Raw genomic sequence first — 142,649 nt, forward strand, 5'->3', positions numbered from 1 at the left:
AATGACAGGGATATCCTAAGGGGTGGATGCACATTTTGGTAGCCCGGGGAGGAGCACTTCTCTCAGGCTGGGGGTGTCTAGGAGAGCTTCCCAGGAGAGCAAGCTAAACTGAAACTTCAAGGAGGCCGCAGTGAAGGGCGATGAGAGTGGTGCACTAGGGGCGTGGGGGGTGTGTGTGCAACCAGAACATATGCAAATTACCAGAGGTCTGAGAGTGCAGGGCACACAGACTTACCGTTTCTTGATTACGTGGTGTGTATGAGAGCAGAATTGCAAGAAATACCACTGGATATACGAGAAGTTCTCAGATAACGAAGCATCTTTATACCTTGTCAAGACGTTTGTGCTTCAGGGGTTGTATGTGGAGGAGTGACGTGATCGGATTTTCACTTTAGTAAGGTGTTTGCAGGCCCTGTGGAGATGGCAGGAGCCAGGCCAGGGACAGAGATTGTTGTAAGAGTCCAGGTGAGAGGTGAGGTTGGTGTGAACTTGAGTAGTCAACAAACATGAAGTTAAGTGAGCAGATCCAAGTTATATTTAGGAAGAAGAATCGGTAGGCTAATTGGATGAGAGGCAGGAGTCCAGGGTGATGCCCATCACTGACGCGGGTAACAGTGGCTGTCACACTAAGAGAAGCAAAGTGGATCTGGGTAGGGAAGGGTAATGAAAAGTTCGGTGGAGTTTGAAGTTCAAGGGCAGTATTCAAATGGAGGTGGCCAGTGGGGTACAGAGGCTTTGAGCTCAAAAGAGAGAACTGAGCCAGCTTTAGGGGTTGGGGAGTCACCAGACTAGAGGTGCGAAGTGAGGCTGTGGGAACAAGAGGGTCCCCCAGGAGGGCAGGAGCCCTAAGGGAGAGAAAAGGCAGAGGACAGAACCTGAGAAACCTTGACATTTACAGGTCAAGGGCTGAATGCCAGGGAAGGAGAAGGAAAGGCAACCCATTTAATCCTCGTAATACCATGTACTGCGCACAGGTGAGGAACCTGCAGGCTTGTAGGTAGTTTTATTAGGGCACAAGTACAAGAGACTCAGAGCTAAATGTTTGGCTCCATCATGTAACTATCTTTCACCTGGGATTTCCTACCCCCTTGTTTAATGCCTCTGTTTCCTCGGTGTCTGTAATTTTAGTCAGGCCTTTTGAAAGGAGAGTGTAAATGAAAAGGCTGGCTGGATTCAAGAGGTGCTGTATTTGTGCACAGTGAGTTTCGATTGTCCTTTTCTGATAGGGTGTCCCGGAGAGGATAGCGATGCCCCGAACTCTGGTCATCGTCCAGGCAACCTAGCCCTGGGGTGATGGCGTGAGGACGACACGATGAAGAAAGCTCAGCTAACTCTGAGAGCTTGTATCCCGTCCTCCATCTCGCACAAGGGTGGTGTCGCTGACTGACTCTCACCTGCCCTCCTCCTTCACGCAGCCTTGACGGGGCTCGGGCCCCTTCTCTAGGCGCCACCACACTGAATCAGAGCTGGCCGGCTTTCTGGGATGTCGTGGTCACCCCCAGAGCGAGCCACCACCCCACAAACCACCAGAAGGTCTCCTGTCTTTATGACGATGAACCTTTTATTATAGAGACAGACTGAACTCTTCTGCATAAAGAATCTCTGGGCTGGGTCAGGGAAATCCACCTGCTAAAGGTTGGCCCCAGCTCTCCCTGCCTCAGCCTCAGCTAAGCCCACTCGCTATGTACATCTCAGGGTGACTGGGAAACGGCAGAGGCTGCCATCCCCAGGGCCAGGCTGGTGGGGTTGGGCCACACTGGCCGGAGGGTCAGGGCTCCCGGCTGTCCACCAGGTCAGTGTCGCTCCGTCTCCCGCCCAAGGCGGTTGTCCAGAACTTGGAGCTGCCGGAGGAAGCCCGAGTTGGGGCAGATGTCGCGGTGGGCCTGCACCGTCTGGATGGCCTCCACCAGCGTCATGTTCTCGTAGATCATGAGGAAGGCCAGGACGACCGTGGCCGAGCGGCTCACCCCCATGGCACAGTGTACCAGCACGCGGCCTGCAGAGAGACCCGGCCCAGCGTCAACTAGCTGCCCTCGTGCCGCCCACCCGTTTGGGAAGCAGAGACACTGTGGATTTCCTTCAGCCCCCCTATCACAGTCTGGGAACACGGGTGTGGTGTTCACTGTCAGCTGGGGCAAAGGAGGTCCAGAGAGGACCTGGTTCAAGGTCACACAGCAAGTGAGCAGCAGAGCTAAGGTGAGTGGCTGGGATTCCCTTCTCCTGGTTCAAGGTGCTTCCTCCGGCATCCTCTGCAACTCTGGTGAGTCGGTGGGAGTGAGGGGAGGACAGGACTCCTGGAATCCCCTGGTCTGTGGAGGTTACAGGGGCTGTCTGCCTGTCACTCTCCCCCAAGTTCTACCTGCACTCCCCCCGTCCCTGCAGGCCTATGCCAAAGCTCCGTTTTAGAGGAGCCAGCTCAGGAGCCCTTCCCAGGTCCTGTACCTTCTGCCCGACCCCTGGTCTCTTACTGAGGGATATGGTTACACCGATGACCACACTGGACCTCACTTATGTCTGTGATTGTGGTTTCCACAGTGTCTCTGAAGGGGATTCTCACTGAATGGCAGTAGCTGTTTGCCCCACGGGGCGGGGGGGTTGTTGGAGAGGTTTGTGGCTCAAGGACACTCCACCTCTCAGTGCTACCGGAAAGATGGAGAGTCCCAGACCCCACCCCACCACCCGCACCTCCACCCCAGTCCCTTCCCCAGCAGCTCACCACGGGGAGCACTGAGGGCAGTCCGGATGTATCGAGCGACAGGCAGAAAGTAGACACTGAGGTCAAAGAAGGGGTTGTCTTCTGCCTCGATGCCGTAGTACTCCAGGGGCATCCCGTGGTAGAACTTGGCACCCGTGTCCACCTGAAACTTGCCCGCAGCAACATTCACAACATGGGTGATGCCCAGCTGGGTCAGCTTGCTCCTGTCCCGGGCTACGTACCTGGAGGGCAGGCATGGAGGCGGTGGCAATTGGGAGGTGGGGATAGAGCTCCCTGGCTCGTTCTGGCGGGGCCAGAACTTGTCCCCTTCCCTCCTCTGCCACCTCTCCCAAGGGTAGAGACTGGAACCAGTGAACTGGCCTGGGATGAAGGGACTCCTCTAGTCAGAGTTCAAGAGACCCTTCCACTCAGGCTGACTTTTCTGGAGAGCAATTTGGCCACAGGCATCAAAAGCCTTAAAAATGTACATAGACTTTGTCCAGCAAATCTTCTAGCCACTTAAAGAAAGAATCCAAACTGTGCCCACAGATATCTGTAAATTGGATCTAATGATATTGAAGATGGTGAAAACCTGGGGGAAAATTACTAAATATCCTCTAATAGAAGATTATGTACAGTAAATGAAATACTATGCAAGCACTAAAGTGTGGTATGAGATAGAGGTAAACAAGGAAAGGCCTCCGTGCTGTGTTAAGAACCTGTGAAAAGTGCAGAATGCAAAACACAACGGTGTTTAAGAAGGTTTTAAAAACATGCAGTTTGATTCCACTTAAAAAGCTTTTTATATAAAGCAGATTACAAAATGGGATTATAAAGTGATAGCGTTTCTGTAAAAAAAATGTGAAAAGCACTTAGGTATGTATGTGTGTGTGCATTTTTAAAAAGTCAACAAGGATTTCATCACTGGTTATCTTAGGGGGGGACAGCATGTCTGCCATACTGTTATCAAGATACTTATCCCTATTCTCTCAATATTAAGGAAAATTTCTAAAATCCACATATATTGGTCCATATGTTCTAAATTTTAAGAAAAAATTTTAGAAAAAATGACTCCATTTCATCGTCTGTATACACCCTAGAGAAACTCGTATGTGTTACCAGGACACATGTACTAGAATGTTTCTGGAATCACTGTTTGTAATAGCCCAAAAGTGGAAACATCTCGTGTGTTTGTATGTGATAAAATGGACAGATTGTGGGGTACCTGTGCAATGAAACAATGAATGAACTTTTGCTACATATAATAACATGGGTGAGTCTTATAATTCTGAGCAGGTTATGCCAGGCACAAAGCACACACGATACGGTTCCATCACCTGACTTTAAAAGACAGACAGACAGACGAACGACACTGTTAGGTGCATGAAAGAGGTCAGAAGGGGCGTTGGAGGCACAAGCAATGTCCTGTGTCTTGACCTGGGTGGTGAAACTGTTCATATAAGCTCTGTACACTTTTCTCACAAGGGTTCTACTTCCACAGTTAAAAGAATGATTTCTATGAAAGGGAAGAAACATGTGGAAAGAGATCACGGGAGGCAAAGAGGGTGTCACCTGTGCCCACAGAGGGCTCTGGGAGAGGCTGCCCCCCACTCCCCCCACTCTCCTGCGAGGGTCGTACTTACGCATCTCCCAGAAAGAGGTTGGGCCAGACCTCATTGATGTGGCTCAGCGTGGCGGCCCGATGGACCCACAGCAAGCGCTGCAGCGAGGACAGCGTCGGCGGCTGGTAGGGGGACACTGGGCCTGTCCTGTGGATCTTGGGCCTCCGGAGGTCCTGCTTTTGCAGGGAGTCCATCCTAGAACAGGTTGGACACCGCGGTGGCTGGGGGCATGCTCCCAGAAGGTGGGTGCACCTGACCCAGAGGCCCAGGAGTGGTGCAGAGCCCAGGTGGCAGTGGGATGAGGCCGGAAGGGCCTCAGCTAGTTCCTGTGAGGTTATTAACCAGCTCAGCTGGGGCTGAGGCCACAACCCTTTCCCAAGGAACAATCAACCCCTTGTTACTCCTGCTTTCTCCACAGGCCCCTGAGGTCAGAAACTTTGGCCAAGGGGTCCTTGGAGTTCCTTGTCTGTGGCAATGAGTCAGTGCAGACCCAACCCCTTAAGTTGCCGCTCACTTAAGATTTTGTAGGATGGAGACCTCAGATGGCCGTGGCTCCTCACAACGGGGGCAACTCATCTCAAGCCCCCTCCTCTGCTCCTTCCCGGGCTGGCCCTCAGGCCCCCACACCCTCTCATTTTCAGGTGCCTGGAGAGCAGAGCCCATCTCTGGAGTGAGGGGCCTGGGCTATGAACGACATTTGTTAGCATTTCCATCCTGGGTGAGCTAATGCCTTTTAGGGGCCTAGTGCCTCACCTGTGGCACTAGGAGGAGCTGAAGCTCAGAGAGAAATTTTTTTTAAGTGATACCCAAAACTACATGGCTGATACGTAGCAAACCTGTGGTTTCAATCCAGTTTTGTGGTCCTTGCAGTTCAATCCCCAAGCCTTCCAGTTACCATCCTTGGGGACTCCAGAGAGCGGTCATTAACTCACCCAGCTCTTCAGGGGTGCCTGGTGTTCTGTTACACGTGTGCCTACAAGTCCTGGGACTTCCCTCCTTACCCCCACGACTCAGGCCAGCGCTGCAGGTCAGGTCTCACTGAGGTGGGGTGGGCGGTCTCAGGAGTCTGCTGGGTGAGGGAGTCGGCGACCCTGCTGAGCTGGGATGTCAGTGGCACCAGAACTTGGGTCTGGTGCTGTGCTGGGAAGGAGTGCCTATCTTGGCTAACAGTCCTTGGCCCCCTCAACCAGTATCGAGGGAGGGTACAAACTGGAAAAAACATCTTTTCTCTTTGGTAGGCGGTGCCAGGACCGGAAAGAGAAACAGGCACCCAGGAGGCCACTGGCTTGGCCAAGCTCACACAGCGGGCAGCCATTGGGCAGGGCGGAAGTGAAGACCCAGCGTTCCCCCTCATCCCCCAATGCGATCTCTCAGGGCAGGCTGAGTGGCCTGCCGCCTTCCTAGGGCATGGTCTAGGGCCAGGAGTGGGGGAGTGGGGACAGGGGCAGGACTAAGCACTGGAGCGGAATGGGGCTGGAGTGGTTCCGCCCAGAACACAAATGCTATGAAGCGGCTAGAATTCCAGGTCCTCCTCTTGGATCCCATGGGGGTGGGGCCTGAGAGCAGACCTAGGCCTCTAAGGAGGGAAGCACAGCCCTGCCAAACCACAGGTTTTCTCTCTGTGGGACAGCTCTTTGGGGTTAAAGGCTCTTGGGCTAGAACTCCCCATGGAGATGGGAGGCTGCCACCTGAAGTGGTGGGAAGAGAACTTTGGAGAGAGGGAGGAGAGTCTGGCCATCATCTATTCTGTGGCCTTGAGCAAGGCTTTGCTCCTGTCTTGGCCACATTTCTCTTCTCGTGTTAAAATACCCTGGTCTTGTTTGACTTGAGGAGTCTCTGGCTGTCTGACCTGAGAATAAGAGAGGAGTGGCTGGGCATGCAGCAACTACAGGGTAGAGAGCACTGTAGTGTGTTAGGGTGGGGTAAGCCTCCAGGCCCCAGGGTCATCCAAAAGCCACACTGGTCTGGAGCCGCCAGCTGGTGCTTAAGCCTCAAGCAGAGCAGATGGGGCTTTGGGAAGCCTGGCAAGCGTGGGCTCAGTCTTTTGAGCTTGGTATGGGGTAAGGCTGCCCTCCAGTGGCCAATACGTGCCTTGCATCCCAGCTGTGCCTGGGAGTAAGCAGCCAGGATTCATTTGAGAGAGCTGGACCCAGCTCCTCCCCCAGGGAGGCTCCTGGGCAGAAGAGGAGATAGCAGAGGGATCAAAGATTGGGGGCTCCTAAGCCACAGCCCTCTGCTCAGCCTCCTAGAGGACCTATGCCCAGGTCTGGAGGATGGCGCTTTTCCATGCACTCCTTGTCAGGTCCCATCTGAGTCTCCTTCCTGATGCTCATGCATGCATCCCCCACCTGCTGCTCCATCCCACTTTTGCCAGCTGAGTCAGGCCCAGACCCTTGCCCTCTGACTCATCCTTCAATCTCCATGCACACCCAAGGAAGGGGAGTTGGTGGCTGCTGCAGCTCCCCTGGTTTCAGCCACCCCATACGCCTGGACAGCCAGGGACCCTGCCCAACACTTCCTCCTACACCTCCTCAGCCACCTGAGGGTGAAGCAGGGCCCAACCTTTAGACCGGACAGAGCTGGTTTGGCTTTTCTCCCCATTCACTCTGGCCCTCATTCGGTCTCCTTCCTGTATCTCCCCTCTAAGCTGAACAGCTGCCTCTGTAGGCAGCAGCTTGCTTGCTCTTGTGTTGCTGCTGTGGACAAATTCAGACTTGTTTTCTGTCTTTGTATCTCTCCTCCTCGCTGCATCACTCTTCCAGTTGCCTCTGCCTCCAACCCTCTCACAGGAGCTCCTGCTGCTCCAAGCCTCCCAGCACATCCTGCATGCCAGTGGCCTCAGGCCTAGGCCAAGGCACAGGCCTTCTCGGCACAGGGGGCAGCTGTTTGCCACCCACCCTCTCGGCTCCAGAAGATACCCCCCCTGGTCTTCCCTACTGCCACTCCCTCTGCCTCCTCCTCCCCAGCCAGATCAGATGGGACTGTGAGCACAGGACAGAGATCTCTGAAGAGTCTGGTGAAGGAAGCCTTGGAGAGGGAGGCAGGTGGGCCCACTGCCCATGGTGATCAGTGGGTTTGTGCATTCGGCTTGCAGACCTTGGAGGAGGACAGACCTGGGCGGAGTTCTTAGGTCTGGTGTTTGTAGCTTGTACCTGTGCACTTCTCTGAGCTAGTGTCCTCAGTGTGGCTGCGGTGAGAATCCCATGAGGTCATAAATGTAAGGCACTTCCCACAAGGTCTGCCTCAAGGTTGATGTCCAATAAACGGCGCATCTTGCAATACTATTGTCACTACTATTATTACCATTACCTATTCAAGCCTCAGCCATATTCTGGGTAGAGGGTAACTTTCCCAAGGGACAGTGAAATTTGGTCTTTATGTCTGTGTTTCCTGACGTTCTCTGTCTGCTGATGATGATGATTATATTCACCACTCACTAAGGATGTACTATGTACAAGACAGAGCTAAGTGCTTACATTTTCTCATTGAATCCTTACAGTACCCTTACGAGGCGGGTGATATTATTATCCTCACTTTACAGATAAAGAAACCAACACTCAGAGAGGTATATTAAGCAATATACCCAAGGTCACACAGCCAATAAGTGTGGCAGCCAAGATTCAAGCTCAGATCTTTCTGACTCTACTATGCTTTGACTGTGCCTCTGTCTCCAATCCAGCCCATCCCCCAATCCAAGCCAATGCCCTCCCTGTCCCCAACACAATACACACAGGCACAGGTGCCCTGGCCCTCACTGCCCAGCAAGCTCTGTGTCCCCCTGAAATAGGGGCACTCACCCACCTGTGGGGGTATCTGGCCCAGGCTGCAGTCTTCTCTAACAGGCACTTTGTGCTGCCGACTTCCAGACGCTTGTCTCTGCACACTTGATGCTGTTTCTATTTTTTGATTTGAGTTTAATTATAAAGCATGATGTGCTGCTCCCCTCTCCTGGCCTCCACCTGCCATTCCCCACTCACCCACTGGTCCCATGGCATGGTCAGTGCCACACCCAGCCAGGCACCTGGCCCTGCTCCAGGAGAGGCAGCCTGGCAGGGGGAGGCCTGCGGTATGCGTGTATGTGTATGTTGATTGCAGGGCCATCTTAAAAGCTCCCTTGGCCCTTGGTGGTGAGGAGCAAGGGCAGAAAGTTAAAGCTGGAAGGATCTTCTATGAAGGAGGACAAGGAGGAGACCGGCCGAAATCACACACAAACTGGCGGCATTGCCGACATAGGAAGCCAGGTCCAGGGGCTTTAGTTGGGGGCTAAGGATTACAGGACTGGCCGAGGATTAAGACCTAGAAGACCCAGGCTGAGGGAAGAGTGGGAAGACAGACAAAGGGGTAAGCGGGGTTCAGAGCAGGTCTTTAGGCCAGCCCTGGCCTGCGTCAGGAGCTGTGTGTCCAGAAGCCACTCTGCCCTCTGTCGGGGTCCTCCTTCCCCCAGGAGGCTTTCCTGGCCCAGGTCCCACTCTCCCTTGAGGCCAGTGAGATGGTTTTTAAGGTTAACTGTTATCAATCTGAGGCCTTGGATTTGGGCCTATTAAGAACCCTCCCTACTCTCCAGAGCCCCTCCTCATGTATCCAAACTTCAGTGCTCGTTCCCACTCCCACTCCCAGACGGCACTCGCACAGAGACATGCACACCCGCAGCCGTCCCTACATGGGTCTCGGAAGTCTGAGCTCCAGGGAGTGAGGCTCAGCACCTGCTGGGCCACAGCTGCCTCTACCCCCTCTCCCCGAGTCCCTGGAGAGCGGGTGGAGGCAGCTGTGGCCGAGGGCTAACGTGTGCAATCACAATCCCCTCCAGTTCTCCTCCCTGCTCGCCCCACCCCCTCCAAGGGACCTTGGGGTCCCTGGCCAAGAAGCCTCAGGGCTTGGCTGAGAGGGCAGCCCATTCTCACCTGTGGGGCCTGAAGACAGTGACTGAGAGAAAGTGCAGGCAGCTTGAGGAAGCGGATGGAGTAGCAGGCCGTAGGGCGGACCCCACACTGGGCTCTTACCATCTTCTGGGTGTCCACCTGGGCTAGAGCCTCCAGCAGTACCAGCAGGGCCAGCGCCAGGGTGGCAAATCGGCAGACCCCCGTGGCAGGAAGTGAGGACCAGGTCTGGGGGAGAGATGAGCTCCATGTCACAGGCAGGTAAACCAAGGCCCAGACTGGCTGGGACCACATCACTGTGTCAGGGCAGGAGCTGCTGCCTAAACCTGCTTCTGCTTTGAGCCCTCTGGGTAAGGCCAAGAGGTGCTGGGAGAGATGAGGAGGCAGGTTGGGGGCCCAGGGCTCATGGAGAGAGATGACCTCCCCCCATAGCCCCTCACCATTCTGAGGGCTAGCCCTGGGGCTGCTGTGTATGGCTGCACGGGCTGTGCACTGCACACTCCTGGGGAGCCCAGTCACACAGACTGTTTGGTGGATGGCACCCCCAGGAATGTGCAATGCTGTAGCCCAAATGACTCCTTCCAGGCCAGCTGCCTGATGGGAAAGAAGCTGAGGTTCGAGGTCAGGATTTTTAGAGCCTCAGGCCAAGGAAGTGGAGTGACTGGGCATGATCAAGATCGGCTGCTCTGCCAGGTTCCTGAAACCTGTTTAGAGGAAAGAGAGCAGGGCAGGAACACGCCTTCCTGCCCTCCTCTTGGCTCCCCAAACGAGCAGAGCTCCTTACAAGTTTCCCAACAGCTTAGCCCCAAACCTAGTCCCAACTCGAGCCATAACCCTAATTTTCTTCCATTGCACTCACCCCCAAATTCTAAACCTAGCCCTTCATCCTGCCCCAATCTCCTAAGTAGTGGGGATGGAATTGCTAACATGCTCCCCCTTGGTTGGGCTGGCTAGGCATTCAGAGACCAAAACAGCTCTTTAGGGGTGGGGCGGGGGGTCAAGGAGGGATTCAGGCCATGCCCTGGGAAGCTCTTGGCAGGAGGAGAAATCTGTCGCTCTTCCAGCTACCAGGAGAGCCTTGGCCAGTCACCCATCCGCTACTGACAGACGCTTGGAGCCAGTGGGTGGTATGTGGTGCAGCAAAGTCGAGGGAGGGAGCAGTTTGGGTAGCAGGAGTAGGGAAGTAGACAGCAGCTCCGGAGGCCTAACCCTCCAACTGATGGCCCTTGTGGGGGTGGATGTGAATGTGAAGAAGGTGGGCTGTTGGGGCCAGCCAGGGACAGACCCCACCAGGGTGTGGTGGGAGAAGGGCAGGAGGTACTCTGCACCTCCCTCACAATCCTGGTGCCATTCCAGGAAGAGACACACTTGCCTCCTCCCGCCTGAGCTGGAGGAAAACACAGGGCTGCTGCCAGCGAAGTTAACGCAGCACCTCAGCGACCACTGGTGGGCCTGAGCAGCATTGCTGTTGCTGGGGTAGCCCGACACTGGGCAGCTGGGGACCCGGAGGCCTCTGACAGAAGGGAATCGGCTTGGGAGAGGAAGTGTTAGGGATCTGTTCCCCTTGTGCCATTGCCCCTTGGGACACAGAACAAGAAGGCGGGGGTAAATGGGAACAGGAAGGAGCCTGGATAGACTTCAGTAAGACTTTAGGCACTAAAGGGGTCCCCAGAACCGGAGAGCCAGGCAGGTTATGGAGGGTCCTTCTGATGATCTGAGATCAGATTGGGTGGGGGCAGGTAGGGAGCGGGGCGCTGCGTCTAAGGCAGAGAATGGATTGGCGTGACGACAGGAGACCTTCACATCAGCAGGGCTGTGTGCGGAGGTCACGGATGGTGGCAGGGACACCTGTTCTTCCCCAGGAGGGAATGGCGTGGCCAGGCTGACAGGAGAATTGACTAAACTCAGAGCTGCACCGCGTTTTCCCCTCAGGGCTGAAGGAAGTTACACAGAGGCACAGAGGTGTGGGACGATTCAACAGCCACAGCCACAGGACTGCCTGGGCTGCCGCCTCGGTGGGGTTCAGGTGAGCTGCCCCAGAGGCTTTCTGCCAAGGAGGCAGGGCAGGGCAGCCTCAGGGCCAGGTAGGAAGGTTTCACCTCTTCCATTTTGTGCTTTCCACCCCTCTTTCCTAGTCTTTCCATCCTCTCTGGGGTCTGAAGAATCTGGGCAGGCTGGGAGAGAGAGAGGGATCCAGAGAGATCTTGGCTGGGCCCTGATAAGACCCTGGGGTGGTGAAGGGAGCCCAGCAGTTGGGAGAGTGGGCCACATCCAGCCAGGCACAGCCCTGACAACTGACCTCCGAGCCGGTCCCATTCCATGTTCCCTACCAACCGTCATCTGATCTTTTACTTCCAACTCTCCTTGGCCCCCCTCCATGTTCCCTGCCCAGCTCTCACCTGACCTCTCACTTGTCACTGCACCCAGCCTTGCCCCCTTGTCCCCTCATACCTGGCCCAATCCTCACCTGGCCCCTCAGCTCCGGCCTGCACCCCGCAGCTTCTGGTCCAGCTGGCAGAGCTGGTGAAGGAAGCCTCGGTTGGGGAAGACCCATCGGTGCTGCCTCACGGTGACCACCGCCTGGCGCAGGGACATCTGCTGGTGCAGCATGAGGTAGGCCAGGACCAGTGTGGCAGAGCGGCTCACACCTACCACACAGTGCACCAGCACCTTGGCTGAAGAAGACATCCTGGTGAAAGACCCTTTCCCACCAGCGGGCCCACCCAGGCGCTGGGGTGGGACCCAAGTCCCTTTCCCTGCTCTGCCTTAGGTGTACTTGGTGACAAATACTGGGTGTACTCCGTGACAAACCCTGGGCAAATCATTCAAGCTTTATGGGTCTCAGTTTCTTGACCTGTCAAATGGGTAAACCAACACCTATTTTGCCTGCCCTTGGGATGGGGTCTAAACTCCTTAGCATAGCTCATAAGACCCTCCATGAACTGACCCCTGCTGATCCTGCTGCTTCATCTCAGGCTGTCCTACCTCAACCTTCAGCTCTGGGAACACAGGATAGCTTTCAGTTTCTTGAAGCTGTCGTGGTCTCTGACCTCCAGCCTTAGCACATGCCATTCCAACTCCTTGGTAACGTTTTTCCCTGCTCTTGGTCTGACTAACATCAACTTCTCATTTGTCAGGTTTCAACTGAGAGGTGGCTTCCTCACACAGGCTTTCCTGACCACTCATGGTATCACCTGAATAACAGAGCAGCTCATCCTTTTTGCCTGTGGCCCAGGGAATACTGCTGTAGAGGGAAGTCGCCCCACCTCCCTGATCCTCTGAATGGAGCACCCCTGCCCTGTGCTCCCATAGCTCTTCACATTTGCCCATTTGTATGAGTAGCACTCATACTTTACATTTTGACTGTCTTTCCCCCAAACATACAGTAAGTTCCGTGAGGGCAGGCACCCTGCCTTGTCTAAGTATAAATTCCCAGCATCTAGCTCAGCGCCTGACAGAGAAGATACGAAATAGCTGGTGAGTGAAGAACAAATGAATGTCAAAGTGCTTTGGATATTAAGAAGTGCTACGAGCCATACATAGTCTTGTCTCTCCCATTGCACCGATGAGAAACTGAAGTCCAGAGAGGGAGGCGAGCTAGCCCCGGTCCAAGTAGCAAGGGACACAGCTCTCACCCAGGACAAACACATAATAGGGGCTCAGCTTTCCCCAGGTCTCTTGTTGTCTCCTGAGTATTAGTTTTGTTTTGTTTTGTTTTTTTCCACTTAAAAGTACTTTGGGGCAGAAACCAGACATCTAGCTACCAAATGGCCGTTTCCCAAGGCTGAGTCATACAGAGAAAAAACTGTTTTGCTGTTTGGGAGGCCTGGCTTTCAGCCTCAGGGCTGCTCCTAACTTGTGGCCTGGCCTTGTATTCTGAGCCTCAGTTTCCCCATATGTGAAGCACTGTAGTTGGATAAATGAGTGAAGCACTGAGCAAAGGATTTTTAAAAACCCGATGGCTTTTTAAAAACTAGGGATGTTTGGGGTCCTCCCCTGAGACCTTCGGGGGAGGCCCTCCAGACGGAGGACCCGGTGGGCTCTCTCTAGGAGTGCACTGCGCCCTTCCCGGCCCGCTTCCCCAGGCTGTTTGCCCTGCCTCTCTCTCCCCTGGGCTCCAAGGGTCCTTCTTTTGCCTCAGTAGCTTGTTTCCTGAGCCCATTTCTTCTACTGCTCACTTCTTCTACCTCTGTGACTTTCTGGATGAACTTTCTCTTATAGTTTGGGGAAACAAACAAACAAACTAGGGATGGGAGGGCACTGGTGTTTGCAGGGAAACTGGACATCCCCCCCCCAGGGTGGAATGTAAGATCAGATCCCAAGTCCTACCCCCGGGTGTGTTGAGCGCACGGTGAATGAAGTCAGCTGCAGAAGAGAAGTAGGCACTGATGTCGAATTCAGGGAGGTCGTGGGCTGGCACTCCCAGATAGCTCACACTGCTGCCATAAAAGTCAGGGCCGCCCTGACAGTAGAGGCCCCCATGGGCGGCGTTCAGCACGTGGGTGATGCCCATCTTCCATAGCTCAAAGCGGTTATTTGCTGTGGCCCTGGGGAGGGGAGTGGAGGGGCTGGATGCTGGCTGAGCCATGGGGTCCAGGAAGGGGGTTTTCCCAGGCTCCCTGGCTCCCTACTTCAGAGGGATGGAGCCATTAGGGTCCAAAGGGAGTCAGAAGGAACCCAGCAAGTTTGAGCTGGGATCCACAGCTCACAGCGCCACCCTCAGAGCTTTCTGGTGGGAGAGTTGGTATTATGGGAAGTATCTTGATTCCCTCTTTGCTTCTTGAGGTCATTGCCCCTGCCTTGGCTAGAACAGGAAGGAGAGGATTGCCTCACCCCTGGGGCCTAGATGACCCTCCTTTCCTTCCTGCCCCATGCCTTCCCACACACTTCCCATCTTCCCACACACTTCCCGCCTCTCCTGGCCACTACCTCATAACTACTTATACTCTGAAACTGTTTAGAGGTGACAGCTTTCCTGATTCACCTTTAGTCAGGCACCCTCACCCATTCTGTGTCCAGAGGATAGAGGCTGGGGCTAGGAAGGGAAGTTCTCTGTCCAATACATTGCATACCCTTAATCACCATTCCCCAGGCGCCCGCCCACCAAACTCCTTAGTTGTGCTGGATTTGCCAGCAGACTTCAGGGAGCTCCTCTCTTTCAGGCTGGCAAAGTCTCTGCTCTCCCTGGTGGCCCCATATGGTCACTACACTGTCCCTGACTACACAGGGGTCCTGGAGAAAGTCCCTGGCCTAGTATGCTCATTGCGTAACTACTTCTCTGTGTTCCCTTCCCACCTCTATCTCTGGTAAAGAGCCCAAGGACTGTTTCTTGTTCTTCCCACCTCCACACCCTCTAGGCCAGCTACCACTCACGCATCTCCTATGTAAAGGTTGGGCCAAACTTCATCCACTCGGCTGCAAGAAGAGATTTTCCCTGCCCTCAGGAGCGCCTCCAGTTCCAGGACACTGGGACAAGGAGTGGCTTCGGTATGTCCCCTCAGATCTGGGAGCGAGGCCTCAGCCATGGGCCAGCCCACCCACTCCTCTGTCTCTGCAGTCACTTGTCTCTGCCTCTCCAGTGTCATTTCTCCTTCCCAGAGATTGGCAGAGACAGGTGGAACAGAAGGAAGTGACTCAGCAAGTCACAGGGGCCTCCAGAGAGAACAGGACATTTTCCTCCCTCCAGGTCACCCTCCCAACCTCAAACTCTGTGACCACATGGAATCAGACATACCTCTGCAAACCACTTTACCTCTTCACCTCAGTTTCTTCAGCCACAAAGTAGGGATAATTACATCTACCTCAAAGAATTGTGAGGATTAAATGAAACAAAGGATATTCTGTCTCTAACACATACTATATGTTTAAGAAACACTTTTTTGAACAGGTTTAGAGGACTGAATAGGCTATTTGATTCTCAGGACTGAGTTAAAGTAGAGATCCAGGGTGGAGAGTAAGTAGTTGACTCCAAGGATGAATGATAGGAAAAGTTCTGCAGGTCTGGGTGGGAACCTTTGGCTGTTGGATGAGTCTCTAGATTCTAGGGCTCAGAGGAAGTTTTCTGAGTTGTAGAGTCAGAGAACTATGGAGGACCCCATCTAAAGGGTGCTCACAGGGCTAATGGGTGAAGGTTTGAACAATGATTCTGTAAAGAAGATGACTGATTTCTTGAAAGAGAAGGCTGGAATGGGCCGTGTACGTCAAAAGGGAAGAAAGGAGGTCAATGTTGCCCCAGACTTTCTGAAGAGCCTAACGGCCTGTTACCAGCAACATTTGGGGTTGGGAGGGAGATTCCTCTAATTACAAGGGCTTTTGTCTCCACAATAGAAACTGGGAAAGGACTACATCTGTCCTTCTGCCAGAGTTAGTTATTGGCAAAAGAGGTGAGATGTCTTGCCACTCTCAGATGACTTCGTGAAGGCCCTGATGGGGCTGGGAGAAGTACCAGCTGCAGTGGGAAGCCTCCCAGCTGCCCCGGGCCTTGAGTCCAGCTGGAGGGTAAAGTCCACACCAGGACATCCCATGTAAGCATGTCCACCCAGAACCTGTCCCCACCCCCATCAGAGCCACTGCAGTCTGCCTTGCACTGCTTGGGGATGCAAGGCCAAGGGAGAGGCTGGAGCCTGGGTCACAGGTGGTTTTGGATTTGGTTTATGTCAATGCTAGGCATAGGTTGGGGAGCTCCTGTAGGGTAGTATAGTGGAGTGGGAAGAGCATGGATTCTAAAGTTACATTTGTGTAGGAATACTGACTTTGGCACAAGGATTAAGTGAAACATTTATTTATATAGCATTTGGACTGAGAATAAAGGGGCAATAAATGGCAACAATGATCATTGTGAGCTGGTTCCTGGAGAGAAGCTGGCTTCCTCCAGAGGAATTAGGATAATTTCCCCTTTTCCTCACCCACCATTTACCAATCCCGCCAATCCCGCCCCACCTTCGCGAGCCTCCTTCTTCGGCCTCAACGGCTAGCTTTGGGCTTGACGCATGCGCTCTTGGGTTTTCTTAAGGTCCTCTCGCTCTCTACCCGGGGCTCGCGTTTCTTCCGGTTTTAGCACCGCCCTCCGCCCTTAGAGCTCCGCCTCCCGCCCGCGGGGCCCCGCCTCCTGAAGCAGTTCCGGTTTGAATTGAGAGCAGTTGCCTGATCTGCGGACACTTGGGCAGGAGCGATGCCTGCGCGCAGCCGTCACCGTCCGCGCTTCCACTCCAGGTCCCCTCCCCGGGCTCCGCCCCCGCCGCTCGAGGCGGTAGACTCCGGCGGGGCTCGAAGGGCCCTGGACTCCGACGGCGGCTCGGAAGCCGACCTGGAGGTGGGTCGGGGCAGTCCTACTCGGACGGCGGAGGTGAGTGGGAGCTGAGGCTGAGGAGAGGGGAATTTAGGGGGCACCTGCAGCCAGGGGTGAGTGGGGTGTCAGAGATGAAGCCTAGGGCTGCCGAGGACTGGTTCCGGAGGGGCCATGGGAGACGGTTGAGGGAGCCCGGAGAGGCAGCGCTAGAATGGAATCTGAGGGAAATGGAGGTTGTTGAGCGAGGGCCCGAGGGGGATGGCGATGGCCGGAGGCTGAGGGGTAAGTAGAGGTTCGGGGCAAGAGGGAGTGGGAGAGTGGGGGAGACAAGGACTTGGAGGTTTGTGAAAGCAGGGTAGTGAGAGGAGATTGCAGGGGTCCCGCTGGAGCGTGGAGCCGGAGGCAGAGATGCTCTGGGATTTGGCAGTGGGGGCGAAGAAGGATCGGAGGAGCGGGGCCAGGGCCGGGGTTACCGCGAGGCGGGAGAGACGGAGCCGGGTTGGGACACACGAGACAGCTGACCGAAGTGGGGTGGTGGTAATTAGAGGGACGATTTGGGTTTGGCTGGAAGAGGAAGGGGTCTCGGGTGGGAAGTAGTCTTGCCCAAAGGGCCAGAAAAAAAGAAATGGAATTAAAAAGAAAAGGAGCCCTTGGGGACCTAATTTAGGGCTTGGGTATCTTCACAGGTGTCTTTCAAATCGTAGAAGATCACTAAGGTAATATACTTGGATTATGGGGCTTTCTCGTTTGTGGGCTGTGGATCCTTTTAAAATCTAGGGTGGGAGGAGCTGTGTTTGCCGAAAAGACTAGGGAAAATGTGAAAAGGGAAGTGATGTTAGGAAAGGTGGTGAAAGGCGTGATTCTGAAAATAAAGATACCATTTGGATTTCTTTTAACAGCATGTTTCTTTTTTATTTGTATTTCTTCTTAAAATTTAAGTTTTTATTAAATACCAGAGAATTTTAGATCTTTAAAGAATGTTTAATACATTACCTTTACATTTAAAAATAAAGCTCGGGATAAAAATGTGGACACCTAGACTTTACAGATAGTCAGTATTGACCGGTTCCACTTTGACAGCTTGAGTGACACATACTTACCACAGGGTGAAAATATGGTCAGTGCAGGTGTCTGGGCACATGAAACTGTATGTGAAATCACCGCAGTCCAGGGGCCTGCCAGATCTTCCTCTTACCCATAACTCCAGGGTTGGAGTTATCGCTTGAAAACTAGAGGGGTACTCTTGACCGATTTGCAGGACCAATATTAATGCAATTTTGCAGATATTGTATGAATAATACTTTTAGCAACGTGATCTAGAAAAACAAGAATAGAGGATGCTTACAGTTGGGCGTTAATGGAACTGGGATAGATAGGTACACAGTTTTTTATAGAAGAAATAGTACCAAAGCCATAATTGTGCCAGAAAAATAATGATTGTAATCTTTCCATTTTCATTAGTATAAATAAGTTAACTTCCTTTTGTAACTATTAAATTATAACATGACTTTATGAAATCTTTGACTTTAGCCACATCTCGTGTTGTTTTACAACTTCTGTCTGATTATAAGTTTTGCAAAGCTATTGGCCATTCAAAACAAACTTTCCATCAAGTATTTCTACTCTAAATGGGTATCACCTATTTATTTTTCGTGAGATAATTTACTGATTGCAACAAGCTTTTAGTTTATACGTGTAGAGTATATATGTCATATCTTCAAATGCTCAGTGGACTAGTAATTATTTCCTTAAAGGAGAGATGAATTCTTAGCTTTGCTTTTAGCTGTCGTCAAAAGATTAACTCCCTTTTCTTTAATTGGTCTTTAATTGAAGAAGTTTACGTAGTATTTCTATTGTTTAGGTTTCAGTTTACCCTCACTGACTGAGATCCTGTAGAGGATCTACATACTTAGTTCTGAATAAATCTTGGCATGTAAAAATTATGGTACCGTCTATTGCACAGGTGGCAAACACAAGGCCCGAGGGCTGAATCTGGCCCTCCACCTTGTTTTATCTGGCCTGGCACCTTGTTTTATCTGGCCCAGCACCTTGTTTCTACCCGGCGGCAGTCCCAGGCCCTTGCCCCTAGTTACATTTATACAGTCTTAAAATTACATTCAGCCCTTTGAAGGCAACTGCGAGGCTGATGGGGCGCCCCTCCCAACCCGGTGACAATGAGTTTAACACCCCTGGTCTATTGAGTAACAACTTAATGTTAAAAAATTAAAGAAAGAACCCGTTAGATGAAGTCGTACAATTAATGTATCAGCATGCCTAGTAGTTATTTTATTTTTGTTTCCCTTTGACAGTTCTCACAATCACTTAGTGGTAAAGAAAGTCAGTTTAATGGTAGAGCACTTTCTCTAAGGCAAGAAAATCTCTTACTCCAGAAGAAGCCATCAGGACTGCAAGGGCAGAACATGCAGGCGTATTTAGATAAATCAGGTTTGATTTCAGTGGCACATACTCTGTTCTTCAAAGACTCTCATTCAGATTGAAACATTTTTATTTTGGTAATCGTTACAGCTTCAGTGCTTTTTCAAAACTTTGCCATAGTTCTGATTTAGAGACATTGTCACAGTTTTTCTGAGAATTGAAATTTGGACATTGTTTATGAGAAACTGTTGAATTCGCAGGTATTGTAATGAATATTGTTATTTTTTTTAATAAGAGTGACCATATTAACCAGCTATTCCTTCACAATTCTTATCAACAGGCCTAATATAATGTTTGGTTTTAATAGTAGGGCATACCTAGCACAGCCGTTGTTATGGATGAAAATGTTTCTGTCTTCATTTTTTTATACAGTGGCATATTGTTAGTGAAAGTTGAATTCACTTTTTAAATTAAAAGCTTCTTTAGCTTTGATTCTTTTTGTACATCAAACTGACTTATCTGAGATATGAATACAAATCTGTATTCTGCTAAATTACCAATGAAGTTCTTTTTAAAGATTGTGGCATTAGTGGAAGAATGCAGTGTGAGCTAAGTGTAATTCTTTTCTTGGATTTAGGTTACAGGGAGGGACTACACTATCATTCCCAGATTAAATGTTTTAGTTTTGCAGAAATTGGGGAATTTAGATTTGTTTTCATTTTCTCTTGAGTATTTGTATTTGCTTATAAATAAGGTGTTACCTATTTATATAATGCTGTACCTTTGTGTTTTTAAAGTTTTGCTTGCATGTGGTTTTGGGAACTTGTGGAATCTAGTTTTGTTTTCTTTTTTCTCTAAGGATATGATGTAAGACATTTAGGGATAATAGCTGGGTAAGAACAGAAAGAGCTCTTTGGCTAAGGCTAATCATGACAGTGATTCTTACTTCAGGTCTTGTGGCTCTCCTGGCTTTGAGAAGTCAAGAAGTTAACTAAAAATAGGAGAGCATGGTCAGGCACACTTGGAGAACAATTCAGTGTTTACGTGCTGCCTCTGGTTAATTTGCTTCTAAATATGTGGCTATGGATTTGTGACAGACCTGTGGTGTAAATATTCCCGCGCCACCTCCTCCCGTACACACAGCACCATCACTGGATCTTAAGCTGAGTCTGCACTTCATGCTTCCATAATGAAATGCTCTGTTAATTCACCACACATTGGGTCCTCCCAGTAATGTAATTACTTCAGTACAAAATGTAACATAATGTGAGTCTATCCTGGCTCTTGCAGAGGATGGCAAAAACTTAAGAAAACTTGGTTAGATTGATTTCATTATAAGACAGTGTTTTATGATATGTACCTCAATAGAATGTTGTGGAGTCAATGACCTGTATTTGCATTTGCCTTAAATTTTTATTGTGGGTTTTTGTAAAGCTTTCGAGTTACGGCAAAGACAAAAGAGATGGTAATATGTCTATAGACCCTTTTTCTGTTCTCTTAAAATTCTAGGTAGGAAATTCTAGGAGGAGGTGAGAACCATGCTAATTAACGGTCTTCCTTTAAATTAAACTGTATCACAGTTACTGGAAATGCCAGCAAATTGGTTTTAGCTTGGAAACTTTGAGACTAAATTAAATCAATATCATTTTCATTAACAAACTATTGGCATGAAAGTCAAAGGCTGCCAAAACCATACATTAAATTTTGGGTCCAAATCCAATATATTTTCGCAATATCGTAATGGAATTTGAAATCTTAAGCCAGTTTCTCATTTTCCAATATGTTGATTTGATTTGGAGTGTGTCATTTAAAAATAATGATTTTACCCTGACCAGTGTGGCTCAGTTGGTTGGGTGTCATCCCACAAAGCAAAAGGGCACATAACTATGTTGTGGGTTTGGTCCCCAGTTGGGGTACATATGAGAATCAACCCTGATCGATGTTGACCTCCCTCTCTTCCTCTCTCCCTTTTCCTCTCTCTAAAATAAATAAATATAATCTCTAAAATATAAAAATAATGATTTTTACCAATCAATATATCAAACTGTTAGCCTGCACCAAATATTATTTTAGTGATTAGAATAAGAATTACAATTGTATATGCTTGGCTTCTTTACCGGAGTGCTCTGGCATGCAGCCAGGTCAAGCCTTTCGTTAAGTTTACCACTAAATCTTGATTGTATAAAAACTTTTACATACCTGAGGATATAAACTGGATGGTGGTGTTTATTAGATTGTTATTCATGGAGTTGAGAGAGTTCTAGATGTGTTATAGAATTAAGTGCATTAGTTGTATATTATTTAGTTTAAGGCAAGTTGGAGCCAGAAAGGGTTTGTACTCATTAAAAAATCATATTAAAAAATAATAATACTTTGAGTGCATAGTCCTGCCAGCAAAAAAAAATCCCAGAACTTAGGTGCAGAATGATGGTATAAGTGAGGAGGCTATTTGATTTCTCCAAGTGTGCTGTCCCAAATTCTGCTCAGAAGTGGAATATAATAAAACAGTCAAAAATCACTGGTAGAGTGTCAAAAATGGAGGGTAGGAATTGGTTCAGTCTTTGAAATTATTTTGTAATTATAGCAGGTTTCACAGATGTTTTAGGAAAAAAATGGCCTGTGCTCACTAAGAAGAAATAAGTAATTTTTTATAATGATCAAGAGAAAAGAATAGTTTGTGTTTGCTCTCTGAAAATATTTTAATTTAGGATTAAAAATTAAAAATGAGATTTTAAAAGCTTGATAGTCCCAAACACTACAGACTCTAGAGTTAAATACCCAAAGTAAATCTTACCCTCCTACATTGTAGTTTCGGATTTTTGCTTTCATAAAAATTACTTGTCTGCTGTAGTTTATGGATCTACAAATTACTATACTTTGTCTATTAATTTATTTAATAAAGCATATTAAATAAGCCTTATTAGATAAACTTGAATTTTAAGCTTATTTTAGCACAAGTGCAACTGTAATGTATAATTGCCCTAAGGAGGACATATTGACACTAACTTTACATAATTTTTAAATATCCCCCCTTTTTTTTGCCTTGGGATATGGATATTATTTAGGTTTTACACATAACTTAGAGACAATAACTTAAAAGTTTTTACTGAATACCAGATTAGTAGTTACTTCCAAAAACAGCACATGTCGTTTGTATGAATCAAGTTGCATCAATTGTTCCAAATTCCTTTAGGGGCTTTGAATGTGTGGTTTTTAAAGTCAATATATATGGTTTTTAAAGAGGATAATTATTTCAGACAGCTACACTCGAGAATTTTAGAGTGTTTTGTGTAGATACACATACCATGAGGTGAAACTACAAGAAAAATCCAGCGTATTTAAGTCACTACAATCACCACCTGAACATGGACTTTGGTTCTGTAAACCTTTACATAAAATTTTCATTTTGTTGATACATCCTCTGAATTGTAGAGATTGCCTAATGATAAATTAGAAACCATTTAGTCTCTTGTGTATTTGCATAATTAAGCTCATAGAATAGTTTGTGTCTTTCCACTTATTGGTTCTTGTCACATTAGGAAATTTCCCCAATTTCTTCCAAAATTCTTAAAGTGTTTTTAGGTATCAATAATAATCAGTTACATATGACATACTTTTTAAAAATGTTGGTGAGTGCAATGCTCCTGTTGAATTTGATATTAAATGAGTCTTTATATGAGAAACTCAGGTTCATGTGTAGAATTCTGCATTAGTTAACTGGAATCACTATTGTCTTACTATTCTGTTTCTCAGTTAATGTTACTTGATTATACTATTGTTTGGCTGAAAGTTAATTCCACCCTGAGCAAAGCTGTATGAGATTTAAAAGTGGTTTTCAAATGCTTGTATTTATTTTTTATTAACCCAAAGATTTCCAGAATTAAGAGTAGGTGTAACTATTAGTTGACAGATGATACTCTTAATGATTGAATTTCAGGCCTAGGGCAACGCTAGCAGAAAGGAGTTAATATGTGATGGCAATACTAGCTTACATTTATTGAGCAGTTTCTGTTTGCCAAGGATTATTGTAAATGCATTACATGTATATTTCATGTAATCTTCACAAGCCTGTGGTATAGGACCTAGTATTCTCTTCATTGTACAGATAAAAATACTAAGGCCCAATGCGGTTAAGTAACTGCTGCAAGGTCACATAACTAAGTGATAAATCCACAGTTTGAACTTAGGCAGTTTGATTCCAGAGCCAGCATTCTTTTTTTTTTTTAATTTTTATTGTTATTCAATTACAGTTGTATGCCTTTAGAGCCAGCATTCTTAACTACTTTGCTTTTTGGATTTTATATCAGATTCTGTTGTAGAATAGCTGTCTGAAGGTTATTTAACTCTCTAGCCTCTGTAGTCTTCAGGTATAAATTGAGGAATTGTACCAGATCCTCCCATGTTGCTTACAATTCTAACATTTAAGAATTTTATTATTCTAATTTGAAAAGTATGATGTGTTCAATGTCTCTGATTAGTTTGTTTATAATCTCTTAAAGTATAAAGGTTAAGTCATTTTCCAAAGTCACACTACACTGTTTATGGCAGAGGAAAGTGGATCTATAATCACATCTATTCTTGGATTTATTGATCTTGTTAGTTGCCTCACCATTTCTTATCTTTTATTTAGTGTGTATATCCATACAGGGGTTAATAATTGAATTTAATTGATTTTCTTAATTTTCTATTCATATCTATTTTTTTAAAGTGGCATTTAAAAAAATTATGTTTTATTGATTATGCTATTACAGTTGACCCAGTTTTCCCCCTCTACCCCTATGTACCCAGCACCCCAACTCCCTCAGGCAATCCTCACACCATTGTTCATGTGTTATGTATATAATTTCTTTTGCTACTACTCCATTTCCTATGCTGTACTTTACACACCCATAGCTATTCTGTAACTACCTATTTGCACTTCTTAATCCCCTCACCTCTTCACCCATTCCCCCACATCCCCTCCCATCTGGCAACTATCAAACACTCTCCATATCCATGATTCTGTCTTGTTTTTCTTTGCTTAGTTTGTTTCTTAGATTCAATTGTTGAGAGATATGTATTTACTGCCATTTTATTGTTCATAGTTTTGATCTTTTTTTAAAAAAATATTTATTTTTAAAGAGAGGGGAAGGAAGGAGAAAGAAAGGGAGAGGAACATCAGTGTGTGGTTGCCTCTCCCGTGCCCTCTTCTGGTGACGCCCCAAGCTGGGTAATCGAGGTGTGCCCTCTATGTTCTGAGTACACCCCCCTCTTATAATTGAGCCTTGACTGCTTGTTGTTGGCACATCAGTGGGAGGGATTAACCCAGGCCAGTTGGCTGCAAGGACTGGCTGTGACCACTGACCACCAACTCTGCCCTCTGTGTAGGATCACCTGGTCAGGGGCGGGGTGGTGGTGCTCTGACATGGTCTGTAGCTGTCCACTGGGCGTGCTGGCCCTGGGGTTTCTGTGGTGGTGCAGGCCAGGATCAGCCCACACCTGTGTTCTGCCCAGAGTCACATTTTCTGAGCTATAAAGCAATCTGAGATGGCTGCTAATTGTATTGGGCTTGGAGATTCCCAGGTGAAGCCAACCTGTGAATCTAGGCTAATTGCTGCTAGTTCTGGGCCTGGGTCCACTTAGCAAGAGGTATGGGGGAGTTGAGGCCTCACTGAGGCCAGCTATTGCTTGTTTGAGAGAATTTAGGAAGTTGTGAAGCAGGAGCCAAGACCAGCTGTTCATATGGAAAAGACACTGTTAACAGCTTGGGTGGGCTGGTAAGTTGGGTGGGACTGAATTTCAGAGGATTTCCAGGGTGAGGCAAACAGTGTTAACCAGGTTGATGGAGTCTGAAATATGGTACCTGCCTGCTGGCTATGTGGTGAGAGGGTTCAGAAAAGGGACAGTGGCCTCTGCCCGCCTTTCTGTCTGGGAGAAAGCTGTCCCCTGCTCTCCTCTTCATACCAGACACTTCAGTTACTTCCTGTATGCCACTGGTGCCTTTCAAGATGCTTCCCTGGTACTAGAGCTCAGAGGGAGTGAGTCTGAGTAGGTGAGTCCATGTGTGGGTTCTTTAAGGGGAACTGCTTGGGACTGCAGAAGTTTCTTACACAGACTCAATGTCCACTGGTTTTTATAGCCAGAAGTTATGGGGACTTATCTTCCTGGCACTGGAACCCTGGGTGGGAGTTCTAGTGTTGAGCTGGGACTCCTCGCCCTGAGATAGCCCTCCCAAATTTTGTTTTTAAATGTTGAGCCTCAAAAAATTCATGGTTTATTATATTTGAAGAAATTTCATAATTAAACACAACCACACTGTACATTTTACAATCACATTCTATTAGGAAACAGTTAAAAGCCACTGACTTGTTTTGCATTGTAGGACACAAACAGAATCAAGGCAATGAAATAATGGCAAATTCAACGGTAAACTTTTTAACCTTGTTTAGTCTGTTCTTTGACTAAATAAGCATTATAATATCACTTGTGGGTGCAAAAAGGGAGGAGGTGAGAAAGAAATTGTAAAAATGGTGTAACTTGTTAGTTTGCAACAACATTTAAAATTCTCTATACAATGAATAATTCTGTAAGCCTAATACCTTGTTTATAGGATGCTTAGTTACTGGTTTCAGCTTTAAGGTACAACAGTTAAACATTAACACAGTCAAGAGAGAGCAGAAATAGAGAGCCACTTGATGGAATTACAAAAATTATTACCTATTGATCATTAACAAACCATCATCACTCACTAATAAAAAGAGAGCATCTGAAAGCAGGATGTCAAACTCCAGCTTGAAGTGTTTTTTTGTTTTTTTCTTTTTTTGGCAGAGAAAATTCTTTAACAGAACAGTGTGTAGTATCAGTGCTAAAAGTTTGGGGTTTTCCTTTTTTCCCATAAGAAACTACAAGGAATTCTTTTTAAACTGGGGAACTAACTGGTTTTTCTGAGAACCATGCTCTTTGATTTAGGACAGGAATAGAAAACAAAAGAACATGGCCAAATGCTGCTCCTTTTTCCCAGAGATAGAAAGCATCTTTTAAGTCATCCTCCATTTCTTCTGTCTTTTAATTTTTTAAAAATGATGGAAGAGTAAACATTCTTTCTCAAAAAACAAACAAAAAGACACTTTCAACCAACATGGAGGCGTAGGTAGATACACTTTGCCTCCTCGCACAACCAAAAGAAGGACAACCACAAATTTAAAAACAAAAAATAACCAGAACTGCCAGGAAATCAAACTGTATGGAAGTCCAACAACCAAGGAGTTAAAGAAGAAACGCTCATCCAGACTGGTAGGAGGGGTGGAGACAGGCAGCTGGGGTAGAGAGGACTCACAGCAAGGCAGTGGCTGGCGGACTGCGGTGGTCCCGCATTTGCGTGTGGAAAAACTAGGAGGAACACCTGGGGAGCGAGATAGATTGCGCAACCCGGGGTTCCAGTGCAGGGAACTAAAGCCTCAAAACCTCTACTGGTAAAAACCTGTGGGAGTTGTGGTGGTGAGAGAAACTCCCAGCCTCACAGGAGAATTTGTTGGAGAGACCCACAGGGTCCTAGAATGTACTCAAACCCACCCACCTGGGAATCAGCACCAGAAGGGCCCAATTTATTTCTGGGTATCGGGGGAAGTGACTGAAAGCCAGCCAAGAGCTGAGCAAATGGCATTGCTCCCTCTCAGATCCCTCCCACACTTACAGTGCCATAATGCAGCAACGTGCATTGCCCTGCCCTAGCAAATACCTAAGGCTCCACCCACTTACAACATAATAGGTGCACTGAAACAAAGAAATATGGCCCAAATGAAAGAACAGTTCAAAGCTCCAGAAAAAGAGCTAAGCAATGAAGAGGGCTACCCTATCAGATGCAGAGTTCAAAACACTGGTAATCAGGGTGCTCACAGAACTGATTGAGCCTGGTCACAAAATAAAGGAAGAAATGAAGACTACCCCAAGTGAAATAAAACAAAATATATAGGGAACCAACAATGACAGAAGGAAACTGGACTCAAATCAATGATTTGGACCAGAAGGAAGAAATAAACATTCAACCGGAACAGAATGAAGAAACAAGAATTCAAAAAAATGAAGAGAGGCTCAGGAACCTATGTGGGACAGTGTTAAGCACTACAACATCCGAATCATAGGCGTGCCAGAAGGAGAAGAACAAGAGCAAGAAATTGAAAACGTATTTGAACAAATAATGAAGGAAAACTTCCCCAATCTGGCCAAGGAAATAGACTTCCGGGACATCCAGGAAGCTCAGAGAGTCCCAAAGAATTGGACCCAAGGAAGCACACACCAAGGCACAGCATAATTCAGTTACTCAAGATTAAAGATAAAGAGAGAATATTAAAAGCATCAAGAGGAAAGGAGACAATTACCTACAAAGGAGTTCCCATGAGATTATCAGTTGATTTCTCCAAAGAAACCTTGCAGGCAAGAAGGAGCTGGAAAGTATTTGAAGTCATGAAAGGCAAGGACCTACATGCAAGATTACTCTATCCAGCGAAGCTATCATTTACAATGGAAGGGCAGATAAAGTGCCTCCCAGATAAGGTAAAGTTAAAGGAGTTCATCATTACCAAGCCCTTATATGAAATGTTAAGGGGACTTATCTAAGAAATAGAAGATTAGAGAGAACCAAGATGGCGGCGTAGGTAGACACACTGCGCCTCCTCGCACAACCAGAACTGACAGAGAATTGAACAGCAAGGGGGACCAACACCAAGGAAATAGAAAATAAACATTCATCCAGACTGGTAGGAGGGGCGGAGACAGGCACTGGGGTGGAGAGGACTCGCGTGGCTGTGGCGGGACTGAGACTGGCGGAGTGTGGGACAAATGGCGCAGGCAGTCTAAGCACTAGCAGACCCTGCGGCCCCACATTTGCACAGATAAACCGAGAGGGCCGGACTCAGAGTGGCAGAGAACGGGGCAGGCAGAGCAGCAGGTAGCACCCCGCGGCACCACATTCGCCCACAGATAAACCGGACGAAGGGCGGGAGCGAAGCAGACCGCGTAACCCAGGGCTCCAGCTCAGGGAAATAAAGCCTCAAACCTCTGATTGAAAACTCCCGTGGGGGTTGGGGCGGCAGCAGGAGAGACTCCCAGCCTCACAGGAGAGGTGGTTGGAGAGACCCACAGGGGCCTAGAGTGTGCACAGGCCCACTTACTCGGGAACCAGCACCAGAGTGGCCCAGTTTGATTGTGGGTAGCGGAGTGAAAGATTGAAAGCCGGAGGACAGTGAGGCCGGTGCCATTGCTCCCGCTCGGCCCCTCCCCCACGTACAGCGTCACAGCGCTGCGACCAGCATTACCCCGCCCTGGTGAACACCTAAGGCTCCGCCCCTTAAAGTAACAGACGCACCAAGACAAAAAAAATGGCCCAAATGACAGAACACTTCAAAGCTCCAGAAAAAATACAACTAAGCGACGAAGAGATAGCCAACCTATCGGATGCACAGTTCAAAGCACTGGTTATCAATATGCTCACAGACTTGGTTGAATCTATTCGAAAAACAGATGAAAAAATGAAGCCTATGCTAAGAGAAACAAAGGAAAATGTACAGGGAACCAATAGTAATGAGAAGGAAACTGGGACTCAAATCAATGGTGTGGACCAGAAGGAAGAAACAAACATCCAACCAGAAAAGAATGAAGAAACAAGAACTTGGAAAAATGAGGAGAGGCTTAGGAACCTCCCGGACGCCTTGAAACGTTCAAACATCCGAATTATAGGGGTGCCAGAAGGAGAAGAGGAAGAACAAAAAATTGAAAACTTATTTGAACAAATAATGGAGAACTTCCCTAATCTGGCAAAGGAAATAGACTTCCGGGAAGTCCAGGAAGCTCAGAGAGTCCCAAAGAAGCTGGACCCAAGGAGGAACACGCCAAGGCACATCATAATTATATTACCCAAGATTAAATGCAAGGACCTACATCCAAGATTACTGTATCCAGCAAAGCTATCACTTAGAATGGAAGGGAAGATAAAGTGCTTCTCAGATAAGGTCAAGTTAAAGAAGTTCATCATCACCAAGCCCTTATTATATGAAATGTTAAAGGGAGTTACCTAAGAAAAAGAAGATCAAAAATAGGAACAGTAAAAATGACAGCAAACTCACAGTTATTAACGGCCACACATAAAACAAAAACGAGAGCAAACTAGGCAAACAACTAGAACATGAGGGTTGTCATTAAGGGAGTGGGAGGGGGAGAGGGGGGGAAAGGTACAGAGAATAAGTAGCATAGATGATAGGTGGAAAATAGACAGGGGAAGGGTAAAAATAGTGTAGGAAATGTAGAAGCCAAAGAACTTATAAGTATGACCTATGGACATGAACTATAGGGGGGGAATGTGGGAGGGAGGGGGGTGGGCAGGATGGAGTGGAGTGGGGGGGGGGAAATGGGACAACTGTAATAGCATAATCAATAAATATATTAAAAAAAAAAGAAATAGAAGATTAGAAACAATGAACTGTAAAATGACAACAAACTCATAACTATCAACAACTGAAACTAAAAAAAAAAAACCAAAACCCCAAACTAAGCAAATAACTAGAACAGGAACAGAACCAGAGAAATGGAGATCCTATGGAGTGTTTTCAGGGTGGAGAGGGAGGGGAAGAATGGGGGGAAAGGTACAGCAAATAAGAAGCATAATTGGTAGGCATAAAATAGACAGGGGGAGGTTAATAGCATAGGAAACAGAGAAGCCAAAGAACTTATATGTACAACCCATGGACATGAACTAAGGGGTGGGGGGAATGCTGGAGGGTGGGGGGTGCAGGGTGGAGAGGGAGAAAGTGGAGAAAAAAACTGGGAAAACTGTAATAACATAATCAATAAAATATACTTAATAAAGGAGTATAAATAGTAGGTACAAAATAGATAGAAGGAGGTTAAGAATAGTATGGGAAATGGAGAAGCCTAAGAACTTGTATGTATGACCCATGGACATGAACTAAGGTGGGAGAATGTTGGTGGGAGGGGGGGTGCAGGGTAGAGGGGAATAAAGGGGAGAAAAAAAATGGGACAGCTATAATAGAATAATCACTAAAATATATTTAAAAAAATCTGTAAACAAGAAAGCTCAACGTGGAAGTCTTCAAAATAAAATGGAAAGTCTATTTAAAGTTAGGGCCCATCTTGGATGGGAGTTGGGCTGCATATCACAGCTGTGGCCACAGTTTTTCAAACTACAGAGCAAAATTCTTTAGTTTTATAACATGAAGAAACTGCAGTACTTTCAATTATAACCCTAAGTCAGCATCATAACATGATCTCAAACTCCATAACACCACAGTAAGATAGGAGGACATCAAGGGGTATTAGAGAGCGTATACCTTCAGAACATCTTTCTCCCAAATTTTTTTTTAAAAGATTTTTATGTATGTATTTTTAGAGAGAGGAGAAGGGAAGGAGAGAGAGAAAGATCAATGTGTGGTTGCCTCTTGCATGCCCTCTACTGGGGACCTGGCCTGCAACCCAGGAATGTGCCCTGTCTGGGAATTGAACCTGTGACCCTTTGCTTTGCATTCTGGCACTTAATCCACTGAGCCACACCAGACAGGACTTTCTCCTAAATCTTTATCCACCACACATGGATATGGGACCAGCCCATTCCACATCTCCCCCCCTTCTGTCAGCCTGGATGGTTGTGGTTTCATTTATTCTGTAGTCAGACTTGTATTCAACTAATTTTCTGATGGTTCTGTGTGATGGTGATTCTGTAGTTTAGTTGTAATTTTGATGTTGTTTTGCGAGGAGGTGATCCATGTTTATCTATGCTGCCATCTTGACCAGAAGTCCCCATATCTGTTTAAGTGTGATGTACTTCAGTGAAAAATAAAATTGTTTTCATTTTCTTAAATGGGCTTTTCCCTTCGTATTATTAAGCATTATATGCTCATTGTATAACATTTAGAAATTTCAGAAATATTTAATTTAGGGAGTGACAGTCCACTGGAGGAGTAACTGGTAATAGTTTGATTATTCTATTTATTTAAAAATATGTACATATGCTATTTTTAGGACATTTTTCTCTTTTAAAAAAAAGCAACTTTTTATTTTGAAATAATTATAGATTCACAGGAAGTTACAAAGATGGAACAGAAGGGTCTCATGTACCCTTTACCCAGTTTCCTGCAATGGTTGCATCTTACATAATTACAGTACTGTATCAAGTCCAGGAAATTGACATTTGTTTAATGTGTGTCTAGTTGTGTATCATTTTATCATTAGTCAATTTGTGTAACCATTGCCCCAATCAAGATATAGAATTATTCTACCACTATAAAGATGTTTCTTGGCCTACCCCTTTATTGTTGCCTTCCCACACCCCAACATACACTATTTCTTACCCCTGGCAACTCTTATCTGTTTGCCATCTGTACAATATTGTCATTTTGAGGGTGTTATATAAATGGAATCATACCACATATGACCTTTTGAGATTGGCTTTTTTCACTCAGCATGATGCCTTTGAGGCCCACCTAAGTTACTGTGTGTATCTATAGTTTACTCATTTTTATTGCCAAGTAGTATTCCATCCTATAAAAGCACCACAGTTTAACTCCTCACATATTATGGGACATTTTGGTCTTTTACACCTTCCAGCTATTACAAATAATGCTGTTGTGAACATTCATGTAGAGGTTTTTGTGTGGTCATACCTTTTTATTTCTCTGGGATAATGCCCGGGAGTACAATTGCTAGGTTGTACAGTAAGTATACGTTTCATTTTTTAAGAAACTGCCAAATTATATCCAGCATGGATATACAATTTTACTTTCCCACCAGCAGTGTGTGAGAGATCCAGTTTCTCTGTATCCTTGCTGTCATTCTATTGTCATATTTATTTTAGCTGTTCTAATAGGTGTGTAGTGATACCTCAGCATAATCTTAATTTGCATTTCCCTTAATTTGCTACTAGGGAAAATGTTGAACATTTTTTTCATATGTTTATCTGCCACTCATATATCCTCTTCAGTGACATGCCTCCTTATGTCCTTTGCCCATTTGCTAATTAGATTTGTGGTTTTTTACTGTTGAATTTGGGAATTTTTTATACATTCTAGATATATATTGTTTCTCAGGCTTGCAAATATTTTCTCCCAGTCTGTAGCTTGTCTTTGCATTCTCTTCACAGGGTCTTTTGTAGAGTAAAACTTTTAAATTTTGTTGAAGTCTAATTTATCATTTTTATTGTTTTGTTTTGGATTGTGCTTGAGTATCAGGTTTGGGAGGTCTTCACCCTAGGTCCTGAAGATTTTCTTCTATGTTATTATCTAAAAGTTTGGTAGTTGTATGCCCTGGCTGGTGTGGCTCAGTGGATTGAGTGCTAGACTGCGAACCAATGGGTTGCCAGTTCGATTCCCAGTCAGGGCACATGCCCGGGTTGCAGGCCAGGTCCCCAGTAGGGGGCGTTCAGGAGGCAACTACACATTGATGCTTCTCTCCCTCCCTTCCCCTCTCTAAAAATAAATAAATAAAATCTTTAAAAAGTAAATACAGGTTTTATAGTTTTACACTTTACATTTAAATTTATGATACATTTAGAAAGAAATTTTACATAAAGTGTGAGATTTGGTGACGTTTTTTCTTGTTTTGTTTTGTTTTTGGCCTATGGATATTCAGTTGCTCTGGCACTGTTTTTCAACTACCAAACATTGAATTGTTTTTGCAACTTTGTCAAAAATCAGTTGGCCATACTCTTGCAGGGCTATTTCTCAGTACTCTATTCTGTTCAGTTCATCTCTGAGTCTGTCCTTCTACCAGTATCACATAGGCTTGATTGCTTCAGTTAAATCTTGAAATTGTGTAGAGTGATTTCCTCCACTATATTCTTGTTCAGAACTGATTTAACTGTTTAAATTTCTTTACCTTTCTATATACATTTTTGGACAATCTTATCTATATTGCTGGTACTTTTATAATAATTATGTTAAACTTACATATGAATTTGAGGAGATTGACATTTTTACTATGTTGAGTTGGATGATCCATGAATGGCTAAACCATGAATATCTCCATTTATTTAGGCTACCTTTGATTTCTTTCATCAGAATGTTCAGTATATAGATCCTATACATGTTGTTAGATTTATCTAAGTCTAAGTTTATTTCTGTCTCTGTGATTATCAGTGGTATTATATGTTAAGTTTCTTTGTCCATATACTTATTGCTAACATACAGAAATACAATTGAATTTTGGATATTGCTCTTATACTCTTACTGAACTCACTTACTAGTTTTAGGATGTTTGGGGTTTCCTTTTGTATCAATGTGTAGTTTCCTTTCCAAGGAATTTTCTTCCTTGGAAAATTCAAGGAATCCAAGAAATTCCTTGGATTTTCTGTGTAGACTGTCATGTCACCTGCAAATAGGAAAATTTTTATTTCCTCATTTCCAATGTGTACACTTTTTATCTCCTTTCTTACCTTATTGTTCTGGTCAGAACTTCAGTACTATGTTGAATAGCAATATGGAGAGTGGACATCCTTGCCTTTCTTGACCCTTAGGGGAAAGCGTTCAGTTTTTCACCATTACATATGATGTTAGCTGTAGGTTTTTGTAGATATTCTTTACCAAATTTAGGATTTCCCCTCTATTCCTAATTTTCTGAAAGTTTTTTTTTAATGTTATTTTGAAGATTATTTATTTTTTTATTTTAGAAGGGCAGGGAGGAAGAGAGAGAAACATCAATGTGTGGTTGCCTCTTGCATGCCCCCTACTGGGGACTTGGCCTGTAGCCCAGGCATGTGCCCTAGATGGGGAATCTTACCAGCGACCCTTTGGCTTGCAGGCCAGCACTCAATCCACTGAGCCACACCGGCCAGGGCTGAAAGGTTTTATTTTTAAATCATGAATGAGTGCTCATGATAAATTTTTTTGTCAGATGCTTTTCCTGCACGAACTGATACAATCTTGTGCTTTTTCTTCTTTAGCTGGTTAATGTAGTGAATTACATTGTTTGATTTTTGAATACTGAACCAGTCTTGCATCCTTGGAATAAACTCCACTTCCTCATGGTGTATATATACATAAATACATATTTATATATTGCTGAATTCTATTTGCTAATATTTTGTTAAGGATTTTTCATCTATATTCATGGATGATATTAGTTGCTCATATTGTAATTTTCTACAGGTGCCCCCTCCTTAGTGCCAAGTAGAGGTTCAGGTTTTCTAGTCTAGTAGCTAAGAGGGTGTGGGGGGACCTCATTATTATTCTCCTTGGTGGAGGAAGTGGGAGGATGGGGGCTGTGCTTGGCCTCCTTACCACTGAGCACCAGTGGGCAGTGTTATTAGTTCTGACTCTCCACTAGGACTTCTCTGACAGCACCCCATCAGTGCTGAGTGGGGTCTAGGCTCCCCTTATGGTCTCCACTAACACCATGTTAAGAGATGGGAAGGGACTTGTTACTGCTAGGCAGTTATGACCAACTGCTCCCTACTTGGCTTTCTGTTATATCATCAGGTGGCAAGGGAGGGGGGAAGGGATGGCCTAGTTACAGCTTGACAAGGTTAGAAATCTAGGCTTTCCGCTCAGCCTTTGCTAGTGGAGGTGGGGCCATGGTTTTTTTCTATAATATTTGGCTGGAATAGAGCAGTTATTGTTTAAAAGGTTTTTCTTGCTAGGCTGCCTCTTTTCTGGTCCTTTGGCTGGGGAAAACAGGCTTTTTGGGGACTCTTTGTGTGCACCTATTGTCATTTCCAGGTTTCTGACTTTTCCAGTGTCCACTCTGGTATATTTGTGCAAAATAAACAAAAACATGCAGGCTGCCCTGGCTGGAGTGGCTCAGTTGGGCACTGTCCCCCAAACCGAAAGGTCATGGGTTTGGTTTCTGGTCAGGGTATGTGCCTAGGTTGAGGGTTTGGTCCCCGGTCGGGGCACATAGGACAATCGATGTTTCTCTCCCACATTGATGTTTCTCTCCCTCTCTTCATCCCTCCTTTCCCCCACTCTCCCTTCAAACAAACAAACCAGCCCACCCTGACAACTCACCATTGTGTTCTTTCCCTCTGTTCCGAGGTGCCTAGCTAGTCTGCCTTCCTGTCTTCACATTTCAGTCACCTTATGTTTGTTTCACACGATGCCCAGGGGGTAACAGGGGAAAATACGTTTACTCCTTTTCCACAAGCAGACGTTCATATAAAGTGTTCATAAAAGCTCTTTTTAAAAGTGTACCTGTCAGAAAGTTTGAGTTCAAATAGTTGTGTCTTTTCATCTGCTGCAGTACTTCCTTCATCCTGTGTCTCCACTTTTTAGAAGCTGGTTCCTTCATTCAGCCTGTCATTACTTTTCATTCTAGCTCCTAGTAGCCTCATTATTTATTTTAAACTCTTCTGACAATTATTCTTGTATCTCTAGCTCTATACACAGTTTCACTCCTCCCTTAAGACTTAGCTCAAATGCCTTTTTCAAGTTCTCTTCTCTGATCATACCAACTGGAAATAACCTTTTTTCTCTAACACCCTTAACTTTCCAGTTTTTTAAACAAATTACAAAAGTAAAAGTTTTATTAGTGTTGTCTTGAAGATTGAGTAAGATAATGTATATAAAGAACTAGCAGCTGTAATATCGTTTACCTTTTTAAAAGTCTCTTAATATCCCTTTCTAGACTGTAAGGTCATTGCCGGTAGGATCTGTTTCCGATTCATCTAAGTAAATGTCACATTGTCTAGTGCAATATCCTTTACGTTATGTGTGCAATGAATATTTAATAGGTAAATAAATGTACCATGAGGGCGTCTTAAGACGCTCTGTCACTGGGGAATGCCTTAGTGTCTGACATCTGTATATCACAGACAGTAAATGTTTGAGCCTGAACAGTGCAGACCTCTGATTCAAAAAGCCTTCATTAGTAGGCAGTTTCATTGATATAATCTTTGCCTGATGTAATTGAAGACTGTTGATAAATTCCTTTGCTGATAACTAGAAAATATGTAATATTTATGAGATTCATTCCCTACAGAAGTACAGGAGCCCTTAGCTCATGTGAGGTGGTGTGGTGTAGAGTATGAGAACATGGACTTTGAGATGAGATTGCCTGGGTTGAAAACTTGTCTGTACTAGTTACTAGTTCATCTTGGGCAAGTTACTTAACCCATCTGTTCCAGTTATCTGTAAAGTAAGGAAGATAATAATACCAACTTTATATGGTTTTTGTAAGGACTATTTGAGCATACAAGTAAAACACATAGCATAGTTCCTGGCACTTTGTAAATGTGTTAAGTATTAGCTAATCTAATTATTACTTGTTGTTACTTCCTGAAAATGCACTGAACATAGTTCAGAATGTAAGGAGTGTGTGAGTTAGGATATATGCAGTATTCTTTTAAAGGAACAACACTCTTCAAATATCAAATATCTTATACCTGCACATCCTGCTCCCTGTGTTCCTGCATCAAGAGGTATTGATTGGATAGCTGATGATCCTCATTGTGCTTGTCATACAAAAGTTAAATGAGTCCTTTTGGAATTTTTTAGCTCAGAAAAGATTAACTAGTTCACCCCAGGGAAGAATATGTACTCTTGTCTTCCTCTGAAGGATACAATAACAAATTTATTAGTTCCAGTTGAATATGCTTTCCCTTTTAGTGCAGATAACTCTTCCTACCTGATATAACCTTTATGTTGTCTTCCTGAGCAAATTAAAATGACTAACATTTCCTATGTCATTTTTAATCTTAAGTTTGTTTTTATTCTTTTCATTTAAAAATTATTTTAGTTGCAAATTTATTCTTGTTTTAATTTTCCCATTTGTCCCTAGTTGGAACTCCTATGTCAGTCCTCCAAATAGTGTTTTTTAAGAATATTTTTTAAAAATTTAAAATGCTTTCAAAACAGGTGACATTCAATATTATATTAGCCTCAGGTGTACAGCATAATGGTTAGACATTTGTATAAAGAAGTGATTCCCCCTAATAAGTCTGGTGCCTCTAGCACCATACATCGTTATTGCCATATTATTGACTATATTCCCTGTGCTGTATTTTACATCTCTGTAGCTATTTCGTAACTGCCAATTTTAAATTCTCTTTTTTAGTGCTGTTCCAATTGGATGTTCTCTGCTGATTTGTTCCTCTGCTCCATCTAATCTGATGTTGATTCCTTCTAGCGTATCCTTCATTTCAGATACTGTATTCTTCATTTCTGACTAGTTCTTTTTTATGGTTTCTGTGTCATTTTTTAAGTTTACTGTCCCTTTAAGTTCTCACTGAGTGTATTTATTTGTCCCCTAAGTTCCTTGAGCATCCTTAAAACCATCGTTTTGAACTCTGTATCTGTTAGTTTGCTTTCCTTCATTTCATTTACTTATTTTTCTGGGCATTTCTTCTGTCCTTTGATTTGGGGCATGTTTCTTTGTCTCCCCATTTTGGCTGTCTCTTTGTATTTGCCTCTGTGTATTAGGTAGATCTGCTATGTCTCCCTGTCTTAGTAGTGTGACCTTATATATAGATGTTCTGTGGGACTCAGTCGTGCAGTTTCCCTGATCACCTGAGCTAGGTGTTCCAGGAATGCCCCTTATGTGAGCCCCCCTGTTGTAGCTTAGTCTTGATTGCTTTTGCACCGTCCATGTGTGGGGTTGACCCTTAAGCTGGCTGACTGTGAAGATTGACCCTGACCACAGTGTTTGAGTTGCTATGTGGAGGCTGACCCTATGGAACGGAATTTTCCCCAGCTGGTTCTGGTGTCTGCCAAGATCTACCTTTGGGTGTGCTGCTTATGAAGCTACCTTATTTTTCAGACTATAAGATGCACTTTCCCCCTCAAATTTGGGAGGAAAATGGGGGTGTGTCTTATAGTCTGAATGTAGCTTACCTGGCTCACTGGGGGAGAGGCGGGGGGCGGGGGGGTCACAGGAGTCAGGAGCAGGGTCAATGCTGCGGGCCCTGGACTGGGAGGACAGGGTGTCCCGGTGGTGCGAAGCAAGGGAGGCAGGAGCGGAGTCCCCGCTGTGGCATACTATAGTGCCAGGGAGGAGGGTACAGGCTGTTCAGGCAGGTTAGGAGAAGAAAGCCTGTGGTGCCCGTAGGTGCCTCTATCATGTGACTGGTGTGTCCCCCATTAACATTAACATAGGCAAATTCCACTGCGGGGTCACCTGTCAATGTGGCCCTGCGGCTGTTGCAAAACTACAACTCCCATCATGCTTGGACAGGTTGGGATGATGGGAGCTATAATTTGGCAACAGCTGCAGAGCCACACAGGTTGTGCAAAACTGCTATCCCCATACAAGAGTGTTGCACAACCTGTGGCCCTCCAGCAGCAGATCTCTCCCATAACAGTGTCAGCAGCAGATCCCCCCATAACAGTGTCAGCAGCAGATCTCCCCATTACAGTGCGTCATCCACTGATCTCAGCTACTGTGCTCCCATAACTATGAAGGACACAATGCTGATAGTACTAATTTACTAATTAACTACTAATTTGTACTTCTTAATCCCTTCACCTTCCTCACCCAGCCTCCCAACCCCCTCCCCTGGCAACCATCAGTCTGTTCTCTGTATCTACGAGTATTTTGTTTGTTCATTTATTTTTTTCTTCAGATTCTACATATACATGAAATCATTTGGTAGTTGGCTTTCTTTGACGTTTTTTACTTAACACCCTCTAGGTCCTTCCATGCTGTCACAAATGGTAAGATGTTGTTCTTTTTTATGGCCTCCTCTTTTTTAAAAAAATTATTTTATCCTCATTGAGGACATTTTTCATTGCTTTTAGAGAGAGAGGAAGGGAGAGAGAAATACTGATGTGAGAGAGAAACGTCAATTGATTGCCTCTTGTACATGCCTGGACCGGAGATCATGTGGGCCCAGACTGGGGATCGAATCCACAACCTATGTATGTGCCCTGGCCAGGAATTGAACCCACAATGTTTTGGTTATGGGACAGTGCTCCAATTAACTGAGCCACAACTGTCCAGGGCCTGTTTTATTTTTAATAATCCTGTTTGGAAGGGGATTGGGAAACTGAGTTACTAAATTGTTTTGGTTGTCACTTCTTTTGCACTTCCTTTTCTCAATAAGCATTATTATAAGTACTTAATAATGCTTATTGAGAACTTATTTGCTAATCACATAGGCCTTAGTGATCTTCTTAGTAATCCCTATTTTCTTCTCTAAAAATAAAACAAAATATTCTAACAAAAACCCACTCATTCCTCATTATGCCTTAGATGCTAGACACTTTATTCCTAGATACATTCTTATTTTCCTCCCCCCCCTTTTTTCAATTTTAGTGTGGTATTTGTTTACTTTTTTGTTTTTGATATTGTTGAACCTATTTAATAGATGAAATGGCCAGATCATAGCCCTTGTTTTAAGTTATTAATGGGATGTTTTAGTAATAAAGGCTTTTTTCACTGACACAATGTGCTGTGTTGATAAAAAAATTAGCTGTAGAACTTATTGAAATAAATCATGTCATTTATTTCAAAGGTAATGCAAGAACATACATATTTAATGAGAAGAAAGGATAAAAACCATAGTCTGCTTAATTAATTTCCCAGGAAATGCAAGGTAACAACATAGTTACTTTGCCTTACCTATAATTGAACCAGAATGTGGGCTTTATGAGAAAACTTGAAGCCTTTAATTTGGGTACTTCACTGGCTTTGAAAGATGGCAACTTGAAGGGCCTTTCCTGGTGTATTCAGTCAGCGTTCACTTGAAAGAGACAGACTACTCTAGGCTGCTAGGAATGACTTGTAGAACAAGATTTGAACTGGCGTGTTAGAGGGGTGCTAGTTTGCCACAGTCCGCAAAGGTATTAGGGTGTTAGAAGGCCAACATGAAACTATTAGTTTAAGAACATACCACCTCAGCCCTATGTGGGTAGCTCAGTTGGCTAGAGAGTCATTCTGTTACATCAAGGTTGCAGGTTCAATCCTGGGTCAGGACACACAACAATCAACCAATGAATGTATAAATACGTGGAACAGCAAATCAATGTTTCTCTCTCTTTCTTCCCCCCTTTCTGTTCCTCCTCCCTCTCTCTCTCTAGAAATCAATAAAAAAAAAACAACCATCTCAACAACAAAAAACAAACAATCCAACTGAAAAATGGGCAAAGGACTTGAATCGACATTTCTCTAAAGAAGATATACAAATGTCCAATAAATATGTTAAAAGATGCGCAGTATCCCTAATCATTATGGAAATGAAATCAAAATCACAATGAGATACCACTTCATACAAGTTAGAATAACTATTATTAAAAAAAAACAGTAAAAAAAATAACAAGGCAAGGATGTTGACAAGGATGTGGAAAACTTAGAACACTTGTGCATTGCTTATGGGACTGACTATAAAATAGTGCAGCTGCTTTAAAAATGACATGGTGATTCTTGAAAAAATGAAACAATTACTAAATGACCCAGCAATTTCACTTATGGTTATATACCCAAAAGAAGTGAAAGCAGGACTTGAAATAACCCAAATCCCCATTGATGGATGAATGGATAAACAAAACATGATGTATACAATGTAATATTATTCAGCCTTAAAAAGGAAGGAAATTCTCTCCCATGCTAGAACATGATACTCTGCTAAGGGAAATAAGCCAGACACAAAAGGACAAATACTATATGATTCCACTTATTTGAGGTATCTACAATAGTCAAATTCATAAAGACAAAGTACAGTAGTGGTTGGCAGGAGCTGGAGGGAAGGTACAATGGGGAATTATTGTTTAATGAACACAAAGTTTCCATTTGAGCTGATGAAAAGTTCTGATCATGGATGGTGAGTGGTGATGGTTGCAAACAATGTGAATGTATTTAATGCCACTGAACTATATTCTTAAAAGTGGTTAAAATAATAAGATTTGCTATGTATAGTTTAATACACACACACACACACACACTCACACACACACACACAAAACACCTATCTGTGACATAGGTATTAGGAAGCCAGTACTGCTTCTCCATAACTATAACTGATTCCCAACACTTACAAAGTTAGTGACTTAAAAATGGAGAATTACACCACCAGGATTTTCACAATCTTGTGAATCACCAAAACTTTAGTAAAATGACTACAACTTCACTTCACTTTTACGTTCCACATCTCATTTTGGAAAATCTAGTTGGCTGAACCTAATTCATATCTAGAGCCCTTCACGCAAGGGATCCTATGGAATAATTTTTAGTTTTCATCCTCTGTAGTAGCAGAAAACAATTAGAGGGAGATTGAAATGAATGCTAAGTGCCAAGTTGTTATATTTGTCACAGATTCAGAGTCAGTAGTGATTCATAGCTGTCGTAGCTAATACTTCTTTAAGTCATGCCATCATTTCCAGTAGTGGTGAGATTGGTGAGATTGTCCTGGTCAGTGGTGGGTCAGTCAGCAAGGTAGGGTGGGGCAAACAAAACAGCTTCAACAAGAATAGGAAAGGGTTTGGTAATTGTCATTATCTCCTTGCGCAATTCTGGGCTTATTGTACTTAGTTCGTTAAACCTAACATACAGTACTTACGGTTTTAATACAGTAGAACACAACTTGAGTTACTTGTATTATTATGAAGAGATTTGGGTTCATCTAATGGGATGCACTAAAGGCACATTGATTAAAGGGCATACCATATTTAATACCATAATGTTAAGGAATACCATGTTTACAGTTCTTATGTTTATGGTAATCTTTTTCATTGTATTAAGTACAAAGATGAGAACATCACAGGAAATATACTGATCTCTTTTGCTCTTAGGCTGCTGAAATCTCTAATTAGTATGAATTAAATTTGGAAAGAAAAAAAAATTGCTAGTTAATAAAAGAACTGACATTTTCAAAATTGCATTTTTAAAAATCTCTTTCAAAAATTTCTAGCCATGGTCCACCCAATAGATAAGATTCTTTTGTTCAACTTCATACAGAACAATCAGCTGCTTTTGTTTATTCATTATCTATGACTTGGAACTGAGTTGGATTAATGATTCTGCCTGAGTACACTGTACTCTCAGTTCTTTGATAAAACAGTATTGACCTTTTATAATTAAGTAATTTCTTAATTGCTTATATTTCAGAATAAACTTTTAAAAATTTTAACTCAAATTGAAATGTTTTCTTTATATATACAAATTCACATTTGGGACAAGCACCAAGCTTTGAATGCAATGCTTTGAAATGTGGATCAAAGTTTAATGACGTACTTGGGAGTTAGTTGTCCTTGATACAGTTTTCCGCCTCTAGAAATCTAACCTAAAGCACTGTAGTACTATTTGTAAGAGTAATAAAATTCCGAACAATTGCCAACAATGGGGAGATGGACACATTTTATTATTGTATAGCCATACAATGGAATGTCCTCAGAGGATAATTTAATACCATTAGACAAGATTCACGCAGTAATGTTAAGTTAAATGATACAGAATTATTTATGGTATGATTTCTGATTATAGAACATTCTGTGAGAATTTATATATAACAAATTACAAGCAATACTCTGGGGGTGATTTTAAAATATTTTAAGTGTTCTTCAATGAATACATACTGCTTCTATGCATTTTTCTTTTTATTATAGAAATACATTGAAAGAGTTATACAGTGCAGAAATTTGTAGATTAAAAATCATAAAAGTTTGTTAGTCCCTTATGCAGATAAATGAAGTCCAGTTTATCAGTTTACTCTTTTGATAGAGTTTGCTTTTTGTGTCATGTCAGAAATCTTTACCTAACCTATGGTCGGAGAGATTTTCTCCTTTGTTTTCTTCTAGAAGTTTTCTATTTTTAGGTTTTACATTATGTCTGTGATCAATTTTGAGTTAGTTTTTAGGTGATGAGAAGTATAGATTGATACTTTTTACATATGGATATCTATTTGTCCCGGTACCATTTGATGAAAAGAATGTCCTTTCTCCACTGAATTGCCTTCACACATTTGTAGAAAATGAGATATTCATATACACGCAGGCCATTTCTTGATTCTCTGCTCTCTTCTGTTGATTTGTTTATCTTAGCCAGTACTACTTGATGTTGGTCAAGGTAGTGTGACAGAGTTCTAAATTGCCCTCCATGGGAGGAGTCTATGAATACGGTGGACAGTGACTCCTGTGATTAGGTTATGTTATCTTCCACAGTCGACTAAGAAAGGGAGATTGTCCTCAGTGGACCTGACCTCATCAAGCAAGCCCTTAAAAAGGTCTGGACTTTTCCTGGAGAAAGAGATTCTAAGTACATCAGATATTCAACACAGGAGAGAAGTTGCTGGTTTGGGGAATAAAATACGGGTGGTCAGTATTTGTTGCTGTACTGTATAAGATAACGTTAGGGTGGTCAGTGATGTGGGCTGTGAAAGAATTCACAAAGAGAAGAAAATGTAGAGAATAAAGTTTTTATTCACTCTCCAAGAAAGGAAAGGGGCAAAGTGTGGTGGGATACACCAGCAATGAGGGGTGGGGGCTTTGAACTTTTATTGGGGTTATAATTGGATTAAAAAAGGGTGGACGGTTGCGGTTGTGAGGCCCCTGGGCAAATGGAGGCCTGGTAACCAGGCTGCAGTTTGTTCCAGTGTTATCTTCTGCCCGTGGTTGTAGGGAGCTGTCAGTTCTGTTCTTGCTTTCCAGTAATTTCCAGTCCTGGGGATAAGCTCAGAAGAGTAAAACGGCAGTCATGTTTAATGAGGTCACAGGCCTGCTCAGCCAATGGTGCCAGGAGAGCAAATGGCTCTGGCTTCACCCTTTCAGATAGCTGTATGATAAATCTTGAAATCAGCTGTTTAATTTGGTTTTTTTTTTCAAAGTTGTTTTGGGTATTCTGGGTCCTTTGCATTCCCATATGAACTTTTGAAATACAGCCATGTGTTACCAAATGAGTTTTGGTCAACAATGGACTCCATATACCACTGTGGTCCCATAACATTATAATGCAGCTGAAAAATTCCTATTGCCTAGTGACATTGTACCTGTCATAATGTTGTAGCACAACAGTTGTGATGCTGGTGTAAACAAACCCACCTTACTGCTAGTCATTTAAAAGTATAGCACATACAATTATGTACCGTACATAATACTTGATAATGAACAACTGTGTTACCGAGTTTATGTGCTAACTATACTTTTAATCATTATATTACTTATAAAAAAAAGTTTCCTGCAAAACAGTATGCCGTGTTAAACCTCATGTAATTCATGTTGATCACTTCATTTTCTTTCATGCATGATTTAATCTTGTGTTGTTTTATAAATATAGTGGGGCATAAATGTACAATGTTTATAAAGTCTATAGTAGTATACAGTAATGTCCTAGGTCTTCACATTCACTCACCATTCACTCACTCACTCACTCACCAAGAGCAACTTCCAGTCCTTCAGGCTCCATTCATAATCAAGTGCCCTATACAGGCGTCCAATTTTTTAATCTTTTATACCATATCTTTTCTATGTTTAGATACACAAATACATACATTTGTGTTACGGTTGCTTGAAGTATTCCGTGCAGGTTTTTAGCCTAGGAGGACTAGGCTATGCCATATAATGTAGATGTGTAGTAGGGTGTACCATCAAGGATTATGTAAGTACACTCTGATGTTTGCACAATGAAATTGCCTAATGATACATTTCTCAGCATGTGTCCCATCATTAAATAACACATGACTATAAGTTTATCAATAGCAACAAAAAGCCTGTTGGGATTTTGATTGGAATTGCACTGAATCAATAGGTAAAATTTGGGAAGAATTGACATCTTAACAGTATTGAGTCTTCTGAACCACTCATCTCTCATTATAGATTTTTAATTTCTCTTAGCAGTATTTTATAATATTTAGTATGAAGGTCTTTCTCATATTTGGTCAGATTTATGCTTGAGTATTTCATATGTTTGATGCTATTGTTAATGGTAATGTTTATAAATTTTATTTTTGATTGTTTATTGCTAGTATACAGAAACACAGTTGGTTTTTGTATGTTGATCTTATATCCAACTATCTTGCTAAACTAACTTACTACTCAAGTAGCTTTTTTGTTATAGATTTCATTGAACATTTTATGTGAATGATCATATTGTCTGCAAATAACAGTTTTACTTCTTCCTTTCTAATCTGTATGCCTTTTATTTCTTTTTCTTGCCTTTCTACTGGCCAGAACATCCAGTGTTTTATAGAAATAGTGAGAGCAGACAGTCTTACCTTGTTTCTGATATTAGGGGGAAAGCATTCAGTCTTTCCTCATTAAGAATGATGTTAGCTATAGATCAAAGATACCATACTGTACCTTCATGAAGTTTGTGAAGTTTCTCTCTATGCCTAGATTGGTGAGAGATTTTATCAGGAGTGAGTATTGGATTTTGTCAAATGTTTTTTTGTGTGTATGTCTTCTGAAACGATCACATCGGTGTCCTAGTTTTAGCTTGTTAATAAGGTGAATAGTAACTTTCAAGAGTTAAACTAACCGCATTTGTGGGATAAACACCTCTTGGTTATGATCTATTATCTCTTTAAAATACTGTTGGATTTCATTTGCTAAGATTTGCTTAAAATTTTTGCATCTATGTCCTTCAGGGGGTGTCAGGCAATAGTTTTCTTTTTTATTGTTTTTTGTAATATTTTGTAATTATATTTTATTGATTATGCTATTACAGTTTTCCTGATTTTTTCCCCCTTTGCCCTCGTCCACTGAACACCCCCACTCCCTCAGGCAATGCCCCCACTCTTGTTCATATCCATGGGTCATGCATGTAAGTTCTTTGGCTACTCTATTTCCTATACTGTACTTTGCAACCCCATGGCTATTCTGTAACTACCTATTTGTACTTCCTAATCCCTTCATCTTCATCCATTCCCTTACAACCCTAAAGTCCCTTAATATTTCATATAATAATGGTTTGGTGATGATGAACTGCTTTAGTTTTTTCTTGTCTGAGAAACTTTTTATCTGCCCTTCCATTCTAAATGATATCTTTTCTGGGTAGAGCAATCTTGGCTGTTGGTCTCTGCTTTTCATGACTGAGTATTTCTTGCCAGTCCCTTCTCACCTGCAAAGTTTCTTTTGAGAAATCAGCTGACAGTCTTAATGGGAACTCCCCTGTAGGGAAGTAACTTCTTTTCTCTTGCTGCTTTTAAGATTCTCTCTTTATCTTTAACCTTTGGCATTTTAAATACGATGTGTTTTGGTGTGATCCTCTTTACATCCATCTTGTTTGGAACGCTCTGTGATCCTGGACTTGCATGTTTATGTCCTTCACCAAATTAGGGAAGTTTTCTTTCATTATTTTTTCAAATAGATTTCGGATATTTTGCTCTTTCTCTTCTCTTTCTGACACGCCTATGACGTGAATGTTGGACCTCTTGAGGTTGTCCCAGAGGCTGCTTATACTATCCTTATTTTTTTTTGGATTCCTTTTTCTTCTTGTTCCGATTTCTTGTTTTTTTGCTCCTTATGTTCCAAATCATTGATTTGATTCTTAGCTTCATCTACTCTACTGTTGTTTACCTGTAAATTGTTCTTTATTTCAATTAATGTCTGACTGCATCTTTTTTATGCTGCTGAGATACCCACTAAGTTCTTTGAGCATCCTTATAACCAAGTATTTTGAACTCTGCATCTGATAGATTGCTTATCTCCATTTAGTTTAGCTTTTTTTCTGGAGTTTTGATCTGTTCTTTCATTTGGGCCATGTTTCTTTGACTCCGCATTTTGGTAGCCTCCCTGTGTTTGTCTCTATGTATTAGGTAGAACTGCTTTGACTCAGTGTCTTGGTAATATGGCCTACAGTTGTAGGTGTCCTTTTGGGTCCAGTGGTACAGCCTCCCCTATCACCCAAGCTGAGTACTCAAAGTGTGTCCTTCTTGGGGGCTGAGTACATTCTCCCCTTGTAGTTGAGCCTTGGTTGCTGTTGGCAGATCAATGGGAGGGATTTACCTCGGCCAGTCAGCTGTAAGGATTGGCGGTGAGCACTTCACTGCCAACCTCTACCCTCTGTGGAGGATCAGCTGTGCAGGGACAGGGTGATGGTACTCCTACATGGTCTGTAGCTGTCCATTGAGTGCACTGGCCCTGGGGTTTCCCTGGTGGTGGCAGGCCAAGCTGAGCCCCCAGCTGTGTTTTGCTTGGGGCCATCCTGCCTGAGCTATAAAGCAATCTGAGATGGCTGCTACTTGTGCTGAGTTTGGAGATTCCCAGGCAAAGCCAAGATATGAATCTAGGCTGGCGGCTGCTGGAGCTGGGCCTGGGGCTCACTGAGGTCCAGCTTTTGCTTCCTAAATCCTGAGGCCAGGATTTAGGAAGTTGTTCAGCACGAGCCAAGACCTGCCATTCACATAGAAAAGCAGCTTGAGTGGGCCCATAATTTGGGTGGGACTGAGTCTGTGGGGATCTCCAAGGAGAGTCAAACAGTGTTAGGCAGGTTGATGGAGTTCTCAGGTATGGCACTGGTTTGCCAGCTCTGTGGCTCTGTTGGGGGAAGGTTTAGAAAAGGGACAATGGCCTCTGCTTGCCTTGAGCCAGACACTTCAATTTCTTCCAGTATGCCACTGGTGCCTTTCAACCTGCTACCCCAGTGCCGGAGCTCAGACGGAGTGAGTCTGAGTAGGTGAGTCCATGTGTGGGTTCTTTAAGAGGAACTGCTTGGGGCTCCAGAAGTTTCTTCTACCAACTCAATCCTCACTGGTTTTTGCAGCCAGAAGTTGTGGGTACTTACCTTCCTGATACTAGAACCCTGGGCTGGGGGGCCTGGTGTGGGGCTGGGACTCCTCACTCCTGAGATCTCCCTTCCGAATTTTTATCCACCACATGTGGGTGTGGGATCAGCCCATTCTGTGTTTGCACCCCTCCTACCAGTCTGGGTAGATGTGGTTTCTTTAATTCTGTCATCGTTAGACTTCCATGCAACTTGACTTCTGATGGTTCTGAGTGATTGTTGTTCTGTATTTTTGTAATTTTTATGTGGTCATGTGAATAGGTGAGCCGTGTCTGCCCACACTGCCATCTTGACTGGAAGTCTAGTTTTATTTTCTTTAGTGTCTTAGTCTGGTTTTGGTATCAGGATAATACTGGCCTCATGGAATGAATTTAAAAATATTCTCTTCTTTTCTGAAGAGTGTTATTTTAATAGTCTATTTCCCTCAACTTCTGTGCTATTATTGACATGTATTTTACCGAGGTATTTTTTCATATAGCTTCCCTTACAGAGGTCTTCAGTGCTTTGTGTCTAGATTCTTATTTTCACATGTTAACAATTTCATTTTGCCTAAAGGACTTCCTTTTAACATTTCTGGTAGTGCAGGTCTGCTAGTGATAAAACAGGCTTTGTGAGTCTAAAAAAGTATTTATTTTACCTTTGTTTTTGAAAGATAGAAAACGGTTGACTGTTTTTTTCTTTCCGTACTTGAAAGCTGTTTCACTGTCCTCTAGCTTCCATTGTTCCTAGAGAAAAATCTACTATCATTCTTTTCTTTCTTCCTATGTACATAGTATGTTTATTTTTTCTTTTTGCTTTTAAGATTTTCTCATTATCACTGGTTTTGAGCAATTTGATTATGATATGGCTTGGTATGGTTTTTTTTCTTTGTGTTTGGAGCTTATTAAGCTTTTTGGGTGTATGTGTTTATATTTCACTAAATTTGGAAAATGTTATTGTTATTTCAAATGTTTTTCTGTCCTCTCCTTATTCTTTGGGGACTACAGTTATACCTCTTCTAGGGTCTTTGAAGTTGTCCCACCTACCACTGATGTTCTTTTCATTTTTTTATTATGGTAAAATAAACAAAACAAACTTATTTTAAGCATTTTTCAGTTCAGTGGCATTAAGTACATTCATACTGAACAGTTATCACAGCCATCCTATTAGAACTTTTTCATTATCCCAAATGGAAACTCTGTACCCATTAAATAATGACTCCCCATTGTTTCCTACCTCCAGTCCTGTAAACCACCATTCTACTTCCTGTAATATGAATTAACTACTCTGAGTACCTCATCTATGTGAATCATACAATATTTGTCCTTTGTATCTGGCTTATTTCAGTTAGCACACTGTCTTCAAGGTTCCTTTTAAAGGCAGAATAATATTCTCTTCATTTTTTAGAAACCTTCTGTGTTTCATTTGTATTTTTTCTATTGTTATGTCTTCAATTTTATTATTCTTATCTTCTGCACTGTCTAAACAATTATTAATCCTATTGAGCGTGTATTTCATTACATACGTTGTCACTTAATCTGCAGAATTTCCTTGTCTGTTCTGTTATCTGGTTTAATTTTGATTGATTTTCTACTCGTCATAGATAAATTTTTCTACTTCATGCCTGATCATCTTTTTTTTTTATTCTTACCTGAGGACATTTTTTCATTGCTTTTAGAGAGAGGAAGGGAGAGAGAAATATTAATGCAAGAAAGAAGCATCTGTTGGTTGCCTCCTGTACTTGCATGGACCAGGGATAAAACCCACAACCCAGGAATGTGCCCTGACCAGGAATCAAACCCACAACCTTTTGGTTACGGGACAATGCTCCAACTAACTGAGCCACTCTGGCCAGGGCCATGCCTGATGATCTTCAGCTGGATGCCAGGCATTATGAATTTTACCTGTTGGGTGCTGAGTACTTTTTATTCTTACTAATGTTGTTGTTGTGGAATGTAGTTAAGTTTCTTAAAAACAATTTGGTCCATTTGGGTCTTGCTTTTAAAATTTTTTCAGCTCTACTAGAGACACGGTGAGTCTAGGTCAGGGTTTCTTAATATCAGCACTATAACATTTTGGGTCAGATAATTCTTTTTTGTGAGGGGCTCTCCTGTGCATGGTAGAATGTTTAACAGCATCCCTAGCCTCTACTCTTTAGATGACCCCCCCAAGTTGGGACAACCAAAAATGTCTCCAGAACTTGCAGTATGTTTTTTGGCAAGTCCCCTCCCCTTCTTAAGAATTACTGTTTTAGGGTAAATTTTGCCGTAGCACTATGGCAAGATCTTCCTGTATACTCTACCCATGCCCTATGAATCATGAAAAATTGTTTCAGTTTGCAGTAGGCACTTCTATTGGCCTTGTGTGAATACTGGGCACTGTTCTCTGTAATCTTTCTGGATGGTTCTTTTTTCATTCTTGTTTGATTCCCTCACGTATATGCACTGGTCAGCATTCAGCTGCATATTCAAGGGAGACATTCTGCAGATCTCTGGAGTTCCACCTTAGTCTGTTCAGGCTGCTATAAAAAAAAGTACCATGGGTTGCTTAAAAAACACACGTTTATTTCTCATAGTTCTGGGACTGAGTCCAAGATCAAAATGCCAGCAGATTTTATGTCTTGTGAAGTCCCATTTACTGGCTTATAAATGGTCCCCTTCTATCTTCACAGGGCCAAAGGGGTGAGAGAACTCTCTAGGGTATCTTTTATAGGGGCCACTGATTCCATCCATGAGGATTCTGCCCCCATGACTTAGTCACCTCCTAATACCACCCCACTGGGCGGTGAGGGTTTCAACATGAATTTTTTGGGGGAGGGACACAGACATTCAGTCCATAACAAGTTCTCTGTCTGCGCATCTTTCTCCTCTCCAGTACTCTAGCCCATGAACACTAGCCACCCTGATCTCTTCAGACTCTCAGCTCTGTCTTCTCAACTTAGCAAGTGGCCAGGCCTCATCCCGTTTCTGGCAGGTGCCACTCACGGCCTAAAAACTCTCAAGGTAGTAGGGCTCACCTGCACCTGTCTCTCGGGGATCTCCTTTGTTGTCTGATGCCCAGGGTCTTGAAATGGTCCCCTCCCCCATATATTTTGTCTGTTTTTTGGTTGTTTCAGATGGGAGGGTAAATATGGTTCCATTTGGTACATTTTGGTTAGTAGCAGAAATCTTAACTGATAATTGATTCATATTAATTATTGGTTAAAGCTGAAAGTGTTCTTAAACATTTACTAACCTAATTTCTTCATTTTGTGGATTTGCTGTCATATTCTTTGTTTCAAAGTCTCCCATTCCCTGTAGTTTTTATGGCACAACATAAATATTAAATTGGCCCTAAAAGCCTTCTGTCAATTTTTAATATACCTCTTCAATGCAGGTTTTCACAGTGTTGAGCTAAATATGGGCCCCTAACTATATGTAGTAGCCTACAATTAAAGGACGTGCCCTAACCTGATGAAGCACAGCAGTGGAATGCATCATGTTTTGAGGGCATGGCCACAGCAGGCTCACAGACTTCCAGGAGACTTTCTGTATGACAGTTCATTTTCTAGCAGCTAAAACACTACCATCAAAGCCTGTTTGTTAGTCTGATTGAGAGTGTAAATAACTGGTGATATAAGACAGAAAAAATAATGAAATAGAAGATTGTTCTGAGCAGTCTCTGATACAAACTGTACTGGAGAATAATGCAACAAGGATGGGAGTGACTTGGAATCCATTTGTGGTAAGCTGTTGGAGAAAGGGGAAAGGTAGCAAAATAGAAATAAAATGACAAGTTGGGCCTTTGTATGAGATAAACTTCTCAAATTTGCTACATCGTAGCTGCTGTAGAATTTGTAGCTTGCGTTTGTTGGATATGCAAGGATGAAGTAATTTATTCAGAGCATACCTTGGGGAAAAGATATGTATGTGGTGGGTAGGATGAAACCATCTGGCTATGTAGGTGAACTAAAGCATAGTGAAATCCTATGCTAATGGAATCATATATTTATATAATTAATGATATGCATCTGTGTATAAATTCCATGTGTTAAACTGAATAAGTCATAATTCTTTGGTCTTTAGGATGGTTATTATATGCTATAGCTAAAAAAAAGAGTTGAGTAAGAGTTTTTTTGTAGTTCTCCAGTATAAGAATTAGACAGCCTTTTAAAACATGCAGATAACTTAAAGGTGGATATGCTGTTAATTTTCTAAGACTGAAAAATTATTGTTGATAGTTTTTGATAATATTAAAATTTCTGTTTGGAAACAAAGTATGATTTAAGGCTTCCAAGAACTAGGGTTGCTTTTTAGTAATTAAGAAATAAATATTTAACAAGAGTATTTCTTGTTTGCCAAATATTTTTGATGCTGTAAGTGGTGCTCATGTAGTTAAGTATCTGACTTTTTCAAGTGATTATATCTTAATGGCAAGAGTTTATGTGGATGGGGAGAGAATGAAGAACAGTAGCAGCTTTTTACTTTTCCTCAGCTTAGGGAAGCATAGAAGCTTTTCCATAGCCTAAAATGCAAGTTATAAGGAAATGATAAACACCAAAATCAGTAATTATTACATCTGAGAGGAGAGGAAGGAGATGCTATCAAGGAAGGACATTCACTTGTATTGATGTTTTGTTTTGGTTTTAAAAGCAACCTTTTAAAATAAAAGTTAATATATGTAGAGAAAAGTGTAGAATAGAGCATAAGTATCTAGCTTGATGAATTTTCACAAAATGAACATACCTGTAAACTAATACTCAGATTGAGAAACAGAACATTTGTATTGGATCTGTTTGATTTTTTTCAGGCAGCATAGTGGGCACATGGGTGTTTGTTGTGTAAGTCTTTATTTAAACTATTTTTTTGAAATAGTTATCTCAGAAGGGAATATGGTTTTGAGAGATCTGGAAGATGTCAGAAAACTAACAGACTTTGGTAGTTGAGAAAGTACTTTAGGGAAATAGGTTTTTTTTACATGTAGGCCTTTGTCTCCTGTATATCTGATAAAGTTTATAAACCTGATACTGCCCTAAGTAACTGAAAGTTTTAAAATGGAAAAAGAACATAAACAGCTCTGTGTGGGGTCGAAGTAGTAAAAATTACTTGTACTTTTTGGAATAGTACATTATTAGCCTTTTATAATTTGCACTATAAAATTGGGTCCTCATATTTATAGGTACATTGAAATCACAGTTTTGTTTTAAAGTTTTTATCACTAAAATCTCAATGATAGTTTAAAAAGGAAATTCCTTAGTTTTATAATGAAATATTCGAAGTACAAAAAGAACTGGGCTAATAAGATATTTGTAGATCTTTATATCTAGTTTAAAAGCTTTATATCTGTTAGAAATTGTTATTTGTATAGCCCATAGAAATATGCTTAATATAGGGGTTTTCTGAAATTAATTATCTGTCTGCCTTTGTGGTATTGTTTTTTCTTTTTGGAGGAGGGGCAGATACTTATTCCACGAACATAAAGATTTCTGAAATTTTATTTTTACATATAACAAATCTTTATATATCTCATTTTAATATTTTATGAAAAATATTAAAATGGGATTTTTTTCCCCATTGTTCTCAACAGTAGGCTTTATCTAATTAAGTTGTGGCTGCTAGCACAATTTATAATAGCCAAGTACTGGAAGCAACCTAAGTGCCCATCAGCAAATGAGTGGATCAAAAAACTATGGTACATTTACACAATGGAATTCTATGCAGCAGAGAAAAAGGAGCTTATACCCTTTGCAACAGCATGGATGGAACTGGAGAGCATTATGCTAAGTGAAATAAGCCAGGCGGTGAGGGACAAATACCATATGATCTCACCCTTAGCTGGAACATAATCAACAAAAGAAAAAAAGCAAACAAAATATAACCAGAGACGTTGAAGTTAAGAACAATCTAACAATAGCCAGAAGGGAGTGGGGAGGGGATAGTGAGGAGAGGGATTTTCAGGAGCTACTATGAAGGACACATGGACAAAACCAAGGGGGAGGGTAGAGGTGGGGGAGGGAGGTGGGTTTGGCTGGGGTGGGGTGGAGGGGTGGGGAGAAAATGCAGACAACTGTAATTGAACAACAATAAAATAAATAAATAAATAATTTTGACTGTGTAAAAAAAAAGTTATGGCTGCTAGCTATGGTGTGGAGGAGCCATTTGGAAAAGAATGCTTTGTAAAAACATTTGGTCATTAGCCTTCTTTCTGCCACTGGTGTTATATGCATAAAATTATTAGAATGTTAACCTGTTGAAAACTCACTACTGAATAATATTTGTTTTTTACTCTCTTCTAGAAGCCAATAGGGCAGCATAGGCAAATTACTGTTTTTGGTATGTTTATGTTTATTTGGTCTTCACAGGAGTTGTTAGGACACACTGAAATTTTTGTTTTGTTTTCCTGTCTTCCCTTGACAGACAGTGGAGGAGGAAATGGCTGGTCCTAATCAACTCTGCATTCGCCGCTGGACTACCAAGCATGTAGCTGTGTGGCTGAAGGATGAAGGCTTCTTTGAATATGTGGACGTATTGTGCAATAAGCACCGCCTCGATGGAATCACATTGCTAACGTTGACTGAATATGATCTCCGGTCTCCTCCTCTGGAAATCAAAGTCTTAGGGGACATTAAACGGTTAATGCTTTCTGTCCGAAAATTGCAGAAAATACATATTGATGTTTTAGAAGAGATGGGATACAACAGTGACAGTCCCATGAGTTCCATGACCCCTTTCATCAGTGCTCTTCAGAACGCAGAGTGGCTGTGTAATGGGGAGCCTTCGCATGACTGTGACGGACCCATTGCTGATTTGAATTCTGATCAATACCAGTACATGAATGGTAAAAACAAACATTCTGTTCGAAGACTGGACCCAGAGTACTGGAAGACCATATTAAGTTGTATATATGTTTTTATAGTATTTGGATTTACATCTTTCGTTATGGTTATAGTCCATGAGCGAGTGCCTGACATGCAGACCTATCCACCACTCCCAGATATATTCTTAGACAGGTAAGTTCTGTTTTTAGTTGCCAGGTTTGTGGAAGATTGCTGTAACAGCAAAGATAAGAGCATAGTTATGATAACTATGTTGTTTGTTATTGTTGTTTTGGTTGATATACCCTTTTCGTTTGCTTTATCTGATAGTATAGAAAGATATGCTCTGAAATTGCCTCTTTCTCTTGGAGCAAATTAGACTTTAACCTTAGGTGAGTGGGAAAGACAGCTGTTTATTTTTCTATAATTATGGCTCCATAATATATATGGTACTTAAGATTTTAAAGGGGTTTCCCAGAACGTTGTTTGTAATAAATGGAACTTAGTTACTTTTTTTTAATGATTGGGGCTCTATTCTTCCAAAAATTTGAGGAGTTCCCCTGTATCACCAAATAAATTAGAATTATCACAAATAGTACAAACTGATTCTTTGATAATATTCTGTTGTTTTTATGAAATTCCGAATGCATTAAAAAAGAATAGTCTATGTATTTGAAAAATAAGACTAGAGCAAACCTCAAAATGTTAGTTTTTATATTTATGATTTTTAAAGTTCTTTTTAAAGTTCGTAGTGCTTTTTTGTTTATTTTTATAAAGTGTTTTGCCCTTCTGAAAGTGCCTTATGGTATATGGGTTTTTTTATTGTATGTTTTCCATTACCATTTATCCCCCTTATATCCTCTTCCACCTCCGTAAGTATGTTTTTTTAATCAAATAGATTAAAATGTCCACTTTAAGATGGCAAAATGACATATATATCACATTTTGTCCCCTCTCAAACCCCAACTGAAAGCATAGTAAAGAGGTTTTTAATGTTTGTTTGCTTTACATTGTAAGCTCACAAGAACCGGGCAGATAGGAGAGGAGAATATAGCTGCACATTTTTGGAAGTTTGGAAGCAGATGGATGAGTGGCAACTAGCAGACCTAAAATAACCTACTTCTAAAACGGCAGTCAGGAAAACTGAGAACCAACCCAATCTATGTTTCAGTTTTCTCAAAGCTTTGGATATTGGAGGTGAAAGGGTGGTGCTAAAATAAGGAGCATCAGATGAAAGCTGTTTAAGAAGCTGGTACATCCCTCTATCTCCTTCCCTCTTCTATACAGTGTTCCCAACTGTAAATGAAGACCCCAAGGAAGTAAGGAAGATGTGGATAACTAGGAATGAGTACCCTAGGCAAAGGAAACAGCAAAGTGCAAAAATCCGGAATTGGTAGTGCACTTTAGCATGTTTAAGGAACACCAGGTGAAAGATGGGAGAACAGTTGTAGATGAGGTTTGAGAGGAGACAGGAATCTAGATTGTGTTAGGGACCGTTGTAAGGACTTACAGCTTTCATTTTGAATGAGAAGGGAAGCCTTTAGGAAATACTTAGGAGAAGAGTAGAGTGAACTAACTTCCATTTTAGTGGTTCCCTCTAGTTGTATTAAGAATAGCCTGGAGGTGGGGGTGGGGTGGGAAAACAGGGAAAACAGGGCTTACGTAAATTATTGAATTCATCTAGACAAAGATGAGGTACATTGGATGAGGTTAGCAGTGGTAGAGATGGTGTGAGTCAATCTCTCTCTCTCTCTCGATAGATAGATTTCTCTCTATATATCTATATCTATATCTATATATAACTTTTGAAGGTATAGCCAAAAAGATTTACTGATGAATTAGTATGTAAAGTATAAGTGAAAGAGAGAAGTCAAGAATTATCCCAAGATTTTTGACTTGAGCCCCTGAAAGGATGGAGTTGCCCCTTACAGAAATGGGAAGACTGTCACAGGGGTATCCAACCGTGGGCCGCATGCAGCCCAGAATGGCTGTTAAGGTGGCCCAACAAAAAATCGTAAATTTACTTAAAACATTATGGGATTTTTCTGTTTGTGATTGTGTGTTGCAATGTATTTAACATGTGGTCCAAGACAATTCTTCTTCCATTGTGGCCCAGAGACGCCAAAAGGTTGGACACCCCTGTAAGGAGCTGACTTGGAGAAAAATTAAGGGTTTGATTTTAGCCTGTCAAGTTTGAGCTATCTTTTATACCAAATAAAGTAAGAGTTGGAAAGATGAGTTAGAGTTCAGGGAGATTTAGGCTGACTTGGGGGAGTTACCAGCATAGGTATAGCCATGATGTTAGATAAGGTCGCCTAGGAATTGAGAGGGAAAATTGAAGGGAAGGTTGAAGATTGAGCTCAAGACCATTATAACATTTAGAGATCAGAGAAGTAAGGTAAAACTAGCGAAGAAGACTGAGAATGTCAGAGCAGAAAGAGAGTTATGTATCCTGGAAGCTAAGTTAAAAAAGCAATTTAAGAAAGCAGGAATAATTTTTTTTTTTCTTTTTTTGTGGTAGGTGCTAGTGGTGTGGTGGGGGGGGGTTGGTGGGGGAGGTGCTGGTGGTGGTGAGAAAGCAGGAATAACTAATAATTAGCTCTGTCAAGTGCTGCTGAGGGGCCAAGTATGATGAGGGTAATGGACCATTGGATTTATCAACATGTTGGTCATCAGTAACCTTGATAAAAGTTAGTAAGAGCAAAAACCTGACTTTAATAGATTCAAGAGAGAATGTGAGACTTACTGGAATTTACCTAAAAGTATATCTCCATAAATATGAAACATCATATGTGCAAAGTTATTTATTATGACATTATTTGTGATAATTATAAGTATTATAAATATTCTAAATGCTTATCTATGGGAAACTAGTAGAATATACTAAGTTATGTCTATACAATAGAGTAATGTTTAATCAGAAAAAGAATAAGGAAGATTTCTGTGAATGGGTACAAAAGATTTGCAGGAAAGCCCTGACTGGTATGGCTCAGTTGGTTGGGCATCACTCCACAAAGCAGAAGGTCATGGTTTGAGTCCTGGTCAGAGCACAGGCCTGGGTTGCAGGCGCAGTCCCCCATCAGGCACATGTGGGAGGCACTGATTGATGTTTCTCTCTCACATCAATGTTTCTCTCCCTCTCTTTCTCCATACCTTGTCTTCTTTCTAAAAAATGAGTAAAATCTTAAAAAAAAAAAAGATTTGCAGGAATAACTCAGTAGCAGTGAGCACCGTTAGCATCCAGATCATGGTTTCTAAATGCCAATACCTACTAAAAGGAACCCTAGACCAAGTCTCTTTAGAAAAATGGCTGATTTTAAGTCTGGGGCAAAGAAAATGAAAAATGAGCCTGAAACAGATCTTGTGCCATAAAGCAAAGAAGTGCACAAAACCAATGGAAACGTATCAAAAGGACATAGGAGCTGGTATGAAGGGGCTCCCACTGATCAAATTAGGATAATTGGAACATTAAAAAGCATAGTGATGGTAATGAATTACAATATACAGGGGTTGGCAAGAGTAGATTTACAGTTGTGATACAAATAGGTAATACTAAATAATACAAGAATAAACTGTTTCATGTATTCACAACTGTAAACCTACTTTTGCCCGCGCCTGTATTGAGTAAGAAAGAGAATCTGTGAATCTGTACTGAGAAACAAAACAAGCAGAGAGTGGTGGGGTGAGACAGAAAGTTCTTCAAGAATAATATCAGCAAATAACTATGGCTGGCCTGACTGTTTTGCTATCTCCATTATAGTAATTGATTCAGGCAAGTGGATGCTAAAATCCATTAGGTGAAAGGCCATTGGGAAGCAGGATAGTTACATGATCTGAAAGTAGCATCTCACATAATACTTAATTACAGGGGTTATAAGGTACCTTTACAATGGCAAGATCTGGCATGTGTCATTTTAACCAAATAGTCAAAGGTAACATCACAGTGGGATAAACTGATACTATATGCACTGAATATGGTGTTGACAAATCACCTATGTAATAATCTTGCCAAAAAATGTATTCTAATGTAATCCTGAGAAAATCATCAGACAAATTCAGACATGGAATATTCTATAAGACAGCTAGCTGATTTAGACTCTCCAAAAATGTCAATGTCATGGCAGACAAAAGCCAGGCAGGGGGAATTGAAAGGAAATTGAAGGGACACAACTAAAAGTAATGCGTGAACTTTAATTAGATGTTAAGAAAAATAAATACTGCTGTAAAGGATATTTTTGGGACAGTTAGAAAAACTTGAATATGGACCACATATTAGTATAACACCAAATCATTGTTACGGTTTCCTGGGTGTAGTGTAGTGGGTTGTGAAGAGGATACCTTTGTTCTTAGGAGATACATGTTAAAGTATTTGGGGGGAAAGTTACAATGTCTGCAATTACTTAGGGAGTATATATGTATGTGGGTATTTATAGAAAGAGGTAAATAGAGCAAATATGAAAAAATGTTAATTATTATAAACAATTAGATTTAAGTGAAGAATATTATAAAGTGCTTATTCTTTTAGCTTCTCTTTTGGTATGATCAGAATTTTTCAAAGTAAAAAATGGGCAAAGAAATATGAAGAGAGAAAGAGAATGGGAAGAAAGAAATTGGAAACAATCAGGTCTTACAGGTTTTCCTTTAAGGGCAGCAGAGAAAAATGAAGCTGTAGCATGGGGAGAGGAGGAAAGGATGTGGAATCACCAGAGTTTTGTTTTCAGTGGGCGGTACTGTAGCATGTTTATTGAAATGACGATAGGAATGACCCAATTTGGGGAGTGATATTAGAGGAAAGAGGGTGCATTGTTGGAGTCATGTCCTCAAGTATATGAAAAGGGATGGGATCCAGTGGGTTGGAGAGGCTGGTCTTAGGCATAGGGACTGTTCATCCATAACAGTGGGGAAGGTAGAAAAGATGGAAGCAGAGGTACAATGTTTCCAGATATGATAGTGGAACCCTAAGAAATGCTCTCCTGATGGTTTTTATTTTCTTTGTGAACAGAGAGTTAGAATGGAGGGAGATTTGGTGGTTTGAGGTGAGGTGTAAAACAGTCATCTAGGAGAGTGAATAGACTTGCATGATACAGTGGCAGCACTAAAGGCCTCCTTCTGGTTAGTAGTCACGTTGTCATTGTGTGTTTGGCAGCCTCACTCAACTGCCCACATACAGGAAAGGAATAGGTAGATAATTGGATTTAAGCAGAATTGAAGTTTTGTTAGGCAGTACAATAAAGAAAAAAGAAGCAAGGGAGCCATTACAGTGACTGACTATGGATGGGATCAGTTGAATAAGGAAGGACATAAAGATAGGAGGTAGATGAAGGACAGTGAAAATATTATAAAATCAATGACTTTTAGGTCTCAGAATTATTGAAGTTGGACTACCAGAAGGCATAAGCTGGAAAGACAAATGGTGTTGGTTAGTGTTAGTATAGGATTCTTAAAATTGACATTATAAAGAATAATCTTGGTAATGACAACATCCAGGTTATAACCGTGGGTGTGGGTCACTGAAGTAGAGTAAAAGACAAGGTCATGGGAGAAATTAAAAGGGAAATGAGAGAGAAGAACACAAATTACAACAGCAGTATTTTGAAAAAAAAATACAGTGAAGCAAAAACTAAAATATTCAAGAAATGAGAAAATGGATACTAAGGGTGTATAGATGACTGTAACAAGGCATAATGGGAGAAAAGAGGGAAGACCTCTGGAAGAGTAAGAAGGATTTTAAAGTGTACAATTCAGTGGTTTTAGTGTATTTACAAAGTTGTGCATCGATCACCACTAATTCCAAAACATTGTCATTGGCCCCCAAAGAAACTCATAGCCATTATCAGTCACAGCCCATTCCCTTCTGTCTCTAGACCCTGGCAACTACCAATCTGCTTTCTGTTTCCATGGATTTGCCTGTTCTGAACATTTCCCACAAGTGGAGTCATGCAGTATGTGGCCCTTTTTGTGTGTTTCTGGCTTCTTTCACTTAGCATAATGTTTTTAATATTCATTCACAGAGTAGTATGCATCAGTATTTTGTTCCTTCTTATTACAGAATAATATTTCACTGTACGAATATGCTACAATTTGTTGATGAATGTTTGAGTTGTATCTAATTTGGGGCTACTATTAATGCTGCTATAGACATTAGCGTACAAAGCTTTGCATAGGACATGTTTTCAATTCACATCGGGGATTCGAAACCAAATTTTGCCTAACTCAGTTGTGCCACCCACTACACAGCTCCATGCTCTTAAGTATCTAAACTTTATTCATAGGAGAATGGTAGCAGGGGCTGTCAGGGTTCTTCCTATATCCTCTCAGATCTGGTTTCCATTTTCTTGCTCATTGGTACTCCAACATGAAGCAAATGTGTCTCTTTGCTGGAGAGCCGTAACATACTTTGGCCTATTCTCGGGCTGCTGTAACATACTTTGCCTGCTTGAAAAGAGAGCCAAACATGCTTGGAAATTTACATCTCTCCAGCAGCAGCTCTTAACCAGTGACTGATGAGGTGGGGGACAGATATTGCATTTATCTTTGTCCTAATTGGGACGACTTTTAGGTTGGACCTACACTGTCTCCCAAATGCCCCATAGGAATGAGCCAAAGTTATCCTTGCCTGAGGTTCCCACAGGGCTGTGCTTGGTGTCTCACCCTTGCCTTGCTTCCTTGTGTTTCTGATCTCATTTCCCCCTGCCCTATGATTTTCCTTTGGGAACACTCCTAATCACGTTCACTGATCTTCCTTTCAGAGTCTGCTTCTGAAATTTATTGGACACAATTTCAAGAGCTTCAGCACAACATAAACAAAATTAGAAGGAGACAGGGATGCTTCTAGAGGCAGGCCCACTTACAATAATGAAGAGATAGCTGATAACTGTAACAGCAAGGGAGGAAATAGAAGCACTATAAAAAGAAAGCATAAGTAATGGAAAAACCACATCAATCTGGGACTTAACTCCTCCTTATTTCTCAGTAGTCCTTGAGGTCATTATTGTGTTCAAGGTAATAATCAGTGTTCACAGTGATGACTTTGAATTACCAAAGAAAATTAAAATTCTATCTAGGCAAAAAAAGGGCATATACATGTATTATGCATTTTATAAAGCTTTGTATTATAAGTATGAGATATTGAGTACATATTTGACAGTTTCTTCACAACACTCCACTAAAATGACAGTAAAAGGGAGGGGGAGTTCCTATAAACCTGTGAAGGCAAAAGTTGTGATAATAATAAAAAATTGGAAAGTGGGAAGTAAGTGCCTGTTTTAAGATTGGGAGTGGGACTAGTGGTGCCCAAGAGGTGAGTGTATTTGTACTATGCAACGCTAGAAAAACTCTCGAAACAGGAGGCACCAAGCATCTCTCAAGACCAGATACAGATAGGAGCTGAACACAGGAGATTTGGTTGAAAGTCATCTAAGAAGCTTTTAGACCTGCTGTGCTCCAACAGAAGACAGGTGGGATATTTTCCAGAGTAGCTGAACGTCAGGGACTGTGGACTGGGAGACACCAGGTCCACATGAGGACAAAGGTGCATGTTTTTCAGTGTGTTTTCAAGAGGATTAATTAAATCTGTGTACAGATCATTGAGACTTCCAGCTCCTTTACCGTCTGTTCTCTCACCTAGCCCCAGTCCTCCCAAAAGGAGAACAGTCTGCTTGGAAAACCTGCACAAGAGAAGAGGACTGTGGTAGGGAAGATAGCCCTATCACATTAACCAGACCTCTGTTCAATTACTCTATAGTGAAACCAACGACTTGATAAGCTCAGTCCATGAACATAGAATGTCAGGTTTTTTGTTTGTTTTTAAGTACTTCACCGTCAAATATAAGTGATCAGTCAAAAACCACCAGCCGTTTGAGGAAAACAGACCAATGCAAGCAGAAAAAGCAAGCTGGGAATATAAAATTGGGAGCAAAAGAACGCTTCAAAACAAATAATTACTCATATTCTCACAGATAACAGATGTTGCATTCTGTGAGACAGTAAAAGTAGCCTATAAAAAAGGAAAATTCAGAGAAAAAGGTTTTTGGAAAATAAAAAATGAAAGTAGAAATTTAAAACTAGCAGGATAGCCCTGGCAGGTGTGACTCAGTGGATTGAGTGTTGGCCTGTGAACTGAAAGGTCACTGGTTCGATTCCCAATCAGGGCACTTATCTGGGTTGCAGCCCAGGTCCCCAGTCAGGGGTGTATGAGAGGCAACTGATCGAGATGTCTCTCTCATTGATGTTTCTCTCCCTCTCTTTCTCCCTCCCTTCCCCTCTCTCTAAAAATAAATAAATAAATAATCTTTAAAAAAAAGTGAGAGGAGTCTTTTCCCCCCAAAGTAATAGGTAAAAGATAAGCTCCTTAAGGAAGATGATAGACTCTCTTCAGTTATTCTGAATAAGATTTGGAGTAGACTTTTCATATCTTTAAGATTTCATATTTTCTTTTTAAAATACCTTTATTTCCTTAGTTATAAAATTAGCATGCCATTGAGTAAAAAATTTTAGTGGAAAGTACAAAGAATATAAATAAAACCATCAATAATCCTACTCACCCAGAGTTGATCTATTTGTATTGATTTGTTTCCATCTCCTTTCTCTCCCTCCCACTCTGTCTCTCCCCCCCTCCCTCCCACACCCTCATTCTTTTTAAAATGAGAAATGTGCCATGTCTTTTACTAGTGGGTAACCACAGGAGCTGTGGATTCGGTGAGGAAAGAAATCAATAGAAAAGAGAAAGAAAGGAAATACAAAGCAAAGGGGGACAGGACGATATAAAGGAGTGAAACAAAAACTCTTACTGTCTCTAAACCAAAACCAAATACAGTATTTCCCCCTTAGCCAAGGTTTCACTTTCCACAGTTTGTGGTCAACCATGGTCTGAAAATATTAAGTGGAAAACTACAGAAATAATTCATAAGTTTTAAATTTCGCACCATTCTGAGTAGTGTGTTGAAATTTCTCACTGTCCTGCTTCATTCCGCCCAGGACATGAATCATCTCTTTGTCTAGCCTGTCCGTGCTGTGTATGCTACCTGCCCATTAGTCACTTAGTAGCCATCTCAGTTATATGATTGACCGTCATGGTATCACAGTGCTTGAGTTCAGTAACCCTTATTTTACTTAATAATGTCTCATTCACCTCACTTCATCACGTAGGCATTTTATCATCTCCCGTTGTCACAACAAGAAGGGAGAGTGCAGTATAAGAAGATATTGCATGAGAGAGAGACAACATTCACATAACTGTCATTATAGTATATTGTTATAATTGTTATATTTTATTATTGTTGTTGTTAATCTTTTACTGTGCCTAATTTATAAATTAAACTTTATCACAGGTCCGTATAGGAAAAAAACATAACATATATAGAGTTTGGTACTATCCATGGTTTTAGGCATCCACTGGGAGTCTTGGAACTGTACCCCACAGGTAAGGGGGACTTCTATGTGCTGTTGGGTTGGCCAAAAAGTTCGTTTGGTTTTTTTTCTGTAAGATGGGCTTTTTTTTCCGTAAGATGGCTCTTACAGAAAAAAACCCACTTTTTTTCTGTAGTACCGGCTTAGTTGTCTTTAACTTCATTTGAAACAATTTTGTTAGATTGTATTGTGTCAGCTGTCCTATAAGTATGTATTTAAAAAAAACTTATCAGCACTGTTCTGGGAACCAAAAGGTTGATGATTTGATTCCCAGCCAGGGCACATGCCTGGGTTGGGGGCCAGGCCCCTAGGTGGGGGTGTGCAAGAGGCAACCAATGGATAAACATTTCTCTCCCTCCCTTTCTCCCTCCCTTCCCCTCTCTCTAAAAATAAATAATTAAAATCTTTCTTAAAAACTTACCAAAATTGGTTAATTTTTGTGTAGCTATTTTAATATTGAAGGTATACAACAGGCAAATACACAACATTTTCAGCATATTACTCTTTATTATTTCAAGAAAGGTAAAAATGCAACTGAAATGCAGAAAAAAAAAGATTTGTACAGTGTGTGGAGAAGGTGGTTTGACAGTGTGACTGTCAAAAGTGGTTTATGAAATTTCACACAGAGTTTTCTCGCTAGACAATGCTCCACCATTGGGTAGACCAGTTGAAGTTGCTGGCAATCAAATCGAGACATTAATTGAGAACAATCCACATTATACCACATGGGAGATAGCTGACATACTCAAAATATCCAAATCAACAAACTTATTGGTGAAAATGAAAAATGTGTCTTTTATTTCATGGAAAAAACCATACAGACTTTTTGGCCAACCCAATAAATAAAGAAGAGTCAGGGTCAAGCCCTTCTTATCTGGATTATGAAATGAGACCATCATGCAAACAATGAGCCTTTTCCCAGCATCTTTGGTGGGCAGTCCTGTATCCAGGTCTACAGTGCTCCTGGGAGGGAGGAAAGGGTTGTTACTTTTTAACAGAACCGTGACTGGCAATACTGGCAACAAAGAGATTCTGGTAAGCAGGGTACTTTATGGAACAGTCTCCCTAACCTCAGGTTCTCCAGATGTCATCTCCTGAAAGAGGTAAAAGTTACAGAGAGCAATTTTAAGGTCATCATTAGAAGGGAATCTTACTGAAAAGAGGGGTGTCATTTGCGTCCATATACTTCTTGTCAGCCCCAAATGTAATTTTTTCTGTTCTAGCGTTCCTAGAATCCCATGGGCCTTCGCCATGACAGAAGTGTGTGGTGTGATTCTGTGCTATATTTGGATCCTGGTTCTACTTCTTCACAAACACAGGTACGTTACTTAACTCCATTAAAAGACTGCAAGTGTTTTGACTGTCTTGTGTTAAAGTCATCAAACCTGTTTTTCCCTGTGTGGTTTCCTGGTTAATTTCCTTCTCTAGTCATTGTGACATTATAGTTATTGACATAGGAACATGTCTTGCTTTTAATCAACAAAAGAGTCAGCTGGAGGTAGTATCTTCATGTTTTGCAATATTCTGAAAGTATTTTGCAGCTAAATATCAGATGTTCAGACATGGGCCAACCACTGACAATCTGTTAATCTTTCTTTGGAAACATATTGAAACTGTCACTTCTGTAGAAGGATAGAAACTCCTCCAAGGTCAGTCTTTGATCTAATGCTCTGATGGAAGAAATGGTTCTGTGCTTGGAGGAGGCCTGTTTAGAAAGAGATTAGTTTATGCGAATTGTGCATGCCTAGTCAGTGTGGTTTACTTCAGGTCGGAGAGGAAATTGCCGAATAGGAAAACTGCTGCTTTAGCACTTTCGCCAAGAAATATAAAGGGAAGGATTTTTTTTCTCATTAAAAATAAAAGAAGAAAAGTGTAAGGGGAGGCTTATATCCTGCCTTAGTGAGGGGAAACTACTTGATTTTATCAAGTAAAAAAATAAGGCATAACAAAAAAAGTGAACAAAAAAAAGTAAAGAACTAGAAAGTTTGTGGATCTGCTGTTCATTTCTTTGGACACTGAGGAGGAACACTTGATTTGTGACCCTTCTCACGAGGGAGTGCTTGAGGGAAACCACAGTGACGGGCTTTAGATCCTCAGCAGCAGTTGTTTCAGTGCTTTGAAAGTGAAAAGAAAGGTTGATGATTGCTATTCATGTCACACTTTCGGGCCATATTGCACTTCATTCTCTCCCATTTCGTAGCAATATTGCTTAAAACCAGAGGTAGTTTAAAACCATGTGTATCTGCCCTGGCTGGAGTGGCTCAGTGGATTGAGCGCCAGCCTGTGAACTGAAAGGTCACTGGTTCAATTCCTGGCCAGGGCACATGCTTGGGTTGTGGGCCAGGTCCCCAGTTGGGGGTGTGTGAGAGGCAACTGCTGGATGTATCTCTCACACATTGGTGTTTCTCTCCCTCTCTTTCTCCCTCCCTTCCCCCTCTCTAAAAATAAATATATAAAATCTTTCAAAACAAAACACCTGTATTTCTGCAGCTTTCTGGTTTAATTTTGTCTTCCAACACCCTGTGGATTTCAATATATCCACTCTTCAAGAAAGACTTTAGAAAGACTTTATAGGAAACCTTGGTAGATTTAGCAAAGCATAGCAGTGGCCAGTTAAATACAAATTTTGATGTTTAGTCAGAGAAAGTGTGTCTCTAAATGTGATCTGTGCCACTTTCATTCGAATCATATGGCTCTTATTAAAATGCAGAACCCTAGGCTCCACCCCAGGTGTACACACTGAAGCTTGCAGCGTACCTAACTTCGTGTTCAGTGCTTGTTTTGAGGGTGGGAGTAGCATTTTGAAAATGTGTAAAGCGTAGTCCCTGAACTTAAGAATCTTACAGCCTGTTTCGGTTTAAGACATTTAAAAAATAATAATATAACAGTACAAGTGATATCACAATGTACTTTAAAATTTTTGTTAGAGGTATACTTAATATAAAACAATATTAAAAACAACTCAGTATTTTATAGCTTAAGTTTAACTTAGAGAGGTTAAATAACATTTTGTAGATAGCTACTATCATTAACAAATTTATAATGATATTAATGAGCAAAAAATTTCCTAGAACCATGTGTTCAACTTTACCTCTCATTAAATAAATAACTTATGAGCAATATATGAGTGATAGGACTAACAGTAAGCTAAGAGTCAGGCTAGGTACTTCTCTTTTATATAACTCTTTTCTTTCTCTTAGCCATGTTTTCTTATTAATGAAATGAAGGTCTTAGGTCTGCACTGTCCAACATGGCAGGTGGTAGCCATTTAAATGGCTAAAACATGTGGCCATTTAAGTTTAAATTAGTAAAAATGAAATGAAATTAATATTCAGTTCCTCAGTCGTACTAGTCACACGTAGATGCCTTACTGGGCAGTGCAGTTATGGAGCATTTTCGTCACTGCAGAAAGTCTTCTGGACAGTGATAGTCCCTAAGATTTCTGTCCTCTTCCAGGAGTCCAGCGGTTTTCCTGCTTGCTCTCCCTTTAAGGAAACATCTGACGTCTGGGATTTGCTTTGTTTTTTTCCTGATCTTTCTCCCCTTTTGGTCACTGTGTTCACAGGTCAATACTTCTGCGAAGGCTCTGTAGTCTGATGGGCACTGTGTTCTTGCTTCGCTGCTTTACCATGTTTGTGACCTCCCTCTCCGTGCCAGGACAACACCTGCAGTGCACTGGAAAGGTAGCCTGCTGCCTTCTTCTCATTCTTTCCTCTTGCTCTTGGTGGGTTGATGGCACCATCTATGCAGCAGGGCTAAGATTTTGCTTTTATTATTAAAATGTGCTTTCTTATATTTTCAATATCTGTAATAAACCTCTAGAAATGTCACTTTGGTAAAAATGTTAAGCCAGAATCCTCCTCACTGTTACTTCTATCCATTGATATGCTATAGAGCTGTAGGAAAAAAGGTTCCTTGAATTAACTGTTTTCTCTTTCTTACTATCTTCAGCATCCTTAGTTCTTCATATCACATGACTGGTACCCTCATGGTCCTCATCTGTCCTTTTTTAAAAGTGTTGCAGTTTGATTATATTACATTTAAAATATAGTACCCACCGCTCTAAACTTTACTCTTTCTGGGATGTACTAAATAATAGCTGATTTTTTGTTTTGGTTTTATACTTTGTAGCTTGTTTTGGTCTACTGTAAACATCTCTTCTGGTTAAATTGAGAGAGAAGAGATACTGTAGATGGGAACAAAAAATGTGGGTTTTGAATAACTTAAAAAAAAAATACCCTGAAAATCACCTGTATTTTATATACAAAATTGGCTGTTGTGACTCATTAAGTTTGGACAAAAGAATGTATTCCTCCTTTTCTAAGCATCCGTGCTTTAGTTGTCTTCCCATATACTCAAATGTATATGTTAACATCTTTGTTATTTTAATGTTATTTGTAAAGTGTAAAACAAAATTAAGTGTCAGTTCTTCTACTGCAATATAAATAGCTGAAATGCCAACAAGCAAAGATTAAGCAGCCAAAGGAGATCAAGAGCTAAAAATATAGCTCTGAGCTGAAGGGTGACAAACTTTCTCCAGGTATTAGGAGACTGCCCAGTAAGAAAGGTGGAAGTGAAACTGGAAAAGTCGGCATTCATGCTGCCTGTCACTACCAGAACTGATAAGTAGAGACAAGGATTGAATCCTTTTTATTTTATTTTTTTTAAGATTGTATTTATTTTTTAGAGAGAGGGGAGGAGAGACAGAAAGAGAGGGATAGAAATATTGATGTGTGAGAGATAGTTGCACGCCCCCATCTGGGGTCCTGGCCCACAACCCAGGCATGTGCCCTGACTGGGAATTGAAACCGGCAACCTTTCGGTTCGCCGGCTGCCACTACATCCACTGAGCCACACTAGCCAGGGCCAAGGATTGAGTCTTTATGGATGCTTTATTCAGATGGCCGGTGATCTGAGAAGATGGTGGGTTATGGGTTATGTATCCTAAAAGACTGTATTATATTTCAACTCAAGTCAACCTTTTTTTTTAAAAAAAGATCTTATTTATTTTTATAGAGAGGGGAAGGGGGAAAGAAAGAGAGGAAGAGAAACATGAATGTGTGAGAGAAATAGCAATTGATTGCCTCTCACATGCTCCCAACTGGGAACCTGGCCTGCAACCCAGGTGTGTGCCCTGACCGGGAATTGAACGGAGACCTTTTAGTCCACAGGCCGGAGCTCAAGCCAACCTTTTTTATAAGGAAAAGAAAAGTGTAGGTAAGGGGTATGGAATTCAAGGGAAAGGTTAATCAGATAAAAGCTGCAGTCCTGGCAATTTTCCTAGCATCCTTTCATCTGTTGACCAGTGATTCTTTATCTGTGTCCTGGGCTGCTGAGATCTCTCCCTAGAGCATAATGGCTCAGATACCATCTTAATTGTTTGCAGTCCTCCTGGGGCACAAAGGTCCAATTGCTGGTGGGGCTCCTGGAGTCAGGGTGGGTCCAGTTATACATTCCAGTTCCTGGAACAATAGCTTTCTTACGTGCATTAGTTACTAAGGTTATTAACTATAACTTAAAACTAAAAATTTTCCAATTCTTGAGTTCCCCCGTCATTCCCCCACTGTTAGTTTAAACTATCTTATTTCTAGGAGATCGGTTTCATATGGAAGTAATCATTTTGCTGTTGAGCCTGTAGCTTTGCATGAGAAAGTCTGGTAGGGGTTTAGGAATATACCTGATTGCAGATCCCCATAAGGGGGCACATTGTATGCGACAACAAGCTATGATACTGAAAAAAATGAAAACAACAAATGCCTCTCTAAGGCCAGTAATTCTAGGCATCCAGGAGGTTAGTTTAGACAAATCAATACCAAGCAGTCTCTCTCTTTGTTTTATCCTGGACACCACTTCATTTATTTGCTTTACTTAATGTTCTGTGATCTGTGAATCATCAGTCAGGTTGAAACAGCAGAGTCCTTTAAATTCTTCACATCCATGATTATGTCTTAAAAGGAGATAGTCTATAGCTGCGCAGTTTTCTAATACCACTTCTCTAACTTGTCCTAGTTCTTGACTGATGGCACTCAAGACTGAGAGGTGGCATTCAAAGCTTTTACCATAGTGTAGGCCAATAACTTATTTCTATATCCAAAAAGGTTACCATCACTGGCATTACGAATATAGTCAAAGATATATACTCAGTGGGGCTAAAAAAGGTGTAAGTCACTTTTACAATCAGATGCAAGGGAGAGTTCTCATTGAGCCCAGGTGGTGTGGGCCTTCTGAGGCATAAACGCTGTCAGTCTTCCTAGGGACCATGGTCCCCCAGAACTGTTTGCTGGAACATAGGAATAAATAGTCCTTCCACATATTAGGAACCATCCTACAGGCAATTTGATGTCACTAAAGGCATAAAATACATTAGTGGTGGTGGTATGATTCACATTCAGGTCTGCTGAAAACAGTTTTTAGTATAGTTGACAGAAGTTGCACACTCTCCAGCTAGGGCTACATTAGTAACTTTTAAGGTAAACATTTCCCTGTCTTTTAGAGTTACCACAGGTCCCCAGTAGTAAATATTGGAGTAGGTTATGTTCTCATTGACATGCTTAAATAAAGTATAATTTCAGTGGCTTTCTAGGGGAGTACAAACACCTAGACATGAAGTGAAATTTTTTTTTGCAAGACAAAAGTCAGAGATGTTTAGAATGTTTTTTGCTAAATATATCCAAGTATTTTCATCTTGTTTGAAAAGAATAAGTTCTCCATAACATGGGGTTAAACAAAAAATAATGAGAAGAATGTAAGTCATTGTTTTCAAAAGATAACTTTCAGGTCTCCTTATATATATATTTTTAAAGATTTTATTTATTTTTTAGAGAGAGGGGAAGGGAGGGAGAGAGGGAAGGAAACATCACTGTGTGGTTGCCTCTCGCACATGCACTACTGGGGACCTGACTGGCAACCCAGGCATGTGCCCTGACTGGGAATCAAACTGGTGACCCTTTGTTCACAGTCTGGTGCTCAATCCACTGAGCCACACTGGCCAGGGCCGACTTTCAGGTTGTTCTGTGGTTTGGTTGTCTTTGTTCTTCTAGTGCTTTCTTTACTCTGGTGTGATGAATCCAAGGTTTTATTACTGCCAATTTGACCATGGTTGGGGTGGTAAGGAGTGCGTCCCAAGGTCTGATCCACTTTTCTTCTAGTTGGTTCTCTGGAGATCCTGTCTTCCAAGTCTTGAGTAGCACCTTATCTCTAGGCTCAAAGGAATGTAGCAAACTTTTTGGGGGTAAGGTCTCTGATACAAGCAAGATCATTAATCACAGCAAAGGTCTGACTAGATGTTGTACATACTTCTTTACCTTCACGTCTTGATCTACATACATATCTCCCACCCCAATGTAGCCTGAAGTGGTCGACCATACACGATTTCATAAGAACTCAACTGAATCCCACCTCAAGGACCACCCTTATCCTGAGCAAGGCAATAGGTAAAACTTGTTCCCAATGGAGATGAGTTTCTTGACACAGTTTGGCTATATTTTTCTTCAGTTGTGATTCATCTTCTCTACCTTCCCAGAAACCTCAGGTTTCCATGCAGTGTCTTGATTCCTAAAAAGTTACTAACCTTTCCATGTAATTTCTGAAAGGAAAGCATGTCCAATTATTGCTGTGTATGCTGCCGGGTAGGCCAAAGCAAGAAATTATTTCCCTCAATAAGACTTTCATTACCTCTGAGGATTTCTCAGTTCTAGTAGGATAGGCTTCTACCCATCCCGAAAAGGTGTCAACCAAAACTAACAAATCTTTCCACCCTTAGGCCCATGGCACCTGGGTAAAATGTATTTGCCAGTCTTCAAACAGGCATGTCCTTGGAATTTTTTCCCTTCTTTCTTTTGATGGCGATCTGTCTTGGGGTTGTTCTTCTGGCACACAACACATCTAGCAATTACTTTTTGTATGGCTTTAGAAATTCTAGGGCCTGTGAGTCATGGTTTAATATAGATGGTTAATGAATCCCTTCCACAATGAGTGACCTCATGTAAATGCTTCATGACTGGCTCTACTAAATGTTCAGGAGGCAGTGTAACTCCTTTCTTATTCTTTCTCCACGTACTGTTGGAATCTTCTTCATCAAAACCCCAGCTCTTACCTTTCTCTAAGTCTGCAGTCAAATGTTCAGGGTCAAATTGTGACAAGTCTAGGACAGATACCAAAGGCATTGTACGTGTTCCTTTAGCAGCCTCTTTCACTGCTCGATCATCCAGATTGTCTCCTTTAACTACTTCAGCGTCCTCTGTCTGATGCCCAGGGCAGTGCATAACTGCCACCGATAAAGGTACCTGGACAGCTTCTGATAATTTTAAATTTTCTGCTACATGATTAATTTCCTTTTTATTGGGGGTTAATAATCCTCTTTCTTTCCAGATGGAACCATGTGCGCGCAGAATTAGGAAAGCGCACCTTGGGTCACTATACACATTCGCTCTCTTTTGGTGCGGCACAATTCCAGTGCCTCGTCAGTGCAGTCAGTTCAGCTTTCTGAGCAGAGGTTCCCGGCAGTAAGACCTTGACCTCTACTATTCCTTTAGGGTCACAACTACATACCCAGCCTCTCTGTTTCTTTTGTCCATGTAACTGCTTCCATCTGCATATAGAGTCCAGTCCACCTCTTCTAGAGGTTGGTCCTGTAAATCAATTCTGCTGGAATACACTTCATCAATTATTTCAGCACAGTCATGTATTAGCATGGCCTTGTCAGGTTCTGGGAGAAGGGAGGCAGGATTTAACTTACTTACAGTTTTGAGGAAGACATTGGGATTGTCAAGAAGAATGGCTCAGTATCTGCCCATTCTTCCAGCAGTGAACCACAAATTTCTTTTTTGCTTCAGCAGGCTCAGCACTTGGTGGGGTGCATAAATGGTGATAGACTGTCCCAAGGAAAATATTTCAGCTTCCTGTAAGAGCTCACAGGTGGCTGCCACAGCTTTCAAGCAGCCTGGCCACCCCTGGACAGTATGAACTAGTTTCTTTGATAAGTATGCCATAGGTTGCAGAATGTCACTCAATATTTGGGTGAGGACTCCTAGGGCAACACCCTGCCTTTCATGAACACTTAATTGCAAGGGCCCTAGTAGGTTTGGAAGCCCCAAGGCTGGTGCAGAAGCCAAGTGCACCTTCAGGGACTCAAAAGCCTGAACGCACTCCTTCCTACATCTTAAGGGGCTATATTATGGTCCTTTCAGAACTTCATACAATTATTTAGGAATCAGCCCAAAGTTTGGAATCCAAATGCAGCAGTAGCCTACCATTCCCAGGAATCCTTTTAATTGTTTCCTGGTATTGGAAACTCATTTGAATTATGGCTTCTTTTATGTTTCCAATAAGACTCCTTTTGCCAGGTTTAAGCAGGAACCCATAAAACCTTACTGCTTCTTGGCAAATCTGGGCCTTCTGTGCCAATACTTTATTGCCACAAGATGCCAGATGGTTCAAGGTAGCTCTAGTATTAGTTCTAGGAGAGAAAGGCCTTTCTCATCAGGGTCCCAGTCCGGCTTGCTTAAAGGTATTGCCTTAGTAGGGTCAAGAACCCCATCTGGATTTTCTGGGTGCAGTGTCTGAGCCTCTTCATTTGCCTTATCCAACACCAGTCTTTGCTTATCCCCTCATAAGCAAAATATTTAGTAAGGCTTGTATGTCTGCCCAGTTGGATGTTGGGTAGCAAAAACTGATGCAACCAAGTCAGTCATTTTAGTAGGATCATCCCTATAAGAATGATGTGAGCTTTTCCAGTTTAACAGATCCGAGGTAGAAAATGGAGTATGTGCGCAATAATACCCAAAGGGCTCTTCCCACTGGAACCTTTGCAAAGGTTATTGCCCTGCCCCAGTAGGGGCTCATCTTCCTCCAAATTTGGTTCCCTGACAGTTTCGGGGCAGAGAGACCAGTTCAGGCTCACTTCCTCCAGCTCCCTCAGCTGAGTAGGGAGAACCCCCCACCCCCCGTCCCCGCCACCGGGGCTGGAAGGACCATGGGAACCTTGACCATGCTCACAGCAGCCGTAACACCTAGGTCTTCCTGGTCCCTCTCTTCTGAGCTTCTGCCATCTGCCACAGGCAAATTACCTTTTCTCTGAACCATTAATCCATTTCCTTTTAATCCTGCATCTTTATTATGTAAAGTTATAAAGGCTTGTACATACAGCATTTCATCCCACTTTCCTGATCTTTGACAAAACAACTTTAATTGCAGTATGGTGTAGTCCATTCAGCAGCCAGTGCTCTCCTGAGCCTAGATTATACATAAGCCAAGCAGTATTACAATAAAAAATCATTTTCTTTTTAGTCATAGACTTATAAGCATAGGTTGACCAATCTGCCAAAACTCTCCCCAGAAGGCTATTTCCTGGCATGGAGGCTCCTCCCCGCTTTCTACCAGAGAGAGCCTGTAATATCACTCAAACCAAACCAGACCGCACTTAACTCCTGACAACCCATCTAAGTCGTGACCTGGGAATGTAACCCTGAACCAGAAGGCACAGCGATTCAACTGAAGAGTGAAGGCCACGGGGAGTGCCGACAGTAGAGAAGGCAAGTTCCCACGTTAAATCACTTGGCAGCTGCCAGGGAGTCTCCAAATCTGCACCTAGGGACCCCCTGGCCCAGGCAACCAATGGGACTCCCTGCCAGTTACCAAGACTTACTGGAGAGTCTCGAACTCTTACCAGAGAGTAGCCAGAATATGAAACCAGAAAAGTTGGTGCTCATATTGCCCGTCATTCCCAGAACCAGTAAGTAGAGACAAGGATTGAATCTTTATGGGTGCTTTATTCAGAGGGCCAGCGATCTGAGAAGATGGCGGGTTGTGTACCCTAAAAGACCATCTTACATTTCATCTCAAGTCAACCTTTTTTATAAGGAGAAGAAAAGTGTAGGTAAGGGGTATGGAATTCAAGGGAAAGGTTAATCAGATAAAAGCTGCAGTCCTGGCAATTTTCCTAGCATCCTTTCATCTGTTGACCAGTGATTCTTTATCTGTGTCCTGGGCTGCTGAAGTCTCTCCCTAGAGCATAATGGCTCAGATAGCATCTTAGTTGCTTGCAGTCCTCCTGGGGCACATAGGTGGAATTGCTGGCGGATCTGGAGTCAGGGTGGGTCCAGTTATACATTCCATTTCCTGGAACAATAACTTTCTACATGCATTAATTACTAAGCTTATTAACTATAACTGAAAATTAAAATTTTTCACCCTGACCAATGCGACTCAATTGTTGTCCCATAAAGTGAAAGGTCGCCAGTTTGATTCCCGATCAGGACACATGCCTGGGTTGCAGGTTTGGTCCCTTGTTGGGGCTCACGTGAGAGCAACCAGTCAATGTTTCTCTCTCACACTGATGTTTCTCTTCCTCTCTTTCTCCCTCCCTTCCTCTCTTTATAAAAATAAATAAATAAATCTTTTTTAAAAAAACTAAAAATTTTCCATCTTTTGAGTTCTCCCATCAGAAGACTTGTAAGATATTTAGGATTTAGCGTAAAGGAAATATCTCATTTTAAAGGTAAAAGCTGTTTTTGTTTTCAAAAAAGGAAAGTTATTTTTTCTAATTATAATCTTATATAAGTTCATTACTTTAAAATTTTAAATTTTATAGAAATATATAAATTAGAAAGTAAAAGCTTACATAATTTCTTCTCTTTTCACTCTGCTCCACAAATAATGCTGTTAATAGTCATGCGTATAGTTGTATCTGCTGCTTTTAAAGCATGATTACACATTCAAACAAGTTTATTTGGATGGATACTTTTTAAACAAAGGATAGAATCGTATTAAAGACATAGCTTTTTTAGCTTATGTTTTGTTTAACAGTATGTTGTTTAACTTTCTGAATAAATAGGTATAGCTATACTTCATCTTTTCAATAACTGCGGAGTGTTCCACTGTATGATTTAATAGTCTCCAATGTACACTTAGGATGTTTCCGCATCTTATGATTTATAAGCAGGGCTGTCATAAACATCCTTGTACATGTCTGCTTTCTGACTGTCTAATCATCTCCTTAAGGTAGGCTTTTGGAAGTGGAATTATGAAATCAAAGAACACACATTTAAAATTGTGATGTGTATCCAAATGTCTACTAGAGAAGACTAGTTTTCACTATTACCGACACCGCGTGCGTGCATGTCGGTTTTTCCACCCCGTGCCAGCACTGCTTATTGTCAGTCTTTTGAGTCACTGCTAGCCTTTCTGATTAATGAAAGGTGATATCTGAGACTTTTATAGTCTCATTTTATAGTAAATCTTTAATCTTTTGGATTTAGTTTTGTACATGGTGTGAGGTGGGGCTAGAACAGTGTCCCCAAGTAGTACGCTAATTGATTAGAAGAGATTGAAAAGAAGGAAGGTGTAAGTTTATTTCACTGAAAAGAGAATCCTGTAACCAAAGAATTTAATTGTGGGTCAGCCACGAAATATTATGTGCATAGGGCTACAATATATGCTACAAAAATAAATTAGATACCATCCCTCTACGGTCCTTTTTCTTTCTCTAATGACTGTTTTTCATTAACAATTAGTTATATATGGAGGTTTCTATTCAAATCTGCCCTAAATGCTGTTAATTGCTTTGAATTATAAGATAACCTATTTATTGACCTATATTATTTGCAGCAGTCATTAAAAATAGAAAGCTGAAGTGATAACAACTGGCAATCAAACCCCTAACAGTGAGCTCCATCGGACACATTCAGTGTAATAAATGAATTGCTTGAAATCTCATTCTCAGAAGTAGGAGGTTTGGGGGTGGAGCCAAGAACATGCCTGTTTTTGAAATTAATCAATGGAAAGAAATACTTAAAGCAAATTTTTACATCTTGTCTTATCAAAGCATCTTATTTATCCTATTGTGTTGTTACAACTTTATTTTTCTGGAAGAATATTTGGGATATTTAAGATTGGAAAGTATAGGGAGACTTGAAAAATTAAGCAATTTTTTTTTTCTGGACTGGCATTGTTTCTTACTGGTGGCTGAGACTTCCTTAGCAGTCTGTTCTTCTCTACCTGATTTTTTTACTTTCATGAGAGTAACATCTCTAGCCATATTCTCATTAGAGGTCATGGAAGAACCAAATTGTGTACTTTAGTACCTTCTCTTTTCTTTTCTCTAATAAATTCTTCTTCTTCTCCTGCCCTCAACTAAAGCAGAAAGGGAAAGCTGGGTAGTGTATAATCAGCAGGTGAGGCTTTCCAATGAAATTGTGATATCTAATGAGGATGTTAACAAACAAGGGGGTAGCCTACTTCACACGCAGCAGAGCTGAACACTGAGTTTTGCAGTGGAGAAATTGAAGCCATGAGAACGAGAAGCTATTGCTTTAAACCCAAACTCCCTAATGGCTTTTGATCAAGGTTTTTAAAGGCAAAGATTGAGGGTTAGGAATTTAGGGTATGAGGGTAAAACTGATTGGTTAGTTCTTGTACAAGCTCCAGTGGTTTTCTTTAGTCTGATTAATTCAGTTCCTTACATCATCTTATTTGGTGCCTTTTTCACTGTGATTGGGTGATCTGTCTGGTTGAGGAACTAAGATTCTCAGAATATCTCGTAATTGTAAGTCGGTGACATTGTTAAAGTAAAAAGCAGAAACGAAACATCTCAAGATCTTTGTTTTTGCTTAAGCTGCCATTGTTTTGTGCTAAACTGCTACATTTTTCTATTATCTCAAGCAAGGTGTTACCTTTAAACATTTTTTTCTGGAACTTGCTTAATAGGCCTTCAGGGCATGACTAACATACTTTATAATCTTTGACTATAAGTAACTAACATATTTTCTTACATTTTGACTAAATCCTATGTGACAACAAAAGTTATTAAAACATTTAGTTAAAGCCTAAACCTGTGTCTCTAGACTCTGGCATAATACCTAACCATGTTTACTGTTTGCTGCCCATTTCAGTTTCTTTCATTCATTAGCCATTGTAGAATATTCAAGAAATAAGAGTTTTGGAATTGGACTCCCTGGGTTCACATCCTGGTTATGTTACTAGCTGTGTCACCTCTCTAAGCCAGTTCCCTCACCTACACAATTGAATTACTTTATAAGATTGTTGTGGAAATTCAATGCAATAACACATAAAGCACTTAGTAGCATGCCTTTCAATCATAAATGCACATAAAATTTTAGCAATTTTTTGTATTGTTATTATATGTTAAATGCCTGTGTGTGTGTGTGTGTGTGTGAGAGAGAGAGAGAGAGAGAGAGAAAGAGACCATTGCTCAAACTCTTCCTAAAAATGGATTGCTTTTTTAAGCTTATGTATGGGAGCTGGGATTAGGTTTGGCTGCCAATAACAGGAAATTCAAGATAACTATGGTTTAATAAACAAACGATAGCTTATTCCCTTGTAAGAGAAGTCTGAAAGTAGGTACTCCAGGTCAGATATGGTAACTTTAAGGAGTCATCCAAAACTCATGATTTTTCTCTTTCTGCTCTCCTAACGCTTGTCTTGCATCCTCAAGACCACTTTGTGGTCAAAGATGTGTGCGGGGCTTCAACTCTCAAGTCTGATTTGTAGGCTAGAAGAAGGAAAGGTAGAAAAGACTTCCACTGAACTGTGGTCTCCTTCTTTTATAAAGCCAGAAATCTTTTGCATTTTCACTAATGTCTTACTGTACAGAACTTAGTCACGTAGCCACGCCCAGCTACAAGGGAGGCTGGGAAATGCAATGTTTTGGTTGAGTTCATTGCCACTTCAAATAAATACCAGTAAAGAAGGGGAGAATGGATATTGATTGGTAGCTATTATCTCTGGCATAGCCTATTTCTTATTGATAAGAACAGCCAAGCAAGTACTACTCTATTATTGGATAAAATTTTGGGAATATTTTTGTGTGGTAATGACCTTTCTTATTATAAAGGAACTCCTGGTAGAGAAGTTTGAATTACATTGATTTTATTTAATTACCAAACTATTTTTGAGTATCTCGAAGACTTGACCACTCATTGTGGATATCTGGAATTAACTAGACTGGGAGTCTGGTTGCTTTTGCTTAGACATTATTTCTAAGTTGTTCAGCATTTGAATTTCAGTGGAAATGGATGTTCGGAAGCTCTTACCTCCCTAGGCATTTGAACACTAATTCATAGCTTTCTTTATAGATATATGGCAGTGTATGGGAGAAACTACACCGGGCCTTTGCCATTTGGAGTGGCTTTGGTATGACCCTAACTGGCGTTCACACTTGCGGAGATTACATGTTCAGTGGCCACACAGTCGTCCTAACTATGCTGAATTTCTTTGTCACGGAATGTAAGTATGTATTTAGTGCTTATATACATGTTAGATGACTAACTGCAGAGGAGGCTGTGGGAAGGATGCCAAGATCTAAGAAGCATATGTCTGAGAAGCATTGGAAGGAATGTGGTTTTAAAATATTCTTTCTGTCCTTTTCCCAGATACACCAAGGAGCTGGAATTTCTTGCACACTTTATCCTGGGTTCTCAACCTCTTTGGAATCTTCTTCATTTTGGCTGCCCATGAACATTATTCCATTGATGTGTTTATTGCCTTTTATATCACAACAAGACTCTTTTTATATTACCATACTCTAGCCAATACCAGAGCATATCAGCAGAGTAGGAGAGCAAGAATTTGGTTTCCCATGTTTTCTTTTTTTGAATGTAATGTTAATGGCACAGTACCTAATGAATATTGTTGGCCGTTTTCAAAACCAGCAATAATGAAAAGACTAATTGGATGAAGACTATCTTTGTTATGTGTTCATGATTAAATATACAGTAGTTGTTCAAAGTGAATAACTTTTGCTTTCTCCCCCCTAGGTTGTTCGTGGATGCCTTGCTTTTTGGTTTATATGTTGACAAAGTCAAGGTCCCTATTCTGAGCAAGGCTGTAATTATAGAAAGCAAGAAGAAACAATCAAGAGTCCTTACGTATCTGTTTGAATGAAAACTTAAGTAGATGTTTTTGCCCCTTCTGTTCAGGCAGAAGTAATGTTGTGATTGAAGTCAGGCTGTTACCCCTACCTGTTGAGTATTTGCTTATTGAATTTAGCAAATCAAGTTAAGCAGTTTGCTGGCTTAAAAATTTTGTTGTTTTTTAAATTTCCAGTAGGACTCCAGGCAAGAAATAATATTTTTTGAAGTTCCTTATTATCTTCAAAGGAAAAACCCCTACCAAGAGAATAGTACTTGTTCTTTGAATTAATCTGTGTCTTTTTAACAAACGACTCTGGAAAGTATTGGGTTTTACTAACATAATTTTTGCCCTCTGACATCTTTGAGAGAAGTATATTGAACATACCAGGATGCCTGACACAAGAAGAGGAAGGGGCCAGAGTCCCCTTTCTCTGAGGTCAGGTGACAGAGTCTGGTATAGTACTGGCATTTTTCACCAAAGATGCAATGAAAGGTGCGGTTGCCATTTTGTTCTGAGGGTTCTGTATGACCACAAACTCATGGGGGGAATGGCCGCGTCCATAAATGTAAAATTGGCTGAATTTTAGTGATGAAATAACTTTGTGCTATAGCCGTTAGTTAGATGACAGCCCAGTTTTATGCTTTTTAATGATGTTATTTGTTATTTAATGAGAAAAACAGTGGAGTGTTTTACCAGATGTTAGATACAGTTCTTATGTCCTTAAGTACGGAGATGTGCATGCAAAAAATACTTTTTTCTCTTTGTGAAAAGATATGTATAGCAAGTTGCAGGCATAGTATAACTTTTTGATTTTTGAAATTTCTGATTCTTGGCCATCAGAAGTAAGCAGTCACAGACATATTTGGATATAAAAAGGTTTTATTGTTTTTAAATTTTAAATATAATTGTGTGCATTCATTCTTTCTACTTAGTATTAATTTGGCAGTCAGGAAATGATATAACTTAGTTGCCATTTACAACACTAGAAATTTAGGCCTCATGTAATTTGATCTCTGATAATATCTGTCACTTCATTTTTAATGGTTTTATAGAGTAGTTATAACAGTAGGATGGTTGTGGAATTGGAATTTGAAACCCAGATGATGAGCTTAGCCACTTGGAATAGTAATTGTGTGGTTTTTACATTCCATTTTAAAACAAGGAGTTAGAAAAGGCGCTGGCATATTGAGGTCTAAAATTAGGCCACTTAGCAGGAGCCTGCTCCTTATGTGGGTGAAATATTTTATTTTTGCACTTTGAGTTGTATTTCCACCCTTGTATAAGCTACAGAGGAGCCTAAATCGATTGGGAAGGAAAGGAATATTATGCAAACAAGTTTTAGCCAGTGCTGAATGACCCCCAGTTTGAATCTTCTCTGAACATTATTTTTTATTTCTCCATTGAGAAATAGCACAAGGCAATTCATTTTATTATGCTTTTAAATCTCATACTTCTGAATCTTATAATATTTTAAATTGTTGATCCTATTACATGCTAGAGACAAAATGCCAATATTTCATATAAGGAAATTGCATAATGATGAAGGAGCTTGACCCTGGCACTGTTCATTTTTTCCAAATGACAATACAGGACCAAACTTAGCTAGGGAGGTCCCTAATGTTGGCTTTTGGGAAAACGTTTGAAAAAAATCTCTGGCAAAGTTAAGTCAAGAATGCTAAGTAGCTGCTTAGTGCTAATTTTCCTGCCATCAGCCTTCTTTTTCCTTCATATTGATTCTGTTCTATAGAATAAAATAAGAAAAATAAATTGCAACTAATTTGCAGAGCTGTTGACATTGAGAGTGTCTGGCAGCAAACTGCAGTGAGGATCATAAAATGACTTCAGAGCCTTGCATTTATCAAATCTGTTTTGAGGAAAAGGTAAGCTAGACTTATAATTTATTGCTATAACTATTACAAGGCAGTGTTTACATAAATCAATCATCTCAAGGTCTTTCTTGGAAAACTTTGAGACAGAATTTTTTGTTTTTTTTTTTCCTAATATGAAACCTGTATTTTAGTTGCTTTCTGCTTGTACAGAAATTTCCAGGCTTTTGTCTTCATATTTTTTTCCTCATTAAAATCTAGACTATAGTGAAGGTACTGTTTACATTTACATGTTAGGTGTGAGTGTGGCTAGGTAGAAAAGCTATGTGACTTAGATCTGCATATTTTTTGGCCTTGTACTAAGTTCTACAGTTGCAGACTTGTGAGAGAGAGGCTTACATCATTAAACACTGAGACCTCAGTATAGAGGGAACCAAGAAAGATTTTGTGCCCTGACTGGGAATCGAACTGGTGACCCTTTGGTTTGCAGGCCAGCACTCAATCCACTGAGCCACCACCAGCCAGGTGGAACCAAGAAAGATCTTGGTTTGGGATACAAACTGGAGGTTACATTAAAAGTCTTTGATACATTTTCAATGTTCCTGGGTACAGCATGGCTGGCTTCCTTTCCTTTCCTCTTTCGCCCTCCTTCCCTCCCTCCCTCCTCTCTCTTTTTCATTCTTTAAGTCCATTCTGGGCAGCGTTACTGAAGGGAAATTGAAATTTGTAGGGAGTAGGAAGTTTTGAAGAAGGCAAGCTTGCTGTTATCACTAAGCAATTTGGGAGGAACCTTTTTTGCAATGCTGTGGAATTCTTAACATGCCCATCCTCTTCATAGTTCTCTGTGGCCAGAATTGCTAGGGTAAAAATACATATGCTGGGTCAGTTAATTATTAGTATCCTTTTAAATCAGAAAGCAAAGAGCTTAGCCTTAGAATCAGTCAGTTCCTAAGTGTGGACTCTTCACAAGAAAAGCCCGTAGACTGAGAGACCTGTTTATAGTGTAACTGATGCTGCCAGTGGCGTTCTTCTCTGCCCTGTATCTACCTGATTGTTGTTACTTAGAATTCCAAAACCCCCATCATTCATCAATGGAGAACAGAGGAGCCAAATGCTTTCATAGCTGGTATGAAACGGTCTGTTTTGGTGACATCTCTTTGGAAAGTGCTGTTTATATGTTCAAAGATATATTCATAACACTAACCTGCTTTGACTGGATTCAACAAAAGACAATTTCATCATTAGTTTCATAGTAAACTTTTTTTAAGGATTCTAATTCCAAAATGCTTGAGAAAATTAACTACATTCTTGTTTTAAATACTCTGATCTAATAAGTTTAATTCTTTGATAGTCTTTTTGTAGACTTGTTATCCCTTACCAAAAGTAATTATAGTAATAGTTCTTTAAGGTATTTCAGGCATTAGGACAAGAAAGCTCCCTTTAGAATAGTTCAACAGCTTTCTAAAGCAGTATTGGTTTCATTTAGATAGTTGCAAAGCCAACAAAGCATGTCAGTTTAAATGCCAACTTTACTTGGCTTTTAAGACAGTTTGCATATGTGAGAAGTTTAGCCCAAATTACCCCTCGTCCTCTCTCTGTAGAGGAGAATTGTTGGTAACATCAAAAGTCCCGCTGCTTCAGGTGACCAGTGAGAAAGGAAAGAGGCTGAGATTCTTTTTCCCCTCTCTGTCCTTGAATGGCTTTGAATGACTGAAATTACCATGGAAGTAGGTTTTGGTCCCCTTCTTGCCTACGCCTCACCACACAGCAAATGCCATCAATTTCAAGTAACTAAAATGTGGCCTGTTACTTTGCATCAAGATCAATAAAAATATCCGTGAAATCTATAAGCCATAATTCAGCTACCAGTAAAGTTGGTTTTTAGAATATGTTCCACCCTAAATTAACCAAAGGATTTTTTATTCAGACTACTCCATGTTTAAGCATAAAGAAGCTTTGTGCCTGATATGGAGAGAGAAGGAGGACTACGTTGATTTCATTGCTGTTGCAAGTCTGTTTCAATCTGAACTGCTGGGGTGTCTGATCATAACCAAGCAGTGTTATCAGTAATGTCATCTTAAAAATGCTAATTTTAGTAATTTTTTATTCAGAGAATCTATGGATTGTTAGGACAATTGAAGTATTTCTGATATGAAACAAAGTAAGTGGAAACTGGTACATGATGAGGGAAGCAAAATTAGTTTGAATTAAAGTGGGCATGTTTTGTTTCAAGAATTCTACCTAACTGTCACCCACTCCACAGAGAAACTAGTATTACTTGAAGATGTGAAAGTTCCTGTGGTAGCCATACCTTAAAGCACAGTATTGTACATAAGTAAATATCTTGATTCTAAATTAAATTCATATTTAACTAATATATATTATTTTATATCTTTGTTGTATTAAAATGTTTTAAAACACTAAAAAATAAAACATTTGAAAGTTTGATTATTGTCTCATTTAATTGTCTCTGTACTATTAATGCAACAAGCCTGTTTTTATACAGTGAATTTTTATTTTTGCAAATGATTGGGCCCTGCAACTTTAAATCCTAATATAGTGTCTAGTCCCTGGCATTTTCTGAGTCTTACTTGTCTACTAGATAAGCCATTTTCCATTTCCCCTTTTCTGTAAACTAGGAAAGAAAAGTGATCTTCCCGAGGGTATCAGAAGGAGGGAAGGGAAGCAAATAACTACTTATTCCTGGGCACATTAAAGTTTGTGTTTGTTTATATTTAGTGTAGATGTAGATTATGTAGGAAGATGCCCTCATCTATCAGGTCAGCTTTGGAGATGATGCCGAACGGAAAAAGAAGGGAATCAGTCGTTGGGGGTAGCCCAGTAGCCCAGAATCGCGGAGTAGTTGGAACACTAAGCGTTGTCACAGGTGCAGGACCACCTGAGCTTAATCCATGATTGAACTTGTCCTCATGATTACTACTAACTGTAGCCTCTCTGGTGCTGGTGCCAGCTGGTCTTCTCTCAGGAACTCCGGAAAGGAATAGTCCAGAACAGACCTAGAGGCTGTTTGGTGCAATAGAAAATGCACCGGATTTAGACACTGAGGACCCAGGTATGAGTTACATCTCTGCCACTGAGTAAATTGTGCCCTTTCTTCCAGACCCACTTAATCTTACGTGTAAAATGAGGGGGGTGGGGGTGCCCACCTCATAGGTTGTATTAAGGGCCAAATTATGAAAGTACTGTATGTAGCCTTACTGGCCCGGTACCTGGTACATATTGCTGAAATAGTAGTTGAATTTAGGTCAATAAAATAGGGCTTATGCCCCCAGGGAATTAATAATCTAGCTGGGAAGATGACATAAAAAAGGTAGCTAACAATATTCACTGGTGAAATAGACCAGTAGTTTTAAAACTGTTTGGCTGAACATATTCAGGGGTAGGGAAAGAGAGTTGGAGCTGGCATCATTTTCTTCCAGAGTTGATGTTTTACATATTTGGCTTTCCTGGTAGGCTTTCTCTTTGGAGGGGCAGGGGGTGGCTGAGGATAAGGGAATGAAATGTTTAAAAACAACTGAGGCAATAGATAAATTTATTGTCTTCACAGCAGCTTGAGAAAGGAAGGGCTCACTGGGGACTGAGGGTCCAAGAAGAATCCAGTAATCTGTGAAACTTGAACTGAGCCCTCCCTGAAGGGTAGCTCAGGAGGACCTGATGTAAAGCTTGGAGAGCTCTAATTGTCATGCAAAACTCTGGATTTATCGTGCGTGTGTGTGTGTGTGTGTGTGTGTGTGTGTGTATTAGGGAACTGTTGACGGAGTATGTGTTTGATTTTGTTGTAAATGGAGCGCTGGGAATGCCTGTTGCCATGTTCTAAATTGTGGAGACAGGCGTAAGTAGTTATAAGAAAACAGGAATTGGTAAAGGGCAGAAGTGTAAGTCAAGAGAGAGAGGTAAGGTGACGGAAAGTACACAAAGATCCCTGGAGATGAGGGGAAGGCTAGGGACCCCAAGATCAAGGAACCAGGACTAGGCAAAGCTTGTAGGAGGCCTTTGCCCCCAGTCAAAGAAGATCAAGACAACAAATGAATGCGCTGCCAATTGCTACTCGATGGTGTTAGGATATATAACATACCTTGTATCCAGAATTGCCTCTTGGTTGTGCACCTAACCCACCTTTTTGGAGTGTGGGGCTGCCAGACATGAAGTGGGGTGGGAGTCGACTCTGGTGGAGACCTGAGGAGGGTGCTGGGGTCAAACAGTGCCTCCAAGGAGCTCAGTTATCAGTCACCCTCAGCTCTAACGTTGAACAGGACCAGATGATAGCTGTAGTAGCATGATATTTAAATGCCTTATGTTCTCAGCTCACAGGGCTCCCCAGGAGAGCCAGAAATACAAAACCATCATGACCTACCTACCTGTTCATATTCCAGCCTTAAGAGCCCTGGATCCTACTCTTAAGAGAATACCTATACCTAATGGTTTTTTGATACAGGCTAATCGGCAGCCTTCATCAGTGAGACGTCAAAGTGCATGAAATTTGATCCTATTTTTCCACAAAGATTCATTTTGGAGGCTTAGCTGGAGAGCATTTTGGCAATAGTGATGCAATTGGAGGGACTTGAACACGGTTGAAATCTTACATGCAGAAATTTGATAAGCCTAACTATCCAGCAAGAGTCTTAAGTTTTCCTGACTGTTGATTCCACAGTGGTGCCTGTGAGTCTTACTATCTTTTTAAAAAGTTATTAAGTAAATAATTTGTGAACATGATAACAAACTATATATACTGAAAACTCCTTTCCTCCTACCCCTGTGCCCCAGCCTTAGTTCTCCTTCCAAGAGGCAACTATTTAACCAGTGTGTTTTTCCAGAGGTATTCTATGCATATGCAAACAAATATGAATTTTTAAATTTATTTTTAATACTTTGCAGAAATTATAGCATACACACACATATATGGTCTGCACCTTGCTTACTTCACTTAACATGCCTTCCTCTCCAACAGCCAGCATGCCTGAGTTGAGTGAGTTGGGTGTAGTGCGCATTGCAGTGTGGGAGAACACTGCCATGGGATTTGGAGGGCATCTCATTTGAAATGTGTTGGGAAGGACTTACTATTTACAATTTGGGTTTGGATTAGGTAGTTTGGGGAAAATTTTTGAGGAAGTGTGAATTTGAGGATGCTTTCAGAATGCTGGGGCAATTTTATGATTGTGTATCCTCATAAATCTTAGCAATAGGGCAGAAGGAATGAATGGAGGCTACTGTTACAATTGATAAAGAAACAGCAATTACTTGTATTAGCCAGGATTAGAGGCATATTTGGTTGTTCGGTGGTTTCAATAATGTCCATGTTTTTGTCTGTGTTCAGAAATTATTACTGAGAGTGGGGTGGAGGGAGGTAGACGAGGGTATGGGGGAGATGAAGGGTGGTGGAAGGAGACTTGACTTGGGGTGGTAAACACCCAATACAATACACAGATAATGTGTTATAGAACCATACACCTGAAACCAATATAATTTTATTAACCAGTGTCACCCCAATACGTTCCATTTAAAGAAACTCATAAAAAAGAAATTATTACTGAGTAGTCTTGTTTTTGTGTTGGTGTTCTATGAATTTTATGTTCAACAAAAAAACAGTACGGCCTCGCCATGAGTGCCAGGCCCGCCTCTAAGAACACCAAGTTCTAGTGATGGTCCCAGGCCAGCTCTCTGATGTCCAGAGCTGCTTCTGTCTTTCTCCCCTGATTCATATTAGTGTTCTCTCCGTGCAAGTATGTAAAGAATGAGGTTTGCTTTGTTCTTTTTAACGACAGCGTGATATTCCATTGTTACTTATTCCCTGAAATTTGGTCATTTAGACTGTCCACCATTCAAACAATGCCTCGATAAGTATACCGTGTGACTTTGCATGTGTGCAAGTTTATCTGCAGAATAAATTGCCAAAAGTGAAGTTGTTGGGTCCACAGCTTTGTGCAATTAAACTTTTGTTAGATGTTGTCAGATCGACTTCAGTAGAAGTTTTATTTATTCTTCCACTAGCAATGTATGAGTTTTCCTGTTAATCTTCACCATTGCCAACATAATGTGTTACTGAATTTTCTAATTTTTGCCAGTCTGATAGGTTTTTAAATAATATCTTAATTCCCTTTCTACATAAGTAAGCTGCAGAAGTATTTATTTTTTTATCCTCACCCAAGGACGTGCTTACTGAGTTTAGAGAGAGGGGAAGAGGAGAGAGAAGCAGGGAGAGAAACATCGATCGTTTGCCTCTTGTACACATTCCAACCAGAGACCTCTTGTTTGTACCCCAATGGGGACCAAATCCATTCACTAGTTATGTGCCCTGACTGGGAATTGAACCTGCAACCTTTTGAATTACCAGAAACACTCCAACTGAGTGAGCCACACTGGCCAGGGCAAGTAATTTTTTTTTCAATCCCTGTGTGTTTATTTTATTTTATTTTTTATCCTCACCCGAGGACATGCCCATTGACTTTAGAGAAAGGGGAAGGGAGGAAGAGAAACATCGATGTGAGAAGGAAACATCAGTTGCATCTCCCACATGCCTGACTGGGGATGAACCCACAATCCAGGCATACACCTGACCAGCTGACCGGAAACTGAACCTGCAACGTTTTGGTCTAGAAGACAACACTCCAACCAGCAAGTATGTTTAAATAGTAATATATGAACGAATGGTGGAATGGTAACAACTTAATTGGTATGCAGATCTTTCTGGAGGTTTAACTGAATTGTGGACTATATAATATATTTTTAAAAAACACATATGGCTAAGATGTTGAATGGGAAAAGGAAGATAATTTAACAGATCAAGGAATGTTTCTTCCATTTTATTTGTGGCATAATCTTTAACTTGGCCATCTCTTGCCATTGGAGAGTGTGTGTGTGTGTGTGTGTGTGTGTGTGTGTGTGTTTTCTAATTGTCTTCCCAGAGGATTTGAAGGAAGTTAAGTCCTGTTTAGTCGGAGGGAAAGCCTGGAGGACTCAGTTGCTTTCACTGTTTAAAATTCTATAAAGGGTAGAATTACCCTTAATACCTGTCTGCCACTGGTAGCTACTTTGACTCCGCCCTCACCTATGAGACATTCCATGGACCCAAATTTACCTGTCCCAGATATAGGGCTCCATTGTAGATGTGTAGGACTTGAGTTTTGAAAGATGTTTCAAAGGAATATTTAGCAAACATTTATTGAGCATGCCAGGCACTACTTAAGCACTGATGCGTCAGTGATAAGCAAAACAAAGTCTCTGCCCTCAGGAGGCTTACTTTCTGGGCCATAAATATATGAGAAAGAAAAAGGCATCCCTGACAGATGTCAGTTAGTTGGCTTAGTTACAGTGGGGTTTCCCTGCTGAACATAAACGTTAGAGAATATCAACATCAGGCATGAAGATACTGCAAGGCAAAAATACACCTACACCCCTCTCTACCAACCAATACGTGTAGCTAAGACACTGAATTGCCCCAACTTTCTGAAAACACCCAATCCAGAATAGCACCCCACTTCCCTCTTTTCTTGAACCCCCTGTAAAAATCACCTAACACAAGCCCAAATCCTGTGCAAGCCTATTTTAACACCCTCATACTGAGATCCCCCACTGTTTTCCTTGGGGTTTAGTTTTTCTTGCTACAGAAAGTTTAATGTACAAAGCTGAACAATGTGTGCTCCTGGCGATCTTTGCTGGCGGAACTGACTCTTTAGGTGGCCGTGAGTGCTACCACGTGCGCATGCACACACAGAGAAAAGGATAGAGAGTGAGCTGCCACCTGACAGTGCCAACAGGCCCTCCGCAGAGGTGACATTTGAGCAGAGGCCTGAACGAAACGAGGGAGGAACCATGTGGATATCTAGGAGTTGGAATAGCAAGTGCAGGCTTGGCATGTTCCACAAACAATGAAGAGGCCACTTGGCTTAAGTGAATAAGGGTAAGTGTGGTTGAAAGTGAACTGAGGGTGGTAGCCAGGCCTCCGATCATGCAGGCCTCAAAGGTCCTGATAACTAGATTTTTGGGTCTAAAAGAGTCTTGCGGCCTGTCAACTTGTCCTCTCCAGGAACTCATGCAGTGGAAAGCCCAGTCTAGGAGAAAAAAAAAGAACTAGTTTTTGCTCTAATTGTTATAGGAAATGAGGGAAGTCTTTTGGTTTTGTGTAGGGGAGTGACATTTCCATCCCACATCTCCACTGTAGCCAGAGTGACACTGTCAGGCTAAGGCAGAGAAGGCCTTATCTCCCCATCTCCTGTGTGGAGCAACCTGCCTGGCCTTGGAGGCTGTTCTTCCCGCAAGTGTGAGCAAGCTCTTCTGGGTTCTTATTAGGAGCCCGCAAGAATGAAGCTGCACAGGGAAATGAAAACTGCAGCAGAGCCGAAGAGAACGCATCATGATCTCAAATGCTGTGGTGCAACGAGGCAGCAGTGGATGTAATAGGAAACAGCATTTTAATTTTTTCATAACTTTAATTCACGTGATTAAAAAATCCACAGTCAAGAGTTAGGGAGAGCTGTTTTTGGTTGAAGTTGGCCTTTGCAGATGGGCACCAGCAGAGGGTGCTGTAAACCTCCAGCGGCCTGCATGCCCCCCCTCCCCCCCATCCCTAAGGCGGGACGGAAGTTGCTGTCTGGAAGAAAGTGAAGTGCATGCCTCAGAATCACCTGGCCTGTTAAAACATAACTGTAGACCCTACCTGCTGAGTTTGAGCCCGAGGAAAGGAGGAATTTTTCATTTCTGACGGGCTCCCAGGTGATGCTCATACCCCGGTCAGACTGGTTGTCTATTTGGAGGTGATCAGAACCACCTGAGTTGCCTTTCAACTTGTCTGAGGCACCTCCCCCTAAGGCAGCCGTATCAAACTCGTTTTCACCGGGGGCCACATCAGCCTCGTGGTTGCCTTCAAAGGGCTGAATGTAATTTTAGGGCTATAAATGTAACTACTCCGTAACAGTTAAGCGAGAGCTTGGTACTGCGGGGTAGAAACAAGGTGCCCAGTAGATAAAACAAGGTGGAGGGCCATGTGTTTGCCACCTGTGCCCTAAGGGCACTTCAGAATGGGGTGGAGTGAGAATGCAGGGGTTTGCAAAGCTCCCTGGTTCCCTCCTCAATCAGCTCCTTGGGTGGTTGTGAAAGCTCTCTGTACATTGAAGCTCTGTACGAATGATTACCTAAGTCTCGTGCTTAGCTTTTTTATCCCCCATTTCATCTTTTAATTTTGGTTTCCAATTGTACATAACTAGTACACTGAAATACATTGATTTGTGGATGTCGACCTTTTATCCTGTGACATTGCCAAACTCATGTATTCATTGTAGATTCCTTAGGATTTTTTTACATAGTTGTAGGCAACCTCATTCACTATCTGTGAGTAAGGATGATTTTATCCTTCCCCCACTCCACCTTGAACTCTTCTCTGGTGACCAGAACTAGATCTGCTGACCGTATTCCGTAAAGATGTTCAGGAGCAGATAACACACCAGTTCACACAGCAACTGACGGCATTCTGAGCCCTAGTAATCGGCAAGAGCGCCAACGCGAGAACATGTAGGCAAAAACACCTGAAACGGGCGAGGTTCGGTTGCTTAGAGTGCCGTTCTGACACACCAAGGTTGTGGGTTCCATCTTCAGTCAGGGCACATGTGAGAAGCAACCAATGAATGGGTAAATAAGTGGAACAACAAATTGACTTCTCTCTCTCTCTCTCTCCCTCTCTCTGTCTCTCACTCTTTGTGTCCCTCTCTCCCTCTAAAATCAGTTTTTTTAAAAAATCCAAAATGATGGTAAGGGCATTGGCCCAAAGATGAGAGAGACCTAGCCATCATTAAATAATTTGTTCTCATTGGCCCAGCTATCCCAGCTACCCGCCAGCGGATGGAGCTGTGTAAGCAAGCCCAAGGGAGACCAGGAAAAGTATGGTCTAGTCAATGTGCAGCATCATAAACGTAAATTCTTTTAAGCCACTAAGTTTTGGTACAATTGGTGCGGTAGCAGTAGGTAACAAATATACCTAATATTTTATTTCTAAAGCCCCTTCCCATGGGCTGTATATTTTGAAAGGCCTGGCTTTTCTTCTTTAAGAGGTGAGAGTATGGTTTTACAGCCTTCTTGGCTAATACCTGTTGCACACTGTCCTGAAGTCTGTTTTCTTGCGGCTGCTCTTGACTCTGAGGCTGTTGTACTTTAAATGCAGTCTCACTTGTGAGTCACTGGTACATTTTCACTTGGCTTTGCCTGAAATTAAATGGGCCAGCACATAGGCTCTTGAAATTTTTTAATTAAGAAATCACAAAGTTAGACATCTGCTTGTGGCCAAGATGGAGTACTAGGGACCAGATTTGCCTCCCCTCCCCACACCCAGACTTCACTGATGCCCCCAGTTTGCCACCATCGTCCTAAATATGATACCCCAGGTGTGGGCCCAGTACTGAGCACAGCCGTCCGAGCTCCCCTTGACCGGGACTTCACATGTTCGTCATGTCATGCTTGTACTTCCATGGAGCAGGGAGAACCTGGGCAGGGGCTGCCTGGAGTAGGTTGTGATCTCGCCTCAGCTGACCCCTCCGGCCTGGCCTTGCTAGGTAACCTCTCTTCCTGCTACCTCCTCCCCTAACATCCCATCTGTTGTCACTTCCATTCTTGCCATATTACTTGCAGTTTGCTGAACATGCTATGCTGTGTCATGCCTGGCGTCTTTCCTTACGTGCTGCCCTTGCCCTCCTTGTCTGCTGCACAAACGTCCATTTTTAAGAATCTGTTCAACTCCGAGGCTCTCCTGATGCTCTCAGGTTGAACTGACTCCTTCGTAGCTCCACTGTCCTGGTTCTTGTAGTGACCCTCGCACCACAGCACTTCACAACACTCGTTTGTGTTCATCGCCCTTTCTCGACAGTGAGGCGGGTGATATTTAATTAGTCTCCAGTGTCTGGCACTTGCTAGTTGCGTAATAAGCATTTGTAGAAGAAAGTGAGAGGCGAAGAAATGTGTGTCACCAAATCTGAAAGGATGCAGTGGCCGCCTGGCCGGAAGAATGGCCCGTGCAAAACCTGATTGCTCCTTCGGGGTGGTGAGTGCGGTGGCTGGATTTTACACTCCCAGAGCCACTGCAGCATTAATTGGAACTTCACTAATTTCGAAGGAATGACAAGGTGGACAGTGTGTATTACACCGTTTATAAACAGTCTGTCCAGCTACGGTCCTGCGAGATCATCAACGGTATGCATTTTAAGTCACTAAACACCTGACAGGTAACCTTTTCCATACAAACAACTGAAGGACTGATTTAGAAAATGTTCTCATCTGTTCATTAAAACATTTCCCTTAAGACCTACACTGAGGGGCAATTTATTAGCATAATTCCACTAGATTCCTGAAGGTAATAAAACTGAACTTCTTCTAATATATGTTATGATTCAGTCAAACCAACTCTTGTCAGTGCATTCATTGGTTAATTCTTATATGTGCCCTGACTGCACATATACGAGTTATATGTTAATCCGAATTAAGTAGACTTAAAGTCCTTGGCACTGCAGACAGCAGAATGATTCATTCAAATGGTGTGTCTTTTTAGCTTATGTCGTAAAATTGCTGGAAACTCAGAGAAAACTGATGTTGTTTTGGAGGAGACGAAGGAGGTGTTCCTGGTCCACTTCGGCCTCTAGGTTTGAACCTTGTGAGCTTTGTGGCTTTCTACTTGTTGGGAAGCTGTAGCAACAGCCCTGACTGTTGACAGGCACCCCTCCCAACTTGCCCTCCTCCTCAAAAAAAAAAACAAACCCATTTCTGTACACATATCTTACCCATTGAGCTTTCCTGTGGTAGAAGGGCCTTCAATGAAGAAAAACACAGATGGGTCATGGAGGGTGATCCTGTTAGAAAAAAGCGTGCTAAGTCCTGGCCTTGTAGCTCAGTTGGGTACAGCATCGTCTTGATACACCAAGCTTTCAGGTTCAGTCCACAGTCAGGGCACATACAAGAATTAACCAATGTATGCATAAATATGTGGAACAACAAATCTCTCTCTCTCTCTCTCTCTCTGTCTCTCCCCTCTCCCCCTTCCTTCTCTTTCTCTAAAAGTCAGTAAATTTTAAAAAAGGAGGTGTTACCTCGGGAGGTAACACGTGAACACAATGAGCACAATGGCCGATTGGGAGAGTGAAGAGGCCATTAGTGCACTGCTGGTCTGTGCCCGCAACCAGGGCCTTCGGCACCTGTTTCAGCTATGACTCTTCTACTCTGTGCTAGAATTTCCTGGAGCAGGATTTCAAGGAACTAATGAGGCTTTGGGAAGATCTGAGGTGAGTGTGAAGGCCTGTCCTCCCATCGGAGAGCAACACCAGGCTCCTGGGACAGGTGATGTCATTTCCGGAGCCTCCTAGAAGCAGAGCTATAGGTGAAGCATATAGGCAGAAGATCTAGCAATTCCAGCAGCTTCCTCCTGCAACGACCTACAACAGTTTACTGTGGGGGCCACCACTGCTGGGCTGTGGTTTCTCCCACCAAGTCAGACTGCTGAACTGAAGGAGAAGGCAAATCTCTCTCTCTGAACAAAGCAGGGAGCCCTTGTTCTTACACCTGAACTTAGGTGTAAGGCTTTCACTACTAAAATAGCCCTTCCTACTAAAAGAGAGTGTATAGTGCCAACCTCTGCAAAGGGGTCTGGGGACGCACCTTTGGTATTGCTGGCCCTTCTCTGGGCAGTTATTTTAGAAATAATGGTTCTTTTACAAATGAGGGGAGGGGTCCCCAGAATTTATTTACAAAAAATCGTGTATTTATTCTTACATGTTTAAAATTTAATCACCTTCAAAGTACCCTCCATTTGATGCAATACACCTATTGACACGTTTTTTCCACTGCTCAAAACAGTTTTTGAACTCATCTATTTTGATACCTGTTGGTGCTTCTGCTGTTCTTTGTTTCACCTCTTCCACATTGGCAAAATGTTTCCCTTTGAGGATTTTTTTCATCAGGGAAACAAAAAAAGCCACTTGGGGCAAGACTGGGTGAATAGGGAGGGTGGGTACAGGGGTCATGCTGTTTTTGGCCAAAAACTTCTGAACACTCAGTGAGCTGTGGGCAGATGTGCTCATAAATCACCCACCATGAAATGGGCAAATGCATTGAAAGGATCTTCAAAAAAATTCACTGAAGCCAAATGCAGCCTCTCACAACACCACCAGATGGCACACTGATGCAGATGGGTTCCTAGAACACTCACCTAGTGGGGGAAGCCTGTACTACAAGGGGCCCTTCCTCCAGAAGATAATTCCATTTTTTTCTGGGTCCCCCCTCACATTTAAATGTTATGTATATATGCACATATGTATATATAATACATAAACATTTTCTATTTTATGCATATATTATACATTTTAAATATTTACACTTCTGGTACCACTGGCTGACTCTCCTGATTGGCTCTTCTGCCCCTTCTCTGAGATGCTCCTTTCCTTCTGCAAATAGCTGTTATATGTCCACCCTCAAGAGTTTATATCTAACAGGGGAAAGTAAGAAAACACAAATGACTGTAAATGATCATAGTCATTTTGTTTATTGAGCACCTGCTCTATGCTCTGTGCTTTAAATGTAATATTTCATTTTATTCCTGAAAGCCTTGCAAGACAGTGATATCATCCCCCATGTTATAGCTTATTGAGAAACTGCCTTAAGGTTATACTGCTTGTAAGTGACAGAGTTGGGATTCAAGCCTGAGCCACTGTCTTCCAGAATTCGCGAACTTCCCTACTGTACCAGGAGGCTTCTCAGACTGTAAAAGTCAAACGCCATAAAAGTGCTGCGAGGCTCTGAGAGGAGCTGGATCTGAAGAGGCTTCAGAAACACATTTGAGATAGGTGGTGTGCTAGTTTACATCCTCTGAGCAGCTGATGCCGAGATGGAATTAAATGTGCAAGAGGTTTGTTGAGGGATATGCCCATATTGGACAAAGGAGAAAAAGTAGGAGAAGCCTCAGATTTTGATACAGGAAGGAGGCAAGATTGGGTACAAAGATCCTCAAATGGTAATGAAGTTCTAAGAAAATTTTGGCCAGGCGAAGGGACTCCTCAAGCTGAAGTCACCTGTTAGAGCCCCAGGTTTCGCAGGGATGGGCCTGCATGAGTATTCCCGCCATGCTCAGTCATCCGCGGGGGGCACCCTGCGTGGCTCTGCTGGATCCAGGGCTGCGGCAGTGAGCGGCGGGAGGCTGGTGTGCTCCGCACCGCAGCAGATCCCAGCAGGGCATTTTCATGGCTGCCGTGATAGGCTTAGAAGAGCTGGTTGAATTTCAGGGGTTGCTATATTGAGAGTGATGTTTGAGACGGCACACTTTCTATGGAGCACTAGTCTCAAGTTCCTTCTTGAAAAAATTGGGAACACATTGTATTCTCCTTTCAGAGATCAATCATGCACGGTAATTCAACGCTCTGAGAAGTTCCACTTAAAGAAATGTGTTAACCTTGGTTTAATCCAATAGTTTCCACACCTATTTGATTATAGAGCTCCTTCTATACATGTTAATTGCGTTAATGTCCTGCATAATTAGTAATCAATAAAATTCTGTGCTTAGAAAGTTAGGTTTAGGCCCGGTTGTGGGGGGCTGTAACCTGCATTTAACCTGGTGCATAGGATGCTTTATGGAGGGGTTCTGAAGAGGGGAGTCAAGCACTCAGAGTTGTGCTATCTGGCAGGGATGTGTTGAGATTGGAGCAAGAGGGTGTACCTCAAATTTAATCACCGATTACTTACAGCCATAATCAGCCCTAGGATTGCCCCCAGTCTCCAGATATTTGCATGTGAATCGTTTGAAATCCAGCTGCTTTAGTGCCAGCCAAGGTCTAGGAGAACTTAAATTTCTGGGAGGGATGGTAGGTCACCCGTATCAAATTGACTGACCTTCTACAGCAAGAAATAATGGCCCATTGTCCCTCTGGCTTCCTCATCAGCTTCCCTCTGTACTGAGTGTCCAGGTGGCTACCAGCCAAGCTGCCCTTGTGACTTTCCCAAGCCTCAGAACTCTCCCTCATCCTCCCTCCATTGACTCCCACGCCAGCTGCAGAGACACAGGGCAGCCACACAGCAGATGCAGGCAGCCGTGGGATGTGAGTCATGAGACGTTCTCAGCAGCGACCCAGCAACAAGTCTGGAGAAGCCAGCTTTCCTCGCCCTCTTTTTTCTTCATTGTGGTGCCTTATGCCCTCTCCACAAATTTACTGGGAAAATTTTCGAAAATCTCTGTTAATAGGCCATGACAAGAATGGTTCACGGCAGTAGACTCTTTCTCCCATAAATAAGATTACTCACCTGCAATGGGTGAGGCTCAGACAAGGGGGAGGCAACAGGAGTCGTGGTAAAGAGCGTATGCCCTGGACTCAGACAGAGCCGGGTTTACATTTTTTCTACACCACTTAAAACACCAGCTGTTTATCCTGGGCCAGTCACCTAATCTTTGTAGGCTCGTGTTTCCTATTATCTGTAACAGGTATAACAGGTATCTTTATCGTTCCTGTTTCATAGGGTTGCTACAAGAATTATATAAAGCACTTGAAGTCTGTAGCGCAGTGCCTGGCACAAAGGAAGTGGCCTACTCGTTTAGCCATGATTATTTTGATTGTGCTTATCATTCATTACCGGTGTCCTCATTATTACGTGTTGGATGGGTGAGTGCGTAGGGGTAGAGTTGAGTGAGAAATGGTTCTCACTGTTAAGAATTTGATAGGGAAAGTGGAAGGCCTTTTTATTTATTTATTTTTTTAGATATATAATCTTTGTTATATATTTTCCCATTACCATTTAGTCCCCTTATACCTTCTTCCCCCCCAGCAATCACCATTTGTGAAGGCCTTTTTTAAACACATGCTATGTAGGTAAATTTTATTTTAAAAAACCGTAAGTGAATCTTACACTCCAGTTAATGATGTGCATGCTGAAGTGTTTAGGGGGGGAGTGTACTGATATCCGCAACTGACTTTGAAATGCATCAAAAAAGTAAGATGGATTGACGAATGGATAGAGAGATAAACAGGGGATAAAGCAAATGTAACAAAATGGTAATTGTAGAATCTAGGTAGAAATAGATTATATGAGTGTTCATTATACAATTCTTTCAACTTTCCTATAGGTTTGAAAATTTTCATAAAATCTTGAGAAAATGTGAAATGAATGTCACGAAGTAACAAATGCTGTAGGAGTACAGAGGAAGGTAAATGAATGAGCATGCAGCTGGTGAGCCAGAAAAACTGGCTGAGAGTACATCTGAGACGGGCTTTACAAGGGTCCGGAGGGCTCAGCTCAAAACGGTGGGGCCGGGGAAGCGTTCTAGGTGGGATGTATGGCAGACGCAAAGGCAGTGACACTGAATCACTGCCTGGGAGCTGGGAGTAGCTTGTGACCTGCCTGAGCACAGGTGGAGGTGGGAAGCATGGCCGTGAGGGAAGGCAGGGGAGGATCACGGTCCATCTTCCTTACATCAGGGACCTTATCGTATGAGTACTGCTCGTGAGCAGGAGCTCCTCTGCATTTCCCCCGTCACTTTGGGCTAAGCTTTCCCACGGAGGAAGGTGTGAGCTTTTTCAAGGAACAAAACCATGTTTCACCAGTTCTTACTGGAACTCTGAGGAAGATTTCAGACTGCGGATTAGACGATACGCGGTCTCTGCATCGAGCCAGAGTTACTACTGGATTATCCATCGACAAGAACTGCATGAACTTGCCCTTACTTTGTGCCCTGTGAAGCTGGAACTCCACTATATACCGTCATCATCACATATTAAATACTAAATCAGAATGGAGTCCACTCTGCATGTGACTTGGAGAGCTTCATAATCTCCTCCTTTTCCCTACCCAGTGCTGGGGGTCGACCGTCCATCGGCGGTTTTCGTGCTTTACTGTGCCTAAGAATGACAGCCCAGCCTTGCACGCACAGAACTGGGCACATTGTCCTTTATGAATAATTTCAGGGATTTCCCACTGGTATTGGCTTGACTTCTGAATCCAGTTAATCCTAGGATGTCCCTCACCCCCAGACATGGGTCTTCACTCCCCCAAATACTTTTAAGTCCCTTTATTCATCTGTGCTTCCCTTAGCTTTCATCCCAGCACTGTCTGTGCTTCCTCCTTCCTGCTTGGTCCTCCCACTCCTGCCCTCCCTGCGCCTCCTCCTGCGGTGCCTCTAGAACCTTGTTCTGTTGAAAACAAACCACCTGAAGTCCTCAGTTTCACCACTGAGTGCTCTTTCACTCTCCTTGACTTAGCCAAAAACTACTTTTTTCTGTGAATATTGGATCCCAGGGAAGACTGCTCATTCTCCCACACCCTCCCTAACCTTAAGGCTGGACCTGGGGATGGGAAGTGTGGCTACTTCCTTCACTCCTCCACCTGCCTATAAAATCACCTCCTTTGAGGTACATGCCCTCAGTTCTACCATCCTCTACTTGCCCTCCTTTATGACCAGTTTCCTGGTCACTCTCCTGTGTTTCCTGAGGGCTGTGGCACCTGACTCAGTTTTCTGTCTACCTGTTGTCCTAGTGACTTCAGCATCCCCGAGAACAACCTGTGCCTGTCCCACCACTGTGTGTTGGATGTGTAGGAGGCCACTCCAGCAACCTCGCCACACCCGTGGTTTTTGACCACCTCAGCTCCAGGGAACTTTACTTCTATTCCACCCTTCCATGGCTCCTCACCACTCAGAATGCTCCACTGCTAAGTCTTCCATTCTAGCACCCCACATTCTAATCATATCCACAGCTTACAGTAACCCCCCCATCTCAATGTTTGTTTGATTTGCATGAAGATTCCCAGGCCCTAGTCTCAGTATTGCTCTTAGACCTAGGCAAGAGAGTTACAGGGCTCCACTCTAACTCTTCTCAGATTGTGTCTATTCCCACAGGGTAAGGAGGTCTACAGGGCCAAGGGAACATATCCACCAAAGCCCATGCCCACCTTCTCCATATCTGGACCAAACTCTGGATGCAGAATACCTCTGTCTTCCCTTTTGGAGCAGTTCGGAGCCTGCTTTGAGGGCCTGCAGGGACTTGTTCTCCAGAGCCCTTCTCCTGACCGTGGATTGAACAGCCAGTGACACACGCCCAAGCCCATGGGGTATTCAAGGAGCATGTGTATGTGAAGGGAGGAGTGAGCTTGGACGTGCGGGCTGGCATGCACACCTGACATTGTGGGACAGAGTTTTGGGAAAGAAGAGAAGGAATGTATACCTAGGGCTGGCTCTCCCCACGTGACCTCATCTTGCACAGATAGGTATAGGACTCATAAAAGGCCCTTCGAATTTTTCCCGGCTACATTTCGGAACTGCTGTGGACTCCTGTATAAGTCCTGTTTCCCTCCTTTCTTACCAGGGGTATCTTTAACAAGTTATCCCGAGCCTCTCATCCTGTGTGTATCACGTGTGTGTGTGTGCGGGGGGTGGAGGGGGCAGACAGCTTGTCTATTCAGTTCATAGGTCTTCAGATCAAGAGGAGTCGTACTGCTGTCGCTGCACCTATGGAGCTATGCCTGGGAAGCCTTGAGCTGTTGCTACAAAGGCTGGAGGTTTGGGGAGGGAGTTAGTGATTTTCCATGTAAGAGAGATGTAAATAATGTGACCAGAATATCAACTGTGGTGATTTAAAATAATTCACAAATTCTTTGACACATCTTTCAAAAGGTACAGCCTAATTCCTCTCCTCTTGAGTGTGGGCTGGTTTTAGCAACTCATTCTAACAAACAGAATAAGGCAGAAATGTTTTCTGAGGCTGGAACATGTAAGACATGATGGCTTCAGTCTCTCTTTCTCGGATCACCTGGTCTGGGAGAGGCCAGCTGCCACGTCATGCGGACGCTCGAGCACCCTATGGAGGGATCCACATGGGGAGGCGGTGAGGCTTCTTGCCAAGAGCCACAAGAGGGAGCCACCCTGGACATGGATCATTCAGCACAGCCGACCCTTCGGAAGACTATGGCCCGAGCCAGCATCTTGCCTGCAGCCTCATGGGAGGTCCTGACCCAGAACCACCCAGCTAAGCCATTCCCTAACTTTTGCCACCCAGAAATTTTTAGATAGTAAAATATTGGTAGTTTCAAGCTATTGGTAACTAATCCTCTGTCTTACCTCACTTGACCGCTCCTCAGGATGTGACACTGCCGAGCACTTCCTCCTTCACCCACCACTCTCCCCTTTTGGCTTCCAGGAAAGTACTTCCTCTGGAGTTTTCTTTTAGCCTCCAGACCACTCTTGGTCAGTTTTCTTCATTGGCTTCTCTGCTGCTTGCCCCTGAAACACCTACGCTCCTAAGGTTTTTCCTACTTTTTTCCCACACCATCTCTCACTGAGTTTAATCATACCCATTAGTAATAGTTAAAACTAAAATTTTCATGCCAGTGTCTCTTACCCAGACCTTTCTCTTGTGCTTCATAACTCCCTATTGGACAACCCCATTTAGATTTGGCCTCTGGCTCCTCATACTTATCTGAAATTGAATCATCCTCTTTTTTTGATAATATTTTTTTATCCTCACCTCAGGACACTGGTTTTTCATTGCTTTTAGAGAGAGAGGGGAAGGGAAGGAGAGAAATATTGATGCAAGAGAGAAATATCGATTGATTGTCTCCCATATGTGCCAGACCAGGGAATGAACCTGAAACCTAGGTATGTGCTCTGACTGGGAATCGAACTCGCAACTTTTCAGTTACAGAACAATGGCGAAACCAATTGAGCCACGCTGGCCAGGGCTGAGTCATCCTCTTTACCCTTATACCTGTTCCTCCTCCTGTGTACTTTCCCACAATGAGTGGAACATTTGTCCTCCCAGTTGTTCAAGTTAAAAATATTGCTCAAAGAAAAAAAAAACCTAAACAAAAAAACAAAAGAAAAAAACATATTGCTCCCAGCCACCCTAGACTCACTTGTTACTTCCAAGACCTTTAGGATTTGATTCCAGACATCTTTAGATTAATCTCTCAACTTTTTCTATAGGTTTTTCCAGCTTAACTACTTGTGGTTTCCAAATGATTCTTGCCACTTAAAGTCCTGGTATGGCTTTGCACATGTCTTTTTCTGGAATTTTGCCCTTCCAGCCTTGACCTATTATTGGCTTTTTAATTTTGACAGGTCCTACTTTCAAACTTTCATGCGTTTCCTCATTCTGACTGTGACCACAGTTCTGTGTGCTTACAATTAGCATTGTACTTGCAACTCCTGAAACTCTCCATCCTTCGTTGTGGGACAATTCTCCATGGCATTTCTGCAGGTCTTGTGAGAGTTTTGACCTCAAACTGTTTTAGGAGCTAGAGGTAGTGTCTCCCTCTAGGGCAGAGGGCAGATTTTATTCCCTGAGAAGTATACTCTTATACTCTTGTCTCTTTGTGAGTCAAAGGTTGGGCAGGTTTGTTAGCAGCTCCGTATACGGCAGAGAGTTTCCTAAAGTCAGGATCCCTCAGCTGTGACTCAGACACATGGTATGTACAGCTTCCACCTAGGGTGGTCTGCATCGCCCTTGTGGAGCACAGGGCAGGAGGAGCTGATTTGAACATGAAGCGTATGCTCTGTGCTGTGCCACAAGTAATAAAGTCCTTTGTCTCTGAACTTCCAGACTCACATCTTCTGCTAGAATTTATGAACCTGTGAAACCATGGCAGACTAACTTGCTAGCATGGAAGTAGGGTAAAAGCTCAGTCCCTTCCAAGTTCTTGACACCACACACACTTGACTGTCAGTGCCTCGAGAGCAGGCACTGCATATGAATGGACTTAGCTTCCCCTGTGGGTGACACCGGTAATGCTGCTCCGTCTACGGCACAGGTGGCAAACACAAGGCCCGCAGGCCGAATCCAGCCCTCCACCTTGTTTTATCTGGCCTGGAACCTTGTTTCTACCCAGCGGCAGCGCTGACCTCTCCCTTAACTGTTAAGAGTAGTTACATTTATACAGTCCTAAAATTACATTCGGCCCTTTGCAGGCAACCATGAGGCTGATGTGGCCCCCGGTGAAAATGAGTTTGACACCCCTGGTAAAGGGCTTTGGAGGTAACTACTCATATATGTGTATTTACTGAATCTAGCTTTGAAATAATTTGCCATGACTCTTCTCCTGGCTTTAGGAATTATATACATTCCTTGGGTTTGTAGAGTGTGAAGCCTCACATCAGTATTCTGTGGCAAAATGATATCCTCTGGGGATTAAAAATGCTACAGATATAGTAGTCGCCCCATTGACCTAAGAACATCCAAACCTGTAGAGAATTTTTATGAGTTCATCTGAGCAAAAACTGATGACAATTTCCAGAAAGCAAGATCTCAAATGCTCTGGAGAATAAGTGTTTCACAATTCATTTTAGACATTTGAAATTAAGAATGGGCCCTGGCTGGTGTGGCTCAGTGGATTGAGTGCTGGCCTGTGAACTGAAAGGTTGCCGGTTCAATTCCTGGTCAGGGCACATACCTGGTCGCAGGCCAGGTCTCCAGTTAAAGGAGTGTGAGAGACAACTGATCGATGTTTCTCTTGCACATTGATATTTCTCTCTTTCTCTTCCTCCTTCTCACCCTCCCTCCCTTCCCCTCTCTTAAAATAAATAAATAAAATAAAATAATAAATTAAGGATGGAATTTAAGGAAGATTACATGAGGGTGGGAGAAAGCAAGGCAAGGATTGGAGTATAGGATAGTTAATGAGATTATGTGCTCTCTTGAGGGTGGTTACCTCTCTTGAGGAGTAGGTATTACTTTTGGCACTTCGAAGGTGTGTTAACCTAGAAATACAAAAACAATGGACAAGGCTTGTTAGGGAAGTTATATGCCTGGCACGTGACTACCCACCATGGGCTGCCCAGTTAGGAATTTAGGATCAGATCACTCCGTGAGGTTACTTTGCATAGAACCCCTTTTTCATCCACATCCCTTATCTACTAGGGATATGTTCCAAGGCCCCTAGTGGATGCCTAAAACTGTTGGCATAGGTAACTAAATATTAATAAAGGGAGCAAAGGGAATCAGATATCAATAAGCATAAAAACTAGGGAGCTGAATTGGACACAGCCTGCTTCACTAGGAGGATGCAGTATTCATAGGCTCCCCAGGGGACTGCTGCATCCGGACCTAATCCCTGAAGTGGATAGAAGGGACTGTTGCTGGTCATTAGCCCGGATTACGGAGAGAAAGATAAAACAGCAGGAGAAATTCCTGGGCTGGGCTCATCCTCAACAGAAGCCAAGATGGCACAGGGGGAGGTGCTTCTACTATGAGTGTGCCTGGTAGAAAGACGATAATCATAAGAGGTGGAGCCTAGCCTGGGGAAAAGATCGGATTGGATAAAGGACACAGAAACCCAGAAGATCTAGGAAGTGGATTTGTTAGTGGGAGGAACCAGCAGAAGTCCACCAAAGGTTGGAAAGTTGATTGGTTAGTTTGAAAGGGTGCCTGGTCCTTCCCAAGCCTGAGGTAATAAAATTAGCCTAACAAAGATTTTTCTCTCTCCGTCTCTTTCTCTCTTCCTCTCACACACTCAACACACACACACACACACACACACACACACACACACACTCTCTTTCACTCTCTCACTCTCAGGAACACGAGCTTGCCGTTTGTCCACACGTTCTCTCTCCATAGCAGCCAAGTGGCCCTAATAGCTGCTGGGGTCCGGCAGCCACGCATGGACTCCAAGCGCAGGCCTGGGCACAGCGCCAGCTGGAGGGCAGCGGGAACACAGGCTAAGCTAGCTGGATGAGGACAGTGACTGAACTGGACTGACCAGTGGCCCAGAATTTATGGACACTGGCCTTTCTCCTGTGCTTGTTGAAAATAAGGCTGGATCTCTTGACAGTGGGACAGATGAAGATGAGACATTGCGAACCTGGGCACAGCCTTCCATTCAGCCACAATAAGTTTTACCACCGAAACTTATCCTCCCATACACGGGCCCCTGGATTGCTTTCCCTGTAGCTCTGCAAAAGGGCCTCATTTCCACCAGCAACAGAAACACGGAAAGTACTGAACCCCGTGTATACTACATTTTTTTCCTATACACACATACAGTTTGCAGCTTCTCTTTGGCATAATGGAGTTGCCAGCATCACTCCTCTTGTGCTTTGAGGCCATTCTTAAGGAAAACAAGGGTTACTTGAATACTAGCGCTGCTATACTGTGACAGTCTGTCTGACAACCAAGATGGCTCCTAGCATGGACAGGGAAGACAAAGCGGTGGTTCACATCCAGGGCTGGAGGGAGTGAGAAGGGAGTGAGAAGGCGCGATGGGAGCAAGATTTCATCATGTTCCTTAGAACAGCACACAGTTTAAAACAGGAATTGTTTATTCCTAGGATTTACCATTTAATATTTCAGACCACATTTGATAACAGGTAACTGAAACCATGGAAAGTGAAACCTGGGGTATGGAGGGACTACTGTAACTCACAATGTGAATAAACCCTTACTACAGGTAATGGAAGGGACTAAGGCAAGACTAGGTTTTGCTGGGAGGCGGTGTGTTTTGCTGCAGCTGGAATGGGATGTTAATCTCTGCTATTGGCCTCACAATAGCATCAAACATAGCCAGAGCAGACCTGCTCCCAGCCCAGCCAGGCTGATTCAGACCAACCTGTCTGAGCTTGAGTTGATCTGGTCCTGAACTCTTAGGAGCAGACTCCACTCTTCTTTTAACCCTTTACATGAATAATCCCTACCATGACTAGGCTGGGCTTGCTCATGGGAGGGAAATCATCCATGGCAGCCGTAATCCGAGTTTGGATTGTGGAAGCCTATCTAGCTATCTTTTTCTTGGTTTAGGAGGGTGGAACCTTGGCAGCATTTGAGCAGTGGTGGCTTTCAGAGCCAGAGGAAATGGAGGGAAAATGCTTTCACAGACTATGGCTGAAAGGCTACTAAAAACCACTTCATCTCATTTAAACTTGTCGTATTACAGGTGAGGAAACCGGGGTCCAGAAGGAATAAACTGCTGAGATTGATTCAGGAACTTCAACTGACCCTATTTCCATCTCATTAGGAGGCTTATTTTGTTGTTTCCTTTGAGCCTTCACTCTTCTGCACACCCGAGTAGCTTGAGCGGTCTCATGCCTGGTCAGCATGATTCCCAAATTTTGTAGCAGGCTTGCCTCTGTTTTTGTCCGTGTTTAGAGTAGTCCCAACACAAAACCGAGAGAAGACGACAGATGAGGAACGTTAAAGCCGGAACTAGAAAAAGGGGCGGGGCACCTGAGACGAGCTTGGTTTGTTCGAGGAGGGGCAGCCCAAGAGATCCTCTCAGGCGGAGTCCCGCCCAGCAGGACAATTACACCGCTTTAGGAGGCGGGTGGAGGAAGGGAGGGCGCGAGGGGCTAAAGGTGGTACTCTTGCGCCCTTTCGTTTCTCCCTAGATCTGAAGGGAGAGACGGTGTTTCAGAAGCGCACGTTGTACTTGCTCCCGCCAACTGGGATAACGCTCAGCTGACTCTTTGCAGACGCCCCAACCGGGAACTGTCTGCAAGGTTTGGGAATCACAGTTCCGAAAACGAGTTAGAGAGATGTACGTGACCCTCAGGGTGTTCTGCAGAGCCCAGTCGCGCGGAGACCCACGCGGACTCGCCCCTGGCGCCCCGCCCCGTCCGTGCCGAGCGTGCGCGGGGCCTCTGTCCCATTCCCCAGCCGCGCGGTACCCCCCCGCGATACAGCCGCCGTTCCCCGCCCCCGCGCTTCGGGGGCTGGCCTCATCACTGCCTGACCCGAGGTCCTGCAGCTTCTACCTTTTGTTAGTCCCTGCTGACGGCCCGAGGTAGACCACCCAGGGAGCTGGGGTGTCATCGATCCCCGTGGCCGTTTCGGAGCAGGTTGGAGTGGGCAGCGGGAGGCGCTGCGGGGACAGGCGCCGTGGAGAGCCCCGGCAACAGAGGCGGGGTCCGGGAGGGGGGAGGGCAGGGTTGCGGCGGGCGGAACGGTGTCTCCTTCACTTCGCCCTCCAGTCGCGGCAGCCGCAGCCCAACCCCGAGCGTGCCGGACGGCGGCGACGGCCCCCCTCTGAAGACCACTAGGTACCGCCGCGCCCGTCTTACTGCCCCCCGGGGGGTCCTAGACCCCGGTGGCCAAGGAGAAGGCCTGAGCGGGACTTGGGGTCGGCTCCGGTTCCCTAAGATGGCCGCGCTGTCCCGCGGCCCCTAGTCCCTCTCGGTCTGAAAATCGCTTTTGGTTTCTTAAACCCCTTCTTACTCCTGCTGACTGCACCTCTTGTCCTCCCCGCAGATCACCTTTTCCCGCAGCCTCGCCATGGCAACCTACGGACAGACCTGCGCGCGGCGTGAGTAGGGATCTCTGCGGGATGGGGCGGTGGTGTCCCCAGGAGTCGAAGCCTTTCCACCAGATAACTGCAACTACTTCTTACCGCACCCTCCCGCCCCCCTCCCAGTTCCTCCAAGGACTTGGAAATTCGCCCTTTTCTGTAGTCACTCCACCCTTCTTGATTCCCTGGCTCTGCGGAAGAGGGGCTGGGCTGCTGGATTACGGAGACCGGGACTAGACCAGGCGATTTGGTCTGTGGCTGCATTCACCTTCAGCTTTTGGATGTTCCTTTGACGACCTGAAAAGCAAAAAGTTATTAGTTGGATTCGGCTTTTGGAGGATTGGATCAGTCACTTTCTAGAGGAAGTAGTAACTCCCCAGTGCGAGAGCAAGGTCATTACACGTGCTCCTAAGGGCGTGGACTCACTTTGTAGAATGAATGAGCTGGTGTTACAAACTCAGTTTGCTTGCCCTTAACCCGCATAGCATTGGCTGAGGACTTCAGTATGGAGGGTTAATTAATATTTAAACATTAATATGTTTAAAGTGCCGTTTGATGTTTAATTGATGTAGACATTTGAGTGGAACATAGATGGCCATTAAGTTCCAGTTTTTAAATTCTCGAAGTATTACGTGTCTTTCTCTTCCCACTTCAGAATGTTAGTTTTGACCTCAGTGAGGATACTAAGGGATATATTAGGGGAGAGGACCTTGTTTTAGGTTTTGATTTTATCATTTGGTTAAATCAGTCCATTCCAGTGAATTGTGGTTGATCCATCTATAAGGATAGGTGTGTGTGTGCATGTGTTTGATTCTTTGTTCTAGGCCGGTCTGAGGAGGTGAGGGAACAGAGTCTGTTTTTCTATTTTGGAAGGAATTTCCCAACTTTGTATAGTAATATGCTGGAGTTCCCCATTTAGAAATAAGCCTTTGTTGGTAATCTCTCTTTCTCTTTCATGGATCCTTACAGTACAGTTTTATTGTAACTTTTGGTGGTATCAAAAATACATCAACAAATTGGAGTGCTTGAATTTATCTCTTTCTTTTTTATTTAATTTATGCCTTTTTTATTGGACTGCTTCAATTTAAAGATAGCAAAGGTAGTGGTGGGTCGTCATGTAGTCCTGGGACAGAAAGTGGAGAACAGGAACGCTAACGTTGGAATGTTTCCTCCCACCAGCAATGTGTATCCCTCCATCATATGCTGACCTTGGCAAAGCTGCCAGAGATATTTTCAACAAAGGATTTGGTAAGAACTTTTTAAAAAAATTTTTTAGGTCAGAAGTGAAAATGTGGGTTTGGATTGCTTAGTGAAATTATTAATTTCTTCAAATTTTAAATATCTTGCTGCATTAATTCTTCTGTTGGATACATTTTAGATAAAATGTACAATAATTCCGTAACAGTTCACATCACCTTCCATCCCAGTTTCCTCCAGTATTTTCAAACTATAGTTCAAAGATTTTACCTTTAAAAAATCTGTGCTTCAATTTGCTTCAGGTATAGCTTAGGCCTTGGTTGACTAGGATTATTATTGTTATTATTATTATGTTTCATTGTTTTTACTTTTGTGGAGGTAACCCCTATCAGATGTGGGCTTTTTTGAGTGAATTTGGGTTTGTAAAGATTTGGGTCCATGCACACACACCCCTTCCCACTTTCGACTTTCGATTATTCTCCCAGTTATTTAGATTGTTAATCCTAAAGGGAGATAACTCCTTTGGGGTAATACTCTGAATGTCTATCATAATAAACTATTGGCCATTCTGAGATTTAAGTTGAATTATCTGCTTTTAGTTTGAAAGTGGTTTGAAAGTTACTTTGTTTTTGTTGCTGGATGATACACCAGAACACTAGGCAAAGCTGCGGAATGTTTTGCTCTTTACATGTCAGGTTAACATGGAATAATTTAAATTTTTTCTGCAAGTATTGTGTTTCAACATACATTTTTATCTCCCTGAGCAACATGTGAATTCTTGACTCTCTTCCTTTAATGTATAGTCAACTGTCGGTATGCGTTTTTTTATGCTAAAGAGTCATTTTGTTATCATTTGCTTTCTAAGGTTTTGGGTTGGTGAAACTGGACGTGAAAACAAAGTCGTGCAGTGGCGTGGTGAGTGTTGAGTGTCTAAGAAGTTCTGATGAACCTTCTATAACTGTGTGCCCAGAAATGTTCAAAACAAAAATGTCTAAAAGCAGAAGTAATTTTAAGAGATTTGCACGTAACTTGATTTATTTTGGCTTTGGTCTTTTTTTCATGTGGTCTTTTTCCGTATTACTGTGTATGCACAAGGAGCTAAGTAAAGACTGGGCATGTGGGACTCAGATTACTTGAAGGCAGGAAACCTGTTATACTTTTTTATAACCCTTTCTTTTAAAAAAAGAAAAATGCTTTACTTCTTGATTCTTTTACCAAATCTTATTCCTAGATTTGTAATACTTAAAAAAAAAAAAGATTTTATTTATTTTTAGATACAGGGGAAGGGAGGGAGAGAGAGTGGGAGAGAAACATCAGTGTGTGGTTGTCTTTGGTGCACCCCCAACTGGGGACCTGGCCTGCAACCCAGGCATGTGCCCTGACTGGGAATTGAACTGGCGACCCCTTTGCTTTGCAGTCCGGCGCTCAATCCACTCAGCCACACCAGCCAGGTCATAACCTTTCTTTCAATACCCCTTAAAAGCATTTGGAATTCTGGGCATAAATGTATTCAGTAACTCTTTGTTTTAAAATCCTCACCCAAGGACATGTTTATTGATTTTAGGAAGGAAGGAAGGAGGAAGGGAGGGGGCGAGGGGAGAGAGAAAGAGGAGGGAAACGGTCGATGTGAGAAACATGGATTGGTTACCTCCTGTACATGCCCTGAGTGATGGAACCCACAACCCTTTGGTGTCTGGGATGATGTATCAGTTGAGCTGATACTGAGCCACCTGTCCAGGGCTAGTATTCAGTCATTCTTAATTTAAATGTACTATTTATATAAAGCTGGTATTGTAGCAGCCCTCCTTGGGGAAGATTTCCATATGTATTTTGTGAATTTAGAAAATCTTGATTTGAGTATTTTTAAAGAGGTTAGTATTTTTGGTATTTGATGTCTTGATTCTGCCTATCAAACTTCCCTCAAAGGGAGTAAGTAAAATTTAATTGTTTGATTTTCTTTTTTTCCCTCTAAAATTTTTGTTTTGAGATTGTTTGGAGGATGGATATAGTGTGTGCATGTTGAATATTTTTGGTCATTTTGATAAATTCTTGTGTGGCTCTTAATTCCCTTAGTGCATGGAACTGTTATGAAAATTGTGTTGTAGTTTAATGCCTAGACTTGGGGTTTTATATTTGTCAGGTATGTCATTTGGTTTCTTTAAGCTGAAAAGAAGCCTGAATATTCAGTGTGGTTGGGTGACTTACTTACTGTAACAGGTCTCAGAGCAGCATCTTAGTGTTTATTTTATTTACTTACTTATTTTTAAAGATTTTATTTACTTACTTTTAGAGAGAGGGGAAAGGAGGGAGGGAGGGAGGGAGAGAAGAAAAGAAACAGCAATGTGCGAAAGATACATGGATCAGTTGCCTCTCCTACACCCCTAACTGGTGACCTGGCCCACGATCCCAGGCATGTGCCCTGATGGGGAATCGAACCGGTGACAACTCGGTTCTCAGGACGATGCCCAACCTACTGAGTCATACCAGTCAGGGTGACTTAGTGTTTATTTTTTTGTGTTCCCATTCTTAATCTATTGAAACCCCTTATAAACACTTGCTGCGCATTTGTTGAAACAGGAAAGGCCTCTTAAGAAAAAAGTAAAAGACAGAGTCCTGTGTTTAAAAAAGCTTATTTGCTGGAGAGACAAAATAAACTTTAAGTGGCGGAACAATTAGAAAGGTATGTTAGTATTAGATAGTTTGATATGTCAAGTCTTCGTTGGAAAGGAAGGGCTTACTGGGGACATGGTTAAGGAAAGTTTTATGAGTTTAGGTTTTAGATCATGAAGAACGTATAGGAGCTGGATTATATATATATAATATGTTTTTGTTTCTATTTAATGTATATAGCTCAACAAGTGTGGTACTGATCTCGTAATATGTACTTGGCCATAGATAAATTCCATTAATGGCTGGTTCTGTTTTCTCACCTGAACAGCAGAGATGTTCAGGCCACCCCAGAAGGTAGAATCTTAGACGTCTGGTGATGAAGTGAAGGATCCACCAGTGGTGTCGTCGGCCCTGTGTTGGTCCCACAGTGTAGTCTTGGTTTAGTGTCTTGAGGATTCCTTGGTATGTACATAGGCTAGCTCTTAACCTATGGATTCGTGGATGGAGGGCCTTAAGAATCATTAATCAGCTTCTGGCCAAGATGGAGGTGTAGGTAGACACACTGTGCCTCCTCGCACAACCAAAAGAAGGACAACAATTTAAAAACAAAAAAACCCCAGAACTGACAGAAAATTGAACTGTATGGAAGTCCGACAACCAAGGAGATAAAGAAGAAACATTCATCCAGACTGGTAGGAGGGGTGGAGACGGGCAGCCCGGGGCAGAGAGGTCTGGAGGCAAGGTGGCTGGAGGACCCATCAAGGTGGCAGATTGTGGAATGGGGCAGGCCAGGCTGCAGCTAGCAGACCCCAAAAGGTGGTGGCTGGCAGACCCTGCAGCCCCACATTCGTGCAAAGATAAACTGGGAGGAATGGTGGGGGAGCGAAACAGACCTCGCAACCCAGGGCTCCAGCACGGGGAAATAAAGCCTCAAACCTCTGCTTGAAAACACCCTTTGGGGGGTTGAGGCGGCAGCAGGAGAAACTCCCAGCCTCACAAGAGTTCGTTGGAGGGACCCACAGCGGTCTAGAGAGTGCACAAGCCCATCCACCCACTTGGGAATCAGTACCAGAGGGGCCCAATTTGATTGTGGGTAGCAGAGGGAGTGACTGAAATCCTGCAGAGAGTGGAGCAGGCACCATTGCTCCCTCTCGGCCCCTCCCCCACGTACAGAGTCACAGTGCAGCAACCAGTGGTACCCCACCCTGGTGAACACCTCAGGCTCTGCCCCTTTATGTAACAGGCGCACCAAGACAAAAAAAATGGCCCAAATGAAAGAACAGATCAAAGCTCCAGAAAAAATACAACTAAGCAACGAAGAGATTGCCAACCTATCAGATGCACAGTTCAAAACACTGGTAATCAGGATGCTCACAGAATTGGTTGAATTTGGTTACAAATTAGATGAAAAAATGAAGACTATGCTAAGAGAAACAAAGGAAAATGTACAGGGAACCAGTAGTGATGGGAAGGAAACTGGGACTCACATCAATGGTGTGGACCAGAAGGAAGAAAGAAACATCCAACCAGAACACAATGAAGAAACAAGAATTCAAAAAAATGAGGAGAGGCTTAGGAACCTCCAGGACATCTTGAAACGTCCAACATCCTAATTATAGGGGTGCCAGAAGGAGAAGAGGAAGACCAAGAAATTGAAAACTTACTTGAAAAAAATAATGAAGGAGAACTTCCCTAATTTGGCAAAGGAAATAGAGTTCCAGGAAGTCCAGGCAGCTCAGAGAGTCCCAAAGAAGCTGGACCCAAGGAGGAACACACCAAGGCACATCATCATTACGTTACCCAACATGAAACAGAAGGAGAGAATCTTAGAAGCAGCAAGAGAAAAGGACGTAGTTACCTACAAAGGGGTTCTCATAAGACTGTCAACTGATTTCTCCAAAGAGACCTTACAGGCAAGACGGGATTGGCAAGAAGTATTCCAAATCATGAAAGGCAAGGGCCTACATCCAAGATTACTGTATCCAGCAAAGCTATCATTTAGAATGAAAGGGCAGATAAAGTGCTTCTCAGATAAGGTCAAGTTCAAGGAGTTCTTCATCCCAAGCCCTTATTATATGAAATGTTAATGGGATTATATTATATGAAATGTTGATGGGATTTACCTAAGAAAAAGAAGATAAAAAATATGAACAGTAAAAATGACAGCAAACTCATAGTTATTAACAACCATACCTAAAACAAAAACAAAAGCAAACTAAGCCAACAACTAGAACAGGAACAGAACCACAGAAATGGAGATCACATGGAGGGTTATCAACAGGGGAGTGAGAGGGGGGAAAGGTACAGAGAACAAGTAGCATAAATGGTAGGTAGAATATAGACAGGGGAGGGTAAGAATAGTATAGAAATGTAGAAGCCAAAGAACTTATAAGTATGACCCATGGACATGAACTATGGGGGGGGGGGGAATGTGGGAGGGAGGGGGTGGGCAGGATGGAGTGGAGTGAAGAGGGGGAAATGGGACAACTGTAATAGCATAATCAATAAATATATTTAAAAAATCATTAGTCAGTGTCACTCAGGAATAAAAATAGCTACTTGTGTACATTCCCCATTCAAAGTGTCTGCTAGAAGAACATGGTCCATATAGTTTTAATAGTGCTTTCTTTTTGTGTCGAGCACATGAAAATGTGGAAAGCATTCACAGTGTCAGTCCAGTTTAATCTTCTAGAGATGGATTTTATTGTTATAATTGAGGAAACTGAGTTCTAGAAAAGTTAAAAGTTTCTTCCTCAGTGTTAGTCATTTAGTAAACGGCAAGTGGATGTCAGGACTCCTAACTTTACATTCAGTGTTCTTTCCTAACCTAATACCAGTGTTTTTTAGTATGGACATTGAGTACCAAGCTTTGACTTGAAATTCCTGTTAATGAAAACATTTAATTTCAGGAGATTGTGTACCAGACCTAAGGCCTTTGAGTCTGTTTCACTGCAGAGCAATAGTTATGCAAATGTTCCATTTTCTAAGTGTAGGTGTTTGGCCTTTTCTGTTATTAGCACAGTTTTTGATATTTCCTCACTTTTGCAGGTATCACAATTTCAGGTAGAAATTGTCTTAGTTTCAGATCAGCTTTAGACTTGGCTTTCCAAGTCTAAAGTGGCCAAAGCATATAAGCATTATTAGCAGACAAATTGTGAATCAGAATCCTCAGAAGGCTTTTTAATATTTTATTTTGGAAGATTTCAATTGCCTGCCTGTATACTGAGCTCTGAAAGTTATTAGATTTCTGGATTATCTGTAGCAGAATTTAAATTTCAGATAAACCCCCCTCCACATTATACTCTCCTTTTTAGTTGGTGTGCAGTTATGGATTTGCAAGTTCTTTGTTTGCTACAAACATAAGATTATAAAATGCACTTAAAATTATTCCTATATGTAGATTATTTTTCTATTGATATCTGTTATATGTGCTATAGTTTATATTATGCATGATAAACCAGTTGTAAAGCTCCTGTAATTCTTCCCGCTACTTTCCCCACCCCGCCTTCTTAATGAGACTGTAGAAGATGGTTGGAAAGGCACGAAACCGGGTGAAGATCCTTTTTATCCCACAGAAACAGAACATTGGGACTACCTAAGAATTTAGAAAAGCGATCGTTTGTTCCTGGCATGAATTCCTACAGTGGGATACTTTCCCTTTAAGGACTTTCAGGAAACATTTCATGATAAATAAATAGAGTATGTGTTATTATAAACTTTGATTGTAATGATCTTATATGTGATAACCATAGTGACTTATATAGTGTTTTATTCAATATCAGGTAGACTGGATGCAGAGCCAAAACATTCACTCCTTCCCCAGCTCCCAGTGGCTTTTGAATCGCAAATGTATCACCTCATAAGTTTCCTTGAAAGGCGTACAGTTTGTTGTTCACTTGAGAATTAGATACAGATTAACTTGTGATTAGTTGGAAATGTCACCTGTAAGGTGACAGTAATTTACAGACTAATTTTTCACCCTTGTATATACCGAGTAGTAGAGGGTAGGAATATTAGGCAAGCTAGAGAAAAAGAGGATTAAGTGAAGTTACTAAGTGTTTCAGTGGGTTGTGTGGTGGTTTTTTGGTTTTTTTTTGCATGTGTAAGTTAGATTCTTAAATGCTTGTGTAAAGTTCATGAAGTTATTTATCGTCCTAATAGGAATTCTCAACATCTGGTTCATCGAATACAGACACTGGTAAAGTTACTGGGACCTTGGAGACCAAATATAAATGGTGTGAGTATGGTCTGACTTTCACAGAGAAATGGAACACTGATAACACCCTGGGAACGGAAATCGCAATTGAAGACCAGGTAACTTTTCGAAAATGTGCTCTAGTATTAATTACCTTATTTTTGTATTTCAAAAAGGAAATAAAGCTGAAAACATTCTTTTTCTTTCAACAGATTTGTCAGGGTTTGAAACTAACATTTGATACCACTTTTTCACCAAACACCGGGTAAGCATGGATATTTGTATCTGCTTTAAATTTAAAAGCATTTCTCTTCTGTATATTTAGGAAAGATGCACATTTATTTATTTATACTTACTTTCCTTGTTATTGAATGCATTGGGGTGACACTGGTTAACAAAATCTTACAGGTTTCAGGTGCACTCTTCCACACCATGTCATCTGTACACTGTACTGTGTGTTCACCTCCCCAAAGGAAAGACGCATATTGCTGTTCCGTAGCTTACCCAGATGCCTTGTGGCAAACCTCTGTGTGTGCCTTTGAAGTATGAACACTATGGTTGCTGTTTGTTATTGGCTTGCCTTCAAATATTTGCCTCTTCATGGTGGCACTAACTTGGGTAATTAACACGTTTCAAATATGCTTTTGTGACAGACTGCCTGTTACGCAAAGCAGCCTTCCTGTGGCAGTCTAGTTACCCCATGTGCCCTTGTCTTTTAGTTTGAGATACATAGATCTCAGAAACTAAATAAATATATTTATTTATATACATAAATATAAATGTATATTTATTTTTTCACCTCTTACGACCTGATACTTTAAAAAAATTATTATTTATTTTTTATTGTATTTTTTCATTGCCTTTTATCCTCATCTGCTACTTTTTACTCTGGTTATACTGCAGTTTGTTTAAATCTGTTGTGTGCCCTCTGCAGAAGTTATGTAAATCTTTCCCGCTGGCATCCGTTTTAAGTCAGTTTGTTCTTTTTCCAGAAAGAAAAGTGGTAAAATCAAGTCTTCTTACAAGAGGGAATGTATAAACCTTGGTTGCGATGTTGACTTTGATTTTGCTGGACCTGCGATCCATGGTTCAGCTGTCTTTGGTTATGAGGGCTGGCTTGCTGGATACCAGATGACCTTTGACAGTGCCAAATCAAAGCTGACAAGGAATAACTTCGCAGTGGGCTACAGGACTGGGGACTTCCAGCTACACACTAATGTGTGAGTGTTTCCTTTGTGGGGTGTTAGGATGGAGGACTTGGTGATACTGAGGTCTCCTGTCATTTCTTAATGTAGGTTAAACCTAAAGGATTTCTCTTAAGAGAAAAAGATCATTCTTGAGCATTTCTAGGGTGCCCATCAAAAGTGAATAGTTAAAAATGTTAGTCTGACTTTTGGTACTGAGAGAATAAATGTTCATTTCATACAGGGCTTGGTGTGCTTTGTATTTTTGAATAGGCTAAGACATTGTCAGATTTTTACCAGTGTATTTATTTGATCTACTGGTTTGTGGTGTTTGAGGTCTTGATTTGAAAGGATTTCCTAAAATGTATGATGTTTTTAACCCAAAACAGATACATATGTCAAAAGGACTGAAAAATAACTTTTTCTCATAAAAAAAGATTGCATTGGTAAATAATAGAAGAACAAAGAAAAAAATCAAAATTTTCCCTAATCCTACCACATAGGTGTATGATCTTTGTTAAATGTTAATGTTTTGGTGTTTTACCTTTTTATATATGTATATACATAAAATACATACTGAAAAGGCTGTTTGATAACCCTTTTCTCCCTTCATGCATTTTGATCATTTTCCTATAGTGTTATGTATCCTATAGCATGATTATTAGTGGCTCGTAATTCGACTGGTTGGATGTAGCATGCTTGGACCAATCCTTGTTTTTGGACAAAGGTTGGGAAAAGACCTTTTAAAATGAGAATTTTCAGTGGAACATTAGAGACCGATGTGAGCAATAGGTTTTATTTAAATGTGATCCTACTACAATGTCAGCCTGGTGCCTTACACATATTACATTGTCTGTTCTTGATTTATTGATTTAAAATGTAGCAATGATGGGACAGAATTTGGAGGCTCAATTTATCAGAAAGTATGTGAAGATCTTGACACTTCAGTAAACCTTGCTTGGACATCAGGTACCAACTGCACTCGCTTTGGCATTGCTGCTAAGTATCAGTTGGATCCCACTGCTTCCATTTCTGTGAGTACTACTATGGGCTTAGAATAAACGGGTTTTTTTGGTTGTGGGAATTGCTCTTGGGGTATATTATGTTGAGAATGTGAACTGTAGTTCACACTATCCCCAGTTTATACGCAGATTGGATTAGAATTTTGAATACTGCTTTTTTTAAAAATGGAGACAGTGTTAGAAGTTTGGTATCCAGGCCATAGGAGTTTAGCCCCAAAAGTGTGTAGATAGTAACCCTGAGCCCTAAGCCTGTCTAAGCTTAAGGAAGACAGTGACTTTTGGGTCCTGGGCAGTTCTCACTCCTTCTGAGGAGTAAGTACTTCAGTTGATACTTGACTTTGTATTTTTATGGTTTATAAAATATCTTCAGATTTGAGCTCAGTGCTCCATGGTGTATGTGCCATTTTGCACTTGAAGAAACCAAAAACTTGGAGAAAGGACTTACACCACTACTAGGGAGGGAAGGTAGGGAGGAGTAGAGCCAGGACTGGACTCATGTCTTTTGATTTACTTCCTGTCTGGGGTGAGCAGCTAGCTCACAGCTCATCTTGTTTTGCCTGGGCCCATTCTAGCTTTAGCCTTGGAAGTCTTGCATCCCAGAGAACACCCCTGCTGGATTAGCTGGGTGGGATGGCCACCCTGTCCTTAGGCTCTTTCTCCCTTCAGTCATTGTGGGTTGGGGTAGGAGGGAGTGTATGGTGTCTCAGGGTGCAGAGGGACTGGCTCCAGTTTCAGGCAGATCAGCCAGCAGCTGTTCCTGTGTGTCAGTAGTTTACAGGTCAGGGACTGCCTGTACCCAATGCACCGGGATGGGGGAAAGTTAATCCTTCCAAAGTTACTTGTTACATGAAGTAATCTTCATTCCTGAGGACAATGTTTTGATAATTTAAGCAGTTTTAGCTCCCATTTTTGTTTTAACTTAGAAGAGTTGTAATGAGAGAATGAGAAGCACCCAGAATGCTTTTCCCATTGGGAAGGCAGTGATTCATTTATTTTTCCTTTCTCTTGTTTCTAACTGTACCAAAGCAATAAAAACCTCAGGATTCACCCAGTACATTGTAGCTACATTGTTACTCTCTTCCAATGGATGTTTATGGCACCATTGCAGATTCAAAGCCAGCAGAAGATGCAGCTCTCTTATATTCTACAATGAGAAGGGAACTTGGGACCTGTGTGTCACTGAGTGATTCCTGGGGATTATTTGGAAATCTGTCTAGCATTTCCCACCTAAGAAGTGCTGCTGTTGCCTGATTCAGGCGTCATCTGAAGCATTGCTTAATGCTGCTTCACAATTTCATGCTTTACCTTTAAAGTACTAGGAACTTGTATTTTCCTGAGGCTCTTAGATTTGTTGGGCACAAGGTGGTCACTGGTGGTACATTCCTTTCTGAGAAAAATAACTCACATAGTCATCGGTGACTCATGAAGGCTTGGCTGTAGTGCCAGCTGAATATAAGTTCTGTTTATGTAACTTTCGCCTGTGTAGTTATATCATTTCTTTCTCTGGATTGGGCTATTTTGATGTTACACTTTGTACAAGAGTGTAGACGTCAGATCATCTCCAAGTCTGTTTTGAAGTCAAAGGCTGTTGTGTTACCTTTTTACCGTAGCACTCAGAATGCTGAAGAGTGAAGAGCAGCCTAGGCCCTGGAGACGGCATAATGTTAGTGGGAGAGACTGGAGCTACTCCTTACTGTGTCTTGTTTTTTCAGCCCTTGAAGGTCTGTGACTAAATTCTAAAAGAATAGAATTGTGCAAGGTAGTGGATTGGTAATGACACTCCATTGGAAGGTCTTCTCAAGCATAGTCTGATTATATACAGCCAAAACCCAGAGGCATTAATCAGAGGTGTGAGACTGTGAGATAAAGGATTTAGTCAGTCTTATTCTTAGAGGAAGTACTTGACATTTGGCGATTTCGAACATGGATGGTTTTGATTATATTTAGGATGACCACTGAAAGTAATATGTGTCAAAGTCATGAACTTAAACTTCACATCCCACACTTTGAGGCTGCGTATGTCATATAGCTAGTGAGCCCGGTAGACTTCCATCAGCTGCATTTTGGTGTGCTTCTGTTGTGCTAGATTAGGCTCAACACGGATGATTTTTTTTTTTTTTTTAACAAGGATGATTTCTTATGAGAGTGCTTAGGCTCTTGTGCTATGTGGACAACATGGGGGCCTTGTAGGCACATTCCAGTAGATTCCACGAGTATTTTGTTGTACTGACAGTTTGATTTTGAGTTTAATGGACAAGAATTAAGCCCTGGCCAGGTAATTCAGTTTGTTAGAGCGTCGTCCTCACACCAGGGTTGTGGGTTTGATCCCCGGTCAGGGCACATATGAGAATCAATCACTGAATGCATAAATAAGTGGAGCAACAAATCGATATTTCTCTCCCTCTCTTTCTCTCCCTTCCTCTCTAAAATCAACCAATTAAAAAAAAAGAATTAAGTGGCACCTGGTCTTTGTTTGGCCGATAACAATACTATATTTTTATTGTGTGAATAAAAAGGCTGAACACTCTGTAATTGCATGATAGGGAAACAGGTAGGGGCTTTGTCTCCTTTCAAAAATTTTCTTAATAGTTTTTGCATTTTGTTTTAGGCAAAAGTCAACAACTCTAGTTTAATTGGAGTGGGCTACACTCAGACTCTGAGGCCTGGTAAGTATTGTTCATAAAGTAGGATTTTTTTTGATAGTGTTTTAAAAATTAGTTTTCTTTTCTTGTTTTGCAAACCTTTTAAATATACAAAATTGATAGGCAAGTACAATGAACACATATTTACTTTTGATCCAAATTTTATATTTCTTTTTTCCCCTTTTTTATTTGCTGGGCTGTTTGGAAGTTGCATCTGTCACGACACTTCCCTAATGCTTGAGCAGGTCTCCCCTGAGGACAGTGTCCTGTTCCGCGTCCCTCAGTGCCGTCACCACACCTAAATAGTGAACGGTGGTGCCGTGTTGTTGTTTAATGCTCACTCTATTCGCGTTCCTCTCTAGTACCTCAGCTGTCCCACGGTAATTCTTATTTCTTCAAAGTGCACTCATTGCTTTGTGTTTTTGGTCTCTATAATCTCATTTAATTAACATTATTTTGAGCCTGGCTGTGTCTTCTAGAGCAGTACTTCTCAAACTTCAGTGTGTGCCTGAATCACCTGGGAAATCTTGTTAAACATAAATCCTGTTTTTATAGCTCTGGGATGAGGACTCCTGTCTTTCTAACAAGCTCTTAGGCGATGCCAGTGTTCCTGGCGCTTGAACCACCGTTTGGATAGTAAGGTTCCAAGGCATTTGCAGCTTTTGCCTCCTCCAAATGGAGATTTTTACCCAGACTTTTTATTTTGGCCATTTTGAAACCTAAAGAAGAGGAACAGTACCGAGAATATCCATATCCCCTTTTCCACATTCACCAGGTGTAACATTTACCACATTTATTTTACCTTTCCCTGTCTGCATATATAATCCTTCGTTTTCACACGCCCTGATGAATTACTTAAATGTATGTTTTACAGACATGTAAACACATCAGCCCTAGCATGGATATCCTAAGAGTAAGACATTTTTCTTCATAACTACAGTAAGCATTGTCACAGCTAGGAAAATACACATTAATAATGCCTAGTGTGTACTATATAGTGTGTTCAGATTTCCCCACTTGTCCCAAACAGTGTTTTAGTTTTTCCTTTCTAGGATTCAGTTATGATTGCTTTTTAGTCTGATAGTATGTTGAACACTATTGTGTTTTCTAGAGCTCTTTGAACTTTATTATTTCCATTTTTGTGCTCTGTTACTTGATTCCGATGGAATTCTCTCTGGTATCTCAGATACTCCCAAGTGCCCTCTGGTGGCTGGCACCAATAGGTCATCTGACAGGCTGAGGAAAGTGACAGGCAAGCTCTGGAGTTACTAAAAAAGACTGCAGAGCCTCGCGTGGTGTTTCGTGCACATCACGGTTGTCTGCTTTCATTTACAGGTGTGAAGCTCACACTGTCTGCGCTGGTAGATGGGAAGAGCATTAATGCTGGAGGCCACAAACTTGGGCTTGCCCTGGAGTTGGAGGCTTAATCCAGCTGAAAGAAACCTCTGGGAATGGATATCAGAAGATTTGGCCTTAATATATTTCCAGTGTGACCAGCAGGCTTTTTTCCCTCCAAGAAGGTGATCAAAACAAAGGATGAGCTAAACAAGAGCTGTGTTTTAAATATTTACAGTTACTTGTTAGCTGGTTTCTAGTTGAATTGGTTGTCTGTCTAGTTACCAGTGCTGCCGTCGTGCAGCCTCCTATACATTATTTAAATGTATTTAACTGTTCAATGAGCTACCCACCAATAATGAAATAGACCTTTATGAAAACTGTGCAGTTGTGTGCATGTTTGTTTTTATGTTCCTTTTCACATTGAGTACTGCCATTGAATGAAATGGATCAGAGGATTTAAGATGAGGTTAAAAATTTTTTTGTTAAATAGCAACCATTAGAATCACTTTTGGTACCCTAAAACATGACAAATTATGAATAAAACAAGTATACATAATTAATGACTCCAAGTATTTGCAGAATTAAAAATTTGCTAGCTGGGGTCAGATCTCTCTGGATATCTAGCTAATAATTATTTTTCCAGTGAGCATTTTGTTCTTTACCAAAACCTGTGCCACAAACTCCTCTGTGTTCTTAGAGTAACTTCGTGAGCCTTTTAGACTACAATAAAATAAGAGGATATATGGCTTTACATCTTCAGCTTGTAAGTTTGCAAAATTAACGTTGGGTCATTGTTAACCTCAGGAAGGGTTGGAGAGTAAGTGAAGGATGGTGCTGAAAATTTATGTACACACACCATACCCCTGCGAGCGGTTGCTGTGGAGAATGAACTAGTTAGGTGGGGTGAGACTGGGTGTAGGGGAATGAAGTAGGGGGTAGACAGTATCGGATGCAGAGGGACTGTGGGGGGGGAGCGTTTGGGCCCAGTGAGAGGTCGTTAGTCCTTGTCCTGACTGAAAAGCTTGGCCTGAGTTTGGGACCAGAGGCAGTGCCTTCAGTCTTTGTAGCCATTGACCTTCATCTGGACTTGGGCTGATTGATAGAAATTAATAGGTAATTTTGGTTGGAAAAGTAGGAAAGAACAAGCTTTTTTGATGGGACAGTTAGTTTGAAGGATGGGCACAGAGATTAGAGGAGGGGGAGATTTGTTCAACAAATTCATGATAAAAACCTGAAGTACAGTTTGAAGCCTGGTAGAGAACAGATTAAAATGTAGTACTATGAGACTCCTTGCCCAGAAAGTGCTATCTTGTTGAAAATTTCCTGGTCAAGAAGAATGTGATGAGAAATTAGAAGCCTAGTAAGCTCTCCTCACAGGTGCCCTGGGGGGCACAAAGACTCCTGGTCTCACTTTTTGTCCTAAGGGACTGGCTGGAAGGTCCGTGTGAGTCAGACACACATGACTTCATGGCAGAAAGTGGACTTTAACCAATTTATTTGAGTCAGGACCTATTGCTAGGTAGGAAGAAAAACAGGAAAAGATGCCTGTGAAAGCACCTCCTGTGCATTCGGGATATGTAAGAACTATGAAGTAGCCCAGCAAACTCTCAGACTGCTAGCAGGTGGTGCTCAGGTGGGGAGGAAACCTGGTTACTGGGCCTCGTAACAGCTGCAGCCCCGTGGATGGCCTGCTGCCCCTTAGCTAGCTGGTGGCTCTCCCTCATGCTGTGGCAGGAGTTCACCCAGTCCAGTACTCTGGGTCTGGACTGGGGTGTAAGCATATGTTGTGAAGTGTGGCACAAATGAGTTAACAGTTGGTCAATGTCAAGGATCTACCCAGAGAAAATTGTACCTATCCACCCATATGCATCCTAATGTGCTTTTATGAGTATGGGAGAGCCAGGTGTCTGAGTGTTGTCCGAAATGCTGGGTTGGCCAAAAAGTCCATTTAGTTTTGTCCATAAAAAGACATTTTCTTCTTTAAAAAGATTTTATGTATTTATTTCTAGAGAGGAAGGGAGAAAGAGGAAGATAAACATCTATGTGTCGGTTGCCTCTTGCATGCCCCCAAGTGGGGGGGGACCTGGACCACAACCCAGGCATATGCCCTGCCTGGGAATCGAACCAGCCATCCTTTGGTTTGCAGGCCAGCACTCAATCCACTGAGCCACACCATCCAGGGCCTAAAAGACATATTTTTCATTTTCACCAATAACTTACTGATTTGGATATTGAGTATGTCAGCTATCTCCTGCCATTGGCTTCTAGTGGGTAGAGGCCAGGGTTGCTGCTAAGTGTTTTTCAATGCATACAACAGCCCCACAGCAAAGAATTACTGTATTTGGCCAAAATGTCAGTGGTAACAAGAAACTGCAAACCACGTCTGACATGTTTGATAAGTCACAGCATCTTCTCCATACATTGCGCAAGTCTTTTTTGCGCTTCACTTGCGTTTACCTTTCTTGAAATAATAAAGCATAATGTTCCAAAAATGTTGCATATTTTTTTCCATCTTCAATATTAAAATGGCTGCACAAAGTTCTGATTTTTTTTTTTAATGCATGCTGATGACAGCTGTCACAATAAAATCCTAACAAAATTGTTTTGAATGAAGTTAAAGACGACTAAGCACTATGAGAGCCATTGTATGGAGAAAAACGAAGTGAACTTTGGCCAACCCAACACAAGGTATATCTAGGACATGGAGGATTACGTAAGTTGCCACCTTTGGATTCATGTGACTGCTTCTAGCAGCCTCTAGGTACATCGCCACTAACCAGGTGGTAGCAAAACCTGGTTGTATGTTATAGGCTGATGGCGTTTCTGCCTTAGACATGGACATCTTGGAGGGTTTGGGGAGGTTTGAAACAGAAAAGCACCTGGCTCCCTCTCCACCTCCACTCAGATGTTGGTGTTGGAGTCTTGTCTTTCCTCTGGAGCACTTGTTAAAAACTGCCATACTAATTCCTACTTACAGGCTTGTCTGCTTCACCTGTCTGGCCAGTGATCCCACCTAGTCCCTCACCTTTAGGACTTAAGGGGGAAGACAGGATATATACTTATGTGGACCTTGAGGTCTCTGTGTCTAAGTCAAGTGGACTGGTTCACAGAGATGAGGCCGAATTGGCAGTTAGGAGAAAACATGGTTAAGTGGCCACTTAACTGGCATAACTTACTCCCCTACAAGGCCTGTTGTCAGATCCCAGATAAAGCTTCCCCACTAGTCCCAGCTGCACTGGGAATGAACTTCATTCACTTTTGCCTCCTAGGAAGAGATGTAACAGGGAGACCAGGTTGGGCTTTTACCCAGCATCTGGCCCTCATAGAGATTGGAGTAGGGGCAAACCTGTGGAGTTGGGTTTTCTGTCAAATTACATGTGGTCAGGCCAATTAAAACTAAATCCTGCCTCCATCCAGCTGGAGTCTCCTCGGGGTGGGCCACAGCCCTGGTGCCAGGTAGCCATCAGGTCTGTGCCAGGAAGGGGATGAACATTAACCTTAAGGCTCACTTTTGCGCAAGGAGCTGCCTGTGCTGGGCCTTCCCTCCCTACCCCATTTCAGTGCTGTATGGAAGCTCATAAGATTGTGTCCAGGACCCACTTTATTGACATTTAAAACTCCGGGTAGATTGCTGGGGTTCACAAGTCCCCTTCATCAAGCCCATCACTAGCAGCCAGTCTTAGATTTTGAAGGCTAAAGTGAGGCCGTCGCCCAGGGGCAGGAGGCTGATGTGGACTCTGGCGTCTCGCAGGATGCGCTCGTTCAGGTTTCGCACGCACTCGGTTTCCAGATCTCCCGGTTGGGGTTGCAACACTTTTCCCCGCCACAGGACCTGTGGAGGGCGGGGCATCACGGGGGTGGGGCCTCCAGGGGGAAGGGGGTGAGAACTGCTTGAATACCTCGAGGGAGTAGCTGACGTGAATACTGCTTGGGGCTTTGGGGTACGGGGGTGGGGCACGGGGAGGAGCCAAGGGGAAGGATTCCCAGCCCCAGAGCATCTTTTCTCCACTTAGGCTATCCCTTACACTGAGGACAGCAAGGATGCCTCCGGGCCGCAGCAGCTGCAGGCACCGCTCGTAGTAGGCAGTGCAGTTCTCCTTGTCGGCGTCCACCACGGCCATGTCGAAGGTGCCAGCCTCGCCCGCGTCAAGGAGCTCATCTTGCGGGGGAGGGATGGGCAGATGTGGCTGAGTCCGCAGGCCCGGTAGCTGGAAGCCCCTGCCCAGGCCAGTCTAGGAGCTGTGACCACTCAGGGACTCCGGCCTAGAGGACGCCAGCCCTGCCACCTTGCATGTGGCTGCATACCCTGAGGCTGGGCAGTGGGGGGCTGTCATTGCCCCAAGCCCGTCCGTAGGACCTGGTTACTAGCTTACACCCGATGGCCCCATTTGGGATATGGCGCCAAGGCCCCTTCCACACCGTGCTCACCCAGGGTATCCAGGGCCGGCTTCAACCGAAGGTCGATCTTGTGCTCCTCTTCAGCCTGAGGAAGGAGTGGGGTCAGAACCAGCATGTCCCTTCTCCCAGAACTGGGAGTGGAGTGCCTGGGTTCTGAGGGCCTGGGCCTGACAAAGGACACTCACCTGCCGCCAGAGGGGCCGCCCCAGCTCCGGGGGCCCCGGGTTCACCTCGCAGGTCACCACGTGCCCGGTCGGGGGCAGTGCCAGGGCCAATGCTAAGGCTGAGTAGCCTGTGAAAGTGCCTGGGGACAGGGACAAGGATAGGCTCAGGCCACAGTGGGGGAGATGGCTGATGACTTAAGACACCCAGTGATCACGGCCACGTGCCCTACCTAGGTCCAGCGCCTTCTTGGCCTTAATGAGTCGTGCCAGGTTGGCCAGAAGCTGGGCCTGCTCACAGGTCATCATGGAATCCCCCTGCGGCTGCTCCAGAGTCAGCTGTGTGTTTGGGAGGGGAGAGGGTCGCAGCAGCTCTGCCAGTAAACCACACCGCCCCCAAGTTCAGGACCTCCCCCGTGGGCGTGGCTGTGGGCGGAGCCTAGAGGAATGCCCTTCCCAGGGAACGCCCACCGCGCCAGGGCTGAAGAGCACGGAAGCCAAGAGTAGGTCCCTGCCCAACCAAGGTCGTGCAACTACGTGGGGTCCGCACGGCCCGAGGTGGGTTCCTGGTCCCGCCCTCGGCCTTGCTGACCAGCCGCAGGCTCCGTAACGCCGGATGCTCCCGTAAGGAGCGGCTCAGCAGATACTGCCACAGGGGGCTGTCCTCGGGGGGCAGCAGGCGCTTCTCTCGCCGAGATTGCCAAGGAGGGCACCATCTCCCTGCCAGGAGGGGTACTGAGTCAGGGCCTGGGACTCCGGGGCGCCATGGGTGAGCCTAAGCCGCAGCCAGCCTCGGGTATTCCAAGGGCTGTGCTCCCGCGCCAGCCCTGCCCGCGGGGCCTCTGCGGAGGGAGCTGCAAGCACGTTCCTACTTACCCAGGAAAAGGCCGGTAGCAAAGGCGGCGCCCAGAGCGGCTGATCCCAGAGCCAGCGCCGCGGGCACGGAGAGCCGGGGCATGGGCTGGATCATGGCGTGGGCGGAAGGCGGCGGTGGAAAGGTCCCTAGCGCTGGCGCTACCGGGACCCGGCACTCAGACCCTCAGGCCTTTCTTGTACCACCTGGTCCCAGCACTGCCCGCAGGATGCGGTATGGAGCAACATCTGGCGGCCGCATGGCCTTACTGCAAGCCGGGCCCGAGTCAGCTGGCTGCCATCTGGTGGCTGCGCTCGGAACTTCGCCCGACAGGGACCAAGATCTGCATCTAGGGTCTGGGGAGCTGGGTCAGGGAGAAAAATTTGATAAGCTTCTTTCTCATCACTACCATTTCTGCTGAGACCCCCTGGAGCATATGTGGGAGGGTGAGAGGGCCGTCAGTGTAACAGGATAGTACCGAGTACAAAGTGATAGAAGTGAAAGTTCCTGAGGAACTGAGAATCAGAGGAGGCCTTTGGGGGAGGTGACCAAGGGTATCAGGTTGAAGGAGTGAAGAAACTTGTTTGGGCGTACACAACCAGAGGTTGGCTAGGGAGCTACAGGCAGGTCAGGTTGATGGGGCGCTGAGATGTCCTTCGTTAAAATCCTGGGTGCCAAACAGACTTGAGTGTGAGATCTTAGGCTCATCAGTTTCTAAGCCTCAGTTTCCTTTGTGGGAACAGGGACCACAGTCTTAACTGCAAATGGCACCAGATCCCACAGCTTGGCACAGAGTAGGTGCTCAATAAATGCCAGCTGCTGTTAAGATTATAGGTTGGAATGATGACATCTTGGGGAGGAAAAAGGAGGGCAGGTGAGACCACTTGCAGACTGTTCTGCAGGGACGCTGTCCAGTTAGCACTGGTTGAACACCTACTGTGTGCCTCAGGGAGAGGTGGAAGAAACTCCTGGCTTGTATTCTTAGTGAAGCTGTGTTTGGAGACCACAGGACACACAAGAACCCGTGAGCAACCCCAGCTTCACGATTTCGTCTTCTGTAAAATGGGTTAGTAGTCCCCACCACCCAGGGGAGGAAATGAGAAAATGCAGGTGAAGGATTTACACAGGGCCCAGCACTTCGTGGGTTACAGCTGTCACATTTGGAAAGGAGTTGAAATCGTAAGGGCAGAAGGTCACCTGGCTACTGCTGTATTGCTGTCTTCTGGGGACAGACAGCCCATTTAGTAACCACACTGGCTAGAGCTCCCCTGGGGGCTTCCTACGCGGGGGTTCAGCGCTACCAAAGCCCAGAGGCAGGAATTTTGGGGGAGGGAGAGGCGGTAAGTGAGAGAGCGGCTTGGCTGAGGCTGAAGACCAGGTTGAGCTGGAGAGAAACTTGGAATTCGGGACTGACCGGCAGGGACTCCTAAGCCTGGGGGAGGTAACGCTGTAGTAGGCCTAGTTCCAGGACCCAGCTCCGGAAGCCGAGGGCACAGCCTCCAATTAGACACATGGGTGGAGCTGGTCCTCTGTCCAATCAGCGGAGGTCCCCAGGCCGGAGGCGCGGGGGAGGAGACTGCTGTCGGGTGCGTGGTCACTTCGGGACGTCCAGTTCCTCCCAGTTCTCTGTCACCAGGCAAGCATCCTGCTAAGAAGAGAATCCCCTTCCCCATTGATCCTCTGCATCCTACTTGGCCCTGTAAATGTTTCCGTGACCTGACTGCGAGTCTCATTCCCCAGGGTAAGGACTGAAGCTGCTGGTCTCTCCTCCTCCAGAGCTCAGCACACAGTAAGTGCTAAATAAATGCTCTGAATTGTGTGCTGGCTCTGCCTCCGGCTCCTTGCTGTCTGAACAGCCAGTCTAGACAGTAACAATAGTAACAGTAGGGGGCCTTTTATTGAGCACCAGGCGTCTCTATGAGGCTGTGATATTATTCTCATTTTCCAGAGGAGGAAACCAAAGCTCAGAGAGACCACTTCTCCATGCGTACTCCCCAGCCCCTGCTCCTGTTTTCTTAAACCCTCTGACCCCCTGTCCAGAGTGCAGGCGCACCAAAGAGCTGCTCTGACTCAGTGGGCCCCAGCTGGAACCGTACTCACAAGAAGTGCTTTCCTGGCAGCACTGCTGGGCCCCCTCCACCAGGACAGCCGACAGGCCGGCCTTGGGCTCAGCGGAGGCTGCAGACCTCATTCCCTCCCTTGTCTGGGGGTCCAGGTGTGGGCAGGCCCCCTTCTCACCGCAGAACCTCCCTCTCCAGCCTGGCTGCAGTCTGGAGCCCGCGGAGGTGGGGGGACGGGCCGGGAGGGGAGGCATGTCACCATATATCCCTGTCAGATTAAAAAACTAATTTGAAAAGATTAATGTATTCCATTCTTGTTACGCTGGCTCCGATACCTCTGGGCCCGCGGCCGCTCTGCCTCCTGATTATTGAATTTTTATGGCCTGGTAATTAATTGCAGATTCCCTGTTTTGTTCTATTTCTTTTTCTCTGACATTTTAATTTCAACAAAAAGCAGTGGTCTCCATGCAGGTTCTCTCTGGAGATCCTAATGGTCTATAAAACAGAATGACTTATAGACGTGGCACCCACTTCAGTTGGCGAGCGATTGTTTGAAACCTTGCTGATCACGCAAAATTTAATTTTTCCACCTCCCTCCCCCATTTACTCCTGATTTCTTGTCTCTTCCACTGCAGTGCCAACGTCTCAGCTCACAATGAAGGCAGCAAAGTGTTGCCTCCGAATCTGTTATGGGGCCTTTTCCTAGAAGGCCAGGGTCTGAAGACAAAATAGGTTTTTATTCTTTTCCTCAGAGGTGGCCCCCAGAGGTGAGGGGAGCTGGGCCTACCCAAAGGGCCATGCAGATATGGGTAGCTGCCTCAGGGGAGGAGGGAGGACTATTTCTGCCTCTCTCAGTTGTTCTTTTGGCCAAATGCAGCTGCTTCATTAGGCGTCAGGGAGCCCGCAGGCTCATGAAGGCAGAGGAAATGAATGGGTGCCTGTACATTCCCTTAGGTTCACACCAGGAAGTCAGGAATGTGACCCCTGACCAATTCTTAGCCAAACCGGGTCACTGGGAACAGTTGTCCACAAAAAAACGAGTCTGGAAGAGACACCTGAATTTCTATCCTAATGCCCTCAACTTGTACTTATCCCAGACCTGCTAACATCACAGAGGCTAGGCACTGGGTGAGTCAGGGGCAGAGGGGAAATATAGAGTTAAGTTGGGCCTAAGGGATTGAAACTCGGATGTCTTCAGGGACTGGGCAGGTGGGTGAGGGGAGGTCAATAGGGAGCAGCGGGGACTGTGGTGCTCCAATGCTCATGCGCTATCAGAAGGCATGGCAGCCACCTGACTCTAATCTATGCTGCCATGTGGGAAGGTGGGTGTAGTGTGGCCAGAATTTATGATTTTTGAAGAGAGGTTAGAAATCTGGCATTTCTAGAAAAATCTAGAAATTTTTAATGAGAAAAAATTTTAAAGTACTGTGTCAGTCGAACTGAATATATCGTTGATCTGGTCAATGGAACAACTGTTTCCTCTGAATTAGGGCATGGATCAGAGAAGTTAGGACATAGAAGTAAAGATCGTTAGGGCCAGAAGGGCCTCAGTGGCTGGCTGATTGCCCCCACCCACCTCATCTCTGCCCCAGGAATCCTCTTCCTACCTTTGGGCCCCTTGGTTCCCTTCTCACCCTCAGTGGGCTCTCCCCCAGCAGCTGTGGGCTGCCAGAGGCACCTTTGGGTCTCTCTCCAGGGCTTACCTTCTTTAGGCCTCTTCTGTCCACAGAGAAGCTATAGCCTGGGGTCTGACCACATCTGGGTGAGGTCTGCTGAGCTCTCCAGAGAGGATGGTGTCTTTTCACCTATGACTTTGGGAGGTAATTCCCTGATTCCAGGACTCTGGGGGGCCATTTCCAGCTGAGTGGATGGATGCAGATGGACCATGAGTCAGGGCTTCTGGGGCTCCTGAGGGGAGTTCAGGAGGACAGAGGGCCCACAGCCTGCTCCCACCTCTGTGCCAAGAAGCTGCAGAGCTGGCAGGCCATACCTCAGGCTCTAGTGCCTCAGTTTCCTCACCTGGACAGGCCGAATGGGAAGTAACAGCATGGGCTCGGGGGTCACATGGACTTGGACTCATACACTGGCCCCACCACTCACTTTGTGGCTATGTGAGCTCAGAGTTCCTCAACTAGAAAATGGGGATGATACTTCTGTGTTAGTGTTCTATTGCTGTGGCTTAAATCATCCATTTATTATCTCATGCATCTGTAGGTCAAAAGTCTGGCAAGACATGGCCAGATTCTCTGCTTAGGGTCTTCCCAAGATAAAGTCAAAGTGTTGCCCGGGGCTGCAGCTCTGCCCTGGTGCTTCAGGCTTTCTTTCAAACTCTCTAGCTGTTGGCAGATTCAGCTCCTTTTCATGAAGCTCCTTCATGTTCAAGGACAGCAAAGGCTCCTTGAATCTTTTTGATGCCTTCCTCTCCTGCCTTTAAGGGCTCATGTGATTACAGTAGGCCCACCCAGATAATCTGGGATAATGTGCCTATGTTCAGGTGGGCTGGTTAGTTACATCTGTGAAGTCCTGCCTTGGGAGCAACATTGGTGGTGGAGATCGTGGGAGGGTGGCACAATTCTGCCTGCCACAGCCTCCAAGCTCTCAGAATGGTTATGTGGATTAACACACCGCTGCCTGGCTCCCATTCCCCCTCCCTGACAACCACCGTGGGGTTAGATACTTAAACACATAGGATTCCCTGCTGCGGCATGACCTGAATGGGAGGTGGGACTTTCCTCAGAGCACCCCTGTCTAGTAGCCAGCATTGTCTCCATTTCCCAGACGGGCAAACCAAGGCTCCCAGATGTCAAGTGATGCATAAGTGGCAGAGCCAGGATGTGAACTTGTCTCTAATTCAGCTTCCATACGAGTTTGTCATCTCACCACTGGGCCCAAGTCCAGAGCCCCTAGGTCCTCTGGAAATTCATTAGTTCTCTGGGGAAGCATCTACCACATACCAACAATTTACCTGTGATTCAATTTATCTGGCTCAATCCAGGTGTTTCTGAGAGTCCCCAGTGAATAACTTAGGTGTGTTTTTCATGGTGTCATCTGTTTCTCTCCTTCTTTCTTGTCAGGGTGGCCAGGAATGCTTCCGCTGGACACCTTGGCTGACCCTCAGAGGCCTTCAAATGGTCAAGACTTCATGGGGCCCTTTTGAGACCTGGTAAAGAAAGTCTCCCTGCAGCTTTTACCTCTTCACATTAAGACACTGGCCTATGTTGTGAGTCCTTCTTTTTCTCAAAGACGGCAAACACATATACCTCCCGGAAGACAGGGGACCCAGCTTCCACCCATCAGATGTATGGCACAAGACTCAAAGAATGCAAATGTAGGCCATGTGAGTTAGCGGCTGTGTGAAGGAGAAGGGTGCTCAGCGAGTAAGTGTGATGAGGTGGCAGTGCCTGTTGCTGCTGGGGTGGTTGCACTGAAGCCTCTAGACAGAGGCGGGCAGTGTGGGGGCTGTGTTCTAATTAGGACAGTCCCGTGGTGTGATTCGGCGGGGCTTCTAGCTGAGAATTTCCTGCTTGTGGAGCATCCAAACCTGATTCTCTGGTCCTCCCAGAGGCTGCTGTTTACAATAGAGTGGATCTATTGTTTGCAACAAAGTAAAATCTGTTGTTTGCTACCGAGCAGCTTCTATGGTTTGCAGTTAAGGGTCCTGCCTGGTGCTGCTCCTCTGTGGGACGGACTTGCCATCTTCCAGCTGACACTGTTACTGTCTGCGTCTGAAGCATTCCTCCTCCTTCTGCCTTGCCAGTGGGAGCCTGACACTGTCCAGGGAACAGTGTGCCCATTTCTGAGGGATGAACTGTGACCCATCTCAGGCTGTCACAGCCATCTCAGGTATATTTTTTCAAGGTGTCTGTTTTCATCCTCTCTTCAGCTCATTTCTGGCTTCTTAGGACATTTTCCTCCCTAATAATAAGAAACCCTTCTGTAATTGCTTAGTCTCTTTTAACCTTGTATGGGAACCATAGCAGCCATTTTGTGGCCATTAGGCAACGAGGTTAAGATTTAAAAATCAAACAGTGAGGATGGTGAGACAAAAGATGGAGTGCTGTGCTTGAAGGCGTTATCAAGCCATTGAGCCACCACCAGCAACTGTCTAACTCCAGACTACTTGTTACATGAGAAAAAGGAGCCCTTTCTGTTTAAGCAATGATTTGCTGTATATTCTTTTACTTGAAGCTCAAAGCATTCCTAACTGATACAAGCCCCCAAGCAGTATGGCCTGGGCCCATAGGCTTAGAGTTGGTGCTGAGATAAACCTGTTTGTTTTTTTCCTTCAGGACACAGTGACAGATTCCATACTGAACTTGAAATCATGTTCTCCAAAGGTGAGGCTTTGTTTTCCTCAAGAGTGAGCTTTCTCGCAGGAGATGCCCCCATCCCAAAGACTCCTGGCAGGCCCAGTCCCTCCCCTACTTGACAAGCCCAAATGCCAGCACTGGGGACCCACCTTTGTGCTGCTGCAGACCTGTGGCCTTTCATTGATGAAGTAGGCACGATCACTCTACAAGTGGCTTTCAGGCAGAGGAAGGGACTCATCCAAAGTCTTATAGCCATGACGTGGGGATTGGCTCCAATTCTGTGTGATCACAGCCTGGGGTATCTCCCCGCTCCAGGGGGAGTCTCTGTATTTGCCTCAGAGCCAGGGGCACAGAGGCCTCAGGGATAGTGGATGACCAGATGGGTTGGGAGCTCCTGTGCATCTTGCTGGGAACAGGGTCGGGGAAGCCCATGTCCACCTGGCACAGTAGTCGGGTTTGTGCTGTGGCAATGTTGTGTAACAGCCCCAGGTTTCCTTGGCTTCTAGAATAACCAGTTAATTTTCTTGCTCCTGGTTCAGAGGGTCAACTGGGGCTCTTCTGCTTCAGTGGTGGGTTCAGATCTTTCCACCTGGGAATGTGCTTTCCCAGTGGACAACGCAGGTGCAAGAAACCCACCCTACAAGTGCTTTGAAATCCTCTGCCTCAGTCAGGTCTGCTGATGTTCCAGTGGCCACAGCATCACTTGGCAAAGCTCCAGGTCCTGAGTAAAGGTGTGTGCTCTATCCCCTCCATGAGGTGGTCCCATGAGGTCACATAACAAAGGGTATGGACGTGTAACCCTATTACTGGTGGCAGAGTGCAGAGGTAGGAGCAGCAGTCCAATCTACACGCAGGTCCCAAGGGCCCCAGGGTGTCTCCAAAGGTATGGGTGCAGAGACCCCATTGGGCACGATCTCAGCAAGAGCAGGTAGGCCATGGTAGCTGCCGCAGGCAGAGGCTGAAGATCTTCCAATCAATTCAGCCTCAGAGGAAGAACCTGAAGCTCTGGGAATGTTGCCTGAGGTTGCAGGGCAGCCCCATGCCACCTCCCACCCTCACCGCCATCCTGAAAACGGACAGGAGAGGGAGCTGAAGGGTCCGGCTCACCTTCCTTGTTCCAGCCCAGAGCACCTGCCTGCCAGCAAAGGAGAAACTCCCAGCCCTTTCTTTCCTCCGAGCCACCCTCAAGCTCGGCATATGCCCCTTTCCCCCAGAGACACCAGGAAATGCAGGCTGGGACTCAGGATTCAGACTGCCTGCACGGGAGACCTCTCAGCGCTTGTTTATGTCTGCAGCCCCCAGCTGGTCTGGGGACATGCTTCGTTTTTCTTGATCAGTGTTTTGTTTGTTTGAATGGAGCCAACACTAAACAATTGGAAAATTTCACAAAGAATTTAGATTTGATTTTCATTTCTGTTGGAAAAGCAGAAGATTTCACCAAGCTGGACCCATTTTGCTGCATGGCAAGGCTGCTAGCACTGCATGTGCCTGTTCTTATCCCCACATGGGTCATGTGCTTTGCCAAAGTCTCCACCACTCCCTGCTGCCTCAAGCACAACACATTCTACTCATATTCCATAGTGGTCTTTGTGCTGCTGGCACATGAGCTGTGATGTCTGATTTAATCCACTCCCTAGAGGTCCAGTGATACCTGCCTGGGGTACACAGTTAGGTGCTTTTATTTCTCTTTCTCTCTTCCTGAGGAATAACTTCCTGGGGATCCTGGAGAGCAGTCCCCCTCTTGGCCCCAAACCAGGAGCTCAGTCTCTTTGGTTCAGGTTGGGGGCCTCCCCGCCGAGGCAAAGCTGTTCATGTCATGACTGAAGCTGCCTGGAGAGCACAGCCACCCTGAGGGAAAAATCCAGACAGAGATGAAGCTTTAGGAGATGTATGGAGACCCAGGACGCTGAGCTCCACTGGGACTCCCCCTAAATGTGTAAAAATGGGATACTAACTGCTGATACTTATATAACACTTCTTGTAGCTTCATAGTGACTCAGTTAATTCTGACATTTATCCCCATGTTACAGACAAGGAAGCTGAAGCACAGAGAGGTTAAGCAACTTGCCTGAAGTTGCACAGTTTATTAAATGGTAGAGTTGGGATTTGAACTCATATCCTCTGGTTTCAGGGCTTACAGTTCTTAATCACTGAAGTATACTAGAGGAAATACCTATCGAGGTGGCTCGTTTCACCCTTAGACTTGCCCAACAAACTAGGGTGGGGTTTGGCTATGACAGAAAAATCCAAAAGACAATGACTTAATCAAAAGAGAAGTTAATTTCTATTTTACTTTTTAAAGATTTTATTTATTTATTTTTAGGGAGGGGAAGGGAGGGACAAAGAGAGGGCATCAATCCATTACCTCTCCTAGTCCACCTCACCTGGTGACTGAACCCGAAACCAAGGCATGTGCCCTGACAGGGAGTCAAACTGTGATATTTTGGCTTTTGGGGAGACTCTTTGGCTTGTGGGACAAGGCCCAACCAGCTGAGCCACACAGGACAGGGCCTCTATTTTATATAGATACAACCTGGAGGTGGTAAGGAGGCTCCAGGGTCAACAGGGACTCAAGCTTCTACTCTGTTGTGCTGCCATCCCCATCATGTGGCTTCTCCTCACTTAGCAAGACGGCTGCTTGAGCTCCAGCCATCACACCTTTACCCCAGTTTTCAGAAAAAGGAAAGGAAAAGATAGGACTCAGCCCCTTCCTTTAAGGACACATCTTCAAGGTTTCACAGGGTACTTCTACTTGCATCCTTTTGACTAGCACTTAGTCACATGGGCACACTTCAACCTAGAAAGAGGCTTTATTCCGGAGGATTATGTACTCAGTGAAGACTCAGTTCTATCATTATGCCTACAGGGAGACTGGATACTGGGAACATTCAGCATCATTTCTGCATTTTACAGATAAAGACACAGGCTCAGAGAGGTGAATGACTTGCTGGAGGTCACAGCCAGGTAGAAGTAGAGCCTGGATCTTCTGTCCCTGGGTTTGTTTGGAGCAGGTGGGCCTCCAAAATTACACTTGGCCAATTTCTTGGGGGTCTTAGGGGGTCCGTGCATATGTACACAAACCTTTCCCCAGGTCCCAGGAACACACAGGGCCCAGGTGCTGCCAGCTAGACCCCTCTTGTGCCTTCAAGCCCTGGCAGCCTCTCTGGGCCGAGATCCGTCATCCCAGCACCAGCCATGCCCCGGGCCTGACTCCATCCATCCCGCTAATGCTGGCATCGACTGTGCCGGGCATATTCCTGAGGCAGCCTCCAGAGAGCTGAATAATTCAGGCCTGTGTAATGGGATAATGAATTTACTGGCAACCCAGTGTGGTCTCAGTACTTACATTTCAAGAAATACTGACTCCCCAGGTCTGCTCAGCAGGCTGGGGACATATGCAAACCCAGAAAGTTGCTTCTACCCACCTCATGGTGTTCAGACCTGCTAAGTAGAGACCCCACTTTGTTCTTAATGGTTCTTTTTTTTCCTCCAAATTTCAAGATTAAAAAAAATTTAATTTATTGGGGTGACACTAAATAAAATTATACAGGGTTCAGGTGTACAATTCTATAACACATCATCTGTGTATTGTGTTGTGTGTTCCCCACCCCGAGCCAAGTCTGCTGTTCTCTATGGCTCTTCTGCTGCTGGGGCAAGTGGGGAGTCTGTGGGCAGGGGGCCTGCCTGGTTGGGACATCAGGATGAGGTGCAAGTGGAAGCTCTGAGATGTAGAGCTGGAAGGGAACCCAGCAGTCCTTTGGTACTGCGTGCCCATTTTGTGAACAGGGAAACTGCGGGTGCAGAGGGCACAGGCCTATGTGCCTGGACACTGTTCTGTGGCTGAAAATGCCAGGGGGACTGGAGCTTCTGGGAAGGAGAGTGGCTTGTTTGCCTTCTGACCTGCTTGTTTTCCAGCCCCGGCTGCTGGAGGGTTGCCGCCATTGGCCCACAGCTGCCCCTTTCCTGGAGCAGCAGCATCAGCCAAGCAAGAGCCGCCTCCATCCAGCAGGCCTCACACCACCTGCATGCACACCTGGGAGACTGTGGCCAATGACTGACTGATGTGGTGGCACAAAAGGTGACCCCAAGCCTCAAGGAAGGACTAATTCTGTGATGCTGTTTGTGCTCTGGAGCCTTCTGCGGGACCAGGCTGCAGCTGGAGTGCAGTGGAGACCACATTCTGATGTAGCTTTTACCTCTTTCCTATCCTGCACCCCTCACTTCTCTTCTTCTCAGAGTCTCCCCCAGTCCATCATCTGAATAGGAATCCCTGGCGCAGGCTCTGCTTCTGGGGAACCCACCAAAGAAACCGGCATTTCCTGGGCCTAGCCCTCCTTTCTGAGGACTCACCTCGGAACAGCAAGAGGGTCTCAGAGCCAGGAATACTTAGCCTTGGCTCTGCTGTGTGACTGTAAAGAAACCATTTTTCTTCCCAGGGCCTCAGTTTCTCCAACATGTGTTAGGGTTAGGGGGAGGCCCTCTCAGGTCCCTTCCAGCTCTGAAGGTCTGTGATAGGACCTGAGGTACCAGGAAGCCTTCTCCTGCCCCTACTTAGCCCCACATGTACATGGAATCCTACCAATGGGGTCCCACCTTTTCTCTGAAGGTTTTTTCAAAAATGTAAAGGCATCTGAGGTGAGAATGAGTTTCATGTTGGGTAATCATGCTGCAGGGCAGACATTCTCAAGGTGGGATCCTTGAATCACCTACAGTGAGATTCATCACCTGAAGGGGTGTTTATTATTAATATATCCCTTCTTATTTGGAATGTGGTCCACGACATCTGGAGTTGCAGCAGCTATCACTCAACCATGACGAAACAGCAGGAGGTGTAAATAACAAACTAAGGAGGGTGAAATAGATATATAGAAGGAAACTGGGTTTCAATGGCGTTTATGAATCATTGCATAAAACCTGAAAATGCCTGCTGCTAGAATGTTAGTGTGTGAAATAATTATCTTTATTGCTCAAGCAAGTCTTGGTTGATTTTTCTGTTATTTGCAGCCCAAAGCATTAAACAGAAAACAACAATCTTTATCTCATTGAATCATAACAATCCTTTAAAATAGGGATTATTATTGGCTCAGAGAAGTTCAGTGACACAGCTTAAGTCACATAGCTGGCAAGTGGCAGCACCGTTTTGGTGTGGAGCTTTCAGGTTGGGAGGAATTTTGATCATGAGTAAGAATTTAAATCCTGTCTCCTCTGCTGCATGTGCTCTATTTTAGTCTGACCACTGGGAATAATCCCCCTCCTTAGCCATTCTGGTCTTTGGTCATTCTCTCACCCATCCATCCCACCTTAGGTCTCAGCTTAGAGACCTGGGAAAGGTCTGTTATTGGGGGAAGGAGGGAAGGAGGCTGCCAGGAGCTACTTGTTCACTCCTTCATGGAGTTTTCCTATGAATTTGGCCAGATCCTGGCACTGATGACTGAGGGCAAGGCCAAACTTTCCACATAGCCCTAGACCCTTGTGTGTGTGTGTGTTGGTGGGGGTGGGGAGTGTGGCAGTGAAAGAGCTCAGAGACATAAACGCAGACAGACAGACAGACAGAAGGAGGGAAGGAGAGGAAGAATGAGGCAGAGAGAGTGTAGAAGGAGGGTGAGAGGAAGGAAGAAGAGAAGGATCTCAGGTTTTGGAGAGAAATGTTGAGACAAACTGACACGGAATCTCAGACACAAACTAGTACTTCCCGCTCCCCAGCTTGGGTTTCCTCAGCTTAGGGTGGAGTGTTCTAGAGCACCCCCTTCAAGGACAGATGGCTCCGTGCTGAACTGCAGCAGGGGCTCAGAGAACAGGCACCCTGTCGGATGGCCTTGGTCGCTGCTCTGAGGGCAGAGGCAGGACTGGAGGAAAGGCTGATGTGACCGCAGGCCCCCTCTGGAGATCAGAGACCCCTCGGAGAAAAGGGAGTGCTGTATGTACCTATGCATGCCCCACAGTGTCCCTGATTACATACTTCCAGGTGATCAGACAACTGGATGTTTCCCTTGACAGAAAAGTGGCCTCCACAGGCTAATAGCATAACTAGAAGCGCATGTCTTTTTATCAACAGAGAGGGGTGGGGAGATTTATTTATTTATTTTTTAATTGAATTCATAGGGGTGACATTGGTTAATAAAATTATATGGGTCTCAGGTGTACAGTTCTATAACATACCATGTGTATATTGTATTGTGTCTTCACCACCCTAAGTCAAGTCTCCTTCCACCACCACTTATCTCCCCATCCCCTCTCCTACCACCCCCCACCCTCTTTCCCTCTGGCAATCACCATACTGTTTTTAAATATTCATCAGAAGGCAGAGAATTAGGTTAGCTGGGGGAGAGTAACTGCTCCAGACCCTGGGACTGAGCCCCCAAACCCCAAGGGTGGTTATTCTATACATGGGGACCCTTTCTGAGGGGACTTGTTTTGCCCCAGATTAGTGGGGGAGGCAGGGACAGAAATGGCCTCAGACTAAGGGCAGAAAGATGGGTCTCTGTCAGGCACACAAAGCACCTGAGGTTCTCTACCCTTTTGGGTGGTGGCCAGGGACGAGCCCCTAGGGATGACTTTTGTTTGGCTTGGGTGGTCTCTGGGCAGAGTCTGGATTTCCAGGGCTTGGCACAGAGTCTCAGTGGAGTGAGTGAGTCTGGGGCTCCAGCAGTCCTGGAGGATGTCCTGAGGACCAAAGAGGGTGTATTCCAGCCTCGGGTAGGAGGGGCAGGAGGGGCGTGGCTCCTTTTCCTGCCCTAGACCCTGTTCTCGGCTAGCTCCTCCTGCTTCAGGGTTCAGGCAGGCAGACATTGCTGTCTCCAGGGAGACTTCCCCCAGGGACATCCTCCAGGCCAGATGTCCCCCCTAACTGAGCTGGTTGGAGGTTTTAAAACATGTCCATGAATTCTCAGGCACTCCTCTCATCAGAAAGTGGGACCTATATGTCTCCTCACCTTGAACCTGTGTGGGCTCTGGGAACAGAATGTAGTGAAAGTGATGTTCTATGACTTCCGAGGCTAGTTAGAAAAGGGCCAAATAGTTTCTCCCAGATTCTCTCTTGGATCCTTGCTCTGGGAGCTGTCGGCTGCCCTGTAAGAAGTCCCTCTCCCCTGAGGTTGTCATGTGCAGAGACCATATGGAGGGAGAGAGATGCCCAAAGGGCCCCAACTCCTCCAGCTGCAGCTCTTTGAGTCTTCTCAGCCCAGATGTCAGGCAAGTGCATAAGGAGGTCTTTGAGATGAACCCAGCCCCAGCCACCTAATGCCTACAATGCATGACACACCCAGAGTGGGAATGGCCTGGATTCCAGACAACCTCCAGACTCATGAGCAAAGTAAATGATCATGTATGAGTTTCCTAGGACTGCCTAGATGACAAATTACCACAAAAGGGGTAAAACAACAAATCTATTCTCTCACAGTCTGGAGACTGGCATCTACAGTCAAGGTGTTGGCAGGGTTGGTTGCTCCTGAGGGCCCTGAGAGAGAACCTCTCTCCTAGCTTTTTGTAGCAATGCTTGGCATTCCTTGGCTTGTAGATGCATCACTCCAGTCTCCGACTCCATCTTTGCATTGTGTTCTTCCTGGGTCTCTCTGTCCAAATTTCCCTCCTCTTATAAGGGCATCAGTCATATTTGATCAGGGGCCCACCCTATCCCAGGATGATCTCATCTTAACTAATTACATCTGCAATGACCCTATTTCTCAAGTAAGACCACATTTTGAAGTGCTGAGGGTTAGGACTTCAATATCTCCTCTGGGGGGACATAATTCAAGCCATAACATATAGTTGTCATTTTAAGCCACTGTTTTGAAGTGATTTGTTATGCAGCAATAGTTACTCAGGACACTAAAGTTGAGGGATGGCTAGGCAAGCACTAAGACATCAGTGGAAATGTAAGGAAATGGAAAAATTTACCAGAACAGCCCTCCAGGAGGCTACTGTATGGGGTTGGAATAACTGCTTTTTTAAGTGGCTTGGGTTTGGGGTGGGGACTAGATCCTCTGTGTGAAAGATATATGTTGCAAAAAGATATATGATATATGTTGCAACATGTGCTCAAATAACAGACAGCTTCCCTAATGCCTTCTAATGCAAGAGAAGAGCTTGTGTTTTGTTTTGTAAGGTATTTTCCCCCTTAATGAAAGGTTGAATATTTAGTTCATATCTCATAAAATAATCTCATCAAGAGAATCAACTTGATTATTGGTGTTTCTGGTCTTTATATATCTCAGCATGGACATGCTTACCAACTGTTACCCCTTCAGAGCATACTGGTTAACTGTGGGGTTTCTGGCTTCTCCAGAAACTGTAAGCAGCCCTGAGGGCAGACACAGGCTCTCATTTGTTCTCCTGCATGACCCCAGGACAGTTATTGACGCGTAGTAGGTGGTTAGCAGTTATTTCCTGAAAGCATGGATGTTGGATAAAGAATTTGAAATCTATATGGCTGAAGGTTTACAAAGAAGTCAGCTAAAAAAAACCATATAATGATGCTAAAAAAATAATTTTGAAATTCTCTTCAGTTACTAGAAGAGCCTATAAAAACACATGAGAATTACAAGAGGCCAGGAACAAATTGGAAATGTCAGTCCAGGGAAGTAAATGACTAGGGAAACTACTGCACATGCTGAGGACATCCACCTCGTCGGGTGGCCTACATCTTCCATAATATGAGCTTCTGTGGCACAAGAAAGAAGCAAGGCATTGCAAAAATGACTGGGCAGATTTGAAAAAGAACCAAACAGAGGTTCTAGAAATTTAAATATATCACACATGAAATGAAAAACTCAATGGAATAGTTAAATAGAACAGACATAGCTGGAGAGGGAATTTGTAAACTGGAAGGTAAATTTGAAAGATTTACACGTAATCCAGCACAGAAAGAAAAACGGAAAATATGAAAATAAGCTATAGACAATGTAGTGAAAAGCTCTAATATATTTCTAATCAGATTTTTGGAAAGTGATTATAGTATTAATGGGAGAGAGTCAATATTCAAAGAGATAAGTAGCTGACAATTTCCCATGATTATTAAAAAACATGAATTCTCAAATTCAAGAATTTCATCATGGGGACGTAAAGTGCAGCACAGGGAATACAGTCAATAATATTGTAGTAACTATATATGGTGCCAGGTGGGAACTAGATTTCTTGGGGGGATCACTTCGTGAGTAATATAAATGTCTATGCCATACATCTGAAACTAATATAATATTGAATGTCACCTGTAATTTAAAAGTTAAAAAAATTTTAAAACAGGAACGTCAATGAATCCCAAACAGAGTAAATAAAAAGATGTCTATACATATTGAATAGATACATCATATCCAAATAGAAGAACACCAAAGATAAGGAAAAGATTTAAAAAGTACCAGAAAGAAAAATTTTTGTTGTTCTCAACTCCTTTAATTAGAATAAATTAGACTTATGACTTATCAGTTATAATAGTATCAATAGTAACAATGAAAAACAGAAGAACAACAATTTTAAAGGGTTTTTGAAAAGTCACACCAACTAAGGACTGTATACCCCAGTCCAGTCCCTAATAATACTAAAATAATTTCTTAAAATATAAATGTCAATTAGTTTATAAATGAATAAAAAGTGTGGTATATCCACACATAGAGTTTTACTTGCCATGAGGAGGGATGAAGTTTTGACATGTAGTTCAACATGTATGCACGGTGAAAACATGCTAAGAGAAAGAAGCCAGATAAAAAGGCCACAAAATATATGATTTCACTTACATGAAATGTCCAGAATAGGCAAATCCGTAGATTCATGGCTGCCAGACGCTGGGGTGAGGGTGGGGGGAATGTGCAGTGACAGCTAATGGGCATGGCATTCCTTTTGGGGGGTGACGAGATGTTCTGGAATTAGATGGTGGTGATGTTTGTAAAATCCTATGAGTATACTAAAGCCACTGAACTGTATAGTTCTTTGTTTGTTTTTTTTTACAAGATTTTATTTATTTATTTTTAGAGAGAGAGGAAAAGAGTAAGAAAGAGAGGGAGAGAAACATCAATGAGTGGTGTCCTCCCATGTGCCCCCCACTAGGGACCTGGCCCACAACCCAGGCATGTGCCCTGATTGGGAATCAAACCAGCG

At 43.4% G+C, this 142,649-nt stretch overlaps 4 protein-coding genes across 11 annotated transcripts; 2 read left to right on the forward strand and 2 right to left on the reverse strand.

Moving 5' to 3' along the window:
- Positions 1–1,548: 1,548 nt before the first annotated feature.
- On the reverse strand, positions 1,549–14,736 carry DUSP13A (dual specificity phosphatase 13A). 4 transcript variants are annotated; one of them, XM_045196051.2, is made up of 7 exons: positions 14,568–14,736; positions 11,662–11,869; positions 9,219–9,422; positions 8,119–8,213; positions 4,339–4,512; positions 2,717–2,937; positions 1,549–1,996 (listed from the first exon to the last, which is right to left on the reverse strand). In XM_045196051.2, exons 1-7 carry the CDS (start codon positions 14,717–14,719, stop codon positions 1,794–1,796), a joined length of 1,257 nt encoding a protein of 418 aa, XP_045051986.2. In that variant the 5' UTR covers positions 14,720–14,736; the 3' UTR covers positions 1,549–1,793. The 4 variants fall into 4 exon arrangements, with proteins under 4 accessions (XP_045051986.2, XP_045051987.2, XP_045051988.2 ...); XM_045196052.2 differs by lacking the exon at positions 14,568–14,736 and adding an exon at positions 13,524–13,661; XM_045196053.2 differs by lacking the exons at positions 8,119–8,213; positions 11,662–11,869; positions 14,568–14,736 and having other exon boundaries at positions 9,219–9,340.
- Positions 14,737–16,341: 1,605 nt separating this feature from the next.
- SAMD8 (sterile alpha motif domain containing 8) lies at positions 16,342–83,805 on the forward strand. 4 transcript variants are annotated; one of them, XM_045195980.2, is made up of 7 exons: positions 16,429–16,539; positions 17,169–17,198; positions 53,856–54,448; positions 64,885–64,980; positions 67,227–67,344; positions 78,754–78,904; positions 79,051–83,805. In XM_045195980.2, the coding sequence occupies exons 3-7, from the start codon at positions 53,871–53,873 to the stop codon at positions 79,353–79,355; spliced, it is 1,248 nt and encodes a 415-aa protein (XP_045051915.1). In that variant the 5' UTR covers positions 16,429–16,539; positions 17,169–17,198; positions 53,856–53,870; the 3' UTR covers positions 79,356–83,805. The 4 variants fall into 4 exon arrangements, with proteins under 4 accessions (XP_024417188.2, XP_045051914.2, XP_053778305.1 ...); XM_024561420.3 differs by lacking the exon at positions 17,169–17,198 and having other exon boundaries at positions 16,342–16,539; XM_045195979.2 differs by lacking the exon at positions 17,169–17,198 and having other exon boundaries at positions 16,342–16,506.
- A 22,388-nt stretch (positions 83,806–106,193) lies between these two features.
- On the forward strand, positions 106,194–121,158 carry VDAC2 (voltage dependent anion channel 2). The gene is made up of 10 exons (XM_053922987.1): positions 106,194–106,345; positions 106,554–106,608; positions 107,770–107,838; positions 108,653–108,702; positions 114,559–114,711; positions 114,805–114,857; positions 115,585–115,812; positions 116,660–116,810; positions 119,407–119,464; positions 120,776–121,158. Exons 2-10 carry the CDS (start codon positions 106,578–106,580, stop codon positions 120,865–120,867), a joined length of 885 nt encoding a protein of 294 aa, XP_053778962.1. The 5' UTR covers positions 106,194–106,345; positions 106,554–106,577; the 3' UTR covers positions 120,868–121,158.
- A 3,211-nt stretch (positions 121,159–124,369) lies between these two features.
- COMTD1 (catechol-O-methyltransferase domain containing 1) lies at positions 124,370–126,497 on the reverse strand. Of its 2 annotated transcripts, none has more exons than XM_024561304.4 (7): positions 126,214–126,477; positions 125,930–126,057; positions 125,571–125,676; positions 125,362–125,480; positions 125,207–125,261; positions 124,804–124,937; positions 124,370–124,610 (listed from the first exon to the last, which is right to left on the reverse strand). In XM_024561304.4, exons 1-7 carry the CDS (start codon positions 126,305–126,307, stop codon positions 124,458–124,460), a joined length of 789 nt encoding a protein of 262 aa, XP_024417072.2. In that variant the 5' UTR covers positions 126,308–126,477; the 3' UTR covers positions 124,370–124,457. The 2 variants fall into 2 exon arrangements, with proteins under 2 accessions (XP_024417072.2, XP_045051983.2); XM_045196048.3 differs by having other exon boundaries at positions 124,506–124,642; positions 126,214–126,497.
- Between the last annotated feature and the right edge of the window lie 16,152 nt (positions 126,498–142,649).

The sequence above is a fragment of the Desmodus rotundus genome, chromosome 4 (assembly GCF_022682495.2).
Source record: "Desmodus rotundus isolate HL8 chromosome 4, HLdesRot8A.1, whole genome shotgun sequence".
NCBI classification, from domain to species: domain Eukaryota; kingdom Metazoa; phylum Chordata; class Mammalia; order Chiroptera; family Phyllostomidae; genus Desmodus; species Desmodus rotundus.

Bases quoted from the DNA above. Each gene is read 5' to 3' on its own strand.
- DUSP13A (XM_045196051.2), bottom strand. From the start codon at position 14,719: ATGGCTGAGGCCTCGCTCCCAGATCTGAGGGGACATACCGAAGCCACT. The intron at 4,513-8,118 runs GTGGGTGAGTGC...AACCTGTTCTAG, and splicing joins TGGGCCAGATACCCCCACAG to GATGGACTCCCTGCAAAAGC. The intron at 1,997-2,716 runs GTGAGCTGCTGG...GTCTCTCTGCAG, and splicing joins TGCCCTCAGTGCTCCCCGTG to GCCGCGTGCTGGTACACTGT.
- SAMD8 (XM_024561420.3), top strand. From the start codon at position 16,366: ATGCCTGCGCGCAGCCGTCACCGTCCGCGCTTCCACTCCAGGTCCCCT. The intron at 54,449-64,884 runs GTAAGTTCTGTT...TTTCTGTTCTAG, and splicing joins CCAGATATATTCTTAGACAG to CGTTCCTAGAATCCCATGGG. The intron at 78,905-79,050 runs GTAAGTATGTAT...TCCTTTTCCCAG, and splicing joins GAATTTCTTTGTCACGGAAT to ATACACCAAGGAGCTGGAAT.
- VDAC2 (XM_053922987.1), top strand. From the start codon at position 106,578: ATGGCAACCTACGGACAGACCTGCGCGCGGC. The intron at 106,609-107,769 runs GTGAGTAGGGAT...TCCTCCCACCAG, and splicing joins CGGACAGACCTGCGCGCGGC to CAATGTGTATCCCTCCATCA. The intron at 116,811-119,406 runs GTGAGTACTACT...ATTTTGTTTTAG, and splicing joins ATCCCACTGCTTCCATTTCT to GCAAAAGTCAACAACTCTAG.
- COMTD1 (XM_024561304.4), bottom strand. From the start codon at position 126,307: ATGATCCAGCCCATGCCCCGGCTCTCCGTGCCCGCGGCGCTGGCTCTG. The intron at 126,058-126,213 runs GTAAGTAGGAAC...CCCTCCTGGCAG, and splicing joins TGCTACCGGCCTTTTCCTGG to GGAGATGGTGCCCTCCTTGG. The intron at 124,938-125,206 runs GTGAGCACGGTG...CTCCCCCGCAAG, and splicing joins GCCGGCCCTGGATACCCTGG to ATGAGCTCCTTGACGCGGGC.